Genomic DNA, 144179 nt, shown 5'->3' with positions numbered 1-144179 from the left:
AGTGCTCAAGAGGCCTGCAGGTAAATTATTCTCCGTGCTCCGTGTTTTTCTTGGCCGCAACACATGCAAAAGTGGATGGAATGAAGGGTGCAATCTTCGATTCGAATTCCGTGGGTCCGGTATTCCTACTGCAAAGGAGCACTGCAGCGTTTTTTTATTAATAAAGTTCTCTCAAAGCAGCGTGAGAGTCCTACGATGGACACCAGTGGCCACGGCAGACATTGAAACGACTATAGGAGATTGAGGTCGTCACAGCTGTCGCTGTGATAAGTACAGTTGCCGTCTTGCTAGGCACCCTTGGTGCGGGTCTTTTAAACCTTAATAGAGCAGTCCTAACTGTGGTTGTCGACCTCTTTGCTGCCATGAACCCATTGACAAGATCACAATTCCATAGAGATTTCTATAACTCCTTGCTTTGTGTGACAATCCAGAGGAAACTAGTTGTCACTCCGCGAAAACAAAAACGTGTTATGTCCGCTTTAGTAACAAATTGTGATGGTCTGCCGACATAATTATAAAAACTATAAAATTTTTACTGCAGGCTGCTGGAGACGCCATTGCAAGAAATTCGAGGCCGTAGAACGATAATTTTGCACATTCTAATGAATCCTCATATATACAGAGTAACTAGGTTTATATTTACTGTGCTGGGTTAGGTTTCTCTTCTATTTAAATATTGAATCGCTGGTTCGAAGCACACGCACTGGTTAATTATTGACCGCAAATATTACGAGGAAGTAAAAAAAGATAGCCTCTCCGCATTGATGAAGGAACATACTGCACGTCAGACATCCTGTAAAATACGGTATATTGACTTCCCCAAAGCGCGCATATGTTGGCATGCGCCGCAGACTAAGACGAAATGGAAACACAGTGAGAACGCGGAGAGTTAAACTGACCAGGAGTTTCGTTTTCTTTTTTTAATTGCTACCGCTGGACAAAGTGACAAAAAGAAGTATAGCGTACAGAGATGTGTATACGCGTTCACAGAAGAGGAAACATGAACGTGTCAGCATAGCGCATTGGCGTACGAGTTCTACAGTTATTTATTAGTCAAAACAGTCACCTTACGGAAGTTAACGAGAAACAGAAGGATTATATTAAGTCGAGCTAGTTTTACAGAATAGGGTTCTACAATAACAAATTATTCATTCGTTGCCGGAAACGGAGCTTTCGTGAGCAACAAGATGACGGAAATAGAAAATTTACAGTGACGCCGCCTATTTTGTGTTATGTATGCGGTAGCTCTCATGTGACGTCAGCACAGCTGGCTGATTAATAGAGAGTGACAGAGACAGAGGTCACGCGGAGATTACGTTAACTCATCCGTTTTGGCGCTGACGGTTAAAACCTATAGGAGCAGCAGCGGGGCCTTGCGTGGCAATTTTTTACGCAGAAAATACGTATATAGACACAAAGAAAATGACGATGGACTTCTAAACGAATAACCTATTCATCTAACTCAGCTCGATATCTTAATTTGTGTCCCTACAAACAACAACACAGGTACGCACCAAACACGGACACAGATCGAACAGCGCTTAGCGCCGTTCTCTATTTTGTGCGCGCATCCATGATTTGGCGAAGCGGGCTGTTTTCACTTAGCATCAACACTGGCTGATAGAAATCACGTCGTGAGCATTTGTGACACCTGCTCAAAAGTCACAAGAAGAGATAATAATGAAAAATGGCCAGGCTTAGCTTGGTTAAGCCAAGAATGCGTTGCATATTGCGCGAGTTGGAGCCCAGCTTTTCCTCCGGCTGTCGTGACGTCACGTCACGTGGTTGCGCTAAAGGTCAATGGTGGCTGCCCGGCCGCGCCCAAGGGCTGAACTGAGTGATTGCAATATGCAACGCATAAAAATAGAAGCAACTTAATAACAAACATAGCAAACTTAAAAGAGAATAGACCCACATATGAGACGCGCAGCAATGAACAATGGCTCATACCCTCAATGGTGGCTGCGCGGCCGCGCCCAAGGGCTGAACTGAGTGATTGCAATATGCTACGCATAAAAAGAACAGTTGGCTTTACTACCCGAAAAAGCACTGCTGGTGATCAGGGACGCACGGGAGAAGAGCCGTCGATTAATTTTGACTATTTGACATTTCCTAGCATGCAATTAAATACTCGCACGCGAGAGTTTTGCACTTTTGCACCATTCAAATGCTGCCGCTACGGCCAGGAATAGAACCATAGCAGCAAGACGCCCTAGCAAGTGAGCCATTGAGGTAAGTATTAAAAACAAGTACAGGCCTACTGCCGGGGTCTGTGTTAGACCCATTCCTCTTCGTAATTTATATTATTGACCTGTCTAGTTGGCTGCCATTATTCAAGTGCTCATACACCCAACACACAACTATTACTCTGACAAGTGCTTGACATTGCTAACAAAGAAACTGAAGCAAGACCCTGCTGAAACCTCGACCTGGTGTAAAGTACAACAACAAACTGCCGAATTACTAATAAAACGATCACATTTGTCATATTCACTTCGCATCAGTGATCGCCTATATATAATCAGGTCATTTCAATGAAACGTCGCTCGATCTCTGCAACTGATCACTGTACATAGGAGTGCAGATTGATTGCAATTTTTTAAATCCTTAACCCGATATATTGAGAGTTTGGTACCTTTAGGTAGCAACGGCCACTCCTGGTCGTTTGGCAAAGTAAAATATTAACACAATATTTCTAATAGAATGTCGCACAAATGCATCACAAAAAAACAGTCAGTCAGACTTAACACAAACTAACGCGATAGCGTTAACGGCCCCATGACGCAGAAAATCCGGTGCCGCCATCCCGTGTCTTGTGTCGGCCTTCGATTTGGCAAACATCATTCCGATCTACGCATACTCAACTACACAGGCCCTCCGTGTATAGCGCGAAGAAGTTACTACATAACTAATTGAATTTTGCAAAGTAAAATAAGTCAGAAAAATCGTAAAGCACTACTTACACACAACCTGCAGACACTATAGCTTCGGATTGTAATTTGAATATACGTGAAAACTTAATTCTGTTACACGGAAACTAAAACGCAACCATTTTCCAGCGTTTTTAACATCCATAGACCAGCCGCAGCGTCCGAGATTTACGCGCGCCAGCGTGCGCAAATCTCGGAAGCGACGAAGCGGCGGACCCAGTTCCTTGCAACACTTCCAGATGGTGCTGGCCTACGCCGCATCTCGGCCCACGCAAGAGGCCGCGCTTCTACCAAAACGCTCCCCCCCCCATCCCACCCCCATGTGTAGGGTAGCAAACCGGTTAAGCTAAACTGGTTAACCTCCCTGCCTTTCCTTGTACACTTTTTCTTTCGTTCCTTCCTTCGCCTTCGTGCACAGCGTTCGCTGCCAGCGTTTCGCGGTAAACATGATGGTTACATAACCTGAAGTTGCCGAGAAGCGTGAGAAGCAGTCAGGAATCTTTGAATGCTCCTGCGTTCCACTCTTAAACGCGTAGCTTATGCGTCCTCCAAATTCTTTTCTCTACTTGTGTTCAGGAACCCACTGAAGGTAAATATGTATAAAGTTGGATATGTCTGGGAGCACACACAAGAAAAAAAAATTCAAAGATCATTTAGCTATTTCTACGTGGATGAATGCGAAAGCATTGCGGCTATGTCAGCAGAAGCACCGCGATGTCCTGTGGTGCCACTGGCTTAGTCACGTGACTCGAGCGGCCACGTCAGCAGAAGCTCCGCGACCTCACGCGACCAACGGTTTTCGTCACAATTTGCGCACAACAGAAGGTGGTGGGTACGACTCCCACCAGAAGTCGTAGGTCCAAGTGGCGTAATTAATGCTATCATAAATAAATGTGTCTTAATTAACGTCGAATTCAACCACCGTGGTTGCTCAGTGGCTATGGTGTTGGGCAGCTGAGCCCGAGGTCGCGGGATCGAATCCCGGCCCCGGCAGCCGCATTTCGATCGGGGCGAAATGCGAAAACACCCGTGTACTTAGATTTAGGTGCACGTTAAAGAACCCCAGGTGGTCAAAATTTCCGGAGTCCTTCACTACGGCATGCCTCATAATCAGAAACTGGTTTTGGCACGTAAAACCCCATAATTAATTTTTTTACCTTCAAGTTAATACCAAAGGTCGAGGGTTCGTAGCTTGTTCGCACCATTGTCGGATTTCCCGTCCCATGAGGAATTTATTGCTTTCACATTAATGAACTTCAGCTTAAATTTAAACAGATGTCCGCATACAGAATACGCGTTCTAATTAAACGTGGCTCATTCATAGCGCAGTCAACTCACGCGCCTCTTTGTTATGGTTTTGCTCACTCCCATGTTAACTGCAGTTTGGTATTACGGGGCAAGGCATCGCTGCAACCTATTCAGAAAGGAGCAGTTTGTGTGGCGGGATTTTCCTCGAGTGACGTACACAAGTGCGAATCACTTATTACGTGCAAACAATATTCCGAAAGTAGATGATTGACTTAAATATAATTTTGCGACTTTTATTTTCCTGGTCATAAACGATAATGATCCAGTACCATCACCCAAAAACATCGCTTCTTAATACTGACAAGACTTGAATAAAGCGCTGGCTGACTTATGAGCGAACCATCTGTGCGAACTGAATGAATGAACCGAATGTGCGAACAAACTATGGTAGACAGAGAGTACATATTCAGCCTTATCGCTCTGTGACAAACTACGAGTAGCGTTTCCCTAAATGTGCAGGCAGCTCTCAGTTGGAGATAGAACTCATGAATGTTTTTATAGCTACAATAAAAAAGACAGCAAAACTAATTCTAATGTTTTGCACAATTACATTCCCCTTCCTGTGATACGCCTAATAGATCACCTCCTGTCATTTGTATTTCCTGTATTTTTGCATTGATATCTTTTCAATTATCTCAATGTGTTGCTTTTGAAGTTTTTAACTGCTAACATTTCATTAATTCACAAACATATTTTGTAGCTCGACAATTAGTTTATAGATAATATTTCTTAGCATAATAAAGTGACCAGTTCAAGGTGTGGTCACAGTTGCACTTCGATGACTGTTACCATGCGCAGGCTGTCCAAATTGAATTTATCACTTCATAACTTACTTTTGTATATAAATGTTTTAGTGATTCCTACTTCACTACTGACATGAATAAACTTAATCTTATTCTTTAAGATACCAGCAATGCCGCTAGCAATTCAAATAAATTATAGAGAGGGTGTAAAATGCTTCAATGTTTCCAAGTTGGGAATATTTTTCTGAAGTTACACGAATTTCTGCAGTTACACAAGAACTGCGTTTCTCTGTTAACATGTTGTCCGGAAATGCCTCTCTAAAGGAAGTACTCCCTCTTTCTGAAGACGCTTATAGTGAGCGCTGTAGCTCCTGAAAGTCTCTGCGGACTTCCACAAACTTCTCTTGAGGACACCGGGTGGTCGGCGGGCCTAAATTTAGTAAAAGCGGCTCGAACGAGCGTAACTCCGTGTCCACTACAGCGCGAAAGCATCTGCAATACTCGCCAACCTAACACCTTGTACCGGCTGATATCCTACTCTCTCTAGTTGGTCCATCATATCCTCGGTGGTCCTGGACCATTACAGAGCGGCAGCGTTAAGGGGAAGCTTCAGCTAGGCGCCAACTCCTATTTGCGAGACAAAGACACATGAAACGTAGAAATGCTCTTATGTGACAACCCCTGGACCGAGTTAAACGAAATTTGTTGCATTTGCGAGAAAAAAATGAATTCGTGTTGTTACACAGCAAAGTTACGATTAGGGCATGAAAGTTCTATCCGGAAGTCCCGAAAATTTGAAAGTTAAAAGAAATAAATAAAGCACGAAGTTCATAAATACGTAAATGGGTACCGAAAACTCCTATCGCACCTCTGCAAACTGCTTCCGTAGAGCATTTCAAGCGCAAAAATGTCATTTATCTATGTACAGCGTCCGTGCAAGTCCTCGAATGTTTGCAAGGGTTTTGCAAATGTCCTACTCAAAAATTAGTAGTATATTTCAGAACCGTGCATAATTACATGACGCAGTTTGCAGAATGGTGCACACTTTTATTATTTCTGAGTTAAAGCATCGCAAGCTTGATGTTTGTGCATTATTTCGATTTAGCAATTTTCGGCAATTCTCGCACAACATGATGGCCTCAATAAAGGACATGTTCCTGCAGTGACTCTATGTTAACAATTTAAATGTGTCAGTCATCGCCAAAATCTATGCACTCGTTGACGAGAAAAACGATTTCTCCATTCCCAAGTATTTACGCAGGAGCTTCCGAGCTAAAGCTTCCTCTTAAAGCGATAATGGTACGCTCTCCGGCTTGAGCTGTAGGTTAGTACGTTTAGACGACTGCCGTTGCATATGTAGTATCAAAGGTTATGAAAAAAAAAGAAAGAAAACGTCGACAAAGAGACTTGCTGGATCCGGCTGTTAGAAACAGCTTTCCGCTTCACCTACTTTCCCAGCGTTTATCAATTACTGGCCACTTGCTACCCACTAAAACTGGCGTTCGCGATGCCTTTCACGCGCATCTTATTAGAGAGTTTTAGCCCAGCGGATTTACGGCCAGCGGAGCGGAGCGGGCGAGCGGAGACGCGACTGCGCATGCGCACCACGCTGAGGCGGCCAGCGGTTTTACGGAGCAGCGTTTACGCCCGCTGGAAAGCACTCCCCAGCGGAGGGTATACGCAGCGCGCGAGCGTGCGTAAGGGCGCGCGGGCGTGTATGGGAAATGCAAGACGGCAGCCGCGAACATGAACGCCGGCAGTTCTGCATCGAAGACGGCGACTGCCGCGCTGACCCGTACATTAGTACTCAGTACATTATTAACAAATAATGCACTGAGAACATGTAATATATCTTTATTCAACATTTCTTGCATAATAAAAGCAAGCGTAATTCTATTTCATTTCTCAGTAACTCCTATTCGAACCACTAGGTGGGGCAGCAGAGCGCCCCCGCTCTTTACACCGCTCGAGCGGGTGATCCGCTGGGCTAAAATTCTTTTTTCGCGAGCCGCTCCGCTGGCGCAACGGTGGAGACCGCTCCGCTCCGCTGGCCGTAAACCCGCTGGGCTAAAACTCTCTATTTGCACGTAGTCGACGTTTTTTAGGCTGCCTTACACTGCAGACGTAAACATCGCAGTGGATTAAGTATGCAATGAAACGTCTCGAAAGTGGATGGGTCATAGGAATTCTATCTACGCGATAGTGAAACTGCTGCTTGCTGGGGATTGTTCAGTTTACTAGTAACTGATTGAGTATAAACCTAGCAGTATACCTGGATGACGTTGTTCGGCTGGCTATGAGGAATATATTTTTTTTGTCCTGAAGACGTGAAAACAATGCAATCTGAGTAAAAAAATTAAAGGTTTAGTGATACTTATTTGTCAGCCAAGGTTCTGCAGGTACGACCACAGCCTCCACACTATGGCCGAAACGAATCGCTCACGTGACCGCTAAGAAATATGGCAATGTACTGTGCAACGATAAGACCATTGAAGTATTTTAGCTTCAGCGGTGAGGCAACGGATTAGTAACACAATGCGACTAGGACTCTTAGACAGCACTTCCATACGCGTATTGCATCGTAAGCCGAAAGGCGGTAATAATATGAAGTTATTAATATTAACTTTCCTTTTTCATTTTCACCCGCCGCGGTAGCCCAGTTGCTATGGAGTTGCGCTGGCGGGCTCGAGATCGCGGGTTCGAACCCAGCCGCGGCGGCCACTTTTGATGGGGGCGAAATGCAAAAATGGTCGGGTACTTTGATCAGGCACACATTGTTGAACCCCACGTGGTCAAAATTAATCCGGAGTCCTCCTCCCCCTACGGCGTGCCTCATAGTCATACCGTGGTTTTAGCACGTGACTGCCCCCCCCCGTCTCACTTCCAACACAGCATACCATAACATAAACAGGACGTTTATGATTTATTCGCGTATTTTTCCTTTTCATTTCTAGTGCTCGACTTAAGGAGCAAACCCCTATATTTTTATCTGTACAGTCGGCTGCCTTTTCCATTTCATTCTCGCGGAAAAATGAGTAAAAAATTAGCGCTGATGCTCGCACTGTAGAAGGTCGGCAAAGCCGTCAGCGTAAACGATGCGGAGAAAAAAAAACGACGCGTGAGTCGTCGTCATTCAGCATCCCTCTTAACGACTCGGCGCACTCCCGGCTCCGCGAAGCGCCCGTTCCGCTCTTCCTTTCGCGCTGCCTTCAGCGCACGCGCGGGCACTTTCCGAGAGCGCGCGCTCGAGATTGCGCGCGAAAAGGCGATCGACCTTGCCCGCTCCGTGCGCTCTCGCTCTCTCGGCCGTGCTCGGCGTGTCTGGTGGCGCGCTCCGCCGCAACGCCCAGAGGAGCGGCGGCGTGCGTCTCCGGCGGCACCGGTTGTTGAGTCAGCCTCTCCTCGCAGGAGCGCGCGAGGCGCTCGCCGGCGGCTGCTGCTGCCTCGTTCGCCGGATCGGCCTCCTCCGGCTGGACCCTAGCCAGTCAGTCGCACGCCGTGCTTGTGTGTGGGCAGCCGATGCTGCCACGGACCGCTCGCAGCATGGATACGCTTGCTCGTGTCGCCGCTCTTGTGCTTCTGATCACCGCTTGCATCGCACCCGTACCAGCTCAGGATGTCAAGTGAGTAAAGTGCCGGGATGCTGTGGCGACGACTCGCTAGTAGGACGCGCGGCCTCGCGAAAACATGGCGGCAAGAACCACGCGAAACGTTGGAGAGACTGGAAACTTTAATGACGTCGATCGGATAATCGTTTCGCCGGTGCAGCTTCTCTTTTTTTCCAAAGCTGATTAAACGGTTCCCTTTAGCGGATTTGTTGGAAGGCAGACTTAGGAAAGTGGCGTTAAAGTACTGTTTATTTGCACTTGATCGAGGTTCTACGAAAGACGTCGTGTTGGTTCGCCGGAAGTCTCTACGCATGACTGCCCCTTCATGTCTTGGACACGAACCAAGCTGACCGGTGTTATCTCCAACCCTTTCACCGCCATCTAACTTAACCTAGTCTTCTTTGTTCGTTGCGCTGCTGCGTTTTCTGGCGCTACCTTGGACGCAGATATGCCTACCCTGTTATCGAGACGCAATGTCGTAGAAGCAAGCTAGCATCATTCCTAATCCAAAATTGTCCACTAGAATGATTCAGTAGATTTATGCGAAGTGCTCCACGATGTCAGTTACTTGCACGAAGAGTAGTGCGTCTCGTGCAGCTGTCATCCTGGCCCGGGGCATCCAAAAGAATGTGACGTAAGCTCGAAGATTTCCAGGGCACACCCGCGAAAACACGAAACGAACGTTATTTATGAGTTGCCTCTTAAACTAATAAAAGTGCTGTTGTCTTCGGAATCAAAAACCCTGTATTGGTATGCGAGACATGGCGGTGCCGTTGAGCCGTGCGTACTGTCAGTACCGACGGAACAGGACGACATCGCGCGAATGTAGTCTGTCTTAGCGTAAGGTTCACGCCAGTGTGACGGAACTCCATCTATATCATTGAATTTTGAGACACGTGTAGGCAAAGAAAAAGCAGGTAATATTGAATGAAAGTGCGGATAACGAATACGTTACCAGAGCGATAGCTTGCTTGCGGAGCCGTATAAACAGCAGCTGCTGGCCGCTGTTCAGTGCATTTTTCGTTCGTTTTTTTTTTTTTGCGAACGTGCTCTTGATAAACGACATCATGCAGTAGTATCCAGGGGTAAATTTGCCGCCTTTAGCACCGCTGTGCGCACCACGAGTTAGGGACGAAGATGGCATTTATATATAGCACGCAAGGGGTCCATATTTGCATTTTTTTCATTTCTGGACAACCTATTTTGCGATGTCACGCCCGCATGCGCCGTCCCCGTGTGGGCCGTTGGTCCCACGACGAAAGAGTTTGAGGGGCAGTGAAAACGGCGCCCACGAGGAGTGACATTACTTTTTTTTTTCTTTGCGCGCTTGGCGCGAGAATCCGGTTGTGGTGACGATAGCAGGGGCTGTTGTTTTCGTAGCGGCAGAACCGGCAGTGCAGACTTTCTTTATATAAATTTTTTGTCTGATCTGGAAAGGCAAAGTAACGAGAAGATTGCATGCAGCTCACGTAGGAAGCGTAAAAAGGAAATCGCAGCCGTGGGAAAGCTGCGTCTCTTTGCACGTGCAGGCCGTACCGGAAGAAACAAGGAAAAGGAATTGTCAAATTGAAGACCAAGGACAGTCGAACTGGCGTTACCTTGTGCACCATTGTAAACGTAGATATGGAGATGGGACGAGTGCCAAGAATATAATTACTTTTGGAAACGTTACGGAAACATCCGGCATGCACTGCCCAATCTCTGCTTAAGAAGCCTTCAGACTGAATTGTTTTACCTTTGCCAGGTACCATAGTTCACAAAAAGTCCGTCCAATTTGCTTAGGTCGCAAAAAGTTCATCTGCAAGATAAAAATGAGGATGTGTTGAGCGCGTAAAAATTTCTCATGGAAAAGGACATCCAGTAGGTGTTCGTAACCCATGTTACCGAACGTATGAGAAAGAAATGTGAGTTAGGGCTTGAGGTGCTCCGGGCGTTTCACGTGTTTATCAATGTTTGCACCAATTATCGCGAAGAAATTGAAACTCGGTGAGCAGGATGCATCATATGCGTGAAGCTGGGTGAATGTGGGTGTCGGTAGATGCTCGTACTGGTTTATTAGACGGCTAGTCACTGGTACTTCATCTTTTGCTTTCATGTAATCACTGTATATAAGCAGGGGTTGACCTGCGCGTTTACTTAGCTTAGGATGAGTCGAAGAAAAAGGCATGCGATGACATTCACCTTAACTCTGTCGCCATGAGCTTCTGGGGTTGAAACACTAGCTGTGAGGACGCCCGCAATTTCCTTCCTGCGCTGCCACGACAACGGCACGAGCACGAGGTTCACCGGTCTTCGGCGGCAAGCGCGCGCAAACATCGCACAAGAATTGATATTGGGGAGAGTTTGGACGAATGCAGGTTTGCCTTCATAGCCCAAGGAAGGGGACGAGACGGGTCCGAACTGCAGCATAAGCGCTACCTGTCGTCTCGTGTTTTTTTTTTTCGTGTGCAATCGTCCCCTTTGCGCTATCAAGGTGAACGTACAAACGTTCTACAACTTAAACCCTTTTATCAGTTCCACATATTCAAAGTGGAGTGGCTTTCTTCCTGAGCAAGCTGTCGAACCAACGCATTCGAAAATCAGCAACAAAACGCGAACGCGTTTGGAGGCTATCAGCTCTCGTGCAGCAGAGAAGGCGATTGATAACTACTGCACTTGTGACGGTTACGTTGCAGCGTACGGTTGCAGTGTGATGTGACCACGTATATATATATATATATATATATATATATATATATATATATAACAGTGCTCGAAAAGACATCTCAGCGCGAATATTGCCTAATCGGCCTGGATATCGCGGCAACGCCCGTGCACCGGGAGTCACAAAACGCCAAGGCGCCTCATCCGAGTACAAAGTTTGAAGCGCGTTTTGATGGCGAGCTAAAGCCTCTCAATTTACCAATAGTAGCGCCATTCTTAGATATTTCCGCCACCTCGCTCTCCCCGACGTTTCCTCCTCCACGCTTCCTGTCGCCCCAGCCTCCTCCGCTCCCCCATTGGTCAATCTGTGTCACGTGGAAGCAGGCGCCGCCCTTTTGTATATTGTTCGTTCCAGCGCGCTCCGACCGCCATTGTTGGCCCTGTGCGACGAAAGTACGCGTAAACGGACTGATAGAATGCGTTAGCGGTACAAATTGAGTGTGTTAGGGACGAGAACTTCATTGTGATTCCGTTCTGCTGCGCCTTCGGCTGCCGCAACCGACACTGCGATGGCAAAAGGCTTCTTTCTTGACCATCCGGCGAGCGCAACGCACAAAGAAAAGTGTGGATACATAGGATGGGGCAGGCTGACTTCGAGGAAGTGGCAAAAAACGCATGGCTTTGTGAAGTGCCACTGTTTCCCAGAACGTCCTCTTTTTAGCCTATAGTGCAGGCCTGCCGCTTCGAAAAAGTGTGTTCATGCTGTGCGTGCTTTTAGCGCGCTTAAGTATTTCTTAATTAGATTTTATTTACTAGGTGTAACAACGTGTCGTTATTTTGTATTATTGACAATTATTGACGGCGCCTCCAGGGCACCAAGGCGGCAACGGGAACGCTTGTAGTGTTACGTGCTCTCCAGAGGCCTCTGTTAGCCGTTACATGTCCCCTCCTGGAGCAGTACTTGTAAAAAAAAAAGCAATTTGTTGTCGCGATTACCGAAGCACCCCGCAACGAAAAAAGCGCCCTGCGACTGCTGCCACATACCGCGCCCGTGCGAGAATTACAGAACACCAACGAGGGAATCTCTCCTGGGGCTTCTTGCATTTCGCCTCTATCCCGGCTGCTGCCGGACGCGTCCTCTCTATTGGAGGCATGAACACGGCTACTCGCACGTTTTCTGTGCAGTATTTTAATGGCCGAGAAAGGCCGCAAAGGACCGCAGGCCGGCTGATAAGGATGAAAATTTTTACTGCTTAACGTTAACATTTTTATGCGTCCGATTAAGTAAGTGGGTATCGCATGCATCATATGCACGTATACGAAACTACGTACGCATACTTTCACGCTGTCAAAGCCTGAAGCTCTGGTAATTACGCGCGTGTTTGAGCACGCCGCGTGCATGCGTCGTGTTCCAGCGACACGAACTCTCAACGTGCGCGTGCTTTACGCTTTAAATAATGGTCCTTTTCTCTATTTCTTCCGTAATTCTAACACGACCTTCTTAAGGCCAGTTACCGACTGACGAAGCACGATCTCGATTGAAAAAAACTGCTCCGCAGGATTTGAACGAATTTTTCCGCCGGTTTCCTCCGGTAGCGTGTTAGCCGTCGTCTGCTACGGCAGGCCCACCACCGGCGGCGCCACCGTCGAGGCCGCGTCGAGCGGAGGAGGAGGGAAGTGAATGGCGGTACTGTTGGAGATTGAGGAATCTTTATGGCGAGCAGGCTCGTCGCGGCATCTCGCGGAGGCCGCGGAACCTACGGGAGGCATTGATTTCAATTCCGAAACTTTATGGGTAGAAATTTCCCATAAACTATTGATGCGAAAGGTGCATTTACATTTCCAAAATCGTGCTTTCGATTTTCAATTCCGGAACTTGGTGGGCTTAATGTTGTTATAAACATTTGACGCCAGAGGTGCATTGACTTTTCAAAAGTCGCACATCGGACCATACAACGAAACAAGCCAAATCAAGACACTGTCAGAGAAGTTGGCATAGAGCGCAGCGAGGTCTAATGAGTGAGGTCCGAAATGGTGGAAGGCCGGATCGGCTGCGTGTCGCAGTCAAGAACAAAGGACGTAGAAAATTGACGAATGGGGTATTTTTGCTCTACGACAATTCCCGTCCCCACGTGGCTAATGTGGTTAACACAAAACTGGTAAACTTGAAGTGGGAAATGCTGCAAGATCCGTCATATAGCCCAGATCTGTGGCCTTGCGACTTCCACATATTGGCGCAATCGAAAAAAACAGCTCAAGGGAACCAGATTCGTGCCAGACGATGACGTGAAAGAGTTAGACTTTTTGAAAGAGAAACACAAGGAGTTTTATGACACGGCAATCACGCGACTCATTAGTCAGTGGGACAAGTGTCTAAATGGTCATGGGGACAACTTTTAATTAAGTAACCCGTTTTTCACATATTCGCTTCGGCTCACTTGCATTTCACTCGCCCTCGTATATTTCTGTGGGGGAAAATGCGAAAACACCCGCGTTGTTGGATTTAGGTGGACGTTAAGGAACCCTAAGTGGTCCATGTTTATAGAGTCCCCACTACGGCGTGCCTCATAATCAGAAAGTGGTTTTGGCACGTAGAACAGCATAATTGTTTTTCCGTTGTCGTATATTTTGCAGAACTCCTGATTTTTATGTGGTTTCAGTTGCGACGATAGTTTCGGTGGAATTACAGTACACGACCGGTGACAGCTGCTCCTGCGCAACCAATTGGAACAAAGGATAGCGTCATTGAGATTTTTCCCTTGCCATGGCATATGTGCTAAAATGTAGACAAGCTTCTTGAATGACAAAGTTGCATTGAAATATTGTCCTCAACTTTTTAATTTCATGGCCTTTACATTTTTCCTACCCGCGGCATGCAGTTCTTTGCTGGTTTCGAACTGATATAGTACTAAAGGTCAGGCGATATTTTCTTTACTTATTAAATAGACGAAAAACCTGGAATAATTAATAGCACTTATTTTGGGCACAATTTTTGGGACACACGAATATATTCTTTTATGACAAAAGTACATATTTTACGTGTCTTGAGATCGCGTAGCGTTCAGGAAATCGTTTGCAGCATCTTTGGCAATGGCAATGCAGTTATTATTCTGGCATTTCATCCCTCGACAAATTCTACAAGGAGGAGGCCGAGCTGCGACGCGTTTCTTATTATGTCCAAGGAAACCAAAGAGCGAACAAGAATATCCGTAACAACGTGCAACCCGCGTTTTTCTTCATTACTTCGTGCGGTGCTCTCTCTTCCGGATGCGTCATCCTGGTTAGCGGTGGCGGTCGCCAGCGTGCTGCATCTTAATCGCGCGACTCATCGCTTAAACCTTCACGAGCGATCTGCATGTTAATGGATTTGCACGGGTGGAGCCGACGTCCGTGTTTAATCGCTTCGGTCCGGTACCGTCGCCGCGAGTGCCAAGTTAATGTGGGGAATCTTTGGCTTCGGTTCCAGTTTCCCACGTTCGTTCGCCGAAGGCGCCGGAGATCTTTAACTTCCGGGCTCGGAAGCTCGTGGGAGGGCTCATCCGGTGGCGATGTGCGCGGGTTAGTGCGCGCGCCGTGCCGGGCAGCATATCGTCGAGCCGCCTGTATATTTATGACGCACGCTAGGAATCCCCCAAGGAGTGCGAAACCCGTCGGCCCACTCCCTTCGGCGACGCTCGTAACGGCTGCCGACGCAGCTGCGAGCAACACGTGCCGTTCGAAGGACGTATCGCGCGTGTCCGCCGGCGACGGCACGATTCCGTGCCCGCGGACGGAGGTCACCTCTGAATTCGGCTCGCGAACCAAACGGCATCGCTGGATTCGTTCATTTGTGTCCGTGTTCATTCGGGCGGTCGAGCACTGCCTACATACTTCTTAAAAGAGCTCTTAAAAATTTTTCCAGTTCATTCGGGCCGTCGAGCACTGTCTACATATTTCTTAAAAGAGCTTTTTAAATTTATTTCGTTATTGAATTGGTTTCATTTGATCTGTCAATGCCGTTTTCACTTAAAGGGTAAAGACATAATAAATAATAATGGAAAGGGGACATGTGCCAGCAGAGAGAGAGGGAGAGATAAAGGGGATGGAAATGCTACGGAGGTTAAGCAGATAAGATTCTGGTTTGCTACCCTGCACTGGGGGAAGGGTATGGGGAGACGCAAAAAACAGCGGAGAGAAAAAGCAAACAAACGAAAAAAAATATGCTGATGCGAGCAGCATCGCCATGGTACTAGCGCGGACTAAGGACGTTTCTATTTGGTTTCAGTGGCTCGTTGACACCGTTGAACGCCGCGTCCCGTGCCATGAAATGCTCTTATAATTTATTCTGTCAGGTATGGTTAACCTTTCACGGCCTAATTGTTCGGTTATAACTCAGTTCCCGTAGTGAAGCTTGTAGTTCTATCTTTAGTTTTTCCCTTCCTGGGAGTAGGGCGCAAAGCCATATGTAAAAAAAAAAGTAAGTAAAAGTTGAGTAGGTGGGTGGGTAGGTGGGTAGGTAGGTAGGTAGGTAGGTAGGTTGATAAATTTTACTTTATCATTATTACATCAATACGAAAATTAATACAGACATTCTCTGCCCTTCTTTTCGCACCCGTTTCGATACTCTCATATTTTAACCGCGGTTGTTTCGCACTCCTGTACAGATACTATTCCACGAGCTAAACGAACGGCTCTACTAGGGCCACTGTCTAATATACATAAGTACTCACCACTTATCTTACGATCATCATCCATCTCATACTTTCACTCCCCTTCCCTCCTCCCCAGTGCAAAGTAGCAGACTAGCGTGCACTAGCTCAGGTCGACCTCTCTGTCTTTCCAGTCAAGAAATTCGATCTATCGAGACTCGATGTTACCAAACATCAACTTCCTTCTCAAGTACCCGTTGCTTAGTTGGTTATTAATGATTTACAGCAGCGCAATAAATAAATAAAAAAAATCACGGGAAGAACAATCAGAACTGAAACACATAGGAAGCGCTTCCTGTGCCTCTGTTTTCGGCTTGCGTACGTCTTTTGCGTGTGGACTGTTTCCCCTAACTCATGACTTATGCACAATGCCTGTGATGAAACTCTCTTACCACTTGTGGCTGGGCTAGTTGGTTCATATGTTTTGCAGGGTAACAGGAGCGAAAACATGTAAGGAATCGACCTCATGGTCGCTTCCTGACGTGCCTGGGCTTCTTATATATATACACGCCGTTGAATGGTGCAGTCGCCAACGCAAGAAATTTTTTTTTCTTTTACGGTGGTTAAAAATCAACGATTCCTCAAGCCAGATTTCTGAAACAGTCTTTGAAAAGGGAAAGTTCGATAACAAGTCATAGGGTGCACGTTGAAGAAACCCAGGTGGTAAAAGTTAATCAGGAGTCCCGCACTACCGCGTGTCTCGTAATCACGTCGGGGTTTTGGCACGCAATGCCCCGGCATTTAATAAAGTATGCCGTAAAGAAGAAGCAATGTAAGGTCAATTTCGACGAGAATAACGAAGCGCCTAAGGGGTTAGGGGAGCCGCCGTGATGCATCGGTTATTTGGCCCATGTGACAATTGCGAGATTTGCTTGTAAGCGCCTGTTCACAGACTTCACTTTGTTGGCACTCCAACTTAAAGGGCAACTCAAATAGGCATCGGGTAGCGGTAGTTTCTTTGTCCAAGCAAACAGCGTCTTTTCGGCAAGGCTTATTTCTGGCTTCAAGCAGTGAGCTGTTTCTTTAACAAAGCGGCACACGTCTCTTCCGCACTCATTTCTCACCGAGAAATGGAAGCGGTGCAGAACCGAGTGTCTGGAGAGTCGTTTCGGTGGCTACAGTGTTTAATGACTCTGTAAAGCCTTCTCTGTAACGCCACCACAGGCCTTGAGGGTATAATAAATGAAGTGAGAAACAGGAAATATTTGTAAATGGTGCAAAGTTGGTAGTGAACGTGCACGAATGCATCGCTTTGCACTGCCTGTAGAGCAACAAACAGTAATTGCAGTGCGATCATGTACACCACACAAATAGCATGCGTGACTTGTCTGGGATAATGCCGATCTTCCTGAGCGTCGATACAGCGTCGATAAACGCTGTAGTGTTCTCAAGTGCTTTCCATGCTATTCCTTGGAACTGGCCGCATGGAATATACGGGGTGATCACTTTAAAATTTTAGTGAATTTTAAAAAATCGTCTTTGGCAGATAGCATAATTCTAGTTCTTGAGCTGGATTGTTCGAAATGGCGAACATTCCTAGCATGGGAAATCAAAACACATATTCGTATAGTTAACAAAAGTGCACTAGTTAAGTCTTCATTATATAACTTAGGCCACAGGTAATTAACAGATATTCACTAATGTACTTGGTAATTAATTACTTTATTGCACATAGTGCGATTTAAGAATTGTAGCCGGTGAGTTTGCAAGACGGTATGTATCCATTTGAAATGAATTGACAGGATTACACTAGTTTCGAGAAATTATTTCCCCAAAAGGGGGACAAGATACATAGGCATTCCTGTTAGTTTTGTTCTTCAGCGCATAAAAGGCTGTTTTGTAAAAAAAAGTTAGTGGTACAGTGCACATTTTACGGCGAGTTTCATTGTGCTTATTTATGATCTGGTGTCATTCTGGAAATTCATTCCAAGTTTATAAGCCTTGTAAGCTCACCGGCTACACTGGTGATTTGCAATGTGTACAATAATGTAATTAAGAAGTTAATTAGTGATTTATTTTTAAGTAGTGGAATATGCGTTGTGGTTTCACCTCTCTAAATCGCCCAGCTCAGGGATTGAAATTCTGTTATCAGCAACAGGCGATTATTTTAAAAATTCCGTAAAAATTAAAGATGATCACCCTGTATAATATCAAAATAATAGAAATATATCAAACAATGACACGGAACTCAGGGTGATGAGGGTAAGGCAGGAAGTGTTTTTCTCTTGATAATTATTCTCTGTTGACTGAAGCGTACAGTTCCCTGGCTCCTGTGTGCGGGCTGAAACAAAGTTTTTTTTAATTATTTGTTCACAGTTACGGGCGTCGCGGTTCTGTTTTGTGCACACTCCTATGGTAGATTAAACTTGTGGCCGGCCTTCCCAGAAGTACTAAGCGAATTTTAACAACTTTGTAGTTATATAAATGATGTCTGATGGCTAACACCTTGGCCCTAAAGGGTAAGATCGAAGCGTAGATGCGAATCAATGACTTTTTTGTAGCATGTAAGCACAATGACAGCTGAGACAGACGACGCGCTAATTGCATGAAGTAAACTTTAATAGCTATCGTTTCCCAACTTTCGTGAGCGATATTTAGGAGCGTATCGCGTGGTAGAATTACTACACACTTTCATTGCACAATTAAGCTCAGGTGCACAGAGCTGATCATCTAATATACAATAATTACGAGTGTGCAAGGTAATTTCAAGCAGGGATGTACGCATGCATGTGAATGTAGCACTCGTGAGATTTTGTGGGGCGGCAACAAGGCGGTGGCATTTGCAGCGAGAAGTATGTTGGTGGTAGTGCTGCCGAGCTGTCCTTTACTTGAAAGTAATGGTGGTGGCGGGAATCGCGGACGTGGTTAATAACATCTAAAACGAGACATACAATTACCTGAACGTGTGGTTTGTTTTTAACGGAAATGTGCAAAAAACACAAAAAATGGATATTCGTTGAAATGAGAAAAAAAAATTACGAAACTTCCTCCAGTGATACTTGTTTGGCACATGTTGGCAATATACAGACAGAACACCGTAAGCGAGCCTCACTCCAAGTCACCTGTGACTTGGTGTGGAATTCGTGCGGACAGTTCTCGTCGGATGTGAAATAGAAGTGCACGTTACATTTCCTCTACATTAGCGGCTCGGCACCAATGCAGCTCGTAATATTGCGATGGTCTTTCTCCTCTGACCGTGTTTTCAAAACAAAGCAAGCCGTGCGCAAGACTTCTTACATGTCCTGTAATCCGGCTTTAGTACAGCACTTTGTGTCTGTCATTCAGTCTTGGCTAAAGCCGTTTATCCAGGAACTTCGTAGTCAAAAAGCTAAAACTCAGGGAAAAAATATGTTCAGGTGTTTCGTCTGTAAGGAACACATGTCCATAAACGGGGTCTTATGTTAAACATAGAAAAAGCTTAAAGTGATGGAAAGCTTAAAGATAACACAGAAAAAAGAAATACGCGAAATGCCGTCACTAGTACTGGCAAGCGCTATTAAAATGCACCTTTCTGTGCAAGCGTTTGAAAACAGCGGAAGTGTTGAAATATCTTGCAGATGGGAGCACAGAAGTGGTACGGAAAGAAAGAGACAGGACAGGACGGTGTGTTTCCAGGAGAGGTAGTGAATGTTTCCTGTCCTGTCTCTCTCCTTCCGTAACATAAGACATTTCGAGCCAGCTAGCCCAAAAATGTACTCTTCTGAAGCTTGGAAAGCTTGAGCCAAATACTTGGAAGTGAAGGGATCGCTACTTTCAAGAAGGCAGTGACGATTGATTCCGGTAGCAAGACGAAGTGAGAGTGATCTGAAAAATGTGGTAAGATGACGTTGAAGATGAGCTAAACTTGTAGGAGCTGACGAAAGTGCTTGTCACTGATGGGACGGAGCGTGAATACTCCATCAATCACGCGACGCGTTAAGGAAATGGTATGCAACGCTGTGCGTGGGTGGAGCAATCTAGTGGAGTGACGCGCTCGTGCCATTAGACAGCTACGTGAGGGCGGTATCAATCAGCTGCCTAATTGAAAAGGTAATAATTGAAGCGCCAATAGTGTTGTACATTCATCGGCCCCTAGGGCATTGTATGTATGTATGTATGTATGTATGTATGTATGTATGTATGTATGTGTGTGTGTGTGTGTGTGTGTGTGTGTGTGTGTGTGTGTGTGTGTGTGTGTGTGTGTGTGTGTGTGTGTGTGTGTGTGTGTGTGTGTGTGTGTGTGTGTGTGTGTGTGTGTGTGTGTGTGTGTGTGTGTGTGTGTGTGTGTGTGTGTGTGTGTGTGTGTGTGTGTGTGTGTGTGTGTGTGTGTGTGTGTGTGTGTGTGTGTGTGTGTGTGTGTGTGTGTGTGTGTGTGTGTGTGTGTGTGTGTGTGTGTGTGTGTGTGTGTGTGTGTGTGTGTGTGTGTGTGTGTGTGTGTGTGTGTGTGTGTGTGTGTGTGTGTGTGTGTGTGTGTGTGTGTGTGTGTGTGTGTGTGTGTGTGTGTGTGTGTGTGTGTGTGTGTGTGTGTGTGTGTGTGTGTGTGTACCACAGAATTGATCTCTCGCTTTACGGTAATTGTGGCAGACAGTTAAGCCACGGGACACATAGGAACAATTAATTAGCCGTTATTTCTATGCGAAGCAGTAAGAAATGATGAAAGTGGGTAGACAGGTAGCTTGCTGCGGGGGTGGGAACCCAGCCCACATCGGCAGCATTACGCATGCGATGCACACATTACCAATTAACCCATGCCGTGGCACGGCCTTGCGCTCCTTCACTTTCTGGATTTTCTCTTGTGCATGATCACTGGATCTACAGCCCTGGGAGTGCTAGTCCACGACACTCACGGATTATTAAAGGGTTATGCTCCAACGAGGCCTTACATATGGGAAAACAGCCGTATATGGGCTATTATCATGTATCCTCCGGGGCAGTTGTGTGCACACACGCACGCACACACTCGCACACGCACGCGCACGCACGCACGCACGCGCACGCACACACACACAGAGCAAGGGGAATATAGATGCCTGACTTCTGTTAAATACGTCTGTTATTTAATTGAAATACACAAACAAATCGTATAAACAAAAATTTGTCTCGTTATCCCGTTAGGACGCAGCCGGTTAAGCCGAATTTTTGTACCTGCATTAAGAAAAATGCGGGAACGTTAGGCTAGTTAAGTACTTAGTGAAGTAAATCCGTCTACCAAAAACCGATAATTTAGGCCGCACTTTTGTGGCCACAACAGAAGCCGGCCACTTTACCCAGTAGAAGAACCGGATTGGCAAGCTGATGACGCGACTGTGACACGAGAGGCGAGTTGGGTGTGTGTGTGCGCACACGTACACACACACACATAGGGCTACATCAGTATCTGCGATGGCACAGAAACTCACCGTGAGTAACACCATAAACCAAATTGACAAAGTAACTTGGTGTCTCTGTGCACTGCTGGAAGTGAGCGCAGCTTCAAAAGGGCCTAGTGGTTGCAGCTTCGTCGTTCCGTTGGGCTGCGACATGCGTTTCACTCGTCGTGTGTCCCTTGTTTTCCATTAACTTCTTGTCACTATGTCTGCCGCAGCGCGACAAACTGATGGTGGCTCTGCACGCTGACCAACTATGGTTATGACACTTCCCAGTAGTTATCAGAACCAGCGGAGTTATCACATGGTGCACGTGAATGATTTTACGCACTTTCTTTTTTTTACAAAAAGCGAATAGTCTCCTCGGCTCTATTATTTATTTACAAATACAAAAATTCGTCCGTGTTCGTGGTTGGTGGACGGATTTTCACCGCCAATGCAACGGCGCCTATATAAGCTAAGGAGGCGTGGACTCGCGCGACGGAGTGGAAAGTAAATTTATGCACCCGTATGCCCATGTACAGGAACGCCATGTTCGGTGTTCGGCGAACGCCATGTACAGGTGTATGCGACGGCTACAACGTATCCCACATGTAGTGCAGCACACTCGATATAAACAAAGCAGACTGAACTGCAGAGCAGTAAATTATGTGTTTTAGTGAACACTGGTGACTGTCACTTCGGGAACACTGTTACAGTGCATTTGCAAAAAAAAAAAAGCTTGTCTGTCTACCTTCAATTGAAAGATGAGTTACGGGGCGCGTTCATTGCGAAATGCCGATTTCAGAATAACGTGCTGTCAGCCTGTGCCACCACCTGAGATGTGCAGAGAATACGCGGGGAATGCGGGAGATGGAAATTCAAGATGATCAGCGAAACGAGAACACGGTGAAAGCCGGAGCCAACGTTTCGACAAGTGGGCTTGTCTTTTCCACGGCGACGTATGCTCTCGTCGGCACAGTAGATGTAGGCACGGTTCTTCTAAAGGGGGGAGTGGGCGAGGTGGGTGGGAAAGGCAGTGACCGAGGGTGTGTTAGTGGCGATGGTGTAGAATTGCAAAGACAGATAATGTGCTACTGAACGTCGGTGGAAGGAATGTGAGGTAGCGTCGTGTGTCAGCCGGTTGACATGTCACTGTAGGTTCCTCTTTTCGTAGAAGAGACCCTGAAGACATGGAGGTGGGGGGGGGGGGGAGGTGATTATCTGCTTCACTGGAGGTCAGTGAAGTATCGTATCTCTGAAAGAGAGAATAAAAGTAGCGGTAGGAAATGGTGCTCTTAGAATATATATACAAGAAGAACGAAATGAGCGCATGAAAGATAGGGAGGTGAGGCGGTTATAATATTGTTAACCACCCAATAACAAGAACATCAACAACGACGACACCAAAAAAATGAACTATGCAACCCAATGTAAAATAAGTGCTGTTGCCTATACTTCGAAATTTAGCATAGCGAATACGCTCGAAAGCTGCTTTTGTAACGTTTATGCCTATTGGTTACAAGGTCATGAACTTATGCATGAGGTATGAGTCTTTATTTTCTGTCTGGCACATAACAGAAATTTGGCTGTAGGATGTAGGGTTTAAGTTCATCAAAGTTGTGACCTGGCTGATTGAAATACTGGGTGAGAGCTTTGGTAAGCTTTTTATCTGTGTCCGCGCGATGTTCGTTTAACGTGACCTTGACTGATCGTCCCGCTTCACCTATATATTCTTCCTTACAGAAGGAACATTCAAGCATATAAATTACATCGTAGCACCATTTTCTGCCGCTACATTCATTCTTTCTTTCAGAAAGACGGTAGTTCACTGACCCCCGCTGGAGGTCAGTGAACTACGGTTATACGCAATGAAACAACAAACGCTGTCCAGACATCCTCACTGCAACAAATATAGGCCGTCATGCTCACCATTCCTTTAATAAAGCGAATAGCTTTCTTGGAGCGTTTGGCTGTTCGCTTACATTGAGAGTGATCATCGATGGCTTCTGCGCAATTTTTTTTTCAGGAACGTGAAGGTGCTGAAAATGTTTTAGCAAGCTAGGTGAAATATCGCCTTTCATGACAAAGCAACGATTTGTGTTGTCAACCGGCAAGCAACACATACAAAATAGCTTAAGAATCAGATGCATTATGCACATCCGATAGTTTTTTTTTGTGTGTGTGTGTGTTAAATGCGAAGCCTTACTTTGCCTAGACGGAGCCAAGGTCGGAGCAAGGTCAAGGAAGCTGCGTTTTTCTCTTCATAAAATGTGGGCCGATCCCTGAGATAGCGCTGTCGCTTGCGTTGCTCCGCTAACCGCCACTGGCTGAGAACTCTCCCTCGTTCTTGGGCGTTCTAGGTGTATACGCGCGGGGGAATTGCACTCCTCGTAAAAAGGAAACTCCCCATGATCATCACGGAGGATTGGAAGGTGGAACTCTTGAAACCGGTCAACCAGCGGTTCACCCCTTACGTGGAGAATTGTTTGGCGTCACCCTAAACATCTCCAACAGGGTGCCCACTACATGACCTCGCGGTGCTAGACCCCATGTTCACCACAGAAGTTGACCTGGACACTTGCAAGTAGTTCTCGTACTTCATTACACGTAGGCCGTCATTCCCTATAATGGGCAGCATCCATGCGGCAGAAGAAGCATCAAAGATACTGAAATAGCACTTAAGAATAGCACTTAAAAAATAAAAAGTTTGCCCTACATTTGCGTCGTCGATACCTTCCACAAAATGCTTCGCATGACACAGATAATATTCAAGGATTATTTCTGCCTCAATTTCTTACATCTCTCCATTGGATTTAATGCTGCTTCATTTCATATTTAAGTGATGTGTTGAGGATATGAGGGTGCGCCCACAATATCTAATTTTTTAAAATTTTTATATCCCTTCTTTTAAGATGAACTTGTTATAAGACGAACATGTTTTCATGGGCCCTTCGAGTTTCCTTTAATGGGACTCTACCATATAAATATAAAGAAGCCGCTAATTTCTTAAAGCCCCGAACTCTCAAAGCGCTGTGTTCACAGAATTACTCTTGTGCTAGCGACCACTTACACCGCTTTCAACAATAGCACTTCGTCAACGCATTCGGATAAATGGCCTCGTTGATCGATCGGTGTGCTTCCGGTACACTTTGCGAGCTTACTTACGTAATGGCGTTGTGTTCGAGGAATGAATGTCGTCAATCACGCAAGAAACGGCAGCGTGCGTGGGCGTTGCGTACGCGGGAAAAAGAAAGTAGGAAGTTACCCATCGCACCTGTTTACGACGTGTTGCAAAAAATTGCGCGCAACAATGTAGAGGTGTGCTGTGGATTGTGTTGTTGTCGACTCTCGCATCATGTCGCGTCATTCGGGAAGCCAGCAAGTGGTAGCAGTAATAAAATATAAATGGGCGTGGGATCACGTGTGAGTCTTGTGACTTGTGGGTTCGCTTCCAGCATAAGGAATGATGACTGAGAAAGACGAATGAGAGCTCGGTGGCAAAATTCGAGTGGGGGCTTCGCGCGAATTCTTAGTTGCGCGATTGCTGAATTATAGAGCGCGTTGCCGAGGGACGGGATGCGTGCCGAGTCATCCGTAACAGTGTAGTGGTGTTCACTGGCTGCACTTAAAGCGAAGTTTTCTTTGCCTCTACCTTCGACTATTCCACTGCTGCTGTTGCTGCATTGAACGCGATAGCAAGGCTTCGCGTTGTGCTGAAAGCGCCTCAGAACGGTGGATTGGTGAGGAGCGTACCAGTGCGCCATCGACGGCGTACGCGACGAAGCCCATGTGAAACCGTTGGAGTTCGGGAGCCCTACACAGAGAGGATTGCATAAGTTACATTCCTCTATAAAAATCTGTGCGAGGATCTGGTGCGCCGTCCTCGTGGTGCTGTGTCCTGATAGGAAAAGGCTGGCGTGCCTCTTGGAATCTGTTGGGACGCTCATGGCATGTCGCATCGCCAGGGCGACACGGACAATTTCACCGTAAGAGGTGTTCGATCCGTGCATTGTGGCGGAGCGCTTTTGAGTGATTGCTGGTGGTATAATCCTCTTGAGTGCATGCTGTACCTGTGAATATGGGTAGAGTGTGCCGACGGCCGTGCCACTGGTGGTAGCTTTCGTAAGCAAGGTCGGGAAGGAGCCACCCATCTGCCGTAAATTTCCGCGTCGCTGCTCGAGCTTTTGTGTTTGATTCGTGTTTTCGGAGTGAAATAAGCAATAGACGTCGCATGTATATTGTGGTCGAAGCTTCAAGGCATGTCAAAAAATAGTTATTGTGTGGCGAGATGCTCAAATGCCTACAAAATTCTCGTCGGCGACACGCTGCTACTCATTCCTCGTGAGGCCTTGTGCGTGCGCGACGGAAGCAGTGGAGCACCCCGTTCGGGAACTTATTATTCTCACGATTTCTTTCTGTGACCGTGATATTTTTGCACTAGATGATACATGGCTTACATGACGAAATTGATGACGACGTATTCATGTTTTGGTTCAGTTTGTCGGCCGTGCAGCAGATGTGTTAAATATATAACGCTTAGATTTTGACCGTCGCTTTCTGCTTCTTCACCGTGTTGCTAACACAAGCTCCACTTCTGTTAACATGTTCGGACTGAATCATCCCAAACACCACTGACATCGTGTGCATGTCCACTCTTACAGATTTTTTATTTATTTGATTTGCACCTCAAAGGTCCCCAGACGGGACTTTATATGAAATGCCCGCGCATTTCCTAGAGCTGTAAGGCTAGAGGAGTCTGGTAACCGAACAAAGAAAAAATCGTAGCCGCAAGCTTTAGCCATCGTTGTTGGAAATAGTTATAGTCTACTACTGCTCCCGATCGTGCTTTCGTAAGCGCTCGATAGGTGGCCATCGGTTGTGCCTCTATAGGCAGTGCACTACTCGTATATATTTTTCGGTTTTGAGATGTCGCCAAGGATGCTGGTGAGCTCCGTACCAGGGCTTTCTGCCATCCCCTGTCATGCTCAGGGTGCTTATTACGTTGTAAGGAACGCACCCTTAGGTGCCAAGGAATGCACCCGTATTTAGAGTGGAAGAACAGTGTGGAGATTATCCTTCTCAAATGGTAGGATCCTAGCCGCGACAGGAGATGACGACAGCCTGTATGAGTGACTAGGAGACCTTGGCGCTGACTGAACCACAGTTGCCTCCAACAACTAGCCTAGAGTGCTGTGTGTGCCCAAGTTTAGGTGACGGTGCATGGCGGTGAAATTCGGGAGACGGTGGGACAGCTCCGTCGCTTAATGGATCATCGCGTGTATGCGCAGTTGTCTTGCTTGGCACAACCGCTGAAAAGGGAAAATGCACGTCAGTCTACTGATCACGCAGGCCTGCACCAAGCGCAACAGATTCCCTTCTCGGAGACCCGAGAGTCTCTTGCAGACCCTGCCCATCGACAGAATTTGCTCCATCTGTCGGGACGAGGGGGAAATGGTGTAGTCTGCGCAGCCGTCCGCTCGGACGTGTGCCTGCGTCGGAACGCTCACTAAGAACAGCAAGCCACGTCACCGCGCTCGAACGCTGCAGCAACGCTGTCTTGCAGCACGAAGCAGGCAGCTTCCCTCCTGCAGCCGTGCTATCCCTTAGCTGACCTCCAACGTGGAAACGATGAGGCGTGACGTGAGAAACAAATTACCGATTACTTCTTAAGAGAACAAGTTGTCTATTCGAGTGAGGTATCGCAGGGTAACGTTTATTTTGTAAAAGTCACTAAGCCCGCAGAGGCACCTTGAGGCATCACACCGAGCACCTTGAGGCATCACACCGAGCAGTAGCCTACTATGTTGCGCGCCTTTGAAGGCGCGCAACATAGTAGGCTACTGCTCGGTGCCGCAGGGCCGGACGCGCGTAACGGAGGCCGGTGTCAGTCTTATTCACACGTAGCCGCAGGACAAGAAGCTGCGTGAAACTTGGCTCGCGAAACATAAAACCGGCAAACAGTCATCGGCTACAACTCAGGTACGCAGCAAGCACAGACGCCAGGAAGATTTCTGCTACGGCGCGCGGTCTGCGATGTTCGGAAAACGCGCAATGAGACGCTCGCCCGAGTCCGCTGCCCGACTAATGTCATGACGGTTTGGTCTATGAACTTGTCCATGCTATAGATACTGGCAAGTTCAGTGGAGTGGAAAGGCAACGGTAAAAAGCACATTAAAAACAAAGCGTGGCATGAGGTCATGTTTGTGTTATGAATTAATGCACTGGATTACAAAACAGGAGCAGAGGGATATTGCACGCTGAGAATACCGATAAACATAGAGTGCGACGCAACTCGAGAAATAATATTGAAAGGTCAAAGAATTTAGAAGAAAAACAGAAAGATTTAATCGTCGCGACGGCACATCACAGTACCCGTAGGCGTTGAAGTCTCTACAATGAAATTATCTTTGAATAGCTCTGACAGCGCCCACGCAACAATGGTTGCTTGTATACTGTCAAATGCTCATATTCTGCGGCCTAAAGCTCATGGCACGGTGCGAAAACGCGCGCGCGGCGAAAGCGAAACAGTGCGCGGACAAGCATGCAGACGCGCAGTCGGTCGCTGCGAATCTGCGCGATCGCTGCATTAAGGCTTCGTTCTATTACGCTCCATTTAGTTATACAAACACTATAAGAACATATTTCACATAGTTTGATCTCAGCGCTTACCTACCTTTCACGAAAGAAGCCGGTTCGGGAGACCCCATCGCGGCGACCGCGCGCAGTGGCGTTCACTGTACGTATTCGGTAAAGAGATAGCGTGTGTAAACGATTGTGTGCTTTCAATTTGCCCAAGATTATTATTTAGACAGTAAAAAACTTCTCTCGTTTCGAAAGTACTTACAGAAATGTCCGGGAGAGCTCGCGTGTGGTGTTTTCAGTGAGCGCTGACAGCAAAACCTATGAGGAGCGCGCCACGTGATCCCTCATACTACGCCAGCGAGGCGCTTCCGATAGATGGCGACTCCGTAACTCCTCGCCGCCAATACGCAGCGCGCGAGCGTGCGTAAGGGCGCGCGGGCGTGTATGGGAAATGCAAGACGGCAGCCGCGAACATGAACGCCGGCAGTTCTGCATCGAAGACGGCGACTTCCGCGCTGACCCATACATTAGTACTCAGTACATTATTAACAAATAATGCACTGAGAACATGTAATATATCTTTATTCAACATTTCTTGCATAATAAAAGTAAGCGTAATTCAATTTCATTTCTCAGTAACTCCTATTCGAACCACTAGGTGGGGCAGCAGAGCGCCCCGCTTTTTAACCCGCTCGAGCGGGTGATCCGCTGGGCTAAAATTCTTTTTTCGCGAGCCGCTCCGCTGGCGCAACGGTGGAGACCGCTCCGCTCCGCTGGCCGTAAACCCGCTGGGCTAAAACTCTCTATTTGCACGTAGTCGACGTTTTTTAGGCTGCCTTACACTGCAGACGTAAACATCGCAGTGGATTAAGTATGCAATGAAACGTCTCGAAAGTGGATGGGTCATAGGAATTCTATCTACGCGATAGTGAAACTGCTGCTTGCTGGGAATTGTTCAGTTTACTAGTAACTGATTGAGTATAAACCTAGCAGTATACCTGGATGACGTTGTTCGGCTGGCTATGAGGAATATATTTTTTTTTTGTCCTGAAGACGTGAAAACAATGCAATCTGAGTAAAAAAATTAAAGGTTTAGTGATACTTATTTGTCAGCCAAGGTTCTGCAGGTACGACCACAGCCTCCACACTATGGCCGAAACGAATCGCTCACGTGACCGCTAAGAAATATGGCAATGTACTGTGCAACGATAAGACCATTGAAGTATTTTAGCTTCAGCGGTGAGGCAACGGATTAGTAACACAATGCGACTAGGACTCTTAGACAGCACTGCCATACGCGTATTGCATCGTAAGCCGAAAGGCGGTAATAATATGAAGTTATTAATATTAACTTTCCTTTTTCATTTTCACCCGCCGCGGTAGCCCAGTTGCTATGGAGTTGCGCTGGCGGGCTCGAGATCGCGGGTTCGAACCCAGCCGCGGCGACCACTTTTGAAATGCAAAAATGGTCGGGTACTTTGATCAGGCACTTATTGTTGGACCCCACGTGGTCAAAATTAATCCGGAGTCCCCTTCCCCTTCGGCGTGCCTCGTAGTCATACTGTAGTTTTAGCACGTGACTGCCCCCCCCCCCCGTCTCACTTCCAACACAGCATACCATAACATAAACAGGACGTTTATGATTTATTCGCGTATTTTTCCTTTTCATTTCTAGTGCTCGACTTAAGGAGCAAACCCCTATATTTTTATCTGTACAGTCGGCTGCCTTTTCCATTTCATTCTCGCGGAAAAATGAGTAAAAAATTAGCGCTGATGCTCGCACTGTAGAAGGTCGGCAAAGCCGTCAGCGTAAACGATGCGGAGAAAAAAAAACGACGCGTGAGTCGTCGTCATTCAGCATCCCTCTTAACGACTCGGCGCACTCCCGGCTCCGCGAAGCGCCCGTTCCGCTCTTCCTTTCGCGCTGCCTTCAGCGCACGCGCGGGCACTTTCCGAGAGCGCGCGCTCGAGATTGCGCGCGAAAAGGCGATCGACCTTGCCCGCTCCGTGCGCTCTCGCTCTCTCGGCCGTGCTCGGCGTGTCTGGTGGCGCGCTCCGCCGCAACGCCCAGAGGAGCGGCGGCGTGCGTCTCCGGCGGCACCGGTTGTTGAGTCAGCCTCTCCTCGCAGGAGCGCGCGAGGCGCTCGCCGGCGGCTGCTGCTGCCTCGTTCGCCGGATCGGCCTCCTCCGGCTGGACCCTAGCCAGTCAGTCGCACGCCGTGCTTGTGTGTGGGCAGCCGATGCTGCCACGGACCGCTCGCAGCATGGATACGCTTGCTCGTGTCGCCGCTCTTGTGCTTCTGATCACCGCTTGCATCGCACCCGTACCAGCTCAGGATGTCAAGTGAGTAAAGTGCCGGGATGCTGTGGCGACGACTCGCTAGTAGGACGCGCGGCCTCGCGAAAACATGGCGGCAAGAACCACGCGAAACGTTGGAGAGACTGGAAACTTTAATGACGTCGATCGGATAATCGTTTCGCCGGTGCAGCTTCTCTTTTTTTCCAAAGCTGATTAAACGGTTCCCTTTAGCGGATTTGTTGGAAGGCAGACTTAGGAAAGTGGCGTTAAAGTACTGTTTATTTGCACTTGATCGAGGTTCTACGAAAGACGTCGTGTTGGTTCGCCGGAAGTCTCTACGCATGACTGCCCCTTCATGTCTTGGACACGAACCAAGCTGACCGGTGTTATCTCCAACCCTTTCACCGCCATCTAACTTAACCGAGTTTTCTTTGTTCGTTGGGCTGCTGCATTTTCTGGCGCTACCTTGGACGCAGAAATGCCTGCCCTGTTATCGAGACGCAATGGCGTAGATGCAAGGTAGCGTCATTCCTAATCCGAAATCCTCGACTACAATGATTCAGTAGGTTTAATCGAAGTGCTCCATGATGTCAGTTACTTGCAGAAATAGCAGTGCGTCTCGTGCAGCGGTCATCCTGGCCCGGAGCATCCAAAAAAATGCGACATAAGCTCGAAGATTTCCAGGGCACACCCGCGAAAACACGAAACGAACGTTATTTATGAGTTGCCTCTTAAACTAATAAAAGTGCTGTTGTCTTCGGAATCAAAAACCGTGTATTGGTATTCGAGACATGGCGGTGCCGTTGAGCCGTGCGTACTGTCAGTACCGACAGAACAGGACGACATCGCGCGCATGTAGACTGTCTTAGCGTAAGGTTCACGCCAGTGTGACGGAACTGTTGACTACATCTATATCATTGAATTTTGAGACACGTGTAGGCAAAGAAAAAGCGAGTAATATTGAATGAAAGTGCGGATAACGAATACGTTACCAGAGCGATAGCTTACGTGCGGAGCCGTATAAACAGCAGCTGCTGGCCGCTGTTCAGTGCGTTTTTCGTTGGCTTTTTTGCAAATGTGCTCTTGATAAACGACATCATGCAGTAGTATCCAGGGGTAAATTTGCCGCCTTTAGCACCGCTGTGCGCACCACGAGTTAGGGACGAAGATGGCATTTATATATAGCACGCAAGGGGTCCATATTTGCATTTTTTTTCATCTCTGGACAACCTATTTTGCGATGTCACGCCCGCATGCGCCGTACCCATGTGGGCCGTTGGTCCCACGACGAAAGAGTTGGAGGGGCAGTGAAAAGGGCGCCCACGAGGAGTGACTTTATTATTTTTTTCTTTGCGCGCTTGGCGCGAGAATCCGGTTGTGGTGACGATAGCAGGGGCTGTTGTTTTCGTAGCGGCAGAACCGGCACTGCAGACTTTCTTTATATATATTTTTTGTCTGATCCGGAAAGGCAAAAGTAACGAGAAGATTGCATGAAGCTCACGTAGGAAGCGTAAAAAGGAAGTCGCAGCCGTGGGAAAGCTGCGTCTCTTTGCACGTGCAGGCCGTACCGGAAGAAACAAGGAAAAGGAATTGTCAAATTGAAGACCAAGGACAGAAGAACTGGCGTTACCTTGTGTGCCATTGTAAACGTAGATATGCGAAGGGGACGAGTGCCGAGAATATAATTAGTTTTGGAAACGTTGCGGAAACATCCGGCATGCACTGCCTAATCTCTGTTTAAAAGACCTTCAGACTTAATTGTTTTACCTTTGCCAGGTACCATAGTTCACGAAAAGTCCGTCCAATTTGCTTACGTCGCAAAAAGCTCATCTGCAAGATAAAAATAAAGATGTGTTGAGCGCGTAAGGATTTTTCATGGACAAGGACATCCTGTAGGTTTTCGTAACCCGTATTACCGAACGTATGAGAAAGAAATGTCGTAAGTGCTTCAGATGCTCCGTGTGTTTCACGAGTTTATCAATGTTTGCAACCCGCCGTGGTTGCTGAGTGGCTATGGTGTTAGGCTTCTGAGCACGAGGTCGCGGGATCGAATCCCGGCCACGGCGGCGGCATTTCGATGGGGGCGAAATGCGAAAACACCCGTGTACTTAGATTTAGGTGCACGTTAAAGAACCCCAGGTGGCCAAAATTTACGGAGTCCCCCCCACTACGGCGCGCCTCATAATCAGAAAGTGGTTTTGGCACGTAAAACTTCATATATTATTATTATTATCAATGTTTGCACCAATTATCGCGAAGAAATTGAAACTCGGTGAAGAGGACGCATCATATGCGTGAAGCTAGGTGAATGTGGGCGTCGGTAGATGTTCGTACTGGTTTATTAGACGCTTAGTCACTGGTACTACATGATTTGCTTTCGTGTAATCACTGTATATAAGCAGGGGTTGACCTGCGCGTTTACTTAGCTTAAGATGAGTCGAATAAAAAGGCATGTGATGACATTCACCTTAACTCTGTCGCCATGAGCTTCTGTGGTTGAAAAACTAGCTGTGAGGACGCCCGCGGGTGCCTTCCTGCGTTGCCACGACAACGGCTCGTGCACGAGGTTCGCCGGTCTTCGGCGGCAAGCGTGCGCAAACGTCGCACAAGAACTGATATTGGGGAGAGTTTGGACGAATGCAGGTTTGCCTTCGTAGCCCAAGGAAGGGGACGAGACGGGTCCGAACTGCAGCATAAGCGCTACCTGTCGTCTCGTGTTCTTTTTTTTTTGTTCGTGCGCAATCGTCCTCTTTGCGCTATCAAGGCGAACATACAAACGTTCTACAATTATCAGTTCTACTTTTATCAGTTCCACATATTCAAAGTGGAGTGGCTTTCTTCAAGCTGTCGAACCAACGCATTCAAAATTCAGCAAATAAACGCGAACGCGTTTGGAGGCTGTCAGCTTTCGTGCAGCAGAGAAGGCGATTCATAACTGCTGCACTTGTGACGGTTACGTTGCAGCATAAAATTGCAGTGTGACGTGGCCATATATATATATATATATATATATATATATATATATATATATATATATATATATATGTATATATATATATATATATATATATATATATATATATATATATATATATATATATATATATATATATATATATATATATCGCTGGCGTAGGAAGGGTTGGGGGGGGGGTGACTTACAGGACTTTAGGCCGTCCCGATATTTTTTCGTGCTGTCATGCACCACAGACCAAAACCCCGCCGCGCGTAGTCATTCTTGATTTAGTCTCGAATGTCTTTTTCACGCTCGAAAAGACATCTCAGCACGAACATTGCCAAACTGGCCTGGATATCGCGGCAGCGCCCATGCACCGGGAGTCACATAACGCCAAGGCGCCTCATGCGAGCAGTTTCAAGGGCATTTTGATGGCGAGCTAAAACTCCTCAATTTTCCAATAGTAGCGCGATTCTTAGATCTTTCCGCCACCTCGCTCTCCCCGACGCTTCCTCCTCCACGCCTCCTGTCGCCCCAGCCTCCTCCGCTGCCCCATTGGCCAATCTGTGTAACGTGGAAGCCGGCGCTGCGCTTTTGTACATGGTTCGTTCCAGCGCACTCCGACCGCCATTGTTGGCCCTGTGCGACGAAACTACGCGTAAACGGACTGATAGAGTGCGATAGCGGTACAAATTGAGTGTGTTAGGGACGAGAACTTGATTGTGATTCCGTTCTGCTGCGCCTTCGGCTGCCGCAACCGACACAGCGACGGCAAAAGGCTTCTTTCTTGACCATCCGGCGAGCGCAACGCACAAAGAAAAGTGTGGATACATAGGATGGGGCAGGCTGACTTCGAGGAAGTGGCAAAAAACGCACGGCTTTGTGAAGTGCCACTGTTTCCCAGAACGTCCTCTTTTTAGCCTAGTGCACGCCTGCCGCTTCGAAAAAGTGTGTTCATGCTGTGCGTGCTTTTAGCGCGCTTAAGTATTTCTTAATTAGATTTTATTTACTAGGTGTAACAACGTGTCGTTATTTTGTATTATTGACAATTATTGACGGCGCCTCCAGGGCACCAAGGCGGCAACGGGAATGCTTGTAATGTCACGTGCTCTCCAGAGGCCTCTGTTAGCCGTTACATGTCCCCTCCTGGAGCAGTACTTGTAAAAAAAAAGCAATTTGTTGTCGCGATTACCGAAGCACCCCGCAACGAAACAAGCGCCCTGCGACTGCTGCCACATACCGCGCCCGTGCGAGAATTACAGACCACCAAGGAGGGAATCTCTCCAGGGGCCTCTTGCAGTTCGCCTCTATCCCGGCTGCTGCCGGACGCGTCCTCTATATTGGAGGCATGAACACGGCTACTCGCACGTTTTGTGTGCAGGATTATAATGGCCGAGAAAGGCCGCGAAGCACCGCAGGCCGGCTGATAAGGATTAACATTTTTTTACTGCTCAACGTTAACATTTTTATGCGTCTGATTAAGTAAATGGGTATCGCATGCGTCATATGCACGGTATGTGAACCTACGAAACCACGTACGCATACTTTCACGCTGTCAAAACCTGAAGCTCTGGTAATTACGCGCGTGTTTGAGCCCGCCGCGTGGATGCGTCGTGTTCCAGCAACACGAACTCTCAACGTGTGCGCGCTTTACGCCTTAAATAACGGGCCTTTTCTCTATTTCTTCCGTAATTCTAACACGACCTTCTTAAGGCCAGTTACCGACTCACGAAGGAAGATCTCGATTGAAAAAAATGCTCCGCAGGATTTGAACGAATTTTTCCGCCGGTTTCCTCCGGTAGCGTGTTAGCCGTCGCCTGCTACGGCAGGGCCAGCATGGGCGGTGCCATCGTCGAGGCAGCGCCGAGCGCAGCAGGAGAGAAGTGGTTGGCGCTACTGTTGGAGATTGAGGAATCTTTATGGCGAGCGGGCTCGTCGCGGCATCTCGCGGAGGCCGCGGAATCTACGGGAGGCATTGATTTCAATTCCGAAACTTTATGGGTATAAATTTCCCATAAACGTTTGATGCGAAAGGTGCATTTACATTTCCAAAATCGTGCTTTCGATTTTCAATTCCGGAACTAGTGGGCTTAATGTTGTTATAAACATTTGACGCCAGAGGTGCGGGATTGGCTGCGTGTCGCAGTCAAGAACAAAGGACGTAGAAAATTGACGAATGGGGTAATTTTGCTCTACTATAATTCCCGTCCCCACGTGGCTAATGTGGTAAACACAAAACTGGTAAATTTCAAGTGGGAAATGCTGCAAGATCCGTCATATAGCCCATATCTGTCGCCTTGCGACTTCCACATATTGGCGCAATTGAAAAAAAAAAACAGCTCAAGGGAACCAGATTCGTGCCAGACGACGATGTGAAAGACTTTTTGAAAGAGAAACACAAGGAGTTTTATGACACGGCAATCACGCGACTCATTAGTCACTGGCACAAGTGTCTAAATGGTCATGGGGACCACTTTTAATTAAGTAACCCGTTTTTCACATATTCGCTCCGGCTCACTTGCATTTCACTCGCCCTCGTATATTTCTGTGGGGGAAAATGCGAAAACACCCGTGTAGTTGGATTTAGGTGGACGTTAAAGAACCCCAAGTGGTCCAAGTTTATAGAGTCCCCCACTACGGCGTGCCTCATAATCAGAAAGTGGTTTTGGCACGTAGAACCGCATAATTGTTTTTTCGTTGTCGTATATTTTGCAGAACTCCTGATATTTATATGTGGCTTCAGCTGCGACGATAGTTTCGGTGGAATTACAGTACACGACCGGTGACAGCTGCTCCTGCGCAACCAATTGGAACAAAGGACAGCGTCATTGAGATTTTTCCCTTGCCGTAGCATATGTACTAAAATGTAGACAAGCTTCTTGAATGACAAAGCTGCATTGAAATATTGTGCTCAACTTTTTAATTTCATGGCCTTTACATTTTTCCTACCCGCGGCATGCAGTTCTTTGCTGGTTTCGAACTGATATAGTTCTAAAGGTCATGCGATATTTTCTTTACTTATTAAATAGACGAAAAACCTGGAATAATTAATAGCACTTATTTTGGGCACAATTTTTGGGACACACGAATATATTCTTTTATGACAAAAGTACATATTTTACGTGTCTTGAGATCGCGTAGCGTTCAGGAAATCGTTTGCAGCATCTTTGGCAATGGCAATGCAGTTATTATTCTGGCATTTCATCCCTCGACAAATTCTACAAGGAGGAGGCCGAGCTGCGACGCGTTTCTTATTATGTCCAAGGAAACCGAAGAGCGAACACGAGTGTCCGTAACAACGTGCAACCCGCATTTTCTTCATTTATTCGTGCGGTGCTCTCTCTTCCGGATGCGTCATCCTGGTTAGCGGTGGCGGTCGCCAGCGTGCTGCATCTTAATCGCGCGACTCATCGCTTAAACCTTCACGAGCGATCTGCATGTTAATGGATTTGCACGGGTGGAGCCGACGTCCGCGTTTAATCGCTTCGGTCCGGTACCGTCGCCGCGAGTGCCAAGTTAATGTGGGGAATCTTTGGCTTCGGTTCCAGTTTCCCACGTTCGTTCGCCGAAGGCGCCGGAGATCTTTAACTTCCGGGCTCGGAAGCTCGTGGGAGGGCTCATCCGGTGGCGATGTGCGCGGGTTAGTGCGCGCGCCGTGCCGGGCAGCATATCGTCGAGCCGCCTGTATATTTATGACGCACGCTAGGAATCCCCCAAGGAGTGCGAAACCCGTCGGCCCACTCCCTTCGGCGACGCTCGTAACGGCTGCCGACGCAGCTGCGAGCAACACGTGCCGTTCGAAGGACGTATCGCGCGTGTCCGCCGGCGACGGCACGATTCCGTGCCCGCGGACGGAGGTCACCTCTGAATTCGGCTCGCGAACCAAACGGCATCGCTGGATTCGTTCATTTGTGTCCGTGTTCATTCGGGCGGTCGAGCACTGCCTACATACTTCTTAAAAGAGCTCTTAAAAATTTTTCCAGTTCATTCGGGCCGTCGAGCACTATCTACATATTTCTTAAAAGAGCTTTTTAAATTTATTTCGTTATTGAATTGGTTTCATTTGATCTGTCAATGCCGTTTTCACTTAAAGGGTAAAGACATAATAAATAATAATGGAAAGGGGACATGTGCCAGCAGAGAGAGAGGGAGAGATAAAGGGGATGGAAATGCTACGGAGGTTAAGCAGATAAGATTCTGGTTTGCTACCCTGCACTGGGGGAAGGGTATGGGGAGACGCAAAAAACAGCGGAGAGAAAAAGCAAACAAACGAAAAAAAATATGCTGATGCGAGCAGCATCGCCATGGTACTAGCGCGGACTAAGGACGTTTCTATTTGGTTTCAGTGGCTCGTTGACACCGTTGAACGCCGCGTCCCGTGCCATGAAATGCTCTTATAATTTATTCTGTCAGGTATGGTTAATCTTTCACGGCCTAATTGTTCGGTTATAACTCAGTTCCCGTAGTGAAGCTTGTAGTTCTATCTTTAGTTTTTCCCTTCCTGGGAGTAGGGCGCAAAGCCATATGTAAAAAAAAAAGTAAGTAAAAGTTGAGTAGGTGGGTGGGTAGGTGGGTAGGTAGGTAGGTAGGTAGGTAGGTTGATAAATTTTACTTTATCATTATTACATCAATACGAAAATTAATACAGACATTCTCTGCCCTTCTTTTCGCACCCGTTTCGATACTCTCATATTTTAACCGCGGTTGTTTCGCACTCCTGTACAGATACTATTCCACGAGCTAAACGAACGGCTCTACTAGGGCCACTGTCTAATATACATAAGTACTCACCACTTATCTTACGATCATCATCCATCTCATACTTTCACTCCCCTTCCCTCCTCCCCAGTGCAAAGTAGCAGACTAGCGTGCACTAGCTCAGGTCGACCTCTCTGTCTTTCCAGTCAAGAAATTCGATCTATCGAGACTCGATGTTACCAAACATCAACTTCCTTCTCAAGTACCCGTTGCTTAGTTGGTTATTAATGATTTACAGCAGCGCAATAAATAAATAAAAAAAATCACGGGAAGAACAATCAGAACTGAAACACATAGGAAGCGCTTCCTGTGCCTCTGTTTTCGGCTTGCGTACGTCTTTTGCGTGTGGACTGTTTCCCCTAACTCATGACTTATGCACAATGCCTGTGATGAAACTCTCTTACCACTTGTGGCTGGGCTAGTTGGTTCATATGTTTTGCAGGGTAACAGGAGCGAAAACATGTAAGGAATCGACCTCACGGTCGCTTCCTGACGTGCCTGGGCTTCTTATATATATACACGCCGTTGAATGGTGCAGTCGCCAACGCAAGAAATTTTTTTTTCTTTTACGGTGGTTAAAAATCAACGATTCCTCAAGCCAGATTTCTGAAACAGTCTTTGAAAAGGGAAAGTTCGATAACAAGTCATAGGGTGCACGTTGAAGAAACCCAGGTGGTAAAAGTTAATCAGGAGTCCCGCACTACCGCGTGTCTCGTAATCACGTCGGGGTTTTGGCACGCAATGCCCCGGCATTTAATAAAGTATGCCGTAAAGAAGAAGCAATGTAAGGTCAATTTCGACGAGAATAACGAAGCGCCTAAGGGGTTAGGGGAGCCGCCGTGATGCATCGGTTATTTGGCCCATGTGACAATTGCGAGATTTGCTTGTAAGCGCCTGTTCACAGACTTCACTTTGTTGGCACTCCAACTTAAAGGGCAACTCAAATAGGCATCGGGTAGCGGTAGTTTCTTTGTCCAAGCAAACAGCGTCTTTTCGGCAAGGCTTATTTCTGGCTTCAAGCAGTGAGCTGTTTCTTTAACAAAGCGGCACACGTCTCTTCCGCACTCATTTCTCACCGAGAAATGGAAGCGGTGCAGAACCGAGTGTCTGGAGAGTCGTTTCGGTGGCTACAGTGTTTAATGACTCTGTAAAGCCTTCTCTGTAACGCCACCACAGGCCTTGAGGGTATAATAAATGAAGTGAGAAACAGGAAATATTTGTAAATGGTGCAAAGTTGGTAGTGAACGTGCACGAATGCATCGCTTTGCACTGCCTGTAGAGCAACAAACAGTAATTGCAGTGCGATCATGTACACCACACAAATAGCATGCGTGACTTGTCTGGGATAATGCCGATCTTCCTGAGCGTCGATACAGCGTCGATAAACGCTGTAGTGTTCTCAAGTGCTTTCCATGCTATTCCTTGGAACTGGCCGCATGGAATATACGGGGTGATCACTTTAAAATTTTAGTGAATTTTAAAAAATCGTCTTTGGCAGATAGCATAATTCTAGTTCTTGAGCTGGATTGTTCGAAATGGCGAACATTCCTAGCATGGGAAATCAAAACACATATTCGTATAATTAACAAAAGTGCACTAGTTAAGTCTTCATTATATAACTTAGGCCACAGGTAATTAACAGATATTCACTAATGTACTTGGTAATTAATTACTTTATTGCACATAGTGCGATTTAAGAATTGTAGCCGGTGAGTTTGCAAGACGGTATGTATCCATTTGAAATGAATTGACAGGATTACACTAGTTTCGAGAAATTATTTCCCCAAAAGGGGGACAAGATACATAGGCATTCCTGTTAGTTTTGTTCTTCAGCGCATAAAAGGCTGTTTTGTAAAAAAAAGTTAGTGGTACAGTGCACATTTTACGGCGAGTTTCATGGTGCTTATTTATGATCTGGTGTCATTCTGGAAATTCATTCCAAGTTTATAAGCCTTGTAAGCTCACCGGCTACACTGGTGATTTGCAATGTGTACAATAATGTAATTAAGAAGTTAATTAGTGATTTATTTTTAAGTAGTGGAATATGCGTTGTGGTTTCACCTCTCTAAATCGCCCAGCTCAGGGATTGAAATTCTGTTATCAGCAACAGGCGATTATTTTAAAAATTCCGTAAAAATTAAAGATGATCACCCTGTATAATATCAAAATAATAGAAATATATCAAACAATGACACGGAACTCAGGGTGATGAGGGTAAGGCAGGAAGTGTTTTTCTCTTGATAATTATTCTCTGTTGACTGAAGCGTACAGTTCCCTGGCTCCTGTGTGCGGGCTGAAACAAAGTTTTTTTTAATTATTTGTTCACAGTTACGGGCGTCGCGGTTCTGTTTTGTGCACACTCCTATGGTAGATTAAACTTGTGGCCGGCCTTCCCAGAAGTACTAAGCGAATTTTAACAACTTTGTAGTTATATAAATGATGTCTGATGGCTAACACCTTGGCCCTAAAGGGTAAGATCGAAGCGTAGATGCGAATCAATGACTTTTTTGTAGCATGTAAGCACAATGACAGCTGAGACAGACGACGCGCTAATTGCATGAAGTAAACTTTAATAGCTATCGTTTCCCAACTTTCGTGAGCGATATTTAGGAGCGTATCGCGTGGTAGAATTACTACACACTTTCATTGCACAATTAAGCTCAGGTGCACAGAGCTGATCATCTAATATACAATAATTACGAGTGTGCAAGGTAATTTCAAGCAGGGATGTACGCATGCATGTGAATGTAGCACTCGTGAGATTTTGTGGGGCGGCAACAAGGCGGTGGCATTTGCAGCGAGAAGTATGTTGGTGGTAGTGCTGCCGAGCTGTCCTTTACTTGAAAGTAATGGTGGTGGCGGGAATCGCGGACGTGGTTAATAACATCTAAAACGAGACATACAATTACCTGAACGTGTGGTTTGTTTTTAACGGAAATGTGCAAAAAACACAAAAAATGGATATTCGTTGAAATGAAAAAAAAAAAATTACGAAACTTCCTCCAGTGATACTTGTTTGGCACATGTTGGCAATATACAGACAGAACACCGTAAGCGAGCCTCACCCCAAGTCACCTGTGACTTGGTGTGGAATTCGTGCGGACAGTTCTCGTCGGATGTGAAATAGAAGTGCACGTTACATTTCCTCTACATTAGCGGCTTGGCACCAATGCAGCTCGTAATATTGCGATGGTCTTTCTCCTCTGACCGTGTTTTCAAAACAAAGCAAGCCGTGCGCAAGACTTCTTACATGTCCTGTAATCCGGCTTTAGTACAGCACTTTGTGTCTGTCATTCAGTCTTGGCTAAAGCCGTTTATCCAGGAACTTCGTAGTCAAAAAGCTAAAACTCAGGGAAAAAATATGTTCAGGTGTTTCGTCTGTAAGGAACACATGTCCATAAACGGGGTCTTATGTTAAACATAGAAAAAGCTTAAAGTGATGGAAAGCTTAAAGATAACACAGAAAAAAGAAATACGCGAAATGCCGTCACTAGTACTGGCAAGCGCTATTAAAATGCACCTTTCTGTGCAAGCGTTTGAAAACAGCGGAAGTGTTGAAATATCTTGCAGATGGGAGCACAGAAGTGGTACGGAAAGAAAGAGACAGGACAGGACGGTGTGTTTCCAGGAGAGGTAGTGAATGTTTCCTGTCCTGTCTCTCTCCTTCCGTAACATAAGACATTTCGAGCCAGCTAGCCCAAAAATGTAATTGGAATACTTGGAAGTGAAGGGATCGCTACTTTCAAGAAGGCAGTGACGATTGATTCCGGTAGCAAGACGAAGTGAGAGTGATCTGAAAAATGTGGTAAGATTACGTTGAAGATGAGCTAAACTTGTAGGAGCTGACGAAAGTGCTTGTCACTGATGGGACGGAGCGTGAATACTCCATCAATCACGCGACGCGTTAAGGAAATGGTATGCAACGCTGTGCGTGGGTGGAGCAATCTAGTGGAGTGACGCGCTCGTGCCATTAGACAGCTACGTGAGGGCGGTATCAATCAGCTGCCTAATTGAAAAGGTAATAATTGAAGCGCCAATAGTGTTGTACATTCATCGGCCCCTAGGGCATTGTATGTATGTATGTATGTATGTATGTATGTATGTATGTATGTATGTATGTATGTATGTATGTATGTATGTATGTATGTATGTATGTATGTATGTATGTATGTATGTATGTATGTATGTATGTATGTATGTATGTATGTATGTATGTATGTATGTATGTATGTATGTGTGTGTGTGTGTGTGTGTGTGTGTGTGTGTGTGTGTGTGTGTGTGTGTGTGTGTGTGTGTGTGTGTGTGTGTGTGTGTGTGTGTGTGTGTGTGTGTGTGTGTGTGTGTGTGTGTGTGTGTGTGTGTGTGTGTGTGTGTGTGTGTGTGTGTGTGTGTACCACAGAATTGATCTCTCGCTTTACGGTAATTGTGGCAGACAGTTAAGCCACGGGACACATAGGAACAATTAATTAGCCGTTATTTCTATGCGAAGCAGTAAGAAATGATGAAAGTGGGTAGACAGGTAGCTTGCTGCGGGGGTGGGAACCCAGCCCACATCGGCAGCATTACGCATGCGATGCACACATTACCAATTAACCCATGCCGTGGCACGGCCTTGCGCTCCTTCACTTTCTGGATTTTCTCTTGTGCATGATCACTGGATCTACAGCCCTGGGAGTGCTAGTCCACGACACTCACGGATTATTAAAGGGTTATGCTCCAACGAGGCCTTACATATGGGAAAACAGCCGTATATGGGCTATTATCATGTATCCTCCGGGGCAGTTGTGTGCACACACGCACGCACACACTCGCACACGCACGCGCACGCACGCACGCGCGCACACGCACGCACGCACGCGCGCACACGCACGCACGCACGCGCACGCACACACACACACAGAGCAAGGGGAATATAGATGCCTGACTTCTGTTAAATACGTCTGTTATTTAATTGAAATACACAAACAAATCGTATAAACAAAAATTTGTCTCGTTATCCCGTTAGGACGCAGCCGGTTAAGCCGAATTTTTGTACCTGCATTAAGAAAAATGCGGGAACGTTAGGCTAGTTAAGTACTTAGTGAAGTAAATCCGTCTACCAAAAACCGATAATTTAGGCCGCACTTTTGTGGCCACAACAGAAGCCGGCCACTTTACCCAGTAGAAGAACCGGATTGGCAAGCTGATGACGCGACTGTGACACGAGAGGCGAGTTGGGTGTGTGTGTGCGCACACGTACACACACACACATAGGGCTACATCAGTATCTGCGATGGCACAGAAACTCACCGTGAGTAACACCATAAACCAAATTGACAAAGTAACTTGGTGTCTCTGTGCACTGCTGGAAGTGAGCGCAGCTTCAAAAGGGCCTAGTGGTTGCAGCTTCGTCGTTCCGTTGGGCTGCGACATGCGTTTCACTCGTCGTGTGTCCCTTGTTTTCCATTAACTTCTTGTCACTATGTCTGCCGCAGCGCGACAAACTGATGGTGGCTCTGCACGCTGACCAACTATGGTTATGACACTTCCCAGTAGTTATCAGAACCAGCGGAGTTATCACATGGTGCACGTGAATGATTTTACGCACTTTCTTTTTTTTACAAAAAGCGAATAGTCTCCTCGGCTCTATTATTTATTTACAAATACAAAAATTCGTCCGTGTTCGTGGTTGGTGGACGGATTTTCACCGCCAATGCAACGGCGCCTATATAAGCTAAGGAGGCGTGGACTCGCGCGACGGAGTGGAAAGTAAATTTATGCACCCGTATGCCCATGTACAGGAACGCCATGTTCGGTGTTCGGCGAACGCCATGTACAGGTGTATGCGACGGCTACAACGTATCCCACATGCAGTGCAGCACACTCGATATAAACAAAGCAGACTGAACTGCAGAGCAGTAAATTATGTGTTTTAGTGAACACTGGTGACTGTCACTTCGGGAACACTGTTACAGTGCATTTGCAAAAAAAAAAAAGCTTGTCTGTCTACCTTCAATTGAAAGATGAGTTACGGGGCGCGTTCATTGCGAAATGCCGATTTCAGAATAACGTGCTGTCAGCCTGTGCCACCACCTGAGATGTGCAGAGAATACGCGGGGAATGCGGGAGATGGAAATTCAAGATGATCAGCGAAACGAGAACACGGTGAAAGCCGGAGCCAACGTTTCGACAAGTGGGCTTGTCTTTTCCACGGCGACGTATGCTCTCGTCGGCACAGTAGATGTAGGCATGGTTCTTCTAAAGGGGGGAGTGGGCGAGGTGGGTGGGAAAGGCAGTGACCGAGGGTGTGTTAGTGGCGATGGTGTAGAATTGCAAAGACAGATAATGTGCTACTGAACGTCGGTGGAAGGAATGTGAGGTAGCGTCGTGTGTCAGCCGGTTGACATGTCACTGTAGGTTCCTCTTTTCGTAGAAGAGACCCTGAAGACATGGAGGTGGGGGGGGGGGGGAGGTGATTATCTGCTTCACTGGAGGTCAGTGAAGTATCGTATCTCTGAAAGAGAGAATAAAAGTAGCGGTAGGAAATGGTGCTCTTAGAATATATATACAAGAAGAACGAAATGAGCGCATGAAAGATAGGGAGGTGAGGCGGTTATAATATTGTTAACCACCCAATAACAAGAACATCAACAACGACGACACCAAAAAAATGAACTATGCAACCCAATGTAAAATAAGTGCTGTTGCCTATACTTCGAAATTTAGCATAGCGAATACGCTCGAAAGCTGCTTTTGTAACGTTTATGCCTATTGGTTACAAGGTCATGAACTTATGCATGAGGTATGAGTCTTTATTTTCTGTCTGGCACATAACAGAAATTTGGCTGTAGGATGTAGGGTTTAAGTTCATCAAAGTTGTGACCTGGCTGATTGAAATACTGGGTGACAGCTTTGGTAAGCTTTTTATCTGTGTCCGCGCGATGTTCGTTTAACGTGACCTTGACTGATCGTCCCGCTTCACCTATATATTCTTCCTTACACAAGGAACATTCAAGCATATAAATTACATCGTAGCACCATTTTCTGCCGCTACATTCATTCTTTCTTTCAGAAAGACGGTAGTTCACTGACCCCCGCTGGAGGTCAGTGAACTACGGTTATACGCAATGAAACAACAAACGCTGTCCAGACATCCTCACTGCAACAAATATAGGCCGTCATGCTCACCATTCCTTTAATAAAGCGAATAGCTTTCTTGGAGCGTTTGGCTGTTCGCTTACATTGAGAGTGATCATCGATGGCTTCTGCGCAATTTTTTTTTCAGGAACGTGAAGGTGCTGAAAATGTTTTAGCAAGCTAGGTGAAATATCGCCTTTCATGACAAAGCAACGATTTGTGTTGTCAACCGGCAAGCAACACATACAAAATAGCTTAAGAATCAGATGCATTATGCACATCCGATAGTTTTTTTTTGTGTGTGTGTGTTAAATGCGAAGCCTTACTTTGCCTAGACGGAGCCAAGGTCGGAGCAAGGTCAAGGAAGCTGCGTTTTTCTCTTCATAAAATGTGGGCCGATCCCTGAGATAGCGCTGTCGCTTGCGTTGCTCCGCTAACCGCCACTGGCTGAGAACTCTCCCTCGTTCTTGGGCGTTCTAGGTGTATACGCGCGGGGGAATTGCACTCCTCGTAAAAAGGAAACTCCCCATGATCATCACGGAGGATTGGAAGGTGGAACTCTTGAAACCGGTCAACCAGCGGTTCACCCCTTACGTGGAGAATTGTTTGGCGTCACCCTAAACATCTCCAACAGGGTGCCCACTACATGACCTCGCGGTGCTAGACCCCATGTTCACCACAGAAGTTGACCTGGACACTTGCAAGTAGTTCTCGTACTTCATTACACGTAGGCCGTCATTCCCTATAATGGGCAGCATCCATGCGGCAGAAGAAGCATCAAAGATACTGAAATAGCACTTAAGAATAGCACTTAAAAAATAAAAAGTTTGCCCTACATTTGCGTCGTCGATACCTTCCACAAAATGCTTCGCATGACACAGATAATATTCAAGGATTATTTCTGCCTCAATTTCTTACATCTCTCCATTGGATTTAATGCTGCTTCATTTCATATTTAAGTGATGTGTTGAGGATATGAGGGTGCGCCCACAATATCTAATTTTTTAAAATTTTTATATCCCTTCTTTTAAGATGAACTTGTTATAAGACGAACATGTTTTCATGGGCCCTTCGAGTTTCCTTTAATGGGACTCTACCATATAAATATAAAGAAGCCGCTAATTTCTTAAAGCCCCGAACTCTCAAAGCGCTGTGTTCACAGAATTACTCTTGTGCTAGCGACCACTTACACCGCTTTCAACAATAGCACTTCGTCAACGCATTCGGATAAATGGCCTCGTTGATCGATCGGTGTGCTTCCGGTACACTTTGCGAGCTTACTTACGTAATGGCGTTGTGTTCGAGGAATGAATGTCGTCAATCACGCAAGAAACGGCAGCGTGCGTGGGCGTTGCGTACGCGGGAAAAAGAAAGTAGGAAGTTACCCATCGCACCTGTTTACGACGTGTTGCAAAAAATTGCGCGCAACAATGTAGAGGTGTGCTGTGGATTGTGTTGTTGTCGACTCTCGCATCATGTCGCGTCATTCGGGAAGCCAGCAAGTGGTAGCAGTAATAAAATATAAATGGGCGTGGGATCACGTGTGAGTCTTGTGACTTGTGGGTTCGCTTCCAGCATAAGGAATGATGACTGAGAAAGACGAATGAGAGCTCGGTGGCAAAATTCGAGTGGGGGCTTCGCGCGAATTCTTAGTTGCGCGATTGCTGAATTATAGAGCGCGTTGCCGAGGGACGGGATGCGTGCCGAGTCATCCGTAACAGTGTAGTGGTGTTCACTGGCTGCACTTAAAGCGAAGTTTTCTTTGCCTCTACCTTCGACTATTCCACTGCTGCTGTTGCTGCATTGAACGCGATAGCAAGGCTTCGCGTTGTGCTGAAAGCGCCTCAGAACGGTGGGTTGGTGAGGAGCGTACCAGTGCGCCATCGACGGCGTACGCGACGAAGCCCATGTGAAACCGTTGGAGTTCGGGAGCCCTACACAGAGAGGATTGCATAAGTTACATTCCTCTATAAAAATCTGTGCGAGGATCTGGTGCGCCGTCCTCGTGGTGCTGTGTCCTGATAGGAAAAGGCTGGCGTGCCTCTTGGAATCTGTTGGGACGCTCATGGCATGTCGCATCGCCAGGGCGACACGGACAATTTCACCGTAAGAGGTGTTCGATCCGTGCATTGTGGCGGAGCGCTTTTGAGTGATTGCTGGTGGTATAATCCTCTTGAGTGCATGCTGTACCTGTGAATATGGGTAGAGTGTGCCGACGGCCGTGCCACTGGTGGTAGCTTTCGTAAGCAAGGTCGGGAAGGAGAGCCACCCATCTGCCGTAAATTTCCGCGTCGCTGCTCAAGCTTTTGTGTTTGATTCGTGTTTTCGGAGTGAAATAAGCAATAGACGTCGCATGTATATTGTGGTCGAAGCTTCAAGGCATGTCAAAAAATAGTTATTGTGTGGTGAGATGCTCAAATGCCTACAAAATTCTCGTCGGCGACACGCTGCTACTCATTCCTCGTGAGGCCTTGTGCGTGCGCGACGGAAGCAATGGAGCACCCCGTTCGGGAACTTATTATTCTCACGATTTCTTTCTGTGACCGTGATATTTTTGCACTAGATGATACATGGCTTACATGACGAAATTGATGACGACGTATTCATGTTTTGGTTCAGTTTGTCGGCCGTGCAGCAGATGTGTTAAATATATAACGCTTAGATTTTGACCGTCGCTTTCTGCTTCTTCACCGTGTTGCTAACACAAGCTCCACTTCTGTTAACATGTTCGGACTGAATCATCCCAAACACCACTGACATCGTGTGCATGTCCACTCTTACAGATTTTTTATTTATTTGATTTGCACCTCAAAGGTCCCCAGACGGGACTTTATATGAAATGCCCGCGCATTTCCTAGAGCTGTAAGGCTAGAGGAGTCTGGTAACCGAACAAAGAAAAAATCGTAGCCGCAAGCTTTAGCCATCGTTGTTGGAAATAGTTATAGTCTACTACTGCTCCCGATCGTGCTTTCGTAAGCGCTCGATAGGTGGCCATCGGTTGTGCCTCTATAGGCAGTGCACTACTCGTATATATTTTTCGGTTTTGAGATGTCGCCAAGGATGCTGGTGAGCTCCGTACCAGGGCTTTCTGCCATCCCCTGTCATGCTCAGGGTGCTTATTACGTTGTAAGGAACGCACCCTTAGGTGCCAAGGAATGCACCCGTATTTAGAGTGGAAGAACAGTGTGGAGATTATCCTTCTCAAATGGTAGGATCCTAGCCGCGACAGGAGATGACGACAGCCTGTATGAGTGACTAGGAGACCTTGGCGCTGACTGAACCACAGTTGCCTCCAACAACTAGCCTAGAGTGCTGTGTGTGCCCAAGTTTAGGTGACGGTGCATGGCGGTGAAATTCGGGAGACGGTGGGACAGCTCCGTCGCTTAATGGATCATCGCGTGTATGCGCAGTTGTCTTGCTTGGCACAACCGCTGAAAAGGGAAAATGCACGTCAGTCTACTGATCACGCAGGCCTGCACCAAGCGCAACAGATTCCCTTCTCGGAGACCCGAGAGTCTCTTGCAGACCCTGCTCATCGACAGAATTTGCTCCATCTGTCGGGACGAGGGGGAAATGGTGTAGTCTGCGCAGCCGTCCGCTCGGACGTGTGCCTGCGTCGGAACGCTCACTAAGAACAGCAAGCCACGTCACCGCGCTCGAACGCTGCAGCAACGCTGTCTTGCAGCACGAAGCAGGCAGCTTCCCTCCTGCAGCCGTGCTATCCCTTAGCTGACCTCCAACGTGGAAACGATGAGGCGTGACGTGAGAAACAAATTACCGATTACTTCTTAAGAGAACAAGTTGTCTATTCGAGTGAGGTATCGCAGGGTAACGTTTATTTTGTAAAAGTCACTAAGCCCGCAGAGGCACCTTGAGGCATCACACCGTTTGGGTGCGGCCTCACCACAGACCCCGAACTCCCACACCAAAGCCGTAATCCGCACCATGGCGATAACATTAAAGCTGGAGGCATAGAAGCCGCAAATGGTGGTGGTCGGGGCCTTGGTCAAGCCTTGGCCGACGGCTACTCTGCCTGCATTCCTGCCTGCCAGACAGAGTGCTCCGGGACCCTGCTGACTGTATGAGGATGAACCTAAGCCGACTATGTTACGGAGCCCTGAAACTGGTTCACTTAAACCCAAAATCGTTCACTTAACCCCTGAAAAATGTCGGGCTCCTGGAGAGGGGTCGCGCCGAAGCCAACGATCAAGTGCCAATCACCACGAAATCTGTCTTTGCAATAGCAAGATGCATTGAGAGTGCTGTCGGCCCTGAGTACATAGCCAGGAAACTGACATCAGCGGACATGCTTACCGAAGTTCACACAAAAAAAGCACAGAGGCAAGCTCCAGAGGCTGAATGCAATCGATGACCAAACAGTGACATTGACACCGCACGTAAGCCTGCACATCTCAAAGAGAGATTTGTTAAACGAGAGACAGACATTCTGGTCGCCCTGCATGAGCAAGGGGTCACTGCAGTTAGACGCATAACATTGAGAACGACAAGGAAAGAACTAAAGAAATAAACACCCAGCACATATAGTCCTCACCTTTACCCGAACATGTATGCCAGACAGTCACTGTAGCCTTGCCCAGTTGTCCAGTCAGGCCGTACGTTCCTAACCCAAGGTGTTTCAAATGTAACTGGTGCGGCCATGGCTCATAGTCCTGGCGTGGGAAACTCACGCGTGCACAGTGCAGGGAGCATGAACGCAACTCAGACAATTGTGGAAACACCTCCACACTGTTCCCGAACTGCAGCGGTCCACACGCTGTTTACTCTCAAGCTTGTGCAACTCTCAAAAGAGAAAAAGAAATAATCCAGCTCAAAGTTCGTGAAAACATATATTTCCCTGAAACGCGTAGAAGGCACCCTCAGTTCTGAGGCATGAACTACGCCGATGCATCTCCCTGGTGTCCGAGCGGCATCTGGTTGTCAGTCAGGATGTCAGTAAAGCCCTACTGATGTGGCCCTGTCCCTCGGTCCCCGTGAGCAGCCAGCGGCTGCTCTGACTGAACGGGCTGCTGACGCGCGGCTTGAAACTTCAAAAGTCTCACGGAAATTGTGCCGGAAGGATCAACAATCGTGCCCTTCGCCTTCCAACTACTCCAGTATTCCGTCTGAGCCCATGGGGATGGGCTCACTTGACTGTGGGGAACAGTCCTTACCGATTTACCAGGCCTCTCGTACAAAGACGAGGAGAAGGTCATGCAGCCTAACTTCCAAACTGGTTTGGGAGAACCCATCTCAAACTGATAAGCCTGCGGGCCCTCTCCCCCCACTTCTTATCACTAGAAGCTATGAAATAAGCAGATGGCTCATCGGCCTTATCGCTGAAAAAAACGGCAAGCTCGTGTTGAACGCGGAAAAAAAGAGGCAGCGAGCAACTGCCCCCGATATGCTTGCTGTTTAGTTCGAGTACCACACGGAACCCTTGCCTTAATTTTTTTGATCCGCAATGGCTACACAAATAGCACACTGGAACGTTAGAGGTATCCTACGAAATACTGATGACATTAAAAAAAATTCTATTCGATTTTAGGCCAATGGAGCTCTGTCACCAAGAAACTTACCTTGTTCTGAAACATACCAATTTCTTAAATCAATATGTAATTTTTCGCGAAGACTGCGTCAATTGTGCCCATCCCTCAGATGGATTGGCTATTGTAGTAGATAGGTACATTCAATGTCAACGTGTGACCTTGCACACGCCATTTGATGATGTTGCCCTTCGAGCGATCTAATTTGAGAAAATGATAAAAGCGTGCTCAATTTAATACAACCAGATTGGCAGTCAGGAACCTATAATCTCGAAAATTTGGTCTATCAGCTTTCTTGTCCATGAATTCTTGTTGAAGGTCTAAATGCTCCAAACACGTGCTGATGCGGATTATCATGCGATACTAGAGGTAAACTTCTTGAGAATCTTATGTCCTCAAGGACATGCCTATTTAATTCACAGGAGCTTATGCTTTACAGCCATACGCGCAGCAGCTATTCTTCAGTAGACGTTGTCATAGGTCCTGCATCTTAACTCCCATTTCTGCAATGGAGATTTATTGAAAAATTATATGTAAGTAATTATTTTCTGGTGTTACTAGAGACAACAGAAGAGTAGATATTTCTCGCATGTAAGAAGCGCTGGTGTCTACATCGTGCAAACTGAGTTAAATTGAAGGAGCTTTCCACCCTTACACCTGACCCAGTACAACATCTAGAAATAGAGGAAATGACTAATGCCTGCCATAACATATAATGAATGCTGCATGCGAATGCATCCTTCAATCTTCGGGCCCTTGAATCAATCCGAAGCCTTGGTGGGACGACTGATGCATACTTGCAAGAAAGGAGCAGAATATGGTTAGGAATTTACTCTGAAGGTGCCTAACTTCTTGAACTTAATAGCTTTTAAACGGCGCAAAGCGAATGGGAGATGTGTGTGTCGCACAGCGAAAATGAATACTTAGTCTAGGTACAGTTAATCCATAAGCTCATATACGGACACTAAGAACGTCTACGACAGGGTGTACAAGTTGAAAGGGAAAGCTCCCAGCCCGCTACCACTCGTAAATGTTGCTGGCAATGCAATTCTGCAGCAATTCGATACACTTGGTGCACATTTTGAGCGGGTATCTAGTTCAGAACACTACACATAAAAGTTTCTTGAACACAAACGTGCAGCTGAATGAAAACCAATTCACCCATTGAAATCATCAGCACAGGGTTACAATGAGTGCTTTGCAATGTGACAACTGAAACTTGTACTTCATACTTTTAAGCACTGAACTGCAGTATCAGACCAAATCACGCATGATATCATTAAGATATTGTGACAGGGCCTTAGTCAGGCAGGCAATGTACTGCCTTTAGCCTTGCCATCCAAGACCTTCAGTGCGTCTAAATCAATGCTGAATAAAAAGAATCTTTTGTAGGAAACAATTGAATGCATGCTTTGTCAGATCAATAAAATATTCTCAAACGGGCTCCTTGCTTCTTGGAAGGAAGCCATTCTCATTCCAATACTCAAAGAAGGTAAAGACTCATCCGTCAAAACAAATTACGAACCAATAGCACTAACAAACTGCTTATGCAAACTTCTTGAAAAAATTATCAACTACCACTTTGTGTCATTTCTTGAGTAAGATGACATCCTTGACAGATGTCAGTCAGGATTTTGGACGGGGAGGTCAATAACGGACAACTCTTGTCCTCCTAGAATCGCACATCAAAGATGCTTTCGTGCACAAGCAGCACAGTTGGTGCGCATTTTATGCGAAGCATATTACGAGAGCTCAACCCAGCTCCTCAGGCGCGGCGGTGTCGCCTTCAATACCACGTGACACCGTGACGTCACGACAGAGCAGAAACGGGGCTCCAACTCGCGCCGTCGCTCGCGGCGTCACCCCCCCGCATCGGACGCGGTGAGCGTCGAGCAACGCAGCGTTCGGCGCGACAACGATTTATTCATGAAGTGCAACGCCGCAGACACCGACACCGACGACACCGGCTTTTCTGCGACACGAGCTCCTTAACGCTGTCGCGTTGAAATAAAGGCTAGCATGCTTCGCATCCTGGGCGTAACCTTAGCTAAGCCACAGCCATTTTGTTGACCTCGAAAAAGCGTACGATACAACCTGAAGCTATGGTATTCTGCAAGATCTGTCCGCTCATGGAATCTGTGGGAACATGTACAATGTCCTGAAAAACTACCTTTCTGACAGAACTTTCGCGTAGGGGTTGCCAATGTTCTGTCGCGGATTTTCGTTCAAGAAAACAGTGTTCTGTAAGGCAGGATGCTGAGCTGCACACTGTTCGCAGTAAAAATGAACTCACTCCGAAATGCATTGCCTCGAACACTATCCTACTGAATGCATGTTGATTACCTGTAGAACAGTTTCAAATCGTCTTATTTAGCAATTTGCGAACGCCAGATTCAGATCGGTTTGAACAGGTTGTCGATATGGGCAGACGAAAATGTATTTACGTTTAATGCAGCAACGTCCATGTGTGCGCTGCTTACAATACTTACAGACATGCTTGCAGATCCCAGCGTTAGTATAAATGAGCGCAGCTTGACTATCGCAAAACAACACAGGTTTCTTGACGTCACTTTTGACCAAAAGCTGTCACTTGTACCACACATTGTACAAGCCAAAAATAAATTCATTCAAGGAATTATCCTTCTGAAAATCGTCTCTCACCACTCCTAGGGCACAGGCAAAAAGTCGCTCCTCTCTTTATATAATAGCCTCATTCAATCGCGAATAGACTGTGTTGGTATAGTCTACCAGTCTGCAACAAAAACATCCCTTAAAAAGCTAGGCACAGTGCTTCACCAGGGTCCCAGGATTGCCGCCTACGTTTTTCTTACAAACCCATTGGAAACTCTTTATGTAGAATGTAACTAGTGGCATTTACCGCATCAGAGGGAGTATTACAGCCTGTTGCACGTCTCCAAAGTTCGATTAGGCCCTGGGCACCACTGAAAAACTATTATTGGAAATTATTTTGCGCATGCCCTGTTCCCAATGCTCCCATCACTACCAGTGCGCTTCTCGTTAAGATGAGAAACTGGTTTTCGACAGTCGCATACCTTTGTCGGGAATATACTCAGAAGGTGTGACTAGGCTCGCACTTCCTTGGAACATTTATTTCATGCGGTGTGACACATTATTTACTTAAACAAAGGCTCACTTTGCACCAAAAGCAGAAATCACATAACATTTTAAGCCTGTAAATCACAAATTCAACGCCACAGAATTCTACCCGGATGCATCGAAGACTAAAGACGGGGTTATTGCTGCTGCTGCAGTAGGACCAGGGTTTTCGGACGCCCACAACTTAAATGGTCACTCAAGTATATTCACAGCCGAGGTCTACGCTTTTAAGTATGGCTGCGAAACACATACATGAAAAGCACATACCCAAATCAACTGTGTTGAGGGGCTCCCGGAGCGTTGTGCGAGTGCTATGCGCATGTAAAACACATCATAATCATCCTGTGCTAAGCTGCCTCGTAAAAGAAATATTTACAGCATACAATCTGAAACTTGACATGACCATCTGTTGGGCCTCGGGAATCGTGGTATAGCTGGGAATGAGGAAGCCGATGCCATAGCTGGATCGCTCCATATCAAGAGGCTTTTTGCATTACGCTATGTTCCCTTCATAATTCATGATGATATTGCGCTTAGTGTTACACTGACGATTTTAAGTGAAGGACAGGACGTGGACGTACTGTACGTCCACGTCCTGTCCTTCACTTGAAATCGTCAGTGTAACACTAAGCGCAATATCATCATGAACGTTCACCAACTAGCCCCTTTCATTGCTTTACTAAAAGCTATGTTCCATACCAAGACTTTAGAGTACCTGTGCACAAGAACATGCAAGCGCACTTGCAGAAGGGATGCAATATTCTAGTAAATAATAAGCCCCACAGTATAGAACCACGAATCAGCTCTGGATGCACCCTGTTTCGCCATACACCCTGTTTCAGCCGTTCGAGAATAGGACACAATTTTGGCACGCACTCTCACCTCTTCACGGCTAATCCGTCCTCCAGCAGTAGGTGGGTTCATTCACGCACCATTCATCATGTCATAATTGAATGCCACAAAATAGAGCGAGCAAAAAATGATTCAACATTTTCGTTCACTCTGCCAGTCGCACGCACCGTGCATCCATCCATGTTTTTATCTCGTGAACCCTTGGATCCTTTTAAACACATTTGTGACTCTTTGAAGGCTATTGTATTTTTATAGGTAGTTTCGGCGTCTTACTAATCTGTCCTGCGTGATTGAAGAGGCAGCTACTGGTGTATATTAAAATATTTTATGTGACGCTAGGCCTCGCTATCCTTACCGATGCAAAGGCTAATGAGTGATCCTTTGTAAACACCATTGTAGGTATTTTAATCATCAGACAAACACACTCCATCTCCAGCAATAGCATTTTTGTAGTACTCCATATTACATTTTATGAGGCACACTACGCCATAGCTTTTATTCCAAATTGAACACATGGACGATCCTATTGCCTGAGCGAACCAATCCCCATTGCTCTGGCGCTCAATGGCTACAGTAGCCTATGTGCCATTAAACACCATAAAACATCATTGTAAACGTTGCTAAATACGTCTGAAAGCGAAACTTCGGTACTGTTCTTTGAATAACATTTTATACCGTCCACGCCATGACGTGGGAGTGGCTGTGGGATTGCCCTGAACAGCTTGGCTCTAAAGCAACTGCTGTAAAACAACTGTCATAGTTTGTACTATGACGTACAAATTGGTAAGTAGAAAATCGCATGCAATCCGTGAAGCAAGCTTTAAGCAAAGAACAATAGCTGGAGAAGTCTGGTGCGGCCTAACAGTACAGAATGAACAGTCCAGGAAATGGCCGCCTGCTCAAAAGGAACTTGCAGTGCACCGAAAACTTCGAGGCATGTTAAGGCACCACCACGTGCTTCGCGTGGATCGCGTAGTACGTAATATAGTATAGTTGTGTGCTTTGGCCTTGGTTGTGTAAAATATACACATGTTTAATATTTTCAAGCACTACTGAATTTTCTGTCTAGTTTCAAATGTGCTAAATAATTGCTCGCAATACGCGCCGATTTTTCAGGAAAGCGACAGTGGCGTGGCACCGGCGATCAATGTACTGTCCCACTAAACCTCGCTGACAGCCTGCCAGATTTCGGGGGCGAACCTTAACGTCAAGAACGTTAAAGAACTCCAGGTGGTCCAAGTTTGTGGAGTTCCCCAATACGGCCTACCTCATAATCACATAGCGGTTTTGGCCAGTGAAACCCCATATTAACCCTTTGAGGGTCGACGCCGTAAATATACGGCGCCGCGAACAGGTCCGAAAATGGTCGATGCCGTATATTTACGGCGCCGTCTGTACGTTTAAAACGCGCGCTAATTTCCTAACTTTTTCTTGCCTGGCATGTGCTGCCACTATGTGGGAATACATGGAATTTTTTTCTCGCGTCTCTCTCTTTCGGTTTTCGTTGTATAGTTCTTTTTTTGCTCCGGAGCGTCTGCTACCACTCGCGCATTGGCGCCTTCGCAGGCGCGCGGCGGTTAGTTTCGGTTTTGTTCCGCATGCGGCTTCGGCTTCTTTCGCTCGCAAAACTGATGGCTATCTCGTTCTTATCACTCAAAGGCTGACCGCCTGTTACTCGCTCGTTTGTTACTCACAGGGGTCCGCATACGAAGGATGCCGCCGTGCATGCGTTTCCTTTTTTGGCCCTTTATTCAGAGCTTTCCTCCCATGGCTGCTCAGGGAAGCAGTACCCATAGGAGGTGCCACGTATGCGCCTACACCACTCGGCAGCAAAAATATCGCAAGGACACAAGGTACATGTGCGCTGTGTGGAGCCATGCTTCAAGGACTACCACACGCTGAATAAATAGTAGTGCAAGAGGAACATTTGAGACTTGCGAAAAATTTTCGTGTGCGCATTCTTCTTGCGTATTTTTCTCGTGTGGACTTTGTATATAACAATGCGCCAATTTTTTTTTACTTCTTATAACTTTATCTGCTATTTTTTGTTGTTTTTCATGAATAAACAATACTTTTATGCCAATGGAAAACATTTTTTCTCACTTTACGGTCACCCTAGAAAAATTACGGTAAATTTTTTTCGAAATAGGTCCCTCTGAAGAATTTAAATGTGCAATAAAAAAAATCGACCCTGGGCGGTCCCATATGGCGAAAAAAATCGACCCTAAAAGGGTTAAAAAAAAAGGAACTTTAAAACATCCAACCAGGTCAATAAAATCAACGGTAAAAGCAACACTTCGATGTGGCGTGATCGCCTTGCTCAAGCGGCGAGGGAAGCACGCGCATTGAAGACGCCGCGAAAAGCGTTCCGGCTGCGAACGGCTCGCTTTCGCCGCTCTCAGTCCGCCGCATTGCAGTGCGATAACACCCAAGTAGGAAACGACGCATAGTAAAAAAAGAAGGAAACTGTGTTTTATCTTCGGCTGCCTGGTGGCTTGCAAAGGTAAGCAACATGCAGGACCTTCGTGTGAAATGGCCTCTCAATCTTGCGATGGTTGAGTGCCACATTAACGACCCTCGTTTCTAACATATATCTATAGCTTATCTATACGAAGCACTCATTTCAACTTTTTTTTTTTGCACACTTGACGTGTATCTGCCGGGAAGAACGTTTAGTACGAAAACAGCGATCAGACTTAAAAGTACGTATCTTGAAAACACAAATAGGCACGCGGGCGAAAGAAAGGGGCGGAGTGCTTCGTGCTTGTGTAAGCTCGGCAACGATTGAATCGCGAAGACGCTGGCGCGTCACGTTGTGTACAATTTGCACGGCTGCAAAAGCATGAAAGCGTTGGGAGATAACAATGCCGAGAGTTGGGAGAGAAAAAGAAAAAAACGAACGTGGTGGTTGATCACGCCACCTTTATCACCTCTCCATTTAAAGCAACGGTAAATGTAATCTGTCACGGCACACTTCCATGCTGCGTGATCAATCGGACGGTGAGTTAGGACATTTTGCGTGCTGACCTACGTTTCTTTTTTTTATTTGGCTAGACTTAGTCCTTTCGCAGTACCTCTGCATGCTGTTATACACCAAATGATCGCTTTCTGGCGTAATGATCTGGGTGCCTATAGTTTTGAAAAAAAAAAGGTACTGTTTCCTGCATAAGCAGCCGTAATTTCATGCTTTCGGTGTCCGTAATTGCTTACTATGAGCTGCGAGTTTTGGAATTATGACACATGTAGAGAGGTTTGTATTTACATGCTTTTATACAGTTTGGTGTATGCGTATGGTGTTGGGAATATATTATATTTATCTACTTGTGCAGTTTTCAGTCACACTGATCAAATGGGACTGGTCAAACAGCGGGTGCTTATCTTCTTTCATTATTCCATACACATTCCTTATTCCTGTACACATTACAGCGTTTCCCCCTTACCCTTTACCAGCGTGGGAAGTGCTAGACGAGAAGCGCGCTCCTCCGGCCAACATCTACGTTTTCACTCTCATTAAACCTTCTCTCTCTCGCTTGTTCAGGTCTCATATTGTGCGCACACATTGATACGGTCGGAATTCCTGTACATGTACTCGAAGTGGTCGTTTCTATAGCGGAGGACCAGAACGAGACATTGAATATCATCATTATCTTCATCATCCTATTTATGTCCACTGCAGTATGAAGGCCTCTTCCTGCGATCTCCAATTACTCCTGTCCCGTGCCAACTGATTCCAACTTGCGCCTTAAAATTTCCCAATTTCATCACCGCACCCAGTTTTCTGCCGTACTTGACTGCACTTTATTTCCCTTGGCACCCATCCTGTAACTCTTACAGTCAGCCGGTTATCTACCCTACGCATTACGTGGCCTGCCCAGCTCCACTTCTGTCGCTTAATGTCAAATAGAATATACGCTAGCCCTGTTTTCTCTCTGAGCCACATTGCTATCTTACTGTTAGTACACTCTTAAAGGTATACACCTAGCATTCATCGTTCCATCTCTCTTCGCGCAGTCCTTTACTTGTTCTAGAGCTTCTTTCTTATCAACCTAGCTTCTGCCCTGTATGTTAGCAGCAGTACAATGCAATGATTGTGCACTTTTATTTTCAACGAATGTGGTAAGCTCCCAGTGAATTTGGTTATGCCTGCCGTATGCACTTCAACCCATTTTTATTCTTCTGTAAGTATCCTTCTAATGATCAGGGCCCCATTGAGTAATTGACCTAGGTAAACGTATTCTTATACATCCTTTAGAGGCTGGCAGGCGATCCCCAATTCTTGTTCCCTTGCTGGCTTACTGAACATTATATTTGTCTTGTGCATGTTAACGTTTAACACTTTAACAACAGTTGAGATCATTGGCGACTGTCGGTTGTACGAAAATCGGCTAGGCCACAACGTGGACGAAGGTTCATGAAAATAAAAACAAGCAAAATTTCATCCACCCAGGAGGAGTCCGAATCTTACAAAGGGAATTCGTACAAGCTTCTCGAAAACAAGTCATGGCAGTTTAAAAAAAATGGCTGTGGCTTAGGTAAGGTTAAGCCCAGGATGCGAAGCATACTAGCCTTTATTTTAGTTGTTGAACCACTGTTTAGCCTGGTGAACTGCTGTTGCTTGGCTATATTTGGTTCGGCTAGACGAAGAAACAACTCATGCGTTACTCTGCTTCGCCTTCAAGAGTGGAACGCGACAGCGTTCCCGTCGACCCGCCAAGGGGTGTAAGACAATGGGCTACAGGGCAGCGACTACGCGCCCCGCATTGGACGCGGTGAGCGTCGAGCAAAGCAGCGTTCGGCGCGGCAACGAAATGTGCGCCTGAGCAAGAGACGCACGCCTTAGAAACAGCGCGTTTCTAAGGCAACACCGCATTCACTAGAGGCGCTTTTGTACCGCTTTGAAGCGTTGTACTCGTGGCTCAGTGGTAGCGTCTCCGTCCCACACTCCGGAGACCCTGGTTCGATTCCCACCCAGCCCGTCTTGCAAGAGTTGAGCCAAAGCCACTTCTCCTCTGTCGTGACGTCACGGTGTCACGTGATTTCATGGTCACCGCCGCGCCTGAGGAGCTGGGTTGAGCCCTCGTAATATGCTTCGCATAAAAAAGAAATTGCCCCTGTCTGAGGATAAAATTGGGGAACGTCTTTCCGTGGCTGTCGCTCTCCCATCTCAGCTAACCAGTAAGCCAACAGATCGTAAACTATTCGACAACTTGATGCACGTGCACAGTGAATATGACAACTTATAGTTCTTCCCAAATTCGCATGGTGGACGAAGGACGAAAGAGGAAAACATTATTAACGGGATAACCATGACACATGACACATATGTAGCTCGTTAATATGAAACACTCTTTATAAAGGGTGACGATGAACTTGACCTTTCGGGGCGCCAGCGCGAAGTATGGCCTAAAAGCGCCAACTGTTTTTTAAGTGTTATCAGGATGAACGACGAAACTATAATTGAAACCGAGACGGGTTTTCAATATCGAGACAGCTTTGCAGTTGAAGAAGGCCCTGTGATACATCGTTGTAGTTTCGTGCTATACTCTCCCGTGGTAGTTACCCCTTTGTGGAAGACGTTTTCCTACAGTTCACCTGATCAAGAAATATATTTGTTCGCTTAACTTGAGGCAAAGCGGGAAAAAAGCACGACGACAACACAAGGGAACGAAGACACAGCGCTACTAAGAACTGAATTTTTATTGAGTGCAGTAAAAACAACGAGAAGGGTTTGTTTCGTGCATGGAAGGAGTGCTAGACCGTATTCCTTTATACGGTGGGAAGGAATAGATTGGTCAGACGGGAAGGTGCCTCAGTGATCACTTACGGGAACATTCGAACAATGTTAATGATCTGCAACACTTGTTTGACTAATCAAAAGAGAGATCTAGGAACCCAAATCAAGTCACTAAGGAGTTTATCTAGGCATTCGAAATAATTAGAAATGGTAACTGTGTACGTTGCCCTTCTGTGTCGCTGTGAGAAAAAGAAATCACGTTCCTTTTGCGGTAGCGGCCAGTGGTGGATGATTGCGCCGGAAATAAATATGTGTCGCGATATTGGTCTGTTGTACGATGGCATATATGTGGAAACCATGCGCATTGAAAATTCACTTGTTAGTAGCGCTGTGTCTTCGTTGCCTTCTGTTATCATCGTGGTTTTTTGCGCTTTGTCTCAAGTTATGCAGTACCAAGTAGCCGACCACTCGGTTCTCTTGTACGCTTACTTTAGGCTTTGAATACGGAGTTTCTGGTAAACGTCTTTGGTCAACACTGAATGCAGTGGTATTACACAGTTGAAGTTAATGTATACAGGAAATGCAACGCACACCTCTGTGGCAAATCCAACGAAACTGTCTGTGTAAGAAGTCTGCAAAAAGTCACAGGAGGCTTAGGGTGGAGCTCGCTTACAGTATTCTGCCCGGTATTGCCCGGAGGAGACAGTCCTATTGCTAAAGAAAGTTCCTGCAGGTATGCGCTACATTCTTTGAATATCCAGCGTTGCGCATTTCGACAAAAAGACGAAAAAAAAGTTCATTTGTTTCTTCGGGTGTTTTAATGTCTCGGCCTGAAAGAATTATTATTCGGATTCAAGAAAGGGGCATCGATTTTATATTTGCATCGGTAGCTTTCATAAATAAAACTTCCGAAAACATATCAAGAAAGCTCAGCTGCAGAAAATGTCCCAGGATAGCAGTGCCGAATGGGGACCGAACTCACGGCAAACGCTCTTCAAGGCTTAATAACAAACGGAGATCTCTGGATAATGTGGGCATGATTAACGCTGGCCGACTGAGGGAGCGAGGAGGCACAATTACCCTTCTCTCTCTCTGTCCTCCTCGTCCTACGATTCGTTCTCAACTTGAAGGTCGCCGGCCTCACCTGAAGGCGGTCGCCCAGGATGCGCACCGGCTGGTTTCGGTGGCGCGGCTCGTTAATTGCCGCTGGAGACAAAGGATGGCGGCGTAAACACCACTCTCGCGAATCTAAGCCCTTCTCGCCACTCCCTTTCCCTCGGGCAGCCCTTCCCCGCTACCGGGAAAACGAGAAGGAGACCGTGTGCGTCAAAACAAGCGCACAAAGGAGCTTGCATAAGAAAAAAAAAGGAAAAAGAAATTAAGAAAGGACACGTGGACGGCGCCCATGAAAAAAGGCAGCAAAGGTTTTTCTGATATTCGGAAAGCATTAGACGCTGATTTTATATTCAGACTGAAGATTTCTAAACAATTTCTTGTACTCTTTAAAATTGGTAAACTGCACTAGTGCAGCAATAGCTGTAGAAAACAATGTTTGTGCGTCGTTGCTTTTTACCACTTGTTGTTACTTGATACCACGTGCTAGGGATATTCAACTGGGAGCTCTGATCCAATTAACGCCGCAGACAGCCAACGGCGGCTTTTGCGCCCGGGAGGTTTCAGTGAGCGCGGATGCAAAACTAATAACACGACGCTGTGAAGGAACAAAGACCCGCCTGCTTTCAGCGTCGCTGCGGCTTTTGGCGCCGAGCCTGACCGCGCAGCATGGCAGCCACCGCCTTTGGCAGAAACGCACCGGCCGTTCATTACGCGAACTTCGCTAATTGTTCGTTGTAGGAGAAGTTCTCGTGCACTCGTTTATTAATATGTATGGGTTCGTTCTCTTGAGATTGGAATTTGCATTCAGGGCGCGTGCTGTTGCCCATAAATTTACGGCATCCGGCCGAGTTTGCGAGCAATGTGCGGGACGAAATTCTTTAGAAAAAATAAAGAAATCTTGACCAGTATCTGAGCACCGTGCAAACAAGGATGTAATAAAAAAGATTAAGCGTTACCGGAAGAGGCAGGAAGACAGCTGTGTTAATTAGCCCTTTAATGGCGGCACATATGAATGCCCAAAAACAATATTCACTCTCTATCTATATATGTAAAACATAATGAGAATAAGCATAATCAGGGAAACAAAAAAAAAAGATATTTTTGGGAAGTTTTTCAGCAGTAGGGGGGAAACCCAGGCAGAAAACTGGAAGTAGACTTCCCCGCAAGCTCACTATAGCTTCGTTCGAAATTTTCAGACCGCTCTCGTCATATGTGGACCACAGGAATACATTTAATTTGCCTTACATCATGTGTGCGACACCAATGCAGCCGGAGATACTACGTCGGCCTGCCTTTCAAACCGTTATTTCAAAAGAGATCGAGTTGCGTGCCAAACTCCTTCTTGTGTTCCTGCTCTAAACCAACAAACCGTGCTTGCTGCCTGTCGTTCAGTGTTGTTTGAAGAGCGAATTGGTCGAACCTAGAGAATTCGTACCTAAAACTAAGCTAGAGGAGAAAAAGAATGTTTTTGTGGTATGTTGCGTGCAGGCAACATTTGTCAATAAAGAATTAGCCAGCAAAACGGGGGTTGCTTATATATCCTGGTTACGATTGAGAGGCACAAATGGAGTTAGGCGGGACGTAGGGCAGATGACCGGGGGTCTGTTAGTTATAGAATGGCTGGTAATGGGAGGGAAGTGCAGTACAGCAGGGCAGAGGACTAAGCGATGTCAGAAAAGAAAATTTGCCGGCGCACAGTTGAGTTGGATGTCGCAAACGAGGGATAATTGCAGATCACTGAAGGGAGACGATGTCATGCAGTGACCATAAAATAGGTCACCTCTCATGCTGACCGCATGAATCACTTTGCCTTGGAGTTTATCAAGTAGTTTTGTTCATTTAGTGTTGGTATAGTTATCAAGCGTGGTCGTTCTTCTTTTGTAGATAATGTGGCTGTCGTGGCACAGAAAACGATGCCTTTTGCTTACGGAGTAGATCTGTGGCAAGAAGTCGAAGACAGGAATACGTATATTGAAATGACAGCACAAGCAGGCAACGGAGAAAGACGAAAAACAGATGTGTTCATCGGTCTATCTCATGAAAATAAAAAAAAAGAATTCGAATGTTCGTCCCCACGGCTGTTAGAAGTAAACGGAAACGAGGCGCACTCAGGCAAGAGATATCGCTATTAACCTCAATATCCTTGCACAAGTATTGTGCTGAGCGTGACAAATGTTGTCAGATTGTTACAATTGTCTCTCTAAAATATCGTTAATATAACAGCAGGTTGGGGAGAGAGACCTTAGTTCTGCAGCTGGCATAGATACGCTGTTGCGATGATGGGAAGAGCGCCACTGCGGCTCTTTAAGGCATACTTATTTATTTATTTGTTCAGGTTTCCTTACAGGTTCCGTCAGGAACGTTGTGTAAGGGGGGCGATTGAATGAAACACAAGTTTAACAGAAGCAATGCAGCATGAAAGAATGCAATGTGGTTACATAGTAAAAATAAACAAAAGCTTAACATGAAGCAAGTGCACTATAGTTACAAGAAGGTTTTGGTTTGCAAAGGCACGATAACGCAAGAATGTAAAATACAAGAGGTGGAGACAGCATGTTCAATGCGCAGGCAATAGGCGCATGGCAACAACTGGCACACAAAAAAGAGAATAAAATGGCGACAATACACCCCCACGCATTCAAAACGAAACATCGTTACAGTAATTAATATGTATAAAGCTGATGCGCTTAGTTGCGGCACGATGCGTGATCGGTTAATCAAACTATTTTGTTGAGAAGCTCACTCCATAATGTTATTTCTCTGGGCAGTGTCGATGAGTTGAATGCTTGCATGTGGCCGTAGATGCGTTTCAAGGAGCTAGGATTGTTTAATTGATTGGACATGTGCATGGGGGATTCGAGGGTTAGAGTGAAAGATAAGCGCAGTTTATATACTTGTGTAGCAAACAAACAATAGGGACAGAACGACGGGTGTCTAAGGATTCGAGAGTATTATCAGCTTTCATTTGAGTTATGCTGAGATGACGGCTGTATTTTTGAGAGACGAAACGCGCAGCACGGTTCTGTATCGCTTCAATCGTGGAACTTAGGTATTTTTGATTAGGAGACCAGAATGATGATGCAAACTCGAACTGAACACGGACATATGTAACGTAGGCAAGTTTACGGACATTGGTCGGGCAGCTTCTTAAATTACGACGTAAGTAACCCAAAGTTTTGGGAGCCTTGGCGCAAATGGTAGTGATGTGCAAGGCCCAGGAAAGATCATGTGTTACAGGCGGCAGGCTGAAGAACTGAGACTCAGCGGTGAACATTCCCAAGTTCGCATTGCACGCACCACTAGTGCAGCCATCATGGTTATCTCTTATTTCCTTCTCAAAGGCGCAACCGCAGTAACTTATTTCTCAAGAATGTCTGGCGTATCGTCACTTGGGGATTGGAGCGGGGATTCTACGCTTTGTGATAACTGTGCCTTGTCACTCCAAAAGTCTGCAGTAGTTGTGACACTGAGTCCGTCCCGATAGGTAGACATTGTTCCTCGCTGCTGGACTCACGTCTCAAAACGTACGACGCTGACTGTCAAGATTATGAGTTTGTAACGTTTGAGTTGTTTGAGGTTCTTACAGTTTGTAATCTTGCCTAGTAAATAGTTTCTAAATAAATAATCCGATTATGAAGGAGCCAAGGACACGACCTTGTGAATTTAGAGGACGGTTCGCGTAGATGAACGGTGACGTTCATCTACGCGAAGAGATAGTGACATATCGGCGAACCGGTTCAAGGAAGATATTCGAGAACGGAAACCTTGCACGCCATTCTCGTTGATAGTAATCAACATTTTTTTTGAAGTGAATACAACTCGAGTCTTTCAAAGTTATTTAACCCGAATAAACTTTGTGTCACCAATCTCGTGTTCATTCAACGTGCTCTGAATGGTCAACATATTGCCGATTAAGCGTGCATTGTCATCCGCGTGATCGAAGTCGCTGTCAATTCTCTGGCCTTCCTTCTTTCCTGGCCCGTCACGCCACATTTTTCATACTATTTCGACTGCCCACTCGGACATGCTTAAAATAACTGACCGAAGCTAAGTTGGTGAAAGCTAATCTTTACGCATGCACACACGCACACGCACGCACACACACAAATAAAAAGAACCGGTAAGCGGAAAAAAAAACAGGTAAACCTGTATTAGACAATTTCTGAGAATGGCCACCATCGTTTGGAGCACCAATTTTCTGTTAAACAATGCTGGTTGAAAGGATGAAAACAGCGGTTGCAGTTATGGCATGACTAAAAATGGCGAGACACAGTTGCCTCGCGTATGAACAACGATGTGGTAATGCAGTGATGACTTTGGAAAGCTTCGCGCACTTTCCGGTACATGTGTATGCCCATATCCAACCGTGTTTCTTACCCGTCAACATTAGTGACTGAATACGTGCCAGTAGGCAGGTGTCGCTCTTCAAAGATCTTTTGCATTTCTTTTCCACCATCTACTTCTGGCGTCTCTCAAGGGGTTAGTTGGCCAGGATTCTGGGGGCCTGCGACGGACACGCACGGTACTGACATATCTCGCAGATATTTGCCCGCTTTACAAGCCGCACTCGAACAGATTTCATAGCATATTTCCTGAAATATCGATGCTCCTTTTGAATATTATATGGCGAACCGTTATCTTATAAAATTTATATTTTTTCTTCTTGTTATACGCGGCGTATCCACATTGTTCCTTGTGACCGTTACCATGTGCTTGGTGTCCGGACTTGCAGATATTTCGCTCAATGTCCTTTTGTATGTTTTGTATTATATATTCGTATGATATACAATGAACCTATTCCTAGTACGCAGCCAAATGAGGAGGGCGCTTGACCGTTTCTATGTGCATATTATACTAATTTTATTGTGCGCCAGTACAAAGTCTTGCAGATTGTTCATTGGCACGTTAATAAATTGATTTATTCATTGTTTGATTGATTACTTTTATGAGAGCTTCCATTCTCGAAGACGCTAAACTGGTTCCCTGAGTAGCACTCCCTGGTGGACGATAAGTTTTTCTCCTTTGAAGGTTCCACAACCTATCGCGTTTCCGCCGAGCTTGCATGTTTGTTTCTCAGCGTAGGGTATGATCGATGCGTATAAGATGTCACGAAAAAAAAAGGAAAGTAGGCGGCTCTGTTTGAAGTGAGTTGCACATGAGCGGGAAGGGGGAGCACCAGCGATGTGCAGTTGACAGAAGCAGACGCCTCGCCTGACGGAATTATGGCGGGACGTCTGGCGGCCCCAGGGAAGGCGTCTGTTCAGGAGAGAGCGCGCAACCTTAGCGACGTTGATGCAACGGCATGCCACGTTTGTACGCTCTCCATGGACAAAGACAGTCTTGGCTCCCCTATCCGGGACTGAGTGACCTCCAGTGGATATTGTGCGTGACGTAGCGCCACCCGCAGCCGGCGTCTGCTTTGTATTCACCGCGCGCTGAACTGGTGGGTGGCGTGCTTTCCGCGTACCGAGAGCATTTCGGATCGCCTCACGCCCTTCGGGGCCGGCCCGGCTGCCCTTGAAACGGGCTCTTTTTTTTTCTTTAGCAAACAGCGCCAGCCTTGTCTCCGGCTCTGTCTTTTCCAGCCTGGATCCGCCTCCTTGCCTGTTTAATGTGCCCTATGGGCGCGAAGCAGCGAAAATGAAGTGCGCTTTAAAACGCGCACGGCTTCCACGGCGACGGCTTAGCAGAAGCCGAAAGCGATGGCTTAGCAGAAGCAGAAAATTAGCCTTGAGACGACGGATAGCGCAAAGGGACGCCCAGCTAGTGGAAAGGCTTTCCTTGGGTTGTATTGTGGGGCACCAAAACATGCGAGGTCGTATTTGTGGAAAAAATCGATTAGTCACCTTTTCACCTCAGCTTTCGCTATTTTCTGTTTTGATAAAATGGCACCAAAAAACCAACCCGAGAAAGTGGGCTTTAGTTTCTAACATGTGCAATGACAGTTAGAACGTCCTGGAGATACTGTGCGCGTTCTAGAACTTACAATCACTTTACTACTGAGAGACTGTGCGTATTTCATTTTTTCGCATCTACTTTTGTTTCCGAGTTATATCACTGCTAACTCTGAGAAGAGAGCTTTCTCTGCTCTACTAACAACCCGAGAGTTTCGAGTGAGTAATAGAAAGAGAGAGAAAAATGGAGTAACCTTTATTTGTAAGATAGTTCGTGGGATGTCTCCTACGGGGAGGAACAATTTGCGTGCTGGGACTGCCAGTTGCAGGCTAACAGCAGTGACACTGCCGTGCTTAAGCGAACACATGTATGCGGTAAAAAACAATTCTAATAAATTTTGACATCTTACGTGCCAAAGCCATGATACGACTGCGAGGCGCACCGTAGCGGTAGACTCTGGATTAATTTTGATCACCTGGAGTTGTTACTAACGCGCACCTAAATCAGAGTAGTCGAAAGTTTCCGCGTCCAGTCACTAAGAAATATGTGAGAAAAGCAAAGTAATGACACGGTAATAAAAAAGCATACGAGAAAATAGCGGAGCAATTGAGAATCACTTAACCGGGGCGTACAGAGAGACAGACAGACAGAGAGAGAGAGAGACAAATAGAAGAGAGGAAAGGCAGGGAGGTTAGCCAGCGCGCGTCCGGTTTGCTACCCTTCACTACGGGAAGAGGATATGGGGGTTAAAAAAAGTTTCGCGCACAACTGAAGGTACGCACCGGGTCTGCATACTGTCGCTAAAGCCTGTCGACTTGATTTACTGCAATAGCTACATAGCAATAGAACATACATGGCTATAATTTTTCAGTATTCCGGAATTTTCAAAAATCGGCCATGGCAGATACCCTATTTATTGTCCTTCAGTTCAATTATGCAAAGAGACGGGTATTACTAGCAGGAAAAATCTAAATATACATTCAACTAATTAACAAAATGCACTAATTACCTTCTTAAACAATTACCTTAGGGCACATATTACAATTTACTGATTTTATCCGGTGAGTTTGCAAGACCCATAGACTTGAAATGAATCTCCAGGATAACAACAGTTTCGAGATGTTTCCAACCGTGTGAGCCGAAATACGTGGACGTTCCAGTTACGTTTGCGCTTCAACGCATAAAATAGCGTTTTGTTAAAATAGTAACTGGAACACAGCGCATTTTCATGTCGTGTTTGATGACGCATAGCTTGTACCTGTCGTTTTGTGTGCTTCAATGTTCCCCAGACACATCTTGGCTGTTACAGTGGGAGACAAGTAGCGTGCGATCTCTTCTTGATCCCATGTAGGAAGTAAGGTGCGTAGGCCACGTCGAGGTGTAGTTGATGTATGAGCGCATCGAATGTGCAGTCTATGTGTTGGTATGCTGTGAAGCGCAAAAAAAAACGGGTCAATCAGGAATAGGAGAGATGACTTCGCCCGGTCGTCAAACCACGCGGCTTCACTAAGTTTTCGTTGCAGCATAGATGAAATAAAACGCCACTTGCTCGTTGTTTAATAAAGAAATAGGTTTTTGTGCTTTGTCCCCATCAAAACGGGGTCGGCGTGGCCGGGATCGAGCCCAGGACCTCGACCACAGCGAAGCAGTGTCACAGCCTCGAAGCTACCGCGGCTGGTGAAGCGACACGGCAGGACACGGTGTCGCATACGATGTCCGACGAGCTCCATGAACGATGACTGCTCCGACTGTTTGGGTCGGCTGAAGATTGATGAAATGAGATGCAAACTTGGTTTTATGTGGTCGTCGGTGTGACAGCCTGCTCGTTTGCCTAGTGGTAGGCAGAGTTGTACCGTGTGTCTACGGCTTTAGAACTGCCCATCTTTTATTGCCAGGCAGCGGCATCGTCAGCTGCCCTCGTGGCACGAAGGACAAGCGCATTCCCAGTGCATCAGCACTGTGGCGGGATGATAAAAACAGCAACCATTTGTAAACAGTGCGCTTTTCCACGGAAAGTACGCTTAAATGTGTGCAGTTCTTCCCGCTACTTGGGCTCTCGGCGCCAAACCGAGTGCGCGGGGAAAAGTCAAAGATAGACAGCGATGCAAAGACCCTTAGCTGCCTGGTGAAAGGGGGCAGGGAGGGCGTGATTTAGGGGGCGAGGCCTGTCCAAACAGCGCGGAGAATGGCATAGTTGCTTTCCTTGCGGCCCGGCTGGCTCTACTCCTGCGGTTGCCGGTAGGTGTAAAGGTCACGTGGCAATAGTGTGTCGAGGAGGGCTTATTCTGTTTGCGGTCCCCCTCTTGCTGTGGTAGTGCGACGCCGCAGAACTCCAAGACGGCGTCACCCAGCGCGACAGCCTCTGACCGCGCCGCGACAGCGCTAAATGCGGATTGCCCGGAAATACCGCGCGCGGCGTCGAAAGAAAAGAGCAGTCAGATGCGGCTGGGTCAGTGGGCGAACAGGCGGGCTTAGTTCACCAAGCGGATGCCGCTACCGTTTGGGAGGGCGGACATTCTGAGAGGAGCGGATTTCAGAAGACCGAACGGAGGCTGCAGGCGATTCGCGTAGTGGATTCTGCCGGTGCTTCAGATCTCTCGATAAGCGCGAGACGGCGTGATGAAAAACGAAAACAACTGTGCAGAGATGGCGTCATTCTGAGAACCTGGCTGTTAGAGAAAGTTTTGCCGGGGGCAAATCCGTCACGCTGGATGTTCGCGGCAGTGTTTCGTCTTGCGCGTACGTTTGCGATCCCGGTATTTCACAAAGACCTTCATTGTATGGAGGGAACCACGAAATACTCGGACGTCCCGTCGTCTCACTGCCGGCTGGATTGATGCTGCGCCACTAAGACTGTCTGTAGCGCTCTCCAAAAGCATTCTTATACTGAGAGCAACACAGGCTGAGCCTCCTTGTGCCGACAGTGGGCCTTCGCTGACGGAAGCTTTGCGTGGCTTAATTGAAGGCGCACGAAAGGAATAAGCAGCACGGCTGAAGCGGTACGCTGGGTAAACATTTGGTTAAAATTCTTAAACGTTTGGTTAAAACAAACAAAGTGGTCAATCGAAAGAGTAAGTGGGGATTACACTTCCTTTTTGCATGTGCGCGACCAAAATGTGCGGCCTGTTACGCTGATGCGGCGTTACGGACTTCGGTACGGACTCGTGTCTACCTATTTTGGCCAGTTATTTACATACGGGAAGAGTTAATTTCTAAGCTGAGATATTCGTTTAATGTCGAAGAAACAATATCGACAAGACGTTGCGGAACCTTACGACATCGCGAGTAACTCATGCGGAAACATAATTTAGGACGCTAGTGGAAACGTGCGGCAACGTCAAGGGAGCACGGCAACAGTCGGTCGCTTATACGTTGTTAGCTTCCCCTACCCCCATTTTAAATGAATGTCACCTGACGAATATATATATATATATATATATATATATATATATATATATATATATATATATATATATATATATATATATATATATATATATATATGAATGTCACCTCACAGTTTCGCCCTGACATATATATATATATATATATATATATATATATATATATATATATATATGTCAGGGCGAAACTGTGAGGTGACATTCATTTTCAATTCAATTTGGCCCTGATATATTATTTATTTACAATACCTCGAAGGGCCCCAGGGGAAGAAGCTTTACATGAGGGGTGAGCTATTTACAGATGTCTTAAATGTTATAAAAATTTTCGATCGCTGTCTTGAAGTCGGTGCTACTGGAGAGGAGCGCAACGTCAGAGGGAAGGTCATTCCAATCTTGTGATGTTTTGACAAAAAATGAAGAAAGGTGCGGAATGGTTCGAACAGGCGGCGGGTATACAGCTTTTTCGTGATTGGTGCGATGTGAATGACGATGGGCTGGCTTGAGGGCACGAGTACAGGGTGGCGTGTGATAAAACTTGAAAAATAGGCGCAGACGTGCTAATCTGCGGCGTGAAGAAAGACTTCGAAGGGTTGCACGAATTCTTAGTTCGGTGACACTAGAATGATATGAGTTTTCTGAGAAACTTAATGGAGCTGCACGGTTCTGTAGATTCTAGCATTCTATTAAGGTTACCTTCGTGGAGGACCCCAACAGCGCATGCGTATTCAAGTTTTGGTCTGATAGGCGAGAAGTCGGACAGAAGGAGGTGCTAGATGTATGTTACGACGTAGACGACCGAGAACTCGGTTAGCTTCATTAGTAACGTGCGTTATGTGAAGGGGCCATGTTAAATCTGACGACAAATTAACAGTTAGGTACTTGTATGCCCTCGCACATGAAATTTCGCAGCTATAGATAAGACAATTTGGTAGTGGGTAATATTACCGGCGATGAATTGAAAGTAGTGATGTTTTATTCGTGTTTAATGACATGAACCCCTTGTTGCACCAGATTTCTATTTGATGAAGATCAGACTGAATTGAGTGAATGTCAGACAGGTCGTTAATTTGACAATACAGGATACAGTCATCTGCGAAGAGTCTGATTTTAGAAGGAACGTTACTCGGTAAATTCTTGATGTATACTAGGAAAAATAGTGGGTCTAGGACCGTGACCTGAGACACGCCTGAGATGACAGGATGGTAGGCAGAAGGGTGATTATTCGCGTGCACGCATTGCTAGCGGTTAGTTAGCAAGTCACAAATCCATTAAAAAACAAAGGAATCAAAGTTAAGGCATGAAAGTTTTAGAAACAGGCGTTTATAAGGAACTTTATCAAATGCTTTCTCGAAATTAAAAAAAAATGGAGCGTCGATTGCTATGTTTACTTCAATACTAGAGCTAATTTCAATAATCAACAGTGAAATTTGAGTGTCGCAGGAAACACCTTTCTGGAAACTGTGTTGGTTTTGATTAAAACAATTTAGAGATGTTAGAAATTTGACTACGTGAGCACACATCACATGTTCCAGTACTTCTGAGCAGACATATGCGAGAGATATGGGGCGATAATTTTTAGACAAAGATGTCGCATCTTTCTTTGCGTTTGAAATGATCTTACTCATCTTCCAATCTCGTGGCACCATTCCAGATGAAAGAGACTGCTGGAATATATGCCATAGGATAACACTTGTTGCGGTTTTAGCATTTTTCAGTAGAATAACATTGATGCCACCTACACCAGGGAGGATGTCAGCTTTAATGAATCCATGATTTTGGCAATGCCATTCGTGTGGAATCTGATTTCAGGCATGATTGGACGATTCACATGAAACACATGAGGTAGTTCGTTATGAGGTCCTTCGGTAAAAACCGAACAAAATATTATGCATGGCACTGCTATCGCAAACACCAGAGGCCAGCGGAGCTGGCAGGAGGTCAGCAAATTATTGTCAAACCGCACACTTCTAACTTCTGCTGGGCTTCCACCAGCTCCGCCGGTCTCTGGTATTTGTGATAGCAGATCCACGCATAATTTTTGTTCAACTGCGAGTAAGAGGACCGCCGAAGCGAGCGAGCGTGTTTTTATAGCAGAGAAATGACGTCACACCACCTGTGTCTCCGCCGCACCGCTCCTTCTCTCCCGCTAGGCTCCACCCACCCTCGCCGCGTCGCTATACTGCACGATGTTATTTTGATACTCTGCTTTTACTCCCTCTCAGCTCTCTCTCTCCCAGCTCGGCAAAGCTGCGGACGTCAAGGGAAACCCGGCGAGGTTCTAACAGCTCCACTGTAAAGTCTCATTTAGTACTTGCACGACACAGTGTTCTGGGATCAAATTATTTCGTTGCTAACTGCTGCTTTAAGGTATGAAAAGGGCCAATAGCACTTGTTTTTTTCATCACGCATTGCTTCAGGTGTCGTATGTATAGAAAGGAGATATTCGAGTAAGTCATATCGAGCCTATATTATTGTGCTTTATAGCCCTGTGTTCTAACGACTGAGCAACGTATGGTCGTTTTCTTTAAAACTAAAAATTAAAATATGGGGTTTCACGTGCCAAAGCGAATTTCTGATTATGAGGCACGCCGTAGTGGCGGACTCCGAAAATTTCGACAACCAGGGGTTCTTTAACGTGCACCTAAATCTAAGCACACGGGTGTTTTCGCATTTTGCCCCCATCTTGTTTAAAACTAGTAAGTAACGCTTTTACAGTGCGGTGACACACGTCTATGGACTTCAGTATCAACCACTGCAATGCACATTTCCTTCGCTCCACAAATATTCTACTCCACTGGACATGCTTGGGTAGATGAGGGAAATGCGGAAAAAACTAAATGCAGTGCAAGCGCTCTTCTACTGCCTGTTTACTAGCTGCATACTTATTGAGCTGGTGGGGGAGAATCTTAGCACGATTGTAGACGTTTCTAGAAGTTATTCAAGGGTCCTCTTAACGTTTTCTAAGAGTACCGGCGGGGGAAGGGCTAATCTCAAGCTTCCGTAGCAGTCTGAATCTATCGAGGTCACCGTGAGCATAACTGCTGTTCGCCGTGGTTGCAGTTTAGGAAGTGAAAGAGTGAGTGAAGGAGTCTAGTAATTTTCTTTTTTTGCTGAACGCGTACGGAATGTGCCTGCGTGAAACTACTAAAAAACTGCCATAGCTGTTATAATTTGCGTACATTACGCGAGCAGCAGCCTCGATTCTGTGCGGCGACTGCCACAAAACGTGGCCTCTTTCGCACGGTGAGTCATCTGCTGACGCGCGGCGTTGTTCTATTTCGTAGAATTTATTTCTATTCGTAGGTATTGTATTTTTTTATTCTATTTCCTAAGTATTTCTATTAGTCTATTTCGTAGGTATGTAGCACCTCCTGCCCAGCACTTCATCCATGTGATGAGTCCCGGTCCTGTGGGCAGATGAGAATGAAGGGATGGGAAGAGGCGTGGCACCCGTAGTATGAAATGGTGGGAGGATGTTCATGAAATGGTGTTCTTTTTTATAAATGCATGATATTTGGGAGATGTCGGCGCCGTTAAGCGAAGCCGGCTACTCCTTTCGCATAGAATTAACCATACCAAAAGCGATAGAACCAAGCGACCCTGAAAACTCTCCGTGTTGCTGCAACAGTTTTTGTCGAGTCCGTTGAAAGATCGCCCGCACTATTTGCACCGACTGTGCTGCATTGAACAGGCACGAATTGCGAGTAAAGCGAAACGCGAGCTGCATACCGCGTCGTAGACTTCTGCCCCAAGACATTCAGGGATTCTATTCTGGACATTTCCCCATTTTCTCCCAAGGCGTGACGTAAGCGCGACACGTACAAAATGACGCTGATGGCCCCAATTTGCTTTCGCGACGTCACGCTAGGTTCATTCTTTCAGTCGTCCATTAATGCATTCAGTTATCTTATTTCTCCTTCACAATTACATATTGCGATGATTGCAGCGAAGCAATGGCCGTAGTGATTGAGCTCGATTAAGAGCACTTGCAGGTCGGTATAGAAAGGTCTTAATAACTCAAACACAAAACCAGGTCACGCAAATCCACTAAAGGCGGCTAGCAACGGATGCGATATAATTTACACCGGAACGCAGGGTCAACTCACGTAAGCGAACTACACGCAGAAAACAGGAAGTCAGGTCACAAAAGAACCCACATGAGTTCCGGTACAGAAATAAACCCAAAGTAAGGTCAAACAAGAACACGTACAAACAACTTACAACGGATGATACAAACTGTAATCAATCATTCCGAACAATATATACCCATGGTAAATAGCGCTGGCCATTGTAATGTACAGCCTTTGTCAAACGTAAACAGGCCTCCCCCTCCCTCCTCCCTTCACTAAATGTGTTTGGCTGGGCACGAAGCTTGGTTTCCGTGACGCTCCTCAGACCTTTGGATAGTGAGCCGAAGAGCTAGAGCTCTTCTCATGCATCAAGGTCTTGGAACTTAGCAAAGTGCCAAAGAGACTTTATAGTATACATAGCAGTCTCGGGCAACGTATAGGCAAACATTTTACCTGTTCGCTATGCGCCTTGGATGCTTTTGAGGCTTCAGGGCCTGCCGTGCAATAAAAAATGAAGAAAGGGATCAGCTTGCAGGGGTGACTGGGGCCCGCTGAGTAGTGCCAAAGAACTTCTTGGAAGCCGGTCGCACTGGCTGCATGTTAGTGGTGCGAGCACGGGAAGCAAAGCGGGTGGAGACGGTGGGGTGAAGCACGTGTAGAATGAGCCTGGGCCCAGCGCCAGGTGGAGTCGTTAGCCCCAGAATAAACACCATGAATTTGAAACTGTTCGCCAGTGTTGCGTTGGAAACAGAGTTCACGAGCGCTCTCATGCAGATACAAAAACGTCTGCGCCGAGCTGATCCTGTTTTTCTCATCCTAAATAAACTGTACCGGGAAAAAAAAGGAAAAATAAATAAAATAGTCTGTTGGCATGTACCACAGCTACCTACCGTGGCTCTATTAGGTATTGGGGTCATCAATAAATTGTTTCCTCCCTTTTAGTTACTGCCGAAAAACTTGGGGCATTACATTTACCTGCAACTACGACGAATTTTTCGTAAAGCTTATAAATGATGACTCGTTCTAAGACTTTATTGTTGCGTGAAGTTTTCCAAATAAATTTATTCTGAGGTGTAATGTTATACCAAAAAAGAAAATTTTGTTCGCGAAAAATGTTTCACTCGTTGGTCTCCGACTCTATTGTCGGAAGTTTTCGGACTGTAAGGATACGGCCAGAAGGTACTTGTTGTAAGTAATTTTATACGGACAAAAGTTCCTGAAGCTGGCAAAATCGGCAACAGCGACTGCATTGAATAACTCACTGTGATCTAAAAGCATTGTGTTGCTGCTTGTCAACCTCTGTAGCTTCAAGTCTCCTACTGCTTGTGTGCAGCATGTACGGGTAAATAATCATTAACGAAGTGCGCATGTGTTTCAATGAAGACGTGTGCCAAGGAAACGAAAAAAGAATGCGTGCTGTTCTCTATCTGCAAAATGTGTCTTAGTATCTGCTGTTTTCTAGTTTTATTCACAGAACGGTCTGTTCTTTGGGGAACAATCAACGATAAAACCGTTGCCAACATTTCAATCTTCACAAAAGGTAATCGCTCACGCAATGAAGTGCATTGCGTGAAAGTTCGGAGCTTTGTTTGTGTGTCAACAAGGGATCTTGCATGCGAATTTTTAATAAATTTAGGATACATTTACACCTTTGAGAAGCACTGGCTTCCCTTGTTCACAGAATTACGTTCTAGAGATAAACAAACACGACGGAGTTGAACAAAATAATTTGTAATAAATGACTCAACAGAATATATCACAAGAAGATGGAGATGAAGTGATCATCGGTGATCAAAATGACTGAATTGTGATGGGTGCAGGCAGGCATCGAGTGCAGATGGTAGAGCAGGTTGAGATTGGCGGAGGGTAATGTGAGAGGAGGAAGTTAAACGGAAGCTTTTTCAAACACACTTCTGAGACGAAATGTGATGCACGTACCGCGTAATGCGGAGAGAGGGAAGGTCGTTGTTCGCCAGTGAAGGTTCGCGGCAAGTTCCAATGCGCGAGGAATGCCCGTTGCAGCAATAGCAGATTCGTTCAGCAATTAACTTCGTCGTTGTGCGTGAAGTCACGTCAAACGGCATTAGCACAGTGCTTTAATTTATTTCTGATAGTAGCATGCACACACCAGAGAAATGAGCTTTGCATGTTAAATATCACCCTTTTGAAACAACACGTTTTTGCATCTTTGTGTAAGCCAAGTAATTGGAATATTCCTCTGGTATTACCATCATTTTTTCACCGCTTTAGCTTTCTCGAATTTCCTGTAGGTTTTATGGCCACGTGTTTGGCGTTTCAACTACGCTGAGCAGAACGAGGATGCTCACAGTAGTCAGAGCTTAGGGTCCCTTTCTTCGTTTAGGGCTTCTTGCAACATTTCTTTGCCTGCGAATTTTCTTCGTTTATTTTTGTAGTTTTTTTTCTGCTGTAGATTAGTCGAGAATGTTTGCTCTATTGCTTTCCACGGAGGCATATATAGTCCACGCTGGATGCACCGATGAGGCCGCCCTACATTTGAAGGCAAGGGCATGGGGCGCATCATGACCGAGATCCAAATATTCGGAATGCAGATAATACTTGGGCTATTGCACATGGTCTGTAAGCGACCGCTGAAATGTGATGAGCTGCTGGATTCTGGTATGGCACGACAACTTGTGCAGAGATTCTAACGGGGCCTTGTTCGTGGCTTTGTGCAAATATTTACATGCAGGCTTTCATCAGGTAACTTTGTGATTGTTTCCCATTGCCTCGGCTGATACACTGATGAATGCGTTTATCATCGGAGAAAGTGGGGCTTTGAAGACTTCCTGAGTCACATATAAGCTAGATAAGTTTCTCAAAGCAGTTTAAGCGCTCTTTCACATTTATCATGTTAAATATTTAACAATAACAATTTAGGAGGACCTTCTCGTGGCCAAATATATGAACTAACCGCGATATGCTATGTCATCATGTGTCTGCTAATCCCGTCACTGTTAATCATTTTTTCTCCACAAACGGTTTCGGGAATGCGGGAGTTAAGAGTTATAGTCAACGGAATTAGCAGTATGAACGTCTCGTGCGGCAATTGGAATATTGCAGCCTACATATACTTTTAGACCTTTTATTCTGGTGTTCCCTTAATTTAAGCGAATTTCGCGATGGAAGATATTGTGAAATTTAAGATGCACGCGATATTTTCAGGGAAAAAGTAATACCGGCAGATGTGGCAAGAAATATGCTGAAAACTAATCATTTATGCCCTTGTACCACATAAAACGTGGCGCATATGATTTATTTAGATGCCGCAAGGTGCGCTATGCCATTCCTACCAAATGCTATACAGGGATTACACAGACTCGTCGTAAGCGAGTGCGATGCTTCGATTAGCCAGGCGGCGTGTAGTGGTTTAATCAGTGAGGCTGCTAGAGGCACTTTCTTCATCTTTGCCCTGCTTGAGCTGCGTCGGGATAGAATTGGGTCAAAAAAGAGCTAAAGGATGAAAAGAAAAAAACTGAACAAGGCCCAAGCGAGCCGTAAACGGCACACGCCCGAAATCGTGAATTGTATTCAGGCCTCGATTTGCGCACAAACACCCCGCTTGGGGAAACATTGGGGCGGCGAGATCATTGGATTTTACAGTATGTGTGATGTCGCTGGAAGAAAGTAGCCTGACAGAAGCTTTGCACAACGGTTGTGAGCAGCGTGGCAATAACGAACTATAAAGCAAGGACAAGTTGCACCCAGATAATATATTCAGGCAGCCGGAGGCTGCAGTTCTTATTGTTCTCACTGAAACGTGCGCCTTTTGTTGGACAAGGGCGTCATACAGAAGCAATCCAGATTACAGAAAGTAGAGAAAATGTTGCCAGCACGTGTTGGCACCAGCAGAATTTGGTTCCGAAGCAAATACTTGCACACAGAACACTTGATTTGTTCTTTCCTTTTTACTGGTGCTTTATTTTATTGTCCGCTGAGAAGAAAGCCTTAGGCCATATAGCAGTAAAGTTGATTAGTAGGAAGCAAAGTGCTCCGAACATGTCCAAGTGAGTCCACAGTTCACCTCATTCAGTCTACACTCTCAGAAGTATTTACGCACTTTAGTACTTATCTTGTCCGCAAACACTAATCTTTATGTACCTTGCGTGATATTCCTTTCTGTAGCGCTGCGTCCCGGATGCCTTCCGGTCAGTCACGAACGCTATGTGGCGCCCATTCGAACAAGACATTCGTCACCATAACATACCGGGAGTAAAAAAAAAAAGAAAAGAAGGAAGACCACGCAAGGTTACTGACAGGCATTGTTTGGAGAGAAGATAAGTCGCACCGGGTGCAAGCATTTCTTAGCATACACCAATATGCGGCACAAATGGGACCATTGCGTTTCTTTGGGGGCGAATTTTAGGGTGAAAACATGCAGAAAAAGTGTTGCACCTCGTGTGCCAGCAAACTTCTCTCTCTCTCCCTTTCCCACACGATGAAAACGACAGTACGTGTCTAAACACTTGGCACGGCTCAAGCGCTTCGGGGAGTCTTGCAAAACAATGTAGCTCGGGATTGCCCGCGTGCCGAGGTGATTCGCTATCCTTGTTTACCAAGTCCCACCGCGGCTGCCCGTTCCGTTGCCGCTTCTCTTCTTTTGTGCGTGCCGCAAGGTCGCAGTGCTGGCGCCTAATTGGAGAGAGTGTGCCGACGGCGTTTTGAAAGGCGTAGCGCTCGGACGCGGCAATGACCGACTGCGGTGACGTCAACGCAAGGACCCGGGTGGCCTAGGGCAAGGCGACCAGCACGCCGATTCGTACAGAGAATACTAGAGCGAGGTTTGATGCCACTGGGTGTGCGGCAGCCGCTAGTATGGCGGCTAAAACCAGGATGCGGATTGGAGGCTTTCGAATGTCATTTATCTGAAGTTCATGTCCAAACGGTTTCGAATGGCCACTTGGCTGCTTAACCGTGGCCTTCTCGAAGCAATCATTACACCAGAAATAAATATGTCTCAATTAATATGTAATCTTATTACGATCAGCTCACTGCTGATCACTGCTGTTAAGTGCTGACAAACGAAATCGTTGCCGAATGTTGAATTGATACAATCATATTCATCGTTATGATCATCCTTGTCTATGTCCACTGCAACTACAAGATGAAGGGTTCTTCCACTGATCTCGATGATTTTCCCGTCTCACGCGCAAAATAATTTGTAGAATATTAAATTGTGGGTTTTTATTTGCTACCCAAATAGGTTCTGACTATGCAGTGGCACGCCGCTTTGTTCGAGTTCAACAGCGCCGCGCTTTATGTCTTGTGCCAACTAGCACCATCCTATCCACGCAGATTTTTCTTATTTCATCACGCACACACGCATAAACATATACACTGAGATCCGTACGGAAGATCTGTTCACAACTATTTGGAAACAAGAGAGGTACATATGGTCAGTGACCGGCTTCATTCCTGAACGCGATATCCCCTGACCGGACGGTATTCCGTCAAACTCTCCAGTATACTAAGCGTGCGAGACTAATTTTAGCGCCCGTTTCGGCTTATTGCAGTCTACGTCATGTTGCCCTTAGGCAGGAGGCGCGCGAATGTTTCTTGCCATTGTGGCACGCGGAACTACCACTGAAAAAAACAGAAAACCATGGTTTTGCTCTTGCAACTCTTGAAGTAATCTGCGTTTTTTCCGCCTTCCTCTTTACACACCGTCGCGTAACCTCAACGTGTTCGCACCGCTATCGAGATTGAGCGAGTCCGCCGAGCAAACTACGGATGCGACGCGAAGATTACAACTGAGACGGGAAGAAGACCGAGCATACGCACACACACACGCACTTACCATACATACACATCCTTGCTTACAAGATCCTGCATAGTTCGCTGCGCCTGTTCGAAGAAAGGGACGACGACGAAGTTACTGTGCTCGGTTGCTGGTTTTCTTCTGGTGCTGCAGTTTTTCTCTGTTTACATTTTTTTTGTGCATCAGTAACAGGCAACGACGTTTGTGCTGCACCCTGAAGTCTTCTACTCTGCTGGGAGATCCTCCCCGCGGAGCTTGCCATGGAAGATATGGTCTTGGACGCGTCTGGCGGTCAGCATAGACCGCCCGCGGCTCGGAAGCGGCTCAGTTCGGCAGTAGGGTCCGACGCTACTGATTCCGAGCTTTCTGACTCAAGATCGGAAGATTCGGATGCTTTCATACCTGTCAAGCACCGCCGCCCACGACGGACGTCTCCGGCGTCGTCCTCAAGTGAAGGGACTATCATATACAGCACCATCAAGACTACGACAGTAGCTTTCATTCCCATCGACGCGATGGTAAGCCTGAATGCTATCTCTCGACAAAAACATAATGATTTCTTCTTCAAACTGGCCCCTGGACTAATCCAAGAGGTTCGCGTGAACCCCTGGAAAAATGTCATTGCCGTTGACACGACTGATGATAAGATGGTGCAAACTCTTCTTGGTTTGTCTGAAATCTGTGGGGTCCACACACGTCCCTACATACCACAGGGTACAAATATAGTGGCTGGTGTCGTATCTGATGTGGACTTGGATCTCAAAGACGACGTTTTTAAGACCATGATCGTTTGCACGCCACCATGCAAAATAATTAGCGTTCGAAGGCTGGGCACGTCAAAGTGCATGAAGATACTTTTCGCCTCTGGAAAGCTGCCTAGTCATATAAAGGCTGGACTTGTGCGCTATCCTGTTCGACCTTTCGTACCACGGCCTTTGCAATGCCATAAATGTTTCAAGATTGGTCATGTTCAGGGTTTTTGCACCAGAGATCTGGTCTGTGCCAAATGCGGTGGAAATCACCATGTAGATTCCTGTGAAAGTCAGGCATATCGGTGCCCTAACTGTAATGGTGAACATTTGGCAACGGATAAAGGATGTCCCTCATTGAAGAATGAAGTACAGGCACTAAAAAAGAAAGCCATAAAGAAGGCAGCAGGAGATGAGAGCTCCCGTCGCCGTAGTGCTGCCCCAGCGACTGGAAAAGCAGCGCGTTCAAAGAGTGACAAAGAAACAACGCATCAGAAAGCAGGGGGGCGGACCTTCTGCCTCTCAGACACATCGTGGCCAGCGCTTCCATCGAAACCGCCGGAACAAGTATCTACAAAGACTTCGACCACAGTGGAAAGCACTGCAAACACAGTACCGAAACCGGTATCAACCAACGACGATGTGCAACTTGTCAATCTTCTAAAGATGCTTGTCAACGTCATAAGATCTCTAATCGCCGGTCGCCAGACTCCAGCAGCGTCAGCAGCAGAGCAACTTTTGGAGGCACTCGTTCCTGTCCTCGATGGCCTTTGCTAGACGTTTTACCGGAAACAATTCTAACAGTTGTCAGCAGCCTCGCCCCTTTGTGCTGCAATGGAATGTCAGGTCGATGCGACCGCGGCACGCTGATTTAGTCCTTCGACTAGTCGCTATGAAGACTCCACCAGACATTGTAGCGCTTCAGGAAACTGACGTCAGGAAAGACGAATATCGATTGCCAGGCTTCGTGGGTGTCCACAGTAACACTCGATGCGCGGAACCAGCTTGTGGCTCTTTCCAGTGTGTGGAGGCGGCGCATACGCGCAATTCTTCAAAAGCATCAGTGTACGTTCGTGCTGACTTGGACTTCGCAGTTATTGACACAGACGGCATCTGTGACGATGAGTTTGAATGTGCCGCTGTTACTGTGAGCCTCAGAGGTGTGTGTACGACGGTGGCAAGCATATACCACAGGCCTACACGTTGTTCCGATACGTCGCTACTTGAGTGCTTAGTGTCTCGGTGTGGTGCCTCGTTTGTGTTATGCGGGGACTTTAATGCCCACCATCCACGATGGTGTAGCCGTCCCCAAGACAATCGTGGGGCAGAGATTAACGAGCTCATTATCAAGAATGATCTCCAAATACTGAATGACGGTTCACCTACATTTATTGGTAGAGGAAAGGAGCATTCCACTATAGACCTTGCGATAACAACGAGAGATGTGTGCTTAGCCTGGTCATGTGAACCCGACCCGTGGGGCTCAGATCACTTACCCATTTGGTTAACACCAACACATACTGCGGGTCGCCAGGATGTCGTTTATACAGTTACTAACTGGGACAAGTTCCGACAGCTGATCTCAGAGGCACCATCTCAAGACAGCCTATTTAAACATATGAGTGAGTGCTTACAAAAAGCTACAGTACAACGAAGAAGGAATATCGGCAAACCAAATCCCGATCTCAAGCTTTTGCGGCTCCGCGCATGTCGACGGCGCGCTTATAGGCGGGCGCAGCGCTCTAAACGACGCACCGACTGGACTATATACAATCGCCTTGATGCAGTCATACGGCGGCATACAAAACAACTTCGTCGCAAGAGCTGGGAAGCTTTGTGTAGTTCGTTGCATACTGGAAGTGGTTTTGGAAATGTATGGCGCATACTGAAGGCTCTCCGCACTCCTGAAATCTGCAAGAATCCTACGGCTACATTGAGCATAGCGACTGGCCAGTCACCAAAAGTAATAGCAGAGGCATTTGCAGACCTTTTCGTCTCTCATGCATCCAGTGACACCACAATTAGCGACCTTCCTTGTTTGACAAGTCACAGCACCGTAATCGCTTCCTACGGTCCAGCTTGCCAGATGGACGAGGCAGATTTCACTCTTGAGGAGCTGCGGCACGCGCTGAGCCTCTCCAAACGCCGCACTGCTCCAGGCGCAGATGGTGTGACGTATCAAGCATTGCGGAACGTTGATAAGAGTTTCCATGACCGTATATTGGACGAATATAACGAAGTATGGAGAACCGGTGTAATCCCTGCTGAGTGGAAATCGTCCGTGGTAATACCAATTTTAAAGCCCGGGCGTCCGGCAAGGCACCTGAAGTCCTACCGACCAATATCCCTAACTTCAAACATCATCAAGTTAATGGAGCGAATGGTCTTGTTTCGCTTAGATGTCAGGCTAGAGGAGCTGAATTTTTTCCCTGATGTCATGAGTGGCTTTCGTCGCCGCCGTTCGGCTCTGGACAGCATATCAGACCTCGTCTCAGCACTCGAATTTGCTAAAGAAAACAAGCATTCCGCCTACATGCTCTTCCTGGACATACAGCAAGCTTTCGATTCAGTTCCGCACAACGCGATTATTTTCGCTCTTGCAACCGCGGGAATTTCGGGTCGTCTGCTCCAGTTTGTGCGTAATTTTCTGTCGGAGCGCCGGATGAAAGTACGTGTCGGAGGAGTAACTAGTGAATACCGAAATGTGACGTGTGGTGTTCCACAGGGCAGCGTATTATCACCGCTTTTGTTTAACGCGGCACTCGCCGCGCTTCCAAGTCGTTTGCCTCGAGACACTGACTTCCCTGTGAGCATAGCTGTCTACGCAGATGACATTGCTCTGTGGATAAGCGGCCCTTCGCACCTTGGTCCGCGACTTCGTGCAAGCTTGCAAAGAGCTCTCAACGCTACTTCGGAGTACTTGGGTGAAGTTGGTCTGCTCATATCACCTGCTAAGTCGGCTGCAATAGCATATCACCCTAAACAACGCGCTCGTCGAACAATGAGCCGACTGTATCTTGATGAATCGCCTATAAACTGGGTGCGACAACACCGTTATTTGGGCTTAATTGTGGATGATCGAATCTCTTGGCGTCCTGCCGTTAAATCTGTACGACGCAAATCGCACTCCCTTCTTAAGTATGTGGCCGCCCTAACTGCTCGAGGTGCTGGTTGCGACCAAACAACGGCTCTTCAGGTGTACCAGTCATCTGTACTTTCAGGCATGCTGTACGCATTACCAATTTTGAACATACCACCTAGTTTGATGGCCCAACTGGAGCGAGATCATCGCGTTGCCCTTCGACTAATGCTTGGATTACCTCGTGAGGCGCAATCTATTGCATTACTTACTGAAGCGCATCAGTTACCCCTGAGGCTGCAAGCAGATCAGAGAGCTCTGTATCACATTGAGCGTCTGCACCGCGCATCGAATGGTCAATCGCTCCTTGATCGTCTGATTCACCGACCATTATCTCGCATGGGAAAAATGGCGGCATTATTTATGGATATCACTACCATTTCTGAACACGCTGCTTCAGATACGTCTCCGCCTCCAAAAGGTATCACGAAACACGTATTCCCCATTTTCCTCACAATCCCTGACATGCACAAAAAGTCTGATATGGCTGTTTCGGCAATGTTTCAATTGGCTCAGTCTCACTTGTTCGAACAGTTTCCAGATTATCTTCAAGTTTTCACGGATGCATCTATACACAACGACGGTCAAGGCGCCTCTGCAGCTTTTTACTGCCCTTCAACAGAAGTACGACGTATCTTTCAAATACCTCATCCAACTTCGTCAACAACTGCGGAACTAGCAGCGATTAATGTTGCACTGAAATACGTGCAAGAGGAGTTAATTACATCGAAGGTTGTCATCTTTACGGACTCCCGTGCTGCCCTTAGCAGGTTACAACGCAGTGAGCTTGATTGTCCACTTGTGCGCAGCATTAATGACTCTGCGAGCAAAATTACATCACGTGGGGTATGTCTCGTTGCTCAATGGATACCTTCACACGTAGGAATCGCCGGCAATGAAGAGGCTGATCGGCTCGCTTCAAGTTGCGTTCATAACAACTGTGACTGCCCAGAAATTACGTGCAAGCTTGATGACGCTCGTCTGTTGATTCGTCGCCACCTACTCAAGCAGCATCCAGATCAGCGCGTCGCAAATGGAACGTTCCCGCCCCGTGTTCGTGGTCGAGGCTTGCCTCGTCGCGCTAGAGCACAACTGCTCAAGCTGAGGGTTGGTTGCGTGAACGTGCGCGAACGTTTATACAGACAAGGGCGTGCGGAAAGTCCATTGTGTACGTCTTGTGGCTGTTACGAGACACTTCAGCACCTTATACTTGAGTGTCCCGCTTTCAGTACGCAGCGCATGTCACTAGTGAGAAACTATCATCTCCTTGGCCTGCGGTGTGCGACACTCGAGGAATGTTTATACCCCAGTGGCTGTGCATCTAAACGTGATCAGGCCCATCGCGCCCTACTAACCTTTATAGACCTAACTAACTTATGTTCACGTTTGTAGCATGAACATTCGACATTCAGTTGTAGCGTGACCTTTAGTGACCGGCCCTACTGTGTGTGATCAGTACTATACCCTAACGCTTCTTCCTTCGAAGATGGGAGGTGGCGGGTTCAAACACCTTGTAGTGTATATTGTGAACCGGTGATTACGTGCAGGTGATTGCATGAAACGGTGATTACGTGCAGCTTCACTTGGCGTCTCATCGTGGAGAACACAATCAGCCACATAGCGAACTAGCCATGGACATGGTTGATAATTGTGGAGGCTGTTTCGACGCGGCGTCACTTTAATTCCGGCTGCAGAGTTCTACTTTAGTCTTTAGATTTGTCCTGTTGCAGTGTTCTACTTTGGTCTTTGGATTTGTCCTGTTGCTCTCCTTTCCTTTTTCCTTTTTCCTCCCCTCCTTCCTATCTTCCATTTCTGTGTTGCTGTCGCCTCCCTTCAGAAGAGTAGGCAGGCGTTGTGCCCCTTCCGGTGGCAGTTGCCAGCCTGCTCCTCGCTATCCCTTTCCCGTTACCTGTGTATATGTGTATATGTGTGCAAAACAAATAATAATAATAATAATAATAATAATAATAATAATAATAATAATAATAATAATAATAATAATAATAATAATAATAATAATAATAATAATAATAATAAGAAAGGTTTTGCGCTCGCCGATGCACTGTTCTAGCTCATATTTTGCTGAAAGATCGCATTTTTGCAGTCTACCTCGTTTACTGTACCGCAGTTACCACACCTACCACAGTTAACCACGTGGTTTTTAAGAAAAAAGTGTGAATTTGCCTTCACTCATGGGGATGCAAGCTGCTGCAGCGACGGCGCAAGCATATGCTTGTGTCGCCGCATGCCGGCAGCGGCAGAAAGCAGCCGGTCAGTGAGATTTGCCGCATGTTGCGCGCTCCTGGAACACGCGGCGAATCTTCCTAGCCGTCTGCTCCCTAGCCGGCACCGTACTTGTGCGGCAATATTTCTTTCTATCATGCCAATAAAATGATAATAAAAGAAGGCCTGATATGCTGGTATTTGCATAAAAATGCGACGTGCAATCGCTCTGTAAGCTAAAAACCGATTCCGGGAAATGCCAGGGTCGGCCCTGACATTTCCCGGAATCGGTTTTTAGGTTACAGAGCGCTTGCACGTCGCATTTTCATGCAATTACCAGCATATCAAGCCTTCTTCTTTTAATATCCCTGAAGTCCTGGCTGTCCAGTACGCCGGTGATAGGGCTAGGAGGCTTGACCACCTGGTCCCAACATGGAACTAGCCAGGCAGGTGGCAACACCTTTTACAGGGCAAGAATAAAGTCTGTAACTGCTTTGTAAACACTCCCAAATATATGTTTTGGAGTCTGAATTAAGCCACTTTTGCAAATGCAGGTGAGTCTGTGGCGCGACCTTATAACGGTTCGGAAAGCGAAGTGATCGGCTAGCCTCGCGTGATTGGTTAGAATGGCGCTTTCGTCAGCAGAAACCCAATTCTGACCAATCACTCGAGGCCAAATGAACGATTAGCTTTCCGAACTGTTATGAGGTGACACCCCTGGAAACGAAACAGCGCGTTGAAATATATCCACGGAAAAGTTGGCGTTTGAATTCGTGCTGACAGTACGACACTGTTCGCGAGGCGCGGGCAATTTGATAAGGCAGGAGGCTAGAGATGAGACATCAGACGTTCGCTACAGAACTGGAGAAAAGTTTCTATTTTAATAGCACCTTGTCATACTTCATTAAAAACAAGCCATCAAAGTTCTGGCGAACCATCAGTCCACCAAGTGAGAGCTCTCCTTCATTCATAATTGCTAATCAACCATGCTCAGATAATCTTAGCATTACTGAAGCTTTCAATAATTACTTTAAATCAGTGTTCACCTGTGATGATGGACGCACCCCCACGTTTTGCACTACTCTTTCGTCATCACCTTTTCCTAGTATGGCAATCACTTCAGCTGGTGTACACAATCTTATACTCAAGATCGATACTATGAAAAGTACTGGGCCAGATAATATACCAGATATGTTTTTACGGCGATATTCTGAATGGAGCTCTCGGTACTTATCCCTAATTTTTTCGAAATCTGTAGAATCGTCCACTGTTCCAATACTCTGGAAATGTGCTAAAGTTGTTCCAATTCACAAAGAGGGTAATGAGCAGGAAATATCTAACTACAGACCTATTTATTTAATATCAACATCTTGTAAACTATTGGAACACATTATTCATAAATATATCATTGAGTACTTATCTGAACATAATATTCTTTCGCATGCTCAACATGGCTTCCCTTCCAGATTCTCCGCGGTAACACAACTTCTAGAATTCTCCCATGATACTGCATCCACACTTAACCTTAGATGACAACTTGATGCCATTTTTATTGATTACAGTAAAGCTTTTGACACAGTGTGCCATAAAAAGCTTCTCATTAAACTCAAGGCAATAATTCATGATTATAAATTACTAGGTTGGATACAGGACTACCTAAGTACAAGAACCCAGTTTGTTGCATTCAATAATGTTCACTCATTTCGTGTCAATGTTACATCCGGTGTACCACAGGGGTCTGTCTTGGGTCCTTTGCTGTTTGTAGTCTATGTAAATGATGTCGTTGATGTAACCGCGGGCACTTCTGTCAAAATAAGACTATATGCTGATGACTGCGTCCTTTACTCTACTATAAGTAGTAATCATGATCAGTTAGAGCTGAATGAAGTCTTCACCCGTTTTTGCGAATGGAGCAGAACATGGCAAATGTCACTTAATTTTAAGAAAACCGTATCAATGACTTTTTCGAATAAAAAACAACCATTACAATTTACATATTTTAATGAAGCGCACAAGCTTGCAAGCGTCCACACGTTTAAATACCTTGGTGTTACTTTCTCCCCTGATCTAAAATGGCATGCTCACATTAACTGTATAACCAACAAGGCGTTGAGAAAACTGGGTTTTCTTAAAAGAACCTTAGGAGATGCAACTAAAGGATGTAAATTAACGGCATACAGATCACTAATAAGGCCTCTACTTGAATACGCGTCGGTAGTGTGGTCGCCACATCATTCCAAAGACATAGCCGTGCTTGAGTCTATTCAGAAAAAGGCCATAAGGTTTATATATAATCGTGATGACCGCCATTTCTCACCGACATCACATGCGAGCAAGCTACTACTAAAGCCACTGGCACATAGACGTACTTGTGACCGTGTTGTTCTGCTACATAAAATTGCTCATGGGAAAACTTATGTCAATGCACCTATTCTTTTCACTAACCCTTCTTCTCGGCCCACCAGAAGAAGTCATCATCTTAACATTGTTCCTTTGAATGCAATGATTGATTGTTTTAGGTTTTCCTTTTTTCCGCATACAATTGTGATTTGGAATGGCCTTGAGGGGTCCTTGCGTGAGTTACCAAGTGATGTATTTGCCAACCTATTACCTAATCATGTTCATTAATCAACTAGCTATTCCTCATATTGTTTTTTCTATTGTTTGTTTTCTTTTTGCCACTCAAATGTATTCTTCAACTGATTGACATATGTATGCACTCACTCCTGCAATATCTTGCTATGCAAGATGGTAGTATATGTAAATAAATAAATAAATAAATAAATAAATAAAATAAATAAAAAGTCGTTCACGAGGTGGCCTATACTATATAGGCACGTCTCAAGCCGGGCGATAACTTCATAACCATGTTAATTCGGTGAAACCGAACTCCGGGATAACGCCAATGAAGGATGCGGATTATAATACCCCCTCCTACTGAGTAGCGTAGTCTCGATAGCAGCGCGTGAAACTATTACCACGTGTTGGCAATATTGCCAACGTTGACGCGTGACAATATTGGCACGGGTCTCGATGAAGTGGCGTTTTCGCTGTTTCAAAATTTCCCTGACAAACGGCAAATGAACGAAGCTTCTAAAATGTGCGAAATTCAATAATATGCGACAACCTTCAAGGAAATCGCTAATTTTAGGAATGCCGTGTCCGCGGCTGATATCTCAAAGCTGCGTTATTGGAGTGAAAAAACAGAAACGCTGACGTCAGTGCGGAAGAGTAATACACTGCGCGATATTTTACAGTGATCTTTACCGCGTAGTGTCTGTGCTTAATAATGACGAAGCACACCAGTGAAACTTCCTTTAAAATATTCAGCAGCGCACTCCTGCGACTTGAAAGGGACAATAAAGAGAAGAATGATTTGAGCTTAATTGAACAATTACCCTAGTACAACACATACACAAAAAACAGGCACTCTTATCGCGAGAAGGGGTTTGGTTCGCCAGAAAAGGTTTGGCGACGCCGCCTAGAAATATCCACCCGAGCAGGCTGTGACGTCATGGATTTTGACGCCGTTTTCGAGGGCCTATGTTATGCTCTTATTGGTAAAAATGAACTACATTGCATTCTAAAAGAGCCAAAGCGGGAACTTGGGAAGTGTGGAGAATTTTTACTGAACACAGAAGGGCTGAAATGCGGGAAAAATTTTTTCGCAATTCGCGTTAAATACCAAAGTTAAACTTATTACCGCGAAATCAACGAAAGTAGAGTTCTTCGCGAATACTTTATCAATATAAGCTCATTAATTGTTTCTCTTTAGCATCCCTTAAATGTATAAATTGGCTTCGAACTCACATGCATTTGAGTTCATATGGGGGTGAAGCTAAGACATCGCAAAATTTGTGTGTTGCAGGCCCCGAGTGAGGCTCAGCGACCTGGTTTCTGAGGAATACGACGTGATGCAGCCACCCATCGAAGGAGGTGCGTGAACTTTCGCTTCGTCTTCGCAGCGCTTTACGATAGCATGCACTGAGGACAGTTGTACTTCACCGGTTTCTTCTGAGGATTAATCGCAAACGTGTAGCGCTGCAAAAAATGATCAGGCAGCCAAGCAGTGAATTTTGAAATTGTTTGCTATCTTTAGAACACAAGCTCCATGAGACGGAAAAAAAAACGAACGAAAAGTTGCGTAAATGACGTTCCTTTTGATAGAGCCTGGGCTATAATTCCATATGTGTGGCGAAGCTCGTTCCACAGCGGCGCGCTGATGTACTTGTCAGGCGTTCCGCGAACAACTGTGCGCGTGAAGACAACGCGCCTCACATTTGATTGTAGCTGACTAGCAGATATGCTGCATGAGGCTTGGTCCCCACGCTAACTGAATGGACGTTGTCTCGATGCAGATAGAGAGAAACTGTAAAATGGGGACTCAGGGCCGTGGTTTCCGAGCCACATGGTCAGCCCAGGCTGTGAGACTGTGAGACAAGCACGCATTGCCAATTGGCCACGCTAAGGTACGAATTGGTGCGGCTGCCAGGCAGCTCCCCGAGGATTGTAACCCCGTCCGTGTGCCCCGGACGCATTCGCAGGAGCATGCATCAGGATGAGGTTGATGATGATGGCCGCGGGGGTTGATGGCCACAATCCGCAAAAGACAGATAGAGAAACACACGGACCCGTTGATCTTAAGAGCTATGGTTCCAAAAGTGCGATAGGGACCAATATCTTTCGGTGACGCCTTTCTTTCTTTGGGACGCTTACCTGTCGTGTGGCGTCTGACTTTTATTTAAGGTCGGTAAGGATTTTTCCCCTTTTAGGCTAAAATTATCACGAGGCGGATTACTCGTTGACGATGACGCCAGAATGTGGTAGCACTAAATGTCTCTTAAATAAAAAGTAACGGGACGATGCATCTTTCTTGTATATTGTGCTTTGCGTTTGTGCGCGGTGTACACATTTGTATACGCTGGAGGCTGTGTAGATACTTTACGAATAATGTAACTTCCCCCTTTTTTATTGCAACTTAAGAGGACTAAAACTGCCTTGGCACGGTGAAAAAAAAAAAAAACTACAGGTAGTGAGATACACGGTGAAACTAAAGTTTTCACCAAGTTTAGTGTTGCAGTCTGCCGAAATATCCACGAATGCGTTGAAAGTGTATACTGCCGCATTTCAAAATTGTGAATGCGAGGCTGCGTGGCTATACTTGAATGAATTAAGCTATTTTGCAAAGCTTGCCCGTTGAGGAATTTTGACGTTGAGGCAACCTACGGCGACTTCATAGGCCTTGTGGGTAACACGGAAGAAACAAATGGGAATTCGGGACTATATCGCGGCTCAAACGACCTGAATCCAGCGGTAAACGAACAGAATAACATTGTCTCAAATAATCAGGAGCTTATTAATTATACGCATTCAATTTTTTTCCCTCAGGGCGACCCGTCCTGGTGAACGTGTCGGTGTCGGTGCTCAACATCCGTTCGGTGGACGAAGGACGCCAGGTGAGACACTCCGGCCTCGTATCACGTGCAGCTCTGGCGCGTAGTACTTGCATGGGCAACACGAAGTAGAAATCTTCCGAAAAGGTGCAGCGTGAGTCGCGTTGTCCACAATGCACGTTCAAATGACCAGCAGCGGTGGCTCACAGTGATTATGGTATTGTGCTGCCGGCCGTAATAAGCTCGCGGGTTCAAATTCGTGGTCCGGCAGCCGCATTCCGATGGCGGCGGAATGCAAAAACACTAATTTACCGTGCTGCGGGTGCAGGTTACACAATTTTAGGTTACAGCATACCGGAATGTACTAGGCGTTGGCGTGTCTTGTATTTCACATGTTCATTTTGGGATGTTAAGAATCAATCAATCAATCAATCAATCAATCAATCAATCAATCAATCAATCAATCAATCAATCAATCAATCAATCAATCAATCAAAATAATCAAGTAATAAATAAATAAATCAATCAATCAAAAATAATCAAGTAATTAATAATCAATCAATCAAAAATAATCAAGTAATTAATTATCAATCAATCAAAAATAATCAAGTAATTATTAATCAATTAATCAAAATAATGAAGTATTAATGATCAATCAACCAAATAATTAGGTAATTAATAAACTATCAATATAAATAATTAGGTGATTAATAATGAGCCAATCAAAAATTAAGTAAATAATAATCGGTAAATAAAAATAATTCAGCAATAATCAGTCAACCAAAAATAAGTAAGTAATTAAAAATCACCCAATTAAAATAATTGAGTAAGTAATAATCAGTCAATCAAAATAATTAAGTCATTAATAATCAGTCAATCAAAAATAATATAATAAAAAATAATCTGTCTGGCATAGAGGTACCCGTGATTGAGTTCACTGTAGAACAAGGTGACTCTACTTTCACCATATGGAAGAGCGGCACCAGGAAGCAAACAGGAGATCTAGGGGCTTTCTCATTCCAAGGTGAATGAATTGTGAAAGAATTCACAGCGAAGAATTGTGGTTTGAAGCGTAGGTGCATGGTCAGGTGGGCTATGAGAGTGACGTAACGTGGTTATACGTTGAATTTGCATTACTACGTAACTACGTAATACAACTTGAGGCAGTTTCTGACCAGTGCGTGATTTATTCTTGTGAGCAGCCAGTTGTGCTTCGCAAAAATCTCTATAGTTAAAATAAGATCCAGTCGTCACTAAGAAGCGTTAATCCTTTTCAATTAAATCTCTTCGGAGTTCATGAGTTCGCGTAGGAGAAACAGATATTCTCAATTTGTCTCCACACACCCCGCAGGGTTTAGCGAAGACAAGCACTGAGAATCTTCAGTTCATCCCTACAATCGTGGCCATACCAGACGATACTCGCTTTAGCGCGCTGCGCGAAGGTCGTGAAAGTATGATACCACGTTGACATGATGTATCATGGAGGAAGCGAAATTGGGGCGAAGTACGGATGTCACAGCACGCTCGTCATCTAAAGGCAAAAAAAAAGGAACTACTGGACAGTTTTCAGATTCCCGCATATTTACTGTCCTTGTTTCAACCTTCGTTCAAAGCGAAGAACAGTGATGTTGGAAGCAGGAGTTCGAGTGAAGTCATGAGTTCTCTCTCTTACGCTCTCTCGCATGCTACAGGTGTTGCGTGTAGATCAGTGGCGTATTGTTCCTGCGAGTGCTCCCTTGTTCTCCCTATGCTGATGTATCGTGATGTGTACTCCAGGTGGCGCTAGGTGCTCCTTTCACCTAGGATAGGATAGGAATAAACTTTATTTGTCCAGCAGTTGATGTTGGTGCCCGGGGCTAGGCTGCCAGTGGACCATCGCCCGAGGAAGATCTTTCGAGATCCTCGGCAACGGCCCTGGCCCGCTGGACGGCCCACTCCTGGTCTTCGGGTGCCTCGCTGAGAAGGGCGGCTTGCCATCTCTCAGCGAGGCGCCCCGCTTCAGAGGGTTCCGCTGTTGTATTCCCCCTGCCTCTTTGTCCTTGTTCCACGTGGCGTTGGCATTCCCAAAGCACATGGGCCATATCAGCCTGTTCGTGCTCGCACCACGGGCAGCCGGGCGACGGGTGCAGCGCGGGCCACAGGCGGTGCAGGTGGTAGGGGTTGGTGAAAGTGCCCGTCTGCAACCGTCTCAGGTCGACCGCCTGGGACCTGTCTAGACGCCCGTGGGGTTCTGGATATTTTCTTCTTTCTTTCCGATAGTGACCAATCACCTCTCTGTACGTTGCCGGAAACTCCCTGACATCGCAGTCGGCGTCCGCGTGATCCCCAGCTCCGTCCGCCGCGATTTGTGTTGTATTGGTAACAACAGCGGCCGCGCCAGACGGGGTGGCAGCCGCCGTCGCCGTCACTCCTCCGCTGGGGTCCCGCACAACAACGGCAGCGGCTGCCCTCTGGGTGACCACGTCGCGGCGGGTAAGCTGCCTCGCGACGAGGTGGGCGCGCTCGTTGTGGTTGGGTGGAGTGTCGTTGCGTCTTCGGCCGTTAGCAATGTTGGTGTCATAGTTGCTGTTACTGCCAAGCTCCCCGACGTGCGCGGGGAACCACTTGAGGGACTTGTTTGTAATGGTGCCGGATCCGAAGTCCCCGGCCCGGGCGTTGAGCATACGCGCCACATCCGCGGACACCCAACCTTTGATGTAATTCCGAATCGCTGATTTGGAGTCGCTGATAATCAGGCTATCCTCTGCACCTCCGTGGAGTACCGCGAGGGCTATGGCCATCTCTTCCGCTGCTTCGGCCGACGGCAGCCTCGCTGATGCCGTGACTCGGATCGTTCCCTTTGTATCTATGACGGCCATGGAAAAGGCGGGCGCCGCCGCCGTCGGTCGGCCGTGTTGATGTTGCCGTTGTTGCTGCTGCCGTTGTTGTCGTAGTAAGAGTAGGGGTGGTGGTGCTGGTAACTGCGGCTCGCCTCGCACATTCACTTGTAGCGGCGGTGGTGGTCGACTTTCCTCGTCGCCATCAGAGTCACCGACTGGCCGCGGGTACCTCGCTGCATCGACGAAGAGGACGCCTTCTTGTCTTCCATGCTTCTCGAGGATTGCTACCGCCCTGCGTATACGTCTTTGCACGTCATGCACCGGGTGCATATTCTTCGGCATGTTTTCCGTCTGTATGGCGTCCCTGACTTCCGGTAGCAGTGATTCTTTCAGTCCACGCGCCTCGTGATATCCAATCCCGAGCAAGTCCAGGATTCGTCTTCCCGTTACGGTGCTCGACAGCCTCTCCAGCTGCGCGATTCTCTGCGCCTCGGCGATCTCCTCGAGCGTGTTGTGTACGCCCAACTCGAGGAGCCTGTGGGTTGGCGTGTACTGGGGTACTCCCAGGGCGGTCTTGAACGCCCTGCGGATCGCCACGTTCAGCTTGTCGGTTTCGCTCCTGTTCCAGTCGGCGTATGCGGCGACGTACGCTATGTGGCTCAGCGCGTACGCCTGTATCAGCCTCGTAACGTTTTGTTCCTTCATTCCTTTTTTCTTGTTCGCGACCCGCCGCACGAGGTGTGTGGCGGCGGCCATTTTCTTCTGCAGTCGGGCAACCAGCTCGCGGTTGGCACCGTTCTCTTCCAGCCACAGGCCGAGCACTCGCAACTTGGACACCGTCGGTATTTGGGTCCCCTCCCTCGTCGTGACGCGGACGCCCAAACGACGAGCGTCTAGCACCGCCTGCGGAAGGGGTCCTTTCTTGCGCGGCCTGTGGAGCAGGATCTCCGACTTGTCGGGTGAGCAGACGAGTCCCGTGTCTTCGAGGTGCCGCTCCACTTCCCGGACGGCCCGCTGCAGTCGGTCTTGCATTTCGCCGACGCTCGTGTTCTCCGTGGTCCACACCGTCACGTCATCTGCGTATATGGTATGATTGATGCCCTCGATCGCCTCAAGACGCTCCGGCAGGCCGATCATGACGAGGTTGAAAAGCATGGGGGAGAGTACGGAGCCCTGCGGCGTTCCCGCACCACCCATTCGGACCGTTCGTGGTGAAGCCCCGTCGATCTTGACTGTCGCCTCGCGCCCATTCAAGAAGCTGCTGACATATCGGTGGAACCTCGCCCCGAGATCGAGTCGGCTGATCTTGTCCAGTATGGCCATGTGCTTCACAGTGTCGAAGGCGCTCTTGAGGTCTAGCCCGAGTAGGGCGCGCACGTGCGTGCTCGGAGCGTTCACGACCTGTTCCTTGATCTGCAGCATGGCGTCCTGCGTTGAAAGGCCCTTCCGGAAACCGATGATGTGGGTGCCGAAGGCGTCCTGTTTCTCGAGCAGCGTCGCCACCCTGTTAAGGCAGGCATGCTCCATCACTTTCCCGACACAGGACGTGAGGGAGATCGGCCTCATGTTTCGGACCTCCAGCGGTTTGCCCGGCTTTGGTATCAGTATAACGTCCGCGGTCTTCCACTCTTGCGGAATTCGGCCCTCCTTCCAGCACGCGTTGATGTACTCGCAGAGCTTCTCGATGGCGTCGTCATTCAGGTTCCTCAGGATCTTGTTGGTGATCCTGTCAGGACCGGGCGCCGAGTTGGTCTTCAGAAGCTGGAGGACCGTTCTAATTTCCTGCACGGAAAAGTCCGCGTCCAGCTCTTCGTTGGGAGCCCCGCAGTACTCTGGGTGACTCTGCCCTTTAGGGCGTGCGAGGTGCGTCTGCACGATCTCTTCCGCGAAGGCCTCTGGGTCGTCCTTGTACTTGTGTCGCAGCTTGGCCATCTCTGTACGGGTCGCCGTTCTGGTGCTTGCCGGGTCGAGCAGGTGCCTGAGAATCTTCCAGGTGCGTCCAACACTCATGTTCCCGTTCATCGCGTCGCACAGCTCTTGCCATTCTTGCTCGCACAGGCGGGTGCAATGCGTCTCGATCTCCCGGTTTATTTCGGCGATCTTCTTGCGTATCTTCCTGTTGAGTTTTTGCCTACTCGCTCTCCGTTGCATGGATTTCTTGGCCGCAACAAGATGTGCCAGCCGGCCGTCCACTCTGGACGGTTGGGGAGCGCCGTCGCCCACGGCTCCGCGGGATCTGTCTGCCTCTTCTTTGGGTGGTTCTTGTCGCCAGTCCGTCCATTCGATCTCATCAGTGGCTGTCTCTACGTCCGCGAGTAGCACTCTGCACCATTCGCTGATGTCTTCGATCGGGCCCTCCTTCTTGTCTTGCTCTCTATTTTTCCGGAATCTGTCCCAGTCTACGATTCTGGCCTTTCGGCAGACGACCTCCTCGTTTTTATCCTCTCCCACGGTCACGCACAGGATCCTGTGGTCACTCCCCAGGTCCTCGAAGGAGTTCGACCAAGTGACCACGCCCGCGCCTGACCAGACGGAGAGGTCTGGGGACGTGTCGCGGCACACTCCCTGTCCGATCCTGGTGTGCGAAGCAGGTTCGTTGAGTACATCAGTCCGGCTAGCCTCTTCCCTTTCGGCGAGTCGGCTCCGTATCCCCATTGCGTGTGCGGCGCATTGAAGTCTCCGCATATCAGCAAGGGACTGGAGGCGGCCTTGGCCATCGCTTCGCGAAAGAGGGCGTCGAAAGTGTGAGTGCGGTATCTTTGCGAGGGGGAGCTATATACGTTGAGCACGAAAAGGCCGGTTTTCCTACATCCAATACTCGGCACGACTTCGATCAGTACATGGTCTATGTCCGACTCTTCGTGGAGCACGAGTTCGTGTTCGATGAAGGCCGTCCCGCGCTTAACCAGGGTGCACACCCTGGCGTCCCTTCCCATGGATTCGTAGGGGGGACCGCACGTCACATAACCCGGAAGCTGGGCCCGGTCGAAAGGTTCTTGCAAGGCAATCACGACAGGAAGTTTGTTATTGGCAAGCGTTTTCATGTATTGTACCATCGTTGCTTTTTTGTTTTTGAAGCCCCTGCAATTCCACTGCCAGACTATGCGTCTGTTGTCGGACTTGCGGGACGCAGCCATGATTGTTATGCAGAGGTGTTGGGGGAACACAATCGTCCGTGCGTCCCTCCTGCCCCGGTGTGGGTGATGTTGGCGTTGTTGTCGCTGGCGAGGATGGCCGGTGCGTTTACCACTTGTGACGATGGTACCCCGGCCCTTCCAGGCAGATGGTGATGATGTTGCTGTTGCTTCAGCTGCTTCGTCCCGTGTTCCAGATCTTCGATTCGCTTATTCATGGCCGCGAGTTGGGTGTTGACCGCTGCGTACTGCGCGTTCCGTCCCGCGTCGGATTCGCTTGGAGCCCGCCGCTGCCGGCGCTTCTTCTTCGCCGCAACACATGTCCATCTGCCCTACTTCGCCTCCTGTCGCGGTCGCATCGCCTCGCTCGGCGGCCTCGCGGGAGGTGAAGGAGGAGATCCTCTCATGAGGGGATTCTCTCATGCCCTTCAAGATTTCGTTGAGCGTTTGTTGTAGCTCGTCGATTTTCCTCGCTGATTGTTCGTTCTGCTTTCTGGCCCTGCCCAGCTCTTCTCGAAGTTCCTTATTCTCTCGCTCCATTTTCTCCATCCTCGACGCCAGGAGGGAGTCGGGGGCTTCCGTCGTGCTGACAGAAAGTGGGGTGCTCTTTACAGAGTATGTATTTCTTTCCGCGACTATGTCGGACCAGGTGACCTTGCGCGGCCCTGTCTGTATCTCGCCATGTGTGGCCCGCACGCCGTCTGGCATGGGGCGGTTTCGGTTTCGGCTTCCACTCCGACTCCGGCTTCGACTTCTGTTCTTAGATCTGTTACGACTTCGGCTACGTCTTCTTATCGGCGAGAGGGATCCGGATCTCGAGCAACTTCGGCCTTTTCCCTGCGCCATACTGTACCCCGATGGTGATATGGTCCGCTGAGGGGCCTTTCCTTCTTCCAATGTGTGTTCCCTTTCTTCTCTGCTTCTCGCCCGCCACCTTCTCTCCTTCACTATGTGTGGCAACTTATATTTTGCCTTGCACATTCGGTCGGCCGTGGGGTGCGCCTCGCCGCAGATCCGGCACTTGGGCGTGCACTCGTGTTCGATGCTCGGGTTCTTCGACCCGCAGGCCGGGCATAGTTTGATCTCCGGTCTAGGGCATACGTCGGGTCGGTGGCCGAGCCTGCCGCACTCTTTGCAAAAGTCAATCTGTTTCCGATACAATGATACTCTTATCATGATGCAATTGAAGTAAGCCCATGTGGGGACTCTGTTTCCCTCATACAGCAATATCACGGTGGTCGTACTGCCGAGCCGCTTGGCGTATGTTAAAGAGGGGTTTCTCGAGTTCACCAGAGCATGCATGAGCTGGTCTTGCGTATACTTCAGGGGAATGTTGCGGATAATCCCTTTTGCCATTTGCTCGGGCGCCGAAACGTACGCGTTGGTCTCGTGCCTCTTTCCGTTGATCGTCAAAACCTTGATCTTAGCGATTTTCGTCGCAGTTGTCTCGTCCGGTGTGCTTATCACCAGGATGTTTTGCATGGGATTGGGACAGATCGTGATCATCTCGTCGTCGCCCACTACCGCTTCTTTGCGTATCGCCTCGTCGAGACTCGTTCCGCACGTGTTCCTTATATTCAGCCCGTCTTTCGGTCGAACAATTATCTTGATATCATCCCTGGGTAGTCGGGGCATCCTACTTGCTCGGAGAACTTTGTTCACTATGCTTCGGCCCCCTCGGGGCATCGGGCTTCGCGAGCGGGTGCCGTCCTTTCCCGCCATCTGGGTAGCGTTCGTGCGGTGCCTTCTTCTGTGTGCAACTTCGATCCAACCGTCCGCAACGCCTTCAGCGTCTTCTCCCGCGGAAACGCGTTTTGCGTCGTTGGGTCCGTTATCCGGTGTTTCTCCAGTTCCTGCCTCGTCTATCTCCATCTCGGTGGTATTTCGTTCAATCCCCAAGTCCAACGAAGAATGCGCCAGGCCCAACCGTCGTTAGGCCTGGCCGCGCTCACACGGGACTCGTGCGATTATCGTGCCGTAAAAACTCGCAATGTTCACGCTCACCCAAAAAGTTGGTATCCCTGGGTTCGCGATGACTTGAACTTTCAGATGATATGCCGCTTTCGGGTGTAGGACTCAAAAAAACGGCGGAAACACTCATAAATCGATGGAGCCGAGAAGCTTCGGCTCCCACTGGCGACTTCTTCTTCTTCTTCCCCCTTTCACCTAAAACCCCTCAATCTCCCAAATTAGCGCCATTCACTTCCCTCCTCCTCCGCTCGGCGCGGCCTCGACGGTGGCGCCGCCGGCGGTGGGCCTGCCGTAGCAGACGACGGCTAACACGCTACGGGAGGAAATCCGCGGAAAAGTTCGTTCGAGTCCTGCGGAGCAGTTTTTTCAATCTAGATCTTGCTTTGTCAGTCGGTAACTGGCCTTAAGAATGTCGTGTCGGATTTGCGGAAGAAATAGAGAAAAGCACCATTATTCAAGGCGTATTTAAGGCGTAAAGCGCGCGCACGTTGAAAGTTCGTGTTGCTGAAACACGACACAAGCACGCGGTGTGCTCACACACGCGAGTAATTACCAGAGTTTCAGGTTTTGACAGCGTGAAAGTATGTGCACGTGGTTTCGTAGGTTAATTTACGTACCTGCAGGATGCTTTTGTTCGGCCGGCGCATGAGAGATTCCGACTGTCTGCGGTCAGCAATGCCTGGCAGCAGGGCCGTTTCTGTTCCGCGCCTTTTACAGATGTACGTAGCTCATGCACAGGTTGTGGTGGCCATGAGCAACGTTTTCACACATAGGCGGTATAGATAATTTGAACAACGTACCAGCATATGAAATCGTTTTTATTTATTACAGTGCAAATGGTTAGAATTTGATAGAAAAAAAAGAAGGAACTTGATGGGACAACTGGAAAGAGGTTCAGAAAATAATTATCCCCCTGCCCTGATTGGCACCAGCAACACTTTTGTTGAAGTGCTAATTTAATCTCTGTATACTACGTGCGTCTGTATTCTTTTGCGTTGTAAGTTTTCACAAGGAAGCAGTGTTGCGTTAACTGGAACAGTCAAGGCACACAAGACAGAGAAAAAGTTGATTCTTGGATTTTACATCCCAACACCATGATCTCATAAGGCACGCCATAATGGGGGCTCCGGATTAATTTTTTTCCAGCTGGGGTTCTTTAACGCGCCCCCAATGCACTGGACACGGGCCCGTTTTGACACGGGCGTCAAAAGAAGAGGTTGGAGGAGCCGTGGCACTTACTTCCCAAAGCCGCGCGTTCTTTGCCACTTGCTCGAAGTCAGCCCGCCCGATCTTGTGAATCCACACTTTTCTTCGTTTTGCGTTGCGCCCGGTGGATGGTAAAGCAAAAAGCTTTTTGCCGTCACTGGGTCTGTTGTGGCAACCGTAGGCGCAGCAGCACGGCATCGCAATTAAGCACTCGGCCCTAACACATTGTATAAAACTACCGCGCTCCTTCAAACCGCCTGCCGTACTTTCGTCGCGCAGGCCCAAGAATGGGGGTCGCAGCGCGCTGGAAAGAAAAGATATACAAAAGCGCGGCGCCTGCTCTGCGCCGGAAAGAAAAAAATATACAAAAGCGCGGGGCCTGCTTTCACGTGACACAGATTGGCCAATGGGGGGCGGAGGAGGCTGGGGCGACAGGAGGAGTGGAGGAGGAAGCGCCTGGGTGAGCGGGGTGGCGGAAAGATCTAAGAATGGCGCTACTTTTGGAAAATTGAGGGGCTTTACTTTCACCGCATCCTCTGCACGGCGCCCCCGAACCAGCTGTAGGCGGGCGTCACAGAGTGGCGCCAAGCGTTCTCTCCGCATGCCTGTGGAATGTTATTAAGAGGAAGCTTTAGCTCGAGTGCTCCCATCTAAATACATGTAAAAGGAGATATCGTTTTTCTCGGCAACCACTGCACCAAATTTGACGAAGTTTGTTTCATTTAAAAGAAAAACTTGAAATCTAGGGACTGTTGGTTTCGAATTTTCGATTGAGGTTCTCATTGTTTTATTAAAAATTGGGCAAAATAGAAAATCTTCAGAAAACGAAAGTATCGAGTTTATAACTCCGTAACTCAACAATGAAAAGTGATATTACAATTCTGTGAATTGCATCTAATAGTACATCCAAGGCGGACGAAATTGATATGCTAAACATAAATCCTAAAATAATTTAGTAATATGGAAATACAGCTTTTGAAGAAGCCTTGTACACAGCCTAACAAATTCACGAATGATATAAATTGACATACCAAGTTTGTCTGCTTTGAATGATCTCGTGGAGACCGTTTACAGAACCGTGATATCTGCTCTTGATGCAGAGCTATTAATTTGTAAACTTCGTGCTTATATTTTTCTAATGCCTTCGAGTTTTTGAAAATTCTATTAAGAAAATTCAGACCCTAAATCGAAATTCCGCTTCTAACAGTCACTACAATTTATTCGCTTAGTCACTTAGTCAATTAGTCACTAAACTTACCTTTCTCTCTCAACTGCAATAAATTTCATTAAAATTGCTCTAGGGGTTATCTCCGAAAAACGTTTTTTTGCGTTTTACGTGTATTTGAATAGGTCGCGTCGGCGTTGGGCCCGAGCTAAAGCTTCCTCTTAAGGCGAAAGCCTTAGAAGGCTCATGGAACTGAAAATCCTGTCCGGCGTTATGGCACCAAAATTCATAGGGAGTCGAACACTCAACCTTTGATGGGAGTTGAAACCACTACCTGTGGGGTTAATTAGGGCAAATCAGACCATCAACTTCTTTGCAAGAAAGCGGGAAGTCGAGGTGAAGAAGCGTGAGCACGACCTGCGGTGTTAAGGCATATTTAATTAAGATATAGTTAATTAAGTCACTCAAACCCACGACCGCTGGGGGGAGTCGAACCCACTACGTGTAGGATAAATTAGGGCAAATTATACCATCAACTTTTTTGTAAGAAAGCAGGAAGTCGATGCTAAGAAGCATGAGCCCGACCTGTGGTGTTATTTAAGATACAGTTAAGTCACCCAAACGCACGACCACTGGTGGGCGTCGAACCCACTACCTGTTGGGTTATTAGGGTAAATTAGACCGTCAACTTCTTTGTAAGGAATAGGGAAGTCGAGGCGAAGAAGCGTGAGCACAACCTATGGTGTTAATTAAGGCAGAGTTAAGATATAGTTATTTAGCCACTCAAACCCACGACCACTGGTGTGCGTCGAACCCACTACCTGTTGGGTTATTAGGGTAAATTAGACCGTCAACTTCTTTGTAAGGAATAGGGAAGTCGAGGCGAAGAAGCGTGAGCACAACCTATGGTGTTAATTAAGGCAGAGTTAAGATATAGTTATTTAGTCACTCAAACCCACGACCACTGGTGGGCGTCGAACCCACTACCTGTTGGGTTATTGGGACAAATTAGACCGTCAACTTCTTTGTAAGGAATAGGGAAGTCGAGGCGAAGAAGCGTGAGCACGACCTATGGTGTTAATTAAGGCAGAGTTAAGATATAGTTATTTAGTCACTAAAACGCACGACCACTGGTGGTAGTCGAACCCACTTGGAGATATGGGCGAACCGACTATATCTCCAAGTTACATTCCAATCGCCATCGCGAACGTCGAGAGTCGAACCCACAACCCTAGGTGTGAGTCGAACCCGCGCCCTTTAGTGTTAATGAAGGCGAAGTTGATTAAGGCAAGGTAATCTAAGGTAGGGTTAATTAAGGAATTCTAAGCTACGGCGTTCGGTGCGAGAAAACAATAGGAAGAACGCATCAGAATGAAAATGTCAGGTATTGTAAGGAATGTCTCGTGAGCGAGCAGGCTTTCGCTCCGAACCTGTTTAGTGTATGCTAAAGGGACTGTCAACTTCTTAAAGGCGAAAGGCTTAAGTGACTCATGGGTCAAAAAATGCATTGCCCGGCGTTATCAAAAATTGACCGTCCGGCGTCATGGCACTCAAATTCTATGGCATCAAAATTGATGGGGCTACCCACGGCCATTGGTGGGACTCAAAAGCACTTCATTTCGTGGTAGTGGAATCCATGACCTTTAGTGTTAATTAAGGCAAGGTTAATCAAGGCAACCGAACCTATGACCTCTGGTGGGATGAAAACTGGATAGCTCCAAATTGATGATGCCACCGTTGATGGTCGAACCCACGACCTTCGGTGTTGAGGCACAGGATATTAAGATAGAGTTTAGGCAATCGATTTCACGAATTTTGGAGGTAGTTCATGGAGGAAGGAAAGCGTAGGAGAGGCCCCGGTCAGTACGGACTTGTTGGAGAAAGTGCGGTGGAAGTCGCATGTTGTTTTTCGCCAAGGAGCACTGGGACTGGTACCCCAAATGTCCACGTCGCCATAGTAACCGCGCCTCTGAAGCTGTCACTGCTGCTGTCGGCCTCTGAAAAGTGAGATAGAATTTATTGGCTCGTGTCTTTCTCGCAGCACATTCTGTTCGCGATGAAACCTCACTCTGGAGCGTGGTGTGTAAGGTTGAAAGTTTTCTTGAGGGTCTAAGAGCGCAGGTGTCAGCCAGCGACAGAGACACTCAAGCAATAACGGCGCGGACCTTCGTCGTCTTCTTCAAAGTGCCACGGAAAAGCACAGGAGCGGGTTTTTTTCATCAAAGCTGTTACAGAAGTTTCGTAGGCGTTGTTCTGACGCGCGACGGCAGCGCAAACTTCGGGCGGCTGGTTACCAGGCAAGTTCAAAGCTCGCGCATGTCGGCTCCAGCGAGCTGACTGGAGGCACAAAGGCAGATGGCACACCAACATGGCTGCCTTTCCGGCTTCAAAAACGCGACGTCAGCACCTCTTCTACATTTTTTTCCTCAATCGTGAACCTCGAACCTACAACCATTGGTAGGTGTCAAATCCACGACCTTTGGTGTTAAGGCGAAGTTAATTAAGGCACAGTTAATTAAGATTCTTGCCAGGGAGTTCGCAAGGCGGTTCCACTTGGAATGAATTCTCAGCATGACACTAGTTTAGAGATATTAACTCCCGTTCTTTGCGGAGAAATTCATTGAGGTTCTAGTTAGCGTTGTGCTCCAATGTAGAACGGCGCCTTGTTAAGAAAGTAAGTGGAACGGCAGAGCATATTTACCGGAAGTATGACTAGCATTATCTCGTAAATGTAGTCATCCCATTATTTCTTTCAATTCAATATACCTTGCGGTTTCACCCGCTAGAATTTGTAAATTGTAATATGTGCCGTAAGTAATTAGTTAAAGCTTAATCAGTGAATTTTCGTTTAGTCGACTATGCATTTCACTTTCTTGTGCAAGTAATGTCCGCTTCTTCGTGTAGACCAGCTCACGGACTAGAATTGTGCTATCTTTCACAGGCAGTCTTGGAAAAAAAAAAAACTGAAAATGGTCGCTGAAACACTTCGTGTAGATGTAGAGTACAGAAAAACCGAATTTCCGACGCATTTCATCACATGTGCTGTGCGGCAAATGTTGGTAATAAATTACATTTCCGCAATGCGTGGAATGTGCGTAACTTAATTATTCCGTCGTCATGCTTTGATTTCGATAAAGAAAGAGATTATTATTATTAAATACGAAATAACCCACTTTAACAGATAAACTGAAGGCACGGCAATGATGTGATGACAATGATGACGACAGGACAGGCACCTGAGTGACGCTTAAGAAGGCGAACACAAACGAGTATTAGGATGGCGTTAGGCTTTCTAAACTTATCGTGGTGCTGGCAATTCATAACAACTGCTCGCAGTTAAGACAACTGATGGAAGAGTCACTAGAGCCCGACTTTCGCGTGCACTTTGACCTCCCTGTCTTTCCCGTGTTCTATTTCTCTCTCTCCCCTCCCCCTCCTATCTCTCTCTCTGTCTCTGCGTGTCTCGCACTGCTAGATTTCACCCCTCTAAACCTTCTCTCGATGCAGTTCGTCGAGGTGGACGTTTTCCTTCACGAGCACTGGTACGACTGGCGACTCGACGGCCGTGTCAAAGACAAGGTCATCGTCGACCCTCGCTGGTACCCAGAACTGTGGACGCCCGAGGTCTACTTCAAGAACTCGGCCGACGGTCGGCTGGACAAAGTGATCTTCCCGTACGCCTACGTCACGCTCGAGCCGTCGGGCCAATTTTTCCTGGCTGCCCGCGTCTCCCTCAAGCTGGCCTGCAACATGGACCTGAGCAGGTTCCCGCACGACAACCAGTTCTGCGACCTGCAACTGAGCAGCCGTGAGTGGACGACCCTTCTAGGCCTGCGTTTCCTTAGTTCAACTTTCTTGGTGAAAGTGCAAGAGTTAAAGGAAACCGAGCCTGCACAGGCTGTATCTCGGTTCAGATGAGCCTCGAGAAACTTTAACACACTAAAATAACGTGGCCGACCTGCCGGTGTGAACACATGACACAAATAATACTGCACTGCATGGAGCAAGGAATTTTCAATCTCGTATCAACAACACGGCGAAAAAATCGCTTGATCTCGCTTCCAAAATGTCGTCATGCGGTCTCGTCGCAAGCGACTGGACTCACCGACTCTATTGGCTGGTCACTGATCACGAGAATATTCTCAGGATTATGTAATAGCTAATGCTGAGTTAAATAAATAACAAAAAAGAAACACATGTATGTCTGCGATACCGAAAAGACAGAATGATCGCGTCATCTTTGCACAGTGTGTCCACGCACGACAGTTGCGAGTAGGTGCGTCTGCTGCGCACGGCAGCAGTGTGCGGAATTGCGTAGCCTACCGGAGATGCCACAGGGTGCAGTGTGAAGCCCTTTCGCCGCCGCTACGCTGAACTTTTGGGCCGGGCATGACCCTCTTGGCTTCTCCCCTGTGTACGCCCAGTGCACTAGCAGACACGAAAAGAGTGCGAAAGCCGGCTATCGGTGCCATATGTCCACTTATATTAGATGGATGCGAAAACCTTTAGCCGTAGGATATTCGTGAGATGACGTCCTTTATTAGGGAGGCCATTGTATGATCAGTTAGACTTAGATGCCGTATAGAGTTCTCATTGATGGTTCTATGGTTTGTCGGAACCATTTTGTGCTCCTTGTGACAGTTCACCCTGTACGCGATGCTTTGTGTCGGGCGGGGGCATTGCGTAAGCGCAGAACAGAGGTGCGCTTGCTGGCAATACTTTATCGGTCAGCAACCCGGGGTCCTAGAATCCCGTTCGCCGATAATTGCATTTGGAGCACATATAATATTCACATCATATATGTACAGGTTGATCATGTTTAAGTTTTATGAAATTAAAGAAATAGCCCGTTGCAGATAGCCTAATTTTAGTCCTCGAGCTGGATTATTCAGAGGCGGACATTACTTGCACGAGAAATAGAAAGACACGTTCAACTAATTGCTAAAATTCACTAATTAACTTTTGAATTATTTAATTTACGGCAAGTATTCTAATTTACGGGTCGTAGCCAGTGAGTGTGCAAGGCATATCCACTTGGAATGAGTTTTCTGAATGGCGCCAGTTTTGAGATATGCGCCATCAAACTTGCCCTAAAAATGCACTCTTCTTTCACCTATTTTTCTAACAAAATTCTGTTTCATGAAATGAAGCACAAAAATAACTCAAACGCCCATGTATTTCGTTCCACGCTTTCGTAAATATCTCCAAACTGGTGTCGCCCTGGTAATTGAAGTGGATACGTCTTGCAGGTTCGCCAGCTAGAATTCATAAATTGCAATATGTGCCGTAAAGTAATTAATTAAGAATTCAATTAGTCCATTCTGAATAATCTCATAGGATAGGGTGAGGGGGGGTTGCAGGAGCTGCAGGAAGCGCTTCAGATATGTGAGTCCCGATGGCTTGCAGCAGCGTTGGAGGCAAAGCTGCCGTAGGTGCGTCGCTGTGAGGCAGCAGCGAGAGCTGCCTGGCCACCTCTTCACGAATATAATCTAATATCCTGCGAGAGGGTTGAGTTGGTCAGGTCGGTAGAAACCGCAACGCTCGAGACGGAATCAGCGTGCTGAATGTTCTGGCGGGTGATGGAACTTTGGCGGCGCAGCTCGTCAAAGCAGTGGCAGAGGTTGATAAGGACGGATACGTTAGTTGGGCTTTTTGCCAGCAACATCTGGAATGCGGCGTCCTCGATGCCATTGAGGATATGGTTGATCTTTTCATCCTCTGACATGTTGCGATTTACCCGCTCCTACAAATCGAGAACGTCCTTGATGTAGCTGGGGAATGTCACTCCAGGCTGCTGTGCGCGCTGGCGTAGACGCTGTTTAGCGCGTAGCTTAGGCAGAGCTGGGCAAAAAGGGTCTTAAACGCTGACCACCTTGTAAAGTCGAATTCGTGGTTGAAGGACGAAAGCTTGGCTACGTCGGCGAGGTAGAAAGGTGCGTGGGTCAGCTTAGACTGGTCATCTCATTTGTTATTAGCTCCCACCCATTAGCTCCGGGACGAGGCGAAGGATCTCGGCAACCTCCACCAAATGCGACGAGGTTTATTGTCGTCGCCAACGTTGCTGGAGTGTTAAGTACAGGAAGGCACTGTAAGGGCTGTTGGTGTTGTTGTTGCCTATCACGCGTGTGGTTCCTACCCACGATGGGGTATTGGCCATGAAATGGGTGTATTACTCCAAATTAATGTGGAGCATAAATCTCCGAATATCTATGGAATTGGCAGGGACTGTGCGTTGCACGCGGCTCACTCGCGATCACGGCACGGTCCTTCGTCTTCCTCTTCAGTAGGCATACATGTGCAAGAGGGGCGGGTTTACTTCATATATATATATATATATATATATATATATATATATATATATATATAATATCGTAATTTCTCGAATCTGGGCTAGCCTTGATTTCACGCCGACCCCCAAAAGTCCGAAGCCACATGAAAAATTTAGCTTGAAGGTAGGCCGAACAAAAACGCGAGGGCAGCGCTCACAACTTGAAAACGGCATTTATTGAATATGAACACACCGACCACATTCTACGTTATCATTGATACTAGCCTCCTCGCTATCTTCTTTATCGCTAGCTATCATCTTCCAACAGTGCACTATCCTCAGTACCATCAAGCGCATTAGAAATGCCGCCCGTTTCGAAGAGGCGCACGATCAAAGTTCCTGGGATGTCATGCACACGCTGCAGACACCGCGCCCACTACTTGCGATAGGGATGCTCATTTGATGCGGCCCGTTGGCGTCAGCTTATGGTCTTCGTCATTCAACTAGTCCGTGTAGTACTTCCGCAGACGACCCTTGAAGGGTTTGTTGCTGTAGGCATATAGTTGTTGCAACTGGCCTGTCATGCCGCCCTGTATAACAGCGAGGTCCGTGTTCGCTTAAGGAAGCGCAGCCTTCACGTATTCGGTCAAGGGCCCACAATACGAGTCGAGGACAAGGAGATAGTTCTTCGGCGACAGGGCTCCTGGACGGCGTTGCCACATAATTTTTATTCACTCCTCTACCATGGCACCCGGCATCCAGCCGTTTTTCGTTTGCCCACACAATCACGTTTTCTGGGGTAAGCTTCCCGAGCCGGCAGTGTCTCTCTTTTAAATGTAAAATAGGGAGGTAGTTTATGCACGGAATCTGTGCATCATAGAATCACGGTTGCGCGCTGCATCTCATAGGCCACAGAGCGCACCTTCGTATTCTTGGTAGTTTTTTTCATCAAGGGTGTACGCCACCGGCATGTCAACATAAAGAGCCGTCTTGTCGGCGTTGCTGATTTGCACTACGCTGTAGCACCTCACCTCTCTCTTTCTCAGTACATAGTGCTGTAAGGCTACCAGCTTTTCTTCAAGATGGCTTTGCAGCTTCTAAGTGACTGAAATTCGGCGTCGGAGGCTGAAGCCGAAGCGCTATATCAATTTCTGAATCCAGCCGCGGCTGTCTTTGAAATCCCTTAGCGCTAGGCCTCGCTCCCTTAAAAGTTGCCTCGCTTTCGCTTGGAGCGCTTTTGTGGTTACTGGAAGGGCAGCTTGCTCTCTGCGTCCGAACGATGTCTGCCAAAACTGTATCCACTTCGTGGGGACAGCTTTTGTGGTCTGGTAAATGCAACTTCTTGATGTGGCGCACGGAAAGTGCAACTCTCGTTGCCGCTTCCTACGACGGACGTTTTCGTCATCCATGTTTATGTCCCACCTGGCTTGAGTGTTTGGCGATGACTGCGACTGCACAACCTTTCGTCTGAAAGTGGCACTATAGTGGCATCGCCTGTTTAGTGCCATTGGGATAACGCCACGCCGCACGCTGATACGACACAGGTGACACAGGTCAAAATGGTGACGTCACTCGTGTATTTCAATGGGCTTCTGGCATGTCTAGTAGCAGCTGCGATATTGACTTTTCTAGAGGGTGCAAGCTACGCACCATATTTGTTAATATGCACTAAAAACTGGTGCGTTCTTTAATACCTTCGAACCTAAGCCGCCCTTAGAGTTTGGTATATGAGTATTTGAAAAAAAAAAGAACTATGGGCGTAGATTCGAGTAAATGCGTTTATATGTGTATATAGCCTGTCTTGCGTAATGAAACTTAGATTGCTACATATAACCTGAACATACAATGTCTGCTCACCGGTATCTCTAAAGCACATCGAACATTTAATGCAATAGCTCTTTATATGCAACGGATTCCTTAATTTACTTTGACTTGGTCACTTAGTATGCGCCACATGATGCGTGCCCGTTCCAGCGCAATCGTTCATAATAGGTATGCACTATAGTGGCATAGACCATACAGAATCTTGGGACCATGGCCTTGCATATCGCAGCTACAAAAGGCCACAAAAGCGCTGCTGCGATATTTGAAAGATACAGGATTGAGTCAGCGTCTGTAATCCGGACTGAGTGACGACGATATCCCCAGTGGACTTTCTCTTCTTTCTTTAATCTTTCCGTACCCGTTTCCCTTTCCCCAGTGTAGGGTAGCCAACCGGGCTCAGTCCTAGTTAACCTCCCTACCTTTCATTTATCATTTGCTCTCTCTCTCTCTCTCAGAATCTTTATGTGGAGTACGCTGTGCTTACACCTGTTGTCACTACACTCTTAGCACGGTAACCTTTACTAAAGGGGTACATTCTCACAGATTTGTGCACCTTTAACTTATAAGTTACAAATCAACCTTTACAAATTTAACTTCTATTAAAGGTAAGAAAGCGTGCACCTCAACTAGAGGTTACAACACTTTAACCTCTAGTATAGGCATACAGTATTGAGTGTCTTTGCCTAAATATAAAGGTTACTTTTACAATATACCGGTTGAACGATTAAAATGTTCACACAAAGCGGCTTGCAGGAGGTCCCAGATGGACACCGTGCTGCGCATGCTCCGTATATAGAGCCGCTGTCGCCTAGCAACGGGGACGCGGCTCTTCTTTCTGCGGTATGTTTCATAAAAGCCCGTTGCTCTGCGCATGCTCCGCCAAGGCAGTTGTCGCCTAGCAACAAAGGTGCGTCTCTTCCTTCTTTCGCGCTTCTTTCTGCTTGCGCCTCTTCTTTCTTGCGCGCTTCTTTCCGCGGCCGGATTAAGCAGACTACAACCGGGCGCGGAGAAATGTGAGCCTTCGCGGAGGAAGCCCCTCGGCCAGTCCTTTCCGGACGCTGCCTTTACATGCGCTTGCGCTTCGAAATAGTTCACGTGTCCACCTCGTGCGGTTTTCGGGACAAAGGGTGTCGCTGTGTCTCTCTGAACCTAAGTAAGAAAAAAGAAAAAAAAGAAACATTGCGTTTTGCAGGCAACTTAGACCTTACGCATACCGCAACATCTCTTGTTTGGCCTAGAAAATATTAAGACAAAATGCAGCCTACTACCCCAAAAAGTACAACAAAGGTGACCGCGGGAGCCAGAGAAATTTCTTTACTTTTGAATAGTATATTGTAAGTGATAGACTCATTTTTTTGGGCTACAGTTCTGTAGCTGCTAATCAATAAATGAGGCAAATTTTCGCTTTGCCAACGACAAGTGTTCAGACTTTTGGCTCACGCTGTTGCGGTTTTTATCCTCCTGCACATGCGTTTGTGTTTACTCGGTGGATTGTTCCTAAGGTATCATCTAGCACGCGAAAATGAAAAAAAAAATGAATTTCAACTCACTGATTCTACTTTTTAATTTTTGCATGCTGAATGATACCCTTGGTACAATCCACACAGTAAACGCAAATGCATGCGCAGGAGAAAAACACAGCACGGGTAAACGGCCTGAACACTTGCCGTTGTTCATAAGCAAAGCAAAAATTTGCTTCATTTATTGCTAATAGCTACACAATTGTAGCCAAAAACAGTATGCGTCTGTCACTTGCTATGCCATTCGTAAGTGGAGATCTGTACTCTCGCACTCCTCCTTGTTGTGCTTTGTGATAGCTAGAGAATTTTTTGACTAGATATCATTGCAGTCGAAGAGATGTTACGGCTTGCGTAAGTTGCCAGCAAAACGCAGTTTTTTCTTTTCTTTTTTTTGCTTAGGCTGAGAGAGACACAGGGACACCCCTTCCTCTGGAAACTACACGAGGTGGATAGGTGAACTATTTCGAAGCGCAACCACGTGTAAAGACAATGTCCAAAAAGGACTGGCCGAGTGGCGTCCTCCGCGAGGGCTCACGTTTCTCCGGGCATGGTTGTCGTCTGCTTAATCCGACCGCGAAAAGAAGCGCGCAAGAAAGAAGAGGCGCAAGCAGAGAGAACCGCAAAAGAAGGAAATGACGCACCTCTGTTGTTTGGGGGCAGCCGACTCGGTGCACCATGCGGAGATTTGGCCTTTCTGGAACAAAACCCAAGGTGGCGCCTCCCCGTTGCTAGGCCGCACCCGGCTCGTCGGACCATGTAAAGAGCGGGGCCCACATGAAATTCTCTGAAAAAAAAAGGAACGCTCAACTGAATGTGGTGTCAAAAGTTTACTTTCATTTAAATCACTTAAATCGTTGTATTTCAGCCAACGAAGGGCTACCATGATACTACTATACTGTATCCCTTGGGATTTCTGACGAAATGAAACTCCCCGTGCGGCACCTTTTGAGCAAATATGTAACGGTAATGTTCTCAAAAATACAGTTCAAAACACAATTTGAACGCCTGAGGAGGAGGCACCGTTGGCTTGTATAAATAATCTGAGTATAAATTGACAGTTCCACAGGCAGTATAAGGTTAACTTCAGAATGCAACATCTTTATTTGAAAATACAACATAGAATACACCAGAAGTACAGCAGGCCTTGCTGGCACATGACTAGATCTGAAAATTCAACAGAATACTATCACTTGCATCATAACACAGGAATTTTTAAAATCATATCACCGTGTTTCAGCCATGCATGTCGTCAATAACTTCGTGTTAACTGTCCATGTAAAAACTTGTACTGCTGTCAGGAAGCAAGAAAACAAGGCAAAGATTAGTATATGAGATTGCAGGAACAAAAACTGGACACCTGTGTTCAGATCCACATTGGACACTACATAAAAAAAGCTTTACACATCAATGTGCAGCATTAGAGCAGGTCAATAAAGACGTTGCGAATGCAATGTAGCCGATGCAAAGAATATACAAAGTATTGGCTATAGGTGAACCTAAAGAAGAAGACTGGACCACAAGGCCATGCATGCATGCAGCCCATCTATACCTGAGCAACGTTTCCTTAGTGTTAGCATTGACCACCACTGGCATCAAAAGACAACTTGTTGCTCTTACAAACATCAGACAAAGCTTAACCAGGAGATGTGCGAAGTGCTGGCTTGTGGGCCAAATGACAAAAGGCTGGAAGTGGTGATGCTTACAGCATAGTGAACTCTCAGTTTAGATCCTTTTGACAATGCAAACGTGAAAATTTTTTATTAAAATTACTACATGACACATTTTACTGTCTAGCTAACAATGTCAAGGATGGGATTCAAACTTCTTGAATGCACTACCTATTTAAAATAAATATTGAAAAAGGTCATTTGGGCACTGCTATGCAGAGTACTGCACAATTACGCTATCATCTAGAGGCTAGTAGTTAGAATAACTCAGTGACAAAGAAAGGCCGCCATAATTCACATTGCACGAATTTAAGAATTTTGAGCAGCTAAATAAAATACTTGTGCACAATACTAAATGCCACTTGCATGAATGGATGTATTACCTCAGTAATTTTAAATAAAACAGTTATAGAAAGGCATGCAACAGTAATGCACAAAATGATGCATCTGTTCACCACCTCCTGGCAACAAGTGAACATTATTGCAAGGTGAAAATTGTTAACTAGACTTTGAATCAAATCACATTCTTTTTCTTCAGAAGAGCAAAGAAACACTTCAATCTGTTATTTATGAGCCCTCTAGGCACAACATTGCTGGGAAGCACAAGTTCCTGCATCAGCGCCAGGAATGGTGCAAATGCATATGGATAATCGAGGTTCTTGATGTAGTAGGTTAAAATACAATAAATTACAGCTAGCTCCAGGCTGCCGTTCGAGACCCAAATTATTTCTTGCCTGCTGCCAGCATAAACACACGTTTGCTCGCTGCATGTGTAGACGTGGGGAGCTGCAATCTGGATATCACCACTGGGCAGTGGAGCCTACAAGGACACTTAGAGCCTATAAACATTCGCCTATCAAACATTAAATATCCACAGTATAATGTGAACTGACGAAGTAAAATTTATCAAAAACGTGCAGTACTGCAGATGCAGAGCACAACTCAACCCGAAAGAGCCCAACCATTCTACATCAAGGAAAATTAGAACTGGCTCACCTTTAGCTCTCATTAAAGCATGCAGGAAAAAGCAATGAAATGTTATTTTACCGAAAGTAATCAGTATAATACCAATTTTCGTTTGTTTGCTCAACTATATACAACTGAAATCTCACTAAAGGATACTACTGTTTAGCGCGTAATTATGCCCTGTTCCCACAAGATACGCATTAACGAGATTTCACCAGGTAAATTGGTGCAGCATCGCACACTTCATGAGCTGGCTGTGTGCACGTTCCGTCCGGCAGGATGTCTCTTACGGTTTTTGCTTACCTCACCTTTATTAACTTTCAAATGCAATAAATCACATTTAAATTAAATTGTTAAATATAAATTAACAATTTCATCTAATTTCATTAATTTGCTCCTTCTCTACATTCTGTGCCTTCATGTGTTAATTATCGTGCAGTCTAGCTAAACGGAAGTAGTGAATAAAAAATAGCACCAAAATACTACCATACCTCAATTTAAGCGCATATAAAGTATGAGCAATGCCTCCATCCTTAGTATTATTTCAGGGGAAGAAAATCTAAGGCGACAACATTAAATCGTGTAATGACGCTCCGCTCGACTCGCACCACTGACCAATACAAATGATAATGCTACAATATAAGTACTGAACAGGAACACAGATGTGAGTAAAAGTAATCACAAGGTGAATGCAGAGAGCTTTCTGGACGATATGTGAAAAGTTTACAAATGAGTGTAATATTTAGTATCGTTACATTTGAGATGTTTTCCTTATGAACTAGTACATTATATTTCACATCACATACCTTGGCCGCATTCAGTATCGCGGATCTCTTTGTCCATGGCAACCACTGGGCTGTCAAGTGGGGGCTCTTCCACATGGGACCACGGTGCGGAGTCTGGAACAAACAAGTGAAAACAAAGCACCCAATAAAACCAATTCTTTCCTGTATGCGCTATGCATTTACCTTTAGAGCAGCCAGGCTGTGATTCTTGCACAGGCATTCAGGCCGATTCATTTTCTATGGAGGCACCAACTGGGACAGTCCTCTCTAAGGTTAAAAAAAAGGAAAAAGAATATATATAGATCCCACGCACTGTGGGAATCGATGCAAGCAAAGCTTTCTGTGCTGTTTGCGTTCAGTGGCAATATTTGGCGGTGATGCTGACGGCCTACGACAGTCGTGATGCGATGTTAAATGTTACTTTACGTGCACCACTTGTGTTTGCCTACGTAGTACACCAAACAGCGAGGCGTGTTTGCTCGAGGCATTGTTGTGCGCCATTGTTCGTATGCTGCAAGCAATTTAGCACTGCCATTCTTCACACGGGCGCATGGCATCGTGGCTGAAATGTTTATTTGCTCGACAGCCGCTTGCGTGTTGTCTTCTTGACGCTGCGTGTTGTCGTCTTGACGCTGCGGTACTGAGTGCAGCTTTGCGTCTGCACGCCTGCATCAGTTGTCATCATGTACAAACTTGCAGGGTGTTTATTTTTCAGAAATAGCAGAAACGTGCCGTTTCATTCTTAAACTAACATTTTTACAGTTTCTCCGCAACTGTTGCCATGTCTAGTAGCGACTCTTCTTTTATTTAAGCGACCCCAAATGAAGCATGCTTTCTGGTGGCGTCTTTCCCTTCTTCCACGATCATACTATGTATGCAAGGCGCCATGAGCGAATATCAACTATTATTCATCCGTTTGGTCAGGGCGTTGGCTTTACAAATTCTCTGTATTATCTTTCCATTGACTATCTCCCCTCTGGAAATTTGCACGTGAGTACAAAAGCGCTGCAGCTTCTACAATGCTTATACCGCAGGCTAACGCGTAATTACAGCGCTCCAGAGGTAATTGTGTCGATGGCCGAGGAGTTTCAGAGGACATTGTGACGACTAAAGAACTCCAGAGGGCATTGTGGCGACGCCCGCGCAGTTCTTGCTGGAAAGGGCTCACAGACGTCACTCCCGCATCCCTACTATGTACAAGTACAATGTAATTTCTCGTACACTGCGTACATTATATACATTACGTACTCAACCACTCCCCGACGCCGCGTGCAGGTCAGCGACAGCAGCAGCAGTGGAAAAGCCGAAGGAAGTGGCAAAAAAAGCTTCGCTTTAAAATATTTGATACACTAGGCAATCAAAAAAGGTTTGGCCAACATTCCACATTATACTAACCATATTGCACTGAGGAGAGACTAGATGTGCAAGCTTCCACAGTTTCATGTGACACTGAGGCCTCGAACAACGGTGCCTGGCACATTGCATTGCACCTTTGCCTTGGCTGCATTTTTCGTTTCTGAAATTATAGACGCAACGAAACGACATCATTAGTGTTCACAAAGTAATGCAGAGCGCATTGCAGAGCTGTAGGCAAAAAAAAAAAAGACGCGTACATAAGCAAAATTCGTGCGAAAGCTATACAACATGTATTCTCTGGAACAACGCTGTATATAATTATACACCATTGTGCGAAATTGGAATGCAAGTTGTAAGAGAAAGGGTGACGTTGCGGTAAAAAGAGAATTGTGTATTCTTCGCAGTTAGTCAATGCTAACCACCGATTCCTATGTTAAATTACTGGCCCGTTTGACTAAAAGAAAATAAAAAAACACGCATTTTTACCCAAAAAGCGAAGCACTAATAGCGATAGCAAAGCATTAGACCACTACTCAAACTAAGGTACGTAGTTTTACCTGCCGTAACAGTAATCATTAGCTTACTAATAACCATGGTGTCACGCGAGCACAGGCATTAATGAACATATCTCATTTGACGACCGCGAACAATCGCTATCAAGTTGACTTGAAGAACGCAGAGGGGAGCGAACGTTTGGTTTGTTGCTCCCTTAAACGCGTCTCCGAACTTTTGAGATTACGCGACCTCCAGCACTACTCGCACCGAAAGAAAGCAGAAATGCAACCACGAACCGCCTCGGCTTGCCCGACCTCTGCACACACCGCAGATTACCTCCAGGCCAGGGCGCGGGCAGTCACGCACCACCACAGCATGGCTAACGGAGGGTGCGCGAGGCGACTTGTGCAATACTGAACGATTTCTGTCAAGTAAATCAGCCCAAAGCACGGCGTCAGTACGAGAAACGTATTGTTGAGGTCATTTAGTTGCCCTGACACAACTCATCCCGCCGACAAGCTCAATATTTTAGAAAGGTCTAATCCAATATTTGCACAAAATGACAACATGACAACATCGAATTTAGCTCAATGTAAATCGAAGAGCATAAAGAAGCAAACATATCAACAATAACCTTTTTCAGAAACACTTACGCGAAGCGAGAGCATGCATCATGTCAAATGTTGAATTGCGAACTATAAAGAATTCACGTACTATCCACCCAAAAATAATTTAAAGCAAAAGATCTGCTTACCGAGATCACATATTTTTCCGTGTGCATTTGGGACGTGGTCACAATAGTCACACCTCACCAGGTTGTCACTTTCCGACAGGCGCAGAATGGTGTATCGCTTGCACTCACAACCCGGCTCGTTGCCGCGACCGCGCAACACACCGAAAAGGTCTCTGCTGCACAAAGGCATGAGGGTGCAGCGGATGGCGCAAGTTCCCAGTAGAAGCGGTAATAACTACTGCAGGCTACAAGTGGTGGCAGCACACAATGGTGATCGGATGGTATCCAAACAGGTCAAATATAATGGCCGTCTCAGAACGACAACGACAGGACGACAGCGCGCTAACCACTCCCGCCGGCTCCGAGCCTCCCGCTCCCGCTTAAAATCTTCCCAGCGTGCAACTCGAGCTATCTCGATTGGGCCGAGGAGGAGAGATGATAGCACCGTGGATAGCCGCGCTCCGGTGTGGCTGATGCCTGCTCGCTGCCGCCATGTTAGAAAAAAGCACTTAGAGGCACAAGCAAAAATGAAAAAAAAAATGAAAACAAGCAATGAATTACAGAAATAAATGTCAGAGGTGCCAGTGATGTTATTGGTGTGATGGTGGAAGCATTTCGTGTTTGGACAGTGGTAAAGATTTCATTTCTCAGTTGGCGGCTTCACACATTTAACGCTCTTTTCATCTGTCTATGTCTCCTAAAAAGACAACGGAGCGGACGGCGCTCGCTTTTATGTGAGTGTAGCGGCATCCTGTTCATTTCAGTGAACGTTTGGCGCGTTTCGTGTCTGCTGTAACGTAAATTTGCGGTCGTTGTAATGCCAATCTTCGGCACAGCTTATAATGCCCAAAGAAAGTTGGCAGTGTAATCAGTTGCTACAAGTTTTTAAAACATCCTAAGTGCAATGCAGAATGGTTCGCTGACATGTAGGTTGTTTATTTCAAAGCAGTTACGCCGGTCGCGTAGCGCGTACCGCATCCCCAGCTCCATCGCCGCGCGTTTATACTTCAGTACGCACGCTGCCTAGCTGGTACCGCGTGTCGGCATGGTTTTCTTAGGCACGCGCTTCTTGCACACTAACTATTAACCTCATCTTGAGCGCTTATGGTTGAATTAACATGGGAAATTTTTAGTTGACAGCATCAAGGCAGTGCAGGGAATGAAACGAACCCGGTTAAAGGTAGAAAATGTATGCAGACAACTGAAAGGTTCTGCGCAGGGACATTTTAGTAGACAAGTTGAATTATATTGATATGTGATAGAACCATCCAATGTTTTCAACAACCTTTTACTGAAAGACCCAACGCGTTCGTGTGCTTTTCTTCTACTGTTCTTCCTCGCCTCGTACATGAATTTTGTTAAAACATATTCATTTTTTCTAAAGAAGCTCGCCCGCTATTGTTTCTGGTGTTGAAATACCGATGTTCCATGCCTGTCTCATGGTGGCTAGAATGCGTGCGAGAGCAGGGGGCTTCCGTCATGTTCTACGACTGGGTTTCGGCAGGCAGTGCACGCCACATCATTCGATGACACAGTCTTCGTTGCTGATATTTCAGATAAGGCTGTGTCCCAAGTATGGAGGGTCGTCAAAGAACAGCGCGCAGATGAACTTGCAAGTGCGATCATGCTTGATTTATTTTTTGGATTTAAATCGTGAAAAATGTAACTGCTTGGCTGACAGAAATTAAGACCGAATACAGCCCGAACTGCCGAAGTCCTACGTTTGTAATAACCAGATCATAAATGCAGAACACGAACCAGGCACGTACCCAGGATTCTTTTTCGGGGGGGGCCCACCACCACCTCCATCAACATCATCATCATCACCACCATCATCATCATCATCATCATCATCATCATCATCATCATCATCCTGTTTTATGTCCACTGCAGGAGGAAGGCCTCTCCCTGCGATCTCCATTTACCCCTGTCCTGCGCCAACCGATTCCAACTAGCGCCCGCGAATTTCCTTAATTTCATCGCTCCACTTAGTGTTTTGTCGTCCTCGATTGCGTTTTCCTTCTCTTGGTACCCATTCTGTAACCCTAATGGTCCAACGGTTATCTAACCGGCGCATTACATGGCCTGCCCAGCTACATTTTGTCCTCTTGATGTCAATTAGGATATCGTCTATACGCGTTCGCTCTCTGATCCAAACCGCTCTCTTTCTCTCTCTTAACGTTATGCCTAGCAATCTTCGTTCGATCGCTCTTTGCGTGGTCCTTAACTCATTCTCAACTCTCTGCCCCATATGTCAGCACTGGCAAAATTCACTGATTACACACCTTACTTTTCAATAATAATGGTAAGCTTCCAGTCAGGAACTGGCAATGTCTGCCGTATGCGATCCAACCTATTTTTACTCTTCTGTGAATTTCCTTCTCATGATCAGGGTTCCCTGTGATTAATTGACCTAGGTAAACGTACTCCTTCACAGTCTCTAGTGGCCGACTGGCGATCCTGATCTCTTGTTCCTTTGCCCGGCTATTTATCATTATCTTCATCTTCTGCATAATAATATTCAACCTCACTCTTACACTCTCTCTGTTAAGGTCTCCAATCATTTATTGTAACTCGTCTGCATTGTTGTTGAATAGAACAATGTCATCGGCAAACCGAAGGTTGCTGAGATATTTGCCGTCGATCTTTACTCCTAAGCCTTCCCAGTTTAATAGCTTGAATTCTTCTAAGCACGCAGTGAATAGCTTTGGAGAAATTGTGTCTCCCTCTCTGACCCATTTTCCTATAGGTATCTCCGTGCTTTTCTTGTGTAGAATTAAGGTAGCTGTAGAACCTCTGTATATATTCTTACGCGAAGGACGAGCCAGTAAGACGAGAAACTATTTACAGATTATATTTACAACAACGGTTGCAGCGCTGATCGGTTAGATTCACAGCGCGAGCCCAGTTCGTTCTTCCTTCTCTTTTTTTAAGTGATGGCACCCATGCACCTCGTTCAAACAAACAAATACCACACGCATGTAGCAATATTTTTCAAGCTTTTTACGTGAGCGTTCTGTAGTCCTTGATTACGTAGTGCCTCTAGACTGCTGGTATCTCTACTGAATCAAATGCATTTTCGTAATCTATATAAGCCACATAGAGAGGCTTATTGCACTCTGCAGATTTCGCGATAACCTGATTGATGACATGGATGTGATCCATTGTAAGGTATCTCTTCCTGAAGCCAACCTGTTCCTTTGGTTGACAAAATCCAGTGTTGCCATTATTCTATTGGAGATTATTTTGGTAAATATCTTATATAATACTGGGAGCAAGTTAATGGTCCTATAATTTTTCAATTCTCTAACGTCTCCTTTTTTGTGGATTAGTATAATGTCTGCATTCTTCCAGTTTTCTGGGACCCTTGCAGTCGATAAACACTTCGTATAAAGAGCCGCCAGTTTTCCAAGCATTATGTCTCCTCCATCTTTGATCAAATGGACTTATTCCACCTTCTCCTCCCGCTCTTCATCGTTTCATGTCTTGCAGCGCCCTTCTGACCTCATCGCTAGTTATAGGATAGTTTCTCTATCCTGTTCATTACTGTTTCTAATTGAGGTATCGTGACTCCTCAGGGTACTGTATACAGGTCAGCTTAGAATTTTTCCGCTGCTTTTACTGTATCTTCGAGATTGCTTATGATATTATCCCTCTTATCGTTTAGTGCATACATCATGGTTTGTCCTATGCCAGGTTTCTTTTTTACTGATTTCAGGCTGCGTTCATTTTTTTATGGCTTCTTCAGTCTTTCACATGTTATAGTTTCGAATATCAGTTATTTTCGCCTTGTGGATCAGTTTTGACAGTTCCGCGAATTGCGTAACGCTGTGCGGCCGCCAGTCCCATACAACCGCGTAGAGCGCAGGACTCTGCGATTCTAGACGTACTGCGCTCACCGCGAAAGGTTAGAAAACACCCACATAAGTACAGCAGAGAAGTGGCTACGTGAGGCGGTTCGACCGATAACTGTAGAAGCGTCATTCAAAGCAAGGAATTATTCTCCACTTCCGGCGGCGTTTTCTCTACTTCCTTTTTAAATAAAAAGATGTTGCTCCATAAATATTCTAATAAACAACGGCTAACATTTTTATTATTCACTTTTGCTTGCAGTTTGGTTGTTGCGTTGGCTCTCTCCCTTAGTAGATTGCTTAATTTCTCAACTCCTTGTGATTTTTGTTTCCGGTTTCCAATTTTGCACAAAAAGTGCTATACAATTAGGGAAAACAGACGAGGTAACGGGCGACAGTCATCTTGCTTGTGGGTTTAAGGGTTATTGCAGGGCTTCATGATGGACGTTCTTTCACATTATTTTATTTCCCACCTTATCTAACCTATATCACGTGAATATGGTTCCGGGCATCTGCCAGCGTCGCGGCGAGCCGTAACTCAAGGAAATAATGAAGCAAAGGGAAAAGTTAAACGCAATTGGTGTTTTTTCCGGCCGCAACTCGTTCCATGAGAGTACAGACCAGCTGAGTAACAGCCGCATCCCTCTCCTGGTCCCAGGATCAGCCTAAACAAAGAAGGTTGAACTAGCAAAAGCAACAGCTATGCGCGTGACGATTGAATAGATGGTGACAACTGAGCGCATCTCGAGTTAATCGCGCGGGTGCGGAATCTATGAGAAAACTGTCCTTCACATTACAAGAGATGCCGATAACTACCGCCATATAAAAGGAGTGAAAAAGGAAGCATAAGGCTGACCGATGAACAGCTGCCAAGTCTCAACATTAATCTGGCAGCGCTTTAGGAATGTGTGAGGAGTGGTGGCGTCGGTGGGGAGGGGGGGGGGGGGTATGCCACTTGATTTCGGGGGGGGCCCAGGCCCCCCCGGGCCCCCCCCCTGGGTACGTGCCTGACACGAACACATTAGGATACATTTATCAGCAAGCGTCCAATCCATGATGTAGGTCCCCTCACTGATGCGCTGCAGAGTCCTTTAGAGGTTAAAATCTAAAGGTTACAAGGCGCTTTGCGCTGAATTAACCTTTAAATCCGTCAATTTTGACTCTTGTAACCTATAGATATATATATACGTAACAACATTTAATTAAAACATCAACATATTTCGCATGTAACCTTTATTTTATAAGTTACTCGTGATTACAGGTTACCATAAAAGGTACCGTGCTAAGAGTGTATGCTTCCCTCGATAATAGTCATACACTGCCTTCGTTCTGGTGGCATCGCTGTGCAGACGTCTTAGTGTCCCAAAGAGTGCCCTGACATGTTTTATGTTTCTTTGTCCTTATATTTCAGTCCTCTCAACCGTTCCTTCCGAGAGATGTATTCAACCTGGACTGCCTGTGCTTAACCTTCCTTCCTTCGTCTATTTCCTTTCTCTCTCGCTGATTATATTATTGGAAAGCAATATTAACTTGCATGTACTTATGCGCGCGTGTTTTGAACGGTTTCGCGGTCACGTTCATCGTTCTTTTAAATTTGATTCATTCATTTTTATGTTCTTTGTACAGTAAAATATTCAAACAATACGTTTAGATCGATAGTCAATGGTCATAGTTGGGAGTCAAGTACGACACGCCTTTCTCCTTTCGCCTCCCCTCCCCCCCCCCTTTCATGCAGGCTAAGCATGGTTTCGTCCCTGTAGGCGTTCATGAGTGCTTGCTTGCGGGATTTGTGGTGTCGTTAATGCTTTTGCTGGTCTCATTCATTTATAATGGATTGAAAAAGTAGTTGCAATAAGTGCAATATCTTGCCTGCTTCTCCACAGCGTTAAATAGATATCTAAAGTATGTTAACTATGTAGTCGAGTAGTCGGCTCTACAATGCAGCTTATCTTCCAATTTGTTTATGGTCATTAAGCAGAAAAGCAAGCTTCCGTTTGAACTGCCTTCTCAAAATTTCCTGTTGTAACACCCTCTGGTTGGATTGGGAAGTTATGTCGCAGACGTTGGGCCTGGCCGAGTTCGTTGCTGTATTTTTCATGGGAGACAGCGATGTGTATTATGCAACTACAAAAGACACACTGGTCCACTGGCACGACTCGAGACGGCGGAGCACATATTTTATTCAGTGTTCTCGCACGCCTGGCGCTCTCTATGCTTGTATGGCTCGCGGCCAAGTTTGTAAGTTTGCGATGGGTCGTGCACATACCTGAAGCTCTGGCGCCTTCCACCCGTGATAACAAGATTTGCTTCCGACGTGGCGAGGAATTAGATTGTTTCCCCGAGGCCGTCTGAGCGCACGGAGGGAGACGCTGGATGTCGACGGTGGAGGGGACGTTATTTATTCCTTAAGCATGCGTCCGGCTATGGGGCGCGGATGAGCCTCGAGCATGCTTTTGTAGAAGGCGTGCTCTTTTCCCCAGTGCACTTGACTGCGTGGAGCGAGGTCACTTCCTTGCACTGCGATCTCGTGGGGACGCGAGTTGCACAACGAAACGCTAAAGCAGTTTGTCTTGGGCGAGGACGGAGCGGCGTCGACGCTCTTTGGATGATGAGAAACTCGATACGCTAGCTTCGCTGCTTCTCGATCAGCGCTGCAGGAAAAGCGCATAGACTTGTTAAGCGTTTGTTATCGATGAAAGCGGTTATGCAGGTCGCAAGGGGTCTTATGCAAATGATTTTGTTGGGTTGGTTGATCGGTCAATAAATAACGCCCCTGAATAGAAAGAAGAACTCTCGCTGATTTGCGGCAAGGTTCGAACCTATGGTTTTCGAGCCAGGCGTTTTAACGGCTAAACTATGTCAGTTTCAAGAAAACAGTGGACTAATATAGTAAGATGCTACGTAGCTGTTGTTATGCAGCAGCTGCATAACAATACAATTTTTGATGAGCAGGTTGCGTAGAAAATTAGACGCGTCACTTTCCCGGCCTTTTGCGGAGGACATAAGTATCACCTATACCTAGTGTAGTTGCCTATCACACTAGGTAGTTTGCTAAGTTTGAAGCAACCTTCTAAATCAGGTACGTAAGAAACCGTTTACTTTGAACAAGATCATGGGTGCCACGGCATCGCATATCGCAGCTCCAAAAGGCCACAAAGGCGCTGCCGCGATATTTGAAAGCTACGTGATTGAGCGACTGTCTGTGATCCGGACTGAGTGAACGTCAGTAGGATATAGATAAGAAAATATTTAGCAGGTCGGCGACCCACAGTGCACTTTCTCTAGTCTTAATCTTTCCTTCTCCTTTCCCCTTCCCCCAGTGTTGGGTAGCCAACCGGGCCCAGTCCTGGTAAACCTCCCTGCCTTTCATTTATCATTTTCTCACTCTATTGAGCAGGGCCCTTCATATTAATTGAACAGGAACAAGAAGTACAGTTGACTACACTTCAGAACGCCTTATGTCTGCACGTGTTTGTTCGTTTCAACCGCTGCTTGGTTTTCTGTTACTTCATCGAAAAAGTGCAATGCGTTTACACGCATGGTCCATTTCAGTGACGTACGTATGGTCTGTGCTTATGTAGTTAACCAAAATGTCGACAAGGCTTACTAGTATGCAGACAACTGTGGTTTCCTCTCGCTTAGTCTCCCGTCCTTCATATTGAAGAGATGCCTGTCGCAAGAAATCATCATATTGGTTAAAAGAAATGATCCGCAATATTCCGACGAAAGCACTCACGTCGAAGTCAGAATAAGCAAACCCGAACGGTTGCTGAATAAAATGCCAGTAGAGAGGAGCTTATGGCACGGGTAGACGACTGGCAGAGGGGGCACCCAGGACCAGAATGCCCTAGGGCGTGATCGATGGGCCCATTCAAAGTATGGTGTCACGGCTCGTCGGACGTCCGAAGGGACAGAATGGTGCGAATGGCCTGAGGGCGCAGTGTGGGTGCCTCAGACAACGGCCGGTTGTGATGACGAGCTAAGCTTTCTTTATCTCTCGCTTGTTTCTGCGTCCGCATTCGTAGAATACGGCGGGAAAATATGCCCATCTTTATAGGCCATCAGTGTGCGTGTACGGAAGAGACGCTCTTAGAAGGGGAGTGCAGCATTTCAGCGCATGCTCCGGCTGAGCCGAATGCCACCGTATTTTTGATGTGAAAAGACTGCTTGTTATTCTATACGAAGAAAAAGCGTTGAACGAGTGTGAAGACAAAAAAGAAAAAGAGGAGATGGATCCGACAGCATTGAAAGGGACTAACGGAAGCTGTGTCAAGCGAAGAAGTGACGTCTTTCAGGCGACCATCGGTCATCAACCCTCGCAATGGCGTATTCGTTATGGCGTCGCGCTGCTAAGCCCGAGGGCGTAGGGCCGAATCTCGGCCGCAGAGGCAGCGTTTCGATGGGGATGAAATGCAGAAACGCCCGTATACCGCGTGCACAGGGGGCACGCTAACGAACCTCAAACCGTCGCAATTATTCCGGAGACTCTCCCACTACGGCGTGTCTTATACTCATACCTTAATTGCGGTGTGTAAAACACCACAATTTTAATTTAAGCGTCGGTGATTGTGCTAACATAAAGTGAATTGACGTTCTTGTAATGGTGATGACAAGTTAAATCAGATGCGAAGCAGAAAACGTTTTTTAGATGTACACAGTTGCCGCACTTTATATTTGATCTCACTTCGCTTGTGTAGTAGGCTTTCTTTCACTATACAAAACGTGTGTTCACACTCGGTTCATTCTTCCTGCAAAATTACGTATGAAACGACGAAACGATGGACGAGCGCTGGCGCATTCATGGTAGTTAGTTCCCTCACCAGATTCACGTGAAGCTATGCAGTTTGTGAGCGGCTGTATTGTTTTACTTTGTCGTATAAGAACAAAAAAAGGACTGCATGGTATCGTAAATGAACCAGAGGCTCATTCTAGAAAGTTCCTTTAACTTTTCGTTCTCCAACAGAACAAGAATGCGAGGAATGCTTTGAAATGAATGTCGGAACACTCTCCGCACCAGCGCTGTTCCTTGCGCGAAATTACAATATACCAAAAATACCAAACATTCAATATTCGGTTTCATTCTCTACAGTTCTAACAAGTTTTTTTTTTTTCGACAGCATGAATGGAAATAAACTTATGCGAGAATTCTTGATCAACGTGGACGGATTTAGAGCTGCTGCTCATAAACTCGGGGCACGTGCGTCGTGGACACAATCGGCTACGCTTCTGTTTTTTTGACAAAGGCATTCTTTCTCCCTTTCTTCTCTTGACGCAGTCGTCCACCCTAGGGAGCAGGTGATACTTCACTGGAAATCCTTCCGCATCACCAAGAACCTCTCTTTGTCCCAGTTCAAGACTATCTACGTCGGGCACGGCGATTGCACAAAGTCCTTCGACGTCGGTAAGCGCGCTCTACTTTTGTGTTTCTACAGCACCTGTGTCTTGTGACGAACCCTTAAGGCGTCGTCACAAGGAATTGCTTTGACATGAGTAATCTTAATCCACTAGCTGATATAGAGCGCCAAGGACATTGCCTTGCTGAAGAGGAAAGTTAGCGCAAACAAAAAAGATAATGAGAATTAAAGGCGGACAGGCGCTACTTTTTGCAACTTTTCAGCAATGCGCGCCAATTGGCCCAATTAATTCCTCTAAACCATATTCTCGCCTGGCGTTGGTGCCATTATTTGGCGTCATCCACCGTGGTTGCTTAGTCGCTTTGGTGTTGCGCTGCTGAGCACGATGTCGCGGTATCAAATCCCGGCCACTGCGGCCGCATTTAGGTGGGGGGCGAAATGCAAAAACACCCATGTACATGGATTTAGGTGCACGCTAAGGAATCCCAGGTGGTCGAAATTAATCCTGAGTCCCCTACCACAGCGGGCCTCTTAATCAGATTGTGGTTTTGGCAAGTAAAACCCCACAATTTAATTATTTGGCTTCACTTAGTTGCCAAAGTCAAAGTGACAGGGCTGGCAGTGAAAATAACCCCTTTCCGAACAGCATGAAAGACATTCCTACCAAAGTGTATTTGTGTAGCCTAAGTGTTTCTTCTTCTTTCGTGTGTTGTTACATATATGTGTACGTTATAGAAATCCAGATGGTCAAAATTATTCCGACGTCCCTCATGATCGGATCGCAGGTTTGGCACGTAATGCCCTAGAATTTAGTGTGAAGTTAAACTGATGTAAGTGATCCGACCATGGGAGAAGTCGTGACGAAAATTTGTTCATGCGTCTTTGGTGCTTAACACAAATATTGAAAATAAACATATGACCTACAATAGTAACTACAGGATTAATGATGGAATCAAAGCGTCACTAGAAGCTCATCGTTTTGAAGGAATGCTTTCATGCAGATGCTAAATTACAAGACATGACATTTAAGAATTATGTGGGAAGAATCAGTTATATATTATAATTATAAATCAGAATCGAACTGCGCACAAAAACACTGCAACTGCAACTGCAAACAAAAATTCCACATGGCCTCTGGGTGACACGGGTGGGAGCTCTCACAAGGACTCATGCTTTAGATGAACCGGAAGAATTTGCCTATATACTCTGTGTTGTATACTGCGTGCGGTTTAACCCTTTAAGCGCCGATTTAACTCCAGAAAAACGTACCATAGTGAACTGAAAACGCACAAAAAGAAAAAGTTTTGCAAGGCGTACCAAAAGCTGCTCTTGAAGACAGTTTTTCATCAATGCCGACCGTATCTTGTCTTCGGCGACGCGAACAGCACATCGGGCTCAACGAGTGCGACTCGTCACTGGCGATATTGCTGCAACCTCCCAAGACGAGTACGGTTAGGGAGCTGAGGTTAAAGGGACAAATCGTTTCTGTTCTGTGTGTCCGTGCTAACGCCATTGGCCGTGCCCTGTCGTTTTCTCTGCGCAGGCACGTTCAGCTGCCTCTACGGCCGCGTCGAGCTGCGTCGTCGCGCCGGCTACTACCTCATCAACAAGTACGCGCCCAGCACCGTCATTGTGTTCATGTCGTTCGCCGCCTTCTGGATGCCCTGCGAGGCGCTGCCGGCTCGCGTCACGCTCAGCGTCACCTCGCTGCTCAGCTTGGTGACCGCTCAGTACAACGCGCACATGCCGAGCGTGTCGTACGTGGTGGCCATGAACGTGTGGATGATCATAAGCATTCTGTTCGTGTTCCTGGGCCTCGTCGAGACGGCGCTCATCGTCACCTGCACGGCGAAGGAGAAGAAGGGCGTCGGCCGCTGGCCGAAGCCCATACTCGTCGACTGGGTCGCCAGGATTGTGTTCCCCGCGGCGTTCTTCGTGCACTCGCTCATCTACTGGGGTGTCTATGGCCGGGACTGATCGCCTACGCTAAAGAGAACGCTAAAAATGAGCCACGAGGAACTTTGGAGCTGCGATGGAGAATGCAAGAAGACAGAGTACTTGTAACAAGTATGCATTCCGTCGTCAGAACTCTGCAGCTTTCATCGTGGAGGTGCTCTTGTAAGTGAGGGCTTATGGCGTGAACTTAGTCGCCTAAACTATGCGCGGGACAGACGGTTCGAGTTGAATCTAGGGGAACGCCGGACATATGCGGAAAGCGTAGGAGAGTGGGGTGCTTCTTGGCCCGCGAGGACTCGCAAGTTCACGAGTATTAATTTTTCCAGTGTTTCTCGTGCTGGCGTTCACACAGTGTGGCGCCAGCTATGTGGTCTTGTGAGCTTATTCGTTTAACTGAGCCCTGAACCGAGGGCAATTATTTATTTCGAGGAATAGCGAGCATGTCGAGGCAGATGTTATGAAAGAAGGTGTAGCACTCGAAACATGGCGAGATATATTTTCTTGCTAGCACGTACTGTGCCGCCTGCATAGCATCAACTGGTATGCACCTAATCTGGTGCCTTCTAGAGGTACCTCTATTTGTGCCTGAGGAAACAGCGGAGGTTTCGGTAAAGTGCGGGGCAGTTCAGGGCGCTTGAGGTTTACGCACCTACAATAAGCCTTGAAGAAAACATAAAGGAAAAGTCAACAAAAGGTTGCGCGATAGCTGTGCTAGCACGCCGTGGCAAGTGTCCGATCTCCGCTGCGCGAAAGAATCATTCCGCCTTTGCTGGAGGTTTGCCATGGTTCGCGTACTGCCTTGCGACGCTGAGATGTGACAATTGAATCCAATTGATAAACAATTTCCACGGCGTACTTGCGTCTTAGGTAGAATACGTGGCCAAGCAGCCATGTCATGTGATGGTGCTGTGAACTTGCCCTATTTCCGGATTATGAAAAACGTTTTAAAACAAACGTTAGCCATTTGCGGCTCCTGCGTATTTGACTGGCTCGACTGCACGTGCGCACACTGACTTGGCGGCTTGTCACCCCAGTGTTTTCAATTGACGTCTTAGCGCCTAAGTAATCCAGAGCCATAAAAAATAGGGCTTGATTCGCTACGCTGATGCCTCGTACCTTTCATACAAAAGGTGGCAAGGAGTAATGAAATACGAGGAATATTCACAATATCCACGCTGAAACAGATAGGCCTCTTGCCTCAGCGCTATTTTTACGATGAGTGTGAGTTCGTCCTTTCTTTAAAACGAAGTAAATGAATGGTTTTACCGTACTTCAAGTAGTGTTCAAGTTTGGCAGAGTACTGCTTAGTACTACTAAGTTGAAGCATGCCCATACACTCATGTCTGTCTGTGCACTCCCTATTGAGCAGAGGTATTCGCCAGTGAACTGCGACAACATTGTTTGTATATATTCTGTCCTTGTATTTCAGGCGTTGTGTAAAAAATGATTGCTTGCGTTACGAACCTATAGTAGAACAAGGGTTTGGGGGGGGGAGGTGGCTCTTATGGTTTCGTTCTTGTAAAACAAGGTTACATTGTGATACTGCGAAATACTCCATCTTGCCTTGCGTACAAAGCCATCATTGCATTGTTTTCCGCAGCTCACAGGTGTTCAGCTGACTTTTTTCTAATAATCGAGATGGAGGACTGTGTAAATACTCGCGCCGAAGAAATCAGAATAAATCGTCATAACCCAAGGACCCTTGTTAAAGAGTACTCATACTATTAGTGGGCATACAGCCGTTGGCATCATCCATGGCTGATGTCGAGTCACTAAATGCTTCACAAGGACGAAGAGGTAACAGGCAAAGACAGCTCGTCGTCTGCTAGTCTTGCGTCATTAAATTTCTCTACATTTTGCAATGTTTTAAATTCTAGAGGAAGAGACTCATTGCAGCTTGACCCGAGATCATGACTTCGGTAGCTTCTTGGCCCATCTAACGTGTTGGGCGTTAGAAGGCGGCTTTTGTTATTGTTGATGCCGGCTTTCTGCGTACACATACTGTGCTGCCGATTATCGCTTTCACAACTCTGTACATACTTCTGGCGGCTATGACTTTTGCGTCACAGGCTCTACCGTCTCAACAACAGCCGTTATAGTTAGAGCGGTTTGCGGCTCTTGCCGTTATAACGCAAGTCACCGCGCTGCTGCGCCCATGCAGCACATTGTGCGCTGCCATGACTCTGTGAAATTTGCTCATGCATTCACTTCGCGCAAACTTTGGACGTCTTTTTGACCACTTACTTCTACAAATCAATTTTACTATTTCACAATAGCATACTTAAAGACCTCGGCGCTAGAAGGTGAATTGTGAAGACACATGACTGCGGCTAAGCTCAACATGACCTGAACATGCCGATCATGACTGGCATGATTGCGGCGTAGTTACAACGTAAGGAAACGCGAATGAAAGCACAAACAAGAAAGCAAGCAAACAAACTTACCTTTAATTATTTGAAAATGTAGACAGGCGCTAAATGTCTTCTATGAGCTCGGAACCAAGCACTTTAGTAGAACTCACACCAGTGCTGTAAGTAGTGATGAATATGGAAAGAAAACAAAATTCGTGTTCTTGTTTGTTTTCTTCCGTTCGCGTTTCATTCTGCCGTGATAGCTCACCGTTTACGGTGTAAAGGGATCACACTACAAATAAAAAGTTAGGCGATATCAGTCGTCTACAGAAAAAGCGAGACTAATGTTACTCGTTACGTTTTTTATTAAAGTATATACGTGTGTTATGCCATCGCGTTGCGATTCTCTGAACATTTAAGGCATTTACTTTTTTGTTTCTCAACAAAGCGCCGCGGGTTTCCTTTCGAGGCTTGAAAACCATTATGCACTTACTCTGCTCCGCAAATGCTTTTTTTGTCAATTGGCGCTGTAAATGTTTGCTCTGAGGCCTCACTACAGCCTTATTTATTTGTCTATTTGTACCTGTTTTGTTTGCGTTTGCATCGCAGATTGCGTCCGCCTCTAGTTGCAGCCTTGACATATTGCTTTTGTCACCGCCGTATTGTCATTGCGGGTTCTCATTATGCTTGATCACTCTCTCAGTGTAGAACATTCTTTGATTTTTCTTGCTTCTCCTTTTGTAAGGGCGCATTCTTGTGGGTGATTAGCCCGAAGCGCTCCATGCGTGTGCTTTTGTGTGTCGGTATCTATGCGCGTGTGTACTGTGTGTGTGTGCTTGTGTGCATTGACGGACTGTGCGGTTTGAGATGCCTTGCGAGCGAGTCTTGACAAATCAGTCTGTTCAACCGGTCAGTGAGCCCCCTGCGTGATATATTTAGACCGACCCACTGCCAAGTCACAAGCTAGGTGTCGTCGGTTCATGAGCCCCGGCGGCTCACGGTGGCGGCCGCGTTTCCTTTTGTGAGGGATGACTGTGAACTGTGGGTGTATTTGCTTTTCTTTACTTTGGTGCTTTGCCAAAATGCTCTGGAAATAAAGTGCCCTTCTACCTGCCGAGGACAGCGGGTGTGAATGATCTTCGCTGCTTGAGTGACAACTCCTGCAGCCGTGTCAAATAAGTCATATTCGCAGAGTGTCTAGGAGCAAGGGTCCATAGTACCACTGTACAAATAATTTATCCTACGCGTGTGCCATCTGACAACAATTAGCAGCATGAAATTCGGTATCGGGGCGGGTAGTATTTTTGAAGAGTTGTGGTGCCAGGCTCGAACTCCCATTGAAAGCCTATCGTGCCACGTATGGCGTTGCTTCGATTAGATGCTCGCGACTTTGCTTGCGTCTTCATTCTTCAGATTGGGAAGGGGGTGTAGCCTAAAGCCACTTGGAAAGATCGGATGTAACCTGGGAGCCTGGTAAGTAACAGCGCATGAGACCAAGTCACGAAGATGTCAGGTCATTTGATCTATTCAATTAAGAAGAGGAACGCGCTTAGCACACGGTTTTTGGAAGTCTCACATTATGACAGTTTGATTATCCTGAACAGCGCTGCTGCGATGCCTAAAGTCAACAGAACTAAGGGGCTGTCTGTAACAACACAGCGCTGGGTGAGAGCATCGGCGACTGGTATCCAGTGCGAATAAACGCTTGACTTTCTCTCATTGTTAATGCTTTCTTACAGCTTCCACATTGAAGGGGAGGCAAGTGAGCTCAGTGCCTTTTAAGCTCCCTGCCTTTCACTTCTCCTTTCTTCCTCTTCTCTTCGCTAAAACAACCCTCCGAAGACCGAATTTCTTAGAAGTTTTGTCAAAACGTATTCCGTTGCATTTTTGTCATGATTTATAAGTATAGAAAGTCAAACCGGGAGCGACGTCAACTGCGGAGATGAATTGTCAGCGGAGGCTGCAGTATACGCTACTAGGGGCGTCGAAGTTGTGGTACTTCCATTTCGTTTGAATTTGTATCATTTGCCGTCTCATTCAGCGTTACAGAGAGCAGTTCACGGAATAAGAAGGGAGGAGTTACAACATGAGGTCATATATCAATTATCTAAATTGTGAGAAGTCTGAGATGATGGAGGATGGCTGGTGGTCCTATTCCAAGCTGTTTCGATCTGGACAAGCGTGACTCTTAGTACGGCGACTTTTAACTGGTACTCGATCATTGCGAGATCAACCTGAGGGAACTAAATGATTTTTCTTTTGGGCTAGAGTTAGCAGAGTGCATTTTATGAATTAGACATACGGGAGATGCGATATCACGATGAGAAGTCAGGGGGCGTGGTGGAATGTTATTTTCATTAGTCAAACACTTTAGCAACACAAGATAATTTGGAATGATTTAAGCGTGCGGAATGAGGCTTAGTGGGTTCAAGAGCGTAGATAGCTAATTGGGAGATCTTAGGCGCAAGAGGCATATTCAAACTTAGTGGACAACAAAGGCTTACATCATATATATTAACTTTGAAAAATGTGGGAGAAAGTGGGATGTCCCGACGTCAGAAGCCAAGCATGTTTGTTACTCGTGCTTTTATGTGCGTATACTTTTGATGTCATGCTTGAACTGTTGTCGCCCGTTCGCTCCTCAATTCCCCCGATGAAACCTTGCGTGCCACTCTAATGGAATGTTTAACGTAAAAATATAACGCATGCTTGTCCTTTAACGTTTTCAGCGCGAAATGGCAAACATTTTTGGTACGGTGTTCTTTTCATTAGGAATTTCATTGCAGCCTTAAGATACGAGAATAGAATGCTTTTTTTTTATTTGAAAACATTTCTGGAAGCAAATGAAATATCTCCGGGGGGGCCTTTGCAATCTTTCACATACTCGTAAAGCGCGAGGCTGCTTCTCAATACATTTGAAATATATTTTATAACGTAATTGGAAGGGCCATTGGTGAGGCTGCACAGTACATGCCACAGGACGCAGCCAATTCAGTGCGCGCCTCACTTTTAGCGTGCGCTTTCTTTTTTTACAGCGAAGCTGTTTAGCTCTAGCCCCCTTATGCATTCCAGGGGAGGCGGTTACCCTGGATGGCTAACGTCTGTATCGGGGACACGGCGTGTGGACAGCAATGAATACGGCTACAAGAGAGGGAAAAGAGTGTGACGACCATGGAGGAAGGAAAGTGCTAGGAGGGAGCGTCACGTGACAATTTCGAAGCCTAGTCATACAAAATTTAGAGGAGTGGGATGGTGGGAAATATGCGCTCACGTGACAGGCAAGCGGTAGCTTTAGTCGGCTCACTTTGGTGGCGTCTGTTGCGGATGATTTGGAATATGCGCACATAGTTGGCGTGGCCGACGCACGCCGAGGTTGAGAGAAGGAATTCAAGTGCGAGAAGCAGTCGAGTTTGTGTTATGTCAGACTGGTAGAGTACCGAACCGGCACGCCACCGGCCGCTTAAGCAAGCAGCAGACAGGCGCCAATACAGTAACGAACGAAGGCGTCGGCATTATGCCCAACAACCAGCGACGACCACGTAGAGGACGACCGGTCGCGTTTAGGGGCGGTTTCAGGGAAATGAGAAAACCTTTCTCCCTGCAAACGTATGAAGGCAACCAAGCCGCACTTCCGGCGGCGATTCGTCGCGTTTAGGGCCATATTGTGAGAAACAATATATACTTCGCCCCTGCAAACGTGTGCAGGCGCTCAAGCGAACGTCCAGGGTCCACAGCGACTGCTTTTCCGTGTGAAATAAATTCGTCCCATCTTGTGCCTAACGATGGACTGGCGAGCCGGGGACCCCGACCACATTTGAGGCCGTGCCGGCCCTTTGTTATGACACATGGTCCCAGTCGATGCTGTCGTTCTGCAATGCCTTCTGCTTCTCAAGAAGTCAGGCGAGAACTCAACAGGCGCGTGTCCAATAGCGTAAGGATGTCTCATCACGCAATCTTACAAAATAGTGCACGCAAGTAAATCTCAAGGAAAGGCGACAAGTTCGGTGTTTAGAGCGCCGCGTAATGCCATTTATTTCTTTCACAAGGAAAGACGCACAGCAGGACCTTTTAGTAAGCAAATATGCGACATATAACTATCCCGCCAAAGATCTTGAATAATCCTATACAGGTGCTAGACAGCGCAACAAAAATTAGCGACAAAATACGCACCGGAGTTTCAGGTACACAACAGCTGATATGACGAAACAATAGACCATGCTCGGGCCGGCATACCCTGGACGGGTTTCGAGGTGGGAGCGCTGACTAACTGCGGTGGTAAGCGCAAGTGATGCTTTGAAAATTATATCGCCATTCTCAGTCTTCTCAGGGAGCAATGTCCCGCTGCTCATCTTTTCATAATCAAGATCATTCATTATTTGGTGTTAACACAAACGTGAGCCTATATGTGCCATTCCTTTCTTTAATGTGCTTGTTACCGTTCACTTTTCATGCCAGCGAACGTGCCAGTATCTAGCATCAATAATTTCATAGACCAGAGCTTCATGAGATTAGCTGGGCAGCGCGCGCAGGCACGAGTCTATGTGCGCACTTTCTGCTACTCGCCGAACATCGCAGCCCCAACGCCGTAGCAGAAATCTTCCCCGCGGAAGTGCTTACTGCACACCCGAGTTGACGCCTGTGGCTGCTTGCCGATTCTAAGTTTGGCGATTCAAGCTTCACGCAGCTTCTTGTTCTGCGGGAACGTGAGAAGGCTAACACCGGGCTCCGTTGGGTACGTCCGACACTGCGGCACCGAGCAGTATGTAGCCTAGCATGTTCGATGCCTTCGAAGGCAGCCTTATCTATTATAGTGCTTTCAAGTGTTGTCAAGCACACACTCGGGGCGGGAAAACCTCCCCACTTAGTCAGAAGCGCAGCTGAGGCGGGAATTTAAACTTTCGTTTTCAGCTTGCTTCGGCGCTCCAGAAGCAGCCGATGCGGCCGCTGTGTCCAAGTGATACCCCATACCCCGTCCCGCCACCCGCCGTGGTTGCTTAGTGGCTATGGTGTTGGGCTGCTAAGCACGAGGTGATGGAATCGAATCTCGGCCATGGCGGCTGCATTTCAATGGGGACGAAATGCGAAAACACCCGTGTACCTTAAGGTTTACCTTAAAGAACCGCAGGTGGTTCAATTTTCCGGAGTGCCCCACTACGGCGTGCTTCATAATCAGAAAGTGGTTTTGGCACGTAAAACCCCATAATTTCATTTTTTTACCAGGTCACGCCGACGGAAGCGCCAGCTTTTCCACTGGTGGCACTCGCATCCAATAGTCGGAGGTGCCGGCGTGGCTGCAACAGAGCTTGCGTAGATGCATGAAAGGTGCGATGACTGTGGTGGTGCGGCACCGTATGGAAAAAAGATGTATGTGCGCGGACCGCGGCGGTGCTTGTGTAGACGTGGTGTGGTGCCGTAAGAAAAGAAAAATGTAAACCCATGAATGGAACCTTAACAGTTTCGCTGTTAATCCGTCCCGATATGAATGCTGCGGCTCCACAATTTTTGTTCTCCTTTTTGGCTTCAGATCCATCGTATTTGGATCACACAAGCAAGCATGATTGTGCAGCGAGTAGCAAATGGAAGGGGATGTCGACCACTCTGAAGGAGAAAGGAACGAGTTACAGTGAGCGTAAATGGGGAGTGCCAACCTTGGAAATGGTTAACGCTAGACCACACAATGTTGAAGACACCATTTGTGGATGTGTTTGTGAGTGTCAGGACGTTTAATATTCCCACAAATACTACCAATGTGCTTCCTAAAAGCAAGTACATTGGTTAGTCTTATGTAAGAATGCAAAAACTTGCTGCTTTTGGAAAGCTGGCATTCCCTTCTGCTATATGTCTACAAATACAAAGCACGGGACGTTAAGTCGGCATTGAGGATACAAGTGGTCAATGTACGCATTGCCGAATGCCGCTTTGCCGCTGGGAAACAACTACGACGTAGTTGTTTCCCAGAACATCTCCAACGACGCAATTTTGATTTGCGGACAAGCGCATATAAACGGGTCCAGTGACAAGTATTGCAATAAATTACGGATTCGACAAACGTGCCCCCCGCAATCTCAATATTGGCTGCTTTCCCGGCACAAGCATCCTGTATATGCCAGGGACTTGGCCTACGACGACGCCAACAGCTGTACACACTTGCAGAGCATTATCGGATCGACAGTACGCAAACACACCTAAGTCGCCGATTTTAGAGCTCAGGCGCTATAGGGGCTCGTTTCCGCGTTTCGCGTCCACGTCCTCCCTCGGCGTAACCTAGCGAACGAGCTCTGCGAAGTATGAAAGAGCGAACGCGGAGTGCAGCGAGAGTTGAAACACGGCGATTGATAAGCAAGGCTGCGTGAGGAGGAAAGCGAATTAGAGTGTAGCGGAACCATGATGCGGAATGCGGAAGAGGAAGGTACGGCGAAAGTGTGAGTAGAAAGGCGCAGTGCCGGGCAAGACGGGCTCTGCGGCGACGATGGCCACGAGGGGGCGCCAGAGTAGTGCGCCGTCGTCTGTTTACCGCTGGCATGCGGCTAGCGCGTCGAGCAGTACTATATACGGAGAAAAAGTGCTGCATAAATGGAGATCTGCCTGCGGCGGCTGCTGTGAACCGCGCCCACGCGTGACCCTCTCGCTGCCTCTCGTCATCCCCCGATTACAAGGCAGTCGTGCCACGCTTAGCTCAGTTTTAAACGTGCCGCACGAGACGAATTGTGCGTGCCAGCCAATATATTGTGAAATAAAAACACGTATAGAGCTGCGCTCAAATTTCAAACTAGGGAGTATCGTAAACATCGGTGAATTCTTTACTAACGAGCACAGTCTGCGTCATGTTTAGTATGCAGGGTCCCTACGGCCCACTGTTCAACGCTTAATTGTTAGTTTTGTAGCGCGCGTAGAAATCGAAGAACTGCTGATATAACTAAAAATGTTTGCACAACGAAGGCGTTCGTTGTATCCGGGCTCGAGCGTGCTCTAATATCGATCGTTCAGAATGAACTAGTTCTAAAAATAATTTGCGTCTTACTTTCTTTTTTTATTGTGATTTTTTAGGTAGTTCATAACACCATTATTACTGGCACGAAGCCTCAGTTCCTCGAATAAATAATTACAGCATGTTTTATGAAGCCCGTTAAAAACTCGTGCACGGCTTCTCAAGTCTCAGAAACACAGAGATAAACAGACGAGGACGAAGGAAAAGAAGAACACGACACTGGCGCTGGCCTTCTTGTTCGTGTTCTTCTTTTCCTTCGTCCTCGTCAGCTTTGCGCTGTTAATTTCCGTAACATGAATCATCAGTAACTCGCCCAAGTTTCTCTTGCAGTGCGGATTCTCAAGTTTAGAAAGGAGGCTGTTCACATCACTGAAAGCTGAGGTAGCGGTCACGTGGAAGTACTTGCTCAATGTGATGATGGTTTCTAATGGCACATACTCTTTGAAACAGGGCCGAGACACTCACAAACAACTCTATAGTGCCGCAGTCCGGACAGACTGAACGCCATACAATGATTGTGTCCCTGAACGTTGCCAAAACTAGCATTCCAACCGCGCTTGTCTTCGAAGTGCTCTCCCAGAGAGCATTTCTCAGCATTTCGGACACGCACACAGTCACCGGGCGCGTGTCCACGTCAGTGACGCCTGGTACCAGGATACCACCGCATTAGGTTTCGGTGACGAGAATGGTCTCACTGGTTCACATTCGACGTCGCGTGGCTCTTGGCGCACCCTTCGAAGTGGGCGCGCGAAAAGGTAACGCAACGAATAAATGTTGCGCTGTCCTCTGCTTAAGGTTGTATCCGCAACCGAATCACCTAGGTTTACAATCATCGAATGAAGAAGTAAAACCGAAACAAAACCTTTCTGTAAGTTTCCTTTAAATATCGGACGCTCGTCTTCACAGCCACATAAGTTGCCGTATATGCCATCACAAATGAACGAACACCTCAGTAAACCTTCGGCAGGTTTGACAAGCGTGCATCCCCCCCACTCCTCCCCCCCCCCCCCACACACCTTAAACGAGATAAAAAAGTTGTATGTCTACGCCTCTGCATTGTCAAGCACCTCAACACATTCAGTGGCGACATAGCGGTAAATTCGAGAGAAGTGTATTAGCATTACTTCCCACCTCTTTGAGGTCCCGAATCCGCCATTTAAACCGCGTTCATAACATCGAGGAGTGCTGTTCAGTAGTTCACTCGCCACATGTTCTGCTTCTTCGATGAGCGACGTGCAACCGACGGTGGTCCGGAGCAGTCCATGGTCAGTTGCACTATACATGCATAACATAAACAACACATATATATACACACACACATGCTCTACTAAACCCCGCCGCCCTGTCTCACCACTACCATGTGATCAATTTCCCGTATATGCTTAAAAGAGATAAAAAAGAAACGCGGATGTCTGCGCCTCTGCATTGTGTCTGTTCTTTTCTGGCGCGCACGCGCGCGTGCGTGCGTGCGTGCACGTGCACGCACGCAAGAGAACAACCGACACAATTCAGAGGCGCCGACATACGCCTGTTTTTGATGTCATTTAAAATGTGCACATATTAAACAGCAATTTTATGAACTAATTCCACGACACCGCGTTATTTCAGTTTTGCAGTTAAATATTTATTTTGAAGGAAGCCGGGGGTTCGGCCGGGGAATGTGAACTGAAAAACAAAACACAGCCTCTTTTTAATGCGCTAGAATTGGGAGTGTCACGCTGCAAAAAAAAAGAAAAAAACTGTATTTCTAGGACATGTGGGAAATGGCCGAGGGTGCTCCCCCGAACCTCAATGAGTCTGATCACGAGGCTGCGCGTCACCTCACCGAGCACGCTTCCTCTGTAAGGAGCGCCGACTCCCCTCCTCCCTACGGCGACAGGGATGCTACCGCTACTCACAGCGAGGTTATTAGGTTCTTCTACATATATAGAAGAGTCTTTCCACCCCCTCATCCCAAGTTGAATAGGACGCAAACAGTTTCGCTCAGACTTCTACAGACCAGCACATATCCGTGTCTGTCCGTTCTACACGAGGCTTACCCCGACGTATATGGCGAGGACGCCTGCCCGTCCTGCGGGCAGACCGCCACTCTAGCACACATGCTCTGGGAGTGCGGTTCTACGTACCCCAAGTTCATCAAGGAGGAGTGTGACTCGCTTCTGCGTAGCGCCGTTCTGGACAAGGAAATCCTGGCAGTCCGGCGTGCCCGCGACCGGGCCAGTGGATTGGACCTGCTGGTCCAGACGTGGGACTAGCCGGTTGCCTGACATCGCGTCCTCGCCCGACCTGCAATAAAGTTTCCTCACTCACTCACTCACTCACTCACTCACTCACTCACTCACTCACTCACTCACTCACTCACTCACTCACTCACTCACTCACTCACTCACTCACTCACTCACTCACTCACTCACTCACTCACTCACTCACTCACTCACTCACTCACTCACTCAACTCACTCACTCACTCACTCACCGGTCACGTGGTTAGAGGTAGAGACGCGACGGCGGAGTTTAGTAGAGCATGTGTGTACATGTATGTATTGTTTATGTTACACATGTATAGTGCAACTGTATGGGCTGCTCCGCACCACCGTCGGTTGCACGTCGCTCCTCTAGGAAGCAGGACGTGCAACCGACGCTCAACAGCACTCCGTAATGTGGTGAACGCGGTTTAAATCGTGGATTCGGGACCTCAAATAGGTGCGATGTAATGCTAACGCGCTTCTCTCGCATTTATCGCAAAACCGCCACTGAATGTGTTGAGGTTCGTGGGAACATAGCCCGCGTGAAATAAAATTCCTTGAAACTTCAGCACAAGGACATGGAGAGCGGACCAGCAAATTTGCGGTTGCTGGACAATATGAACATGCACGACGATGGGGCATCGCTTCAAGCAACAAACACACGGACGCGGGCTGCCCAGTCACCAGTCTGGCGGCTCCTAGCTAATCGGCTTGACGGGCCGCCGCACTATGGCGACCACAGCAAATGTACGGATAATTAGGAACCGCAGTTTGCCACGTTTCCCGCACGACCACAGCAGTCGGAGAACGAGAACGCGTTTTGTAACCTTGGACGAGAACGGTGATGACACAAACCAGAATTCCAAACAGGGTTACGTTGCTCGAATCTCGAAGCGCGGTGAATAAAAGCACATAATGCGCTCTTTTATTTTCAGCAACCACATCCCGCGGAGTCACTAATCTTACCCCAAACCTAAAATAATTTCTACTTGGGCAAGCTGGAGCTTAAATTTCCTAGGTATGCTTGAATGTGGCGCGAAATACATTCAGTGAGAAGTGGTAGAATATGGACGGGGCGCTTCACTGTCTTCTTTTTACAGCGAAGCTGTTAAGGGCTAGTTCCCCCATGATCGTGACCGTGTATAGACACAAAATCCCGAAGATAGTGCAATGCCGGGCCAAGCCGCGACCGAGGTTCAGTTCGCCATTAAGGGGCCCACATACACAGATTCGTTGGTCATCCTTCTTCGCAGAGTGGAGGGGCATTGAGTTTTCGGTCCCTTTTCACGTGATGCATTTCGCGGCACATTCAAGTTTACCCAGACTGCTCCTACTTTCCTGGAATCGGAACCTTCGTCAACGTCATACCCACAGGGATTTTTACGCCTGGGTCGTGATTGTCGGCGTTTGTAGTTCCTTCGCGTGCACTGAAAAAAAAAATCGCAAGGTAAATGAAGGAACGCAGGCGGCCTTGCAGAGCAGCAGCCACGAAAGCTCTAGACAGATGCTCTTTCTGTGGTAAATGCGCCAAGAAAACATACGAATGGGTGGCTTGAAAGCTTCCAGGCTTGTGGTTTGCCCGCTTTATGAGGGAGCAAAGGCTTTGTTGTCGTCTCATTCTTTTGAATTTTTGTTTTGCAGTTTTGTGGCCCAGTCCATTGGCTCACGTCCGAGTTAATCAACGCCGGCGTAAGCACTGTTTCTCCGTCGTGTAAAGCTGCGTAGCGTAGCTTATATTTGATTATATGATGGAAGGAATAGCCCCAGTGACTCACTTTCTTTTTACGCTTGAACATATAGTGCGCATATACTTATTGCAATAGCATAAGGTGCTATGCTTAGACAATATTTTTGACATTAGCATAATTTGAATCGGGCTCTCCCTCCCATATTATTTGTTATAAGCTTTTATTCTTCGTTTAGACATGCATACGTCTACGCGTGCTTTGAATGCATGTAATATCAGCGCAGTACAGCACAGATATTACAGTACAGTCGTACTGTACTATCGCGACTTTCTGCGTCTTCACTCTTGTGCAGTATAGAGAGGAAGAAAGAAAGTTTATTGGAATCTGGAGGTGCCAGCCTAGGGACACGGCTAACGTCTCTGTGTAGATGCAAGGAAAAAGAAAGAAAATGCATGGAGGTTAACAAAAAAAAACTACAAAAGAAGTCTCCATGGCCACTCTGCACGGTCAAAAAGGCAGTTAAAAAGAAAAGCAGGGGAAAATACGAACATCGAAGAGGAAATTAGCGAATGAAATTTAAGTGGAACACGTCATTATCATAGCGGATCTAGCAGGTGCGTATACTCTACAGGAAACGAACTGCACCTCTGAGTGCCTTTAAGCCTTTACTGACTAGTGTTGCGTTTTGGGCTACAAACAAGCAAAAACCATTTTCGCTTGCTTAGTTGCGGTATTGAGTACGATTTGTCTGGTTAAATGTCTTCGGCCAACAATGAATGACAGGAAACGCCATTTGTTAGTTTTGACCAGGAGCACAGTACGACGAAAAAGTAGTTGGGCATGCAACTGTCTTTCTTTTTCTTTTTTCTTTTTTGGTGGCAACAGCGCAGTGTGCAGGAAGCAAGCCAGCCCTCAGCGGGCCTAGGCGAAGGTCGATTCATTCGTGTCACGAAGCTTCGGGAGAAAAGCGATCCAGAACCAAGTGTCACGGAAATGAGCAAGGCGGGTTATGGGAGCCGCGATTGAAGCACGACTCCGTGAGGAGGGAACAAATGAGAAAGAAAAAGTTTTTTTTTAAATGGCAGGACACAGTTTGATTTCATTAAAAAAAAGAAAAAATAATATTCCTAGTTAATGTTACTTATGCTCGGGGAGGAAAGAAAAGGCAGCTCTCTTTTACTTTATCATTAACAACTATATACCTCTTTTTCAGCGCCCACTATAAGAGGGAGCGTTTACGCCGCTATTTACACTACAATGCAGCTCTTGTAGTGTGCAGAAAGGTGCACTCGTAAACCACGAAGAGAAATTGACATCACTTCTGTTTTTCACGGATATGGCGTCATAATATTTAGTTTTGTTGCGGCGGAAGGGCGCCCTAGTCCCACAGATGGCGCTGAGCTCCATAAACTGCCACGTTTTGAACCTATGTGTTTCTATGGAAGCTCCGCAACCAGATTGTTCAGATTTTCGGGCGCCCTTCACAGAATAAAACGTTCTAGGACACTGGTTCAGACGGGTTTCGGCACCCAAGGCCATAAGGGCTTTGCTGAAGTTTTTAAGGACATGCGAATTGTGCAACCGTCCTTGAATCATATCGCGTGTAGCATCGCGTTACTGTGTGAATCTTTCTCGTTTTTTTCTCTCTCTTCGTTCTGCTTTTATTTCCTTTACCCCTTTTCCCAGCAAGGGTAGCCAGCCAGTAATTACACTGGCTAAGCTTTCTCTCTCTCTCTCTCTTTTTCTTTCCCTCTGTCTCCGCTACCAGGTATACTTATCTTGCCTAGACTGTACCTGAGCCCCCGTTGCAGAACTTTTTCAGCTGCGCTATTGAAGCCGCCGCCGCGAAATAGAACTGCTATTTTTTT

The 144179-nt window shown here is 46.7% G+C and overlaps 1 protein-coding gene and 1 long non-coding RNA gene across 2 annotated transcripts; one reads left to right on the top strand and one right to left on the bottom strand.

The window, feature by feature from the left end:
• The first annotated feature begins 29801 nt into the window (after window positions 1–29801).
• LOC135913274 (glycine receptor subunit alpha-2-like) lies at window positions 29802–132510 on the top strand. The gene is made up of 6 exons (XM_065445863.2): window positions 29802–30173; window positions 90445–90512; window positions 91965–92032; window positions 105772–106072; window positions 127005–127130; window positions 128627–132510. Exons 1-6 carry the CDS (start codon window positions 30070–30072, stop codon window positions 129058–129060), a joined length of 1101 nt encoding a protein of 366 aa, XP_065301935.1. The 5' UTR covers window positions 29802–30069; the 3' UTR covers window positions 129061–132510.
• Window positions 112949–115379, bottom strand: LOC135913275 (uncharacterized). The gene is made up of 2 exons (XR_010567940.1): window positions 115316–115379; window positions 112949–113167 (listed from the first exon to the last, which is right to left on the bottom strand). It is a non-coding gene; the product is annotated as an uncharacterized lncRNA (long non-coding RNA).
• Window positions 132511–144179: the final 11669 nt, after the last annotated feature.

The sequence above is a fragment of the Dermacentor albipictus genome, chromosome 5, assembly GCF_038994185.2.
Source record: "Dermacentor albipictus isolate Rhodes 1998 colony chromosome 5, USDA_Dalb.pri_finalv2, whole genome shotgun sequence".
Lineage (NCBI taxonomy): Eukaryota > Metazoa > Arthropoda > Arachnida > Ixodida > Ixodidae > Dermacentor > Dermacentor albipictus.
This window is presented reverse-complemented; position numbering and strand designations above follow the sequence as displayed.

Bases quoted from the DNA above. Each gene is read 5' to 3' on its own strand.
- LOC135913274 (XM_065445863.2), top strand. From the start codon at position 30,070: ATGCTGCCACGGACCGCTCGCAGCATGGATACGCTTGCTCGTGTCGCC. The intron at 30,174-90,444 runs GTGAGTAAAGTG...TGTGTGTTGCAG, and splicing joins GTACCAGCTCAGGATGTCAA to GCCCCGAGTGAGGCTCAGCG. The intron at 106,073-127,004 runs GTGAGTGGACGA...CTCTTGACGCAG, and splicing joins CGACCTGCAACTGAGCAGCC to TCGTCCACCCTAGGGAGCAG.